This window comes from Ruditapes philippinarum, unplaced genomic scaffold (assembly GCF_026571515.1).
Source record: "Ruditapes philippinarum isolate M1 unplaced genomic scaffold, ASM2657151v2 ctg3462_1_1_1_1, whole genome shotgun sequence".
Lineage (NCBI taxonomy): Eukaryota > Metazoa > Mollusca > Bivalvia > Venerida > Veneridae > Ruditapes > Ruditapes philippinarum.
In genome coordinates, this window is record NW_026856826.1 from 1 (window position 1) to 110,204 (window position 110,204).

General features: G+C 32.4%; 4 protein-coding genes across 4 annotated transcripts; 1 reads left to right on the forward strand and 3 right to left on the reverse strand.

Annotated features, from left to right (window-relative positions):
- Positions 1–16,409: 16,409 nt before the first annotated feature.
- Positions 16,410–32,811, forward strand: LOC132747826 (uncharacterized). Its single transcript, XM_060737346.1, has 5 exons — positions 16,410–16,976; positions 17,724–17,882; positions 18,374–18,529; positions 28,528–28,600; positions 32,774–32,811. The coding sequence occupies exons 1-5, from the start codon at positions 16,410–16,412 to the stop codon at positions 32,809–32,811; spliced, it is 993 nt and encodes a 330-aa protein (XP_060593329.1).
- Positions 32,812–45,246: 12,435 nt separating this feature from the next.
- LOC132747824 (uncharacterized) lies at positions 45,247–50,839 on the reverse strand. The gene is made up of 3 exons (XM_060737343.1): positions 50,711–50,839; positions 46,258–46,476; positions 45,247–45,671 (listed from the first exon to the last, which is right to left on the reverse strand). Exons 1-3 carry the CDS (start codon positions 50,723–50,725, stop codon positions 45,546–45,548), a joined length of 360 nt encoding a protein of 119 aa, XP_060593326.1. The 5' UTR covers positions 50,726–50,839; the 3' UTR covers positions 45,247–45,545.
- A 14-nt stretch (positions 50,840–50,853) lies between these two features.
- On the reverse strand, positions 50,854–64,449 carry LOC132747823 (uncharacterized). The gene is made up of 4 exons (XM_060737342.1): positions 64,422–64,449; positions 63,940–64,086; positions 52,527–52,825; positions 50,854–51,267 (listed from the first exon to the last, which is right to left on the reverse strand). The coding sequence occupies exons 1-4, from the start codon at positions 64,447–64,449 to the stop codon at positions 50,854–50,856; spliced, it is 888 nt and encodes a 295-aa protein (XP_060593325.1).
- Positions 64,450–97,418: 32,969 nt separating this feature from the next.
- Positions 97,419–105,888, reverse strand: LOC132747825 (centrosome-associated protein 350-like; the record flags this gene model as incomplete). The annotated part of the gene is given in 4 exon segments (XM_060737344.1): positions 97,419–100,079; positions 100,925–101,033; positions 102,879–104,764; positions 105,763–105,888. Coding segments are annotated over 4 exon segments (2,786 nt in total), but the record flags the coding sequence as incomplete, so codon positions are not given.
- Between the last annotated feature and the right edge of the window lie 4,316 nt (positions 105,889–110,204).

The following is a 110,204-nucleotide window of genomic DNA, read 5'->3' on the forward strand; positions in this document are numbered from 1 at the left end:
CTTTTGTTGTCTTAAGACAAGACTGAGTTATCTGTGGTAATTGTGATAATTTGAAACATGATCAGGGATCACGATGTAAAAAAAAAGATATGTTTCTAAAACACTGACAATTGATTGAAGCTACTATCCCAAACATTGTAGTTTTGGCGATTTTTAAATTAAAGAACATCAACAGAAAAAAATTACCACATACTTGTATATTTAAAAGGAACTAGGTAATTAATACATGTCTTGTCTACAAACAACATCTAAATATAATTTTGCAATGTTTATAATGCTGTAATTTTCAACCGTTTTAACGTTTTATTATGCAAATATTGACTTAAATTATAAACAAATCCGTAACTGGTTGTCGTTGATCCGTTGATTGTTGGAAGAAAAAATTTTCTTGGTATGTTTGTCCTTATTCTGCAATCGACTATGTCATATAAAATTATGTCTATAAAACAGACAAGAACATGAAGAAAGGGAAGAAAATATCTCGCTTCATGTTAACGGGAGTGATAATAGGGGTGTTTATATCTGTGTCAAGAAAAACAAAACAACCGTAAGGTCATTATTATCTCTTGGAAACAGAATATTTGACTTGTATGTAAATTAAATAAATGTCAATTGATGTTTTTAGACCTGTTTTGTGTGGGAGAGTAGCTTTAAAGAAGGGCCTGGTACGGATTATATACACAAATAACAAATGAACTTTCAGATTTCGAACCACTTGATACTAAACAAAAATGATAATAGGATCCAATCTTATCACGTAAGCCTCATTTTCATTCAAGGGTACAAAGGAAAACATCAAATGTATATTGCATCAAATATAACCTTTCTATTTTCAGTGTCCAAAAGTGATTCTCTTGGACTCTTGAAAACATATCAGCCAAACGATCTTGCAGCTGTGTGCTCTCAAATTTTGAATTCAGTACTGTACTCAACAATCTGAAATATTCTCATAATTTAATGAAGATCCACAATAACTTATCGTATTTGTTAATATTGAATTGATACAATTTACACAGTATGAAATATACCCGATCAATTATAAGTTTCCGAACTTTTTACCTTTTTGATATATATTTTAAACATAAATTATTTACATTCATATACTCCAGCATCATACTAGTACTTAAGTCATATCAAAATACGATAATGTACTAGCGGATAGTTTTGAATCTTGCACAAGCTAATAATATTATCATAAATAATTTATATATTACATATATCTTTAATTGTGTTGAATTTCTTGTAAAGAAAAATGTCACAGATACAAATGTCTTGCTTGTACTTCGTTGATCTTCAAAATGTGTAGAATGATCTTGACTATGTTAACAGTATTTTGTTTGTTTCTTTAAATTTAAAAGCAATTCTTGTTTTCTCCACAGTTACTGTGACTTGTTAATTGTTCGGTCATTCCACGAATGAAGAGTGAAAGTGGAAAGTCGATCTATTTGCGAATTGAAAATGATAAATAGAAAAAGGCAAAATTTGAAGTTAAAACATAGAAGTTGCGAATTTGCTGTCTTGGAATAGAGCACATAAAATTCCTTGTCAGTGTTCGACAATATGTGTAATAGTAACGACGTTGATCATAATTATGTAATGCATAACTGTAAACAAATAAAAAAGAGCAAATATTTTACAACTTACTAGTTCAATTCTTTGACATAATCGCCTCCTACAGAAATACAAGGTTTCAGATGGATAATTTAATTTCTCAATGCTTAAAAATATCCCCCTTAGGTATACTTTTTTCAATAACTAATGGCCGATCAAATCCATATGGAAGAGAAAAAAATAATCATGGCGCTTATTCTAATATGAAGAACAGTTACTCGTTTTGTTCTTTTTTTTTAATTAAATAAATAAATAAGTTATAAATTAAGTAAATAGTTTGTGTGCAGGAGCGTTGTCGGGTATCCATTTAGCAGTTTTTCGCCTTCCAAGTGATTCTTCAGAATCATATGAGTTGACTGTGATATTCCTGTTATATAAGCTATATGAGTAAGTGATAGCCTGGCAACTTTGTCAACGAAAGGCTTGACTTTATGAATGATTGCCAATTACTGTGGAACATTTTCGTGCCTTTTTTAATGTTTAAATCTACTGCATAAGGTATTTCATTGTTGCCATAAATGTTACAAAAATCATACAAAAACATAAATTTCTAATTAAGCTCGTGATATTTGAGTTTATCAAACTATACTATGTTCAAAGCATGTGATACCCAAAAAATACGTGTAAACAACCGATTAGGAAATTTAATTCATATCTTAAGAATCCTAATACGTTTAACCTCTTCTAAAATATGGGCCTCCAACGTCTAGTTTAAAGTTTTAAAACACGGACTTTATAAAGCTTAAGCAGAACTAGCAAAGAACTCTGCTACATGTTAATTAAATTCATTTGTTACCATGCTATTATAATTAGCATGAATCTTGAAGTAAAATATTGCAGACCAGGATCATGTTGATCTAATACAATGTATATAAAATTATTAGCTTGAACAACAACACCATATGAGCCGCGTCATGACAAAACCAATATAATGGGATTGCAACAAGCATGGATCCAGACCAGCCTGCGAGTCCGCGCAGTCTGATCAGAATCCATAATGTTCGCTTTCAGTTTCTCTACTTATTATAGGGTTTGTAAGCGAACAGCATGGATCCTGATCATACTGCGCGGATGCGCAGGCTGGTAAGGATCTATGCTGGTCGCAAACGCAAATGCACCTTGTTGGTTTTGTCGTGACGCGGCTCATATTTTAATTGGATGAAAATTAATTTGCTTATGATGTTGTGATTTTTTTATGACAATTGTATTAAAGCAATTACTGCATAACCAATATTTTATATTTAACTAGCTATAAATGTTGACGTGCAATTATTCGGTATAACTTAACATAATGTTCATCTATATATCCGGCTATGGGTTATATATTGCTTTATATTGTAGAAATAAAGTTCTATTATTGATACCCACTGTATCTTTTTGATCCATATCTATTTGTTAATTACTTTACATTCAAGTTTTTGCGCCAATTTGTCACGTTGACGTTGGCGTCCTATCGGACGTGACGTCAAATACTTTGTACGTTATTCTAATGAAGCTAGTAAAGATATAGAAAATATATGTTGTTTTTGGTGTATTTTAACTGCTATGGGATAAAGAGACTTGCGCGATTTGTTATGAATGTATCGATTAAAAGCAACACATTTAACTTCTTCATAATAAACAAGTTTATTCATTATAACAAAAATAAAAAGAAAATAAATGAAATATAAGATTATAATGTAGCTAAAAGTATACATGAACAATTTAAGTATAGATTGATGTAAAAGGACAAAATTGTTAAAATTATCAGATTGACATATCTTTGACCTTTGTTTGACATACGTCGGTTTGAATATATTGTTGGCTGAACCATTAAACAAAGGAACATTAGTTACGGTAAGTATATTGAAAAGCAAACTATCTGATTCCAGTTAAATTGCATTGTACAATATCCTTTGTTTGAAGTCTAATGGATTCTAACTTAAATGAAAATCATTATCAGTTTAGTGTCATCTAAGTCACTGGTGTCAGGCTATTGTTTGATTCATTCGAAGTATCGATTAGTGTTGAACACGCCATTTACCATGATTAGGTTTCAATTTGATATAGAAAAATTATTTAATTTTTTATTGTTATGAATCATTAATATGTATACGGTTTGTTTATTCAAAATAAAGGACATAAAACAATGTTTGAATTTTAATTCTTTTGTTACTACAAGAAATAAGAGCAAGGGCAATTGATTTCTATTTGTCGAACTATGTATTATAACACTTTTTGCTGACAAGTAAATGGTTTATTTTTCCAGTTTTAATACAAGTAAAGTCTGTTTTACTAACGTGTGTATCAATTGATAATGTTTATAGTCATACATGTACACACACCGAAAGTCCACTGTTGAGCACAACATTATATCACCTCCAAAATAATATTTTGTTTCTTAGAGACAAATATTGTGTATTTGGATAGAAAAAAAACAGTTCCTTGCATATAATTTAAGCTTGAAACAGTTGCGAACGAGTGCTTCTTCTTTCAATAATTAGATAATGATAATAATTGATAATGGTGCATGCAAAAACAATTAAATGGAATAAAGTATGTCTCATAACTGTCCTACGGTCAGCCTGTCTGTCCTAGTCAAGGCTGGGTTGAGTCCGTGATAACTTAAAATCAACATTGTATTAAAGATTTTCGATTCTTGTTTAAATACACATGATTGTTCATTTACTAAATAAAGGGCTACATAGGAGCTTTGGAAGTTATTTGTATCATTTTGTTGTTGACTTTGAATTAGTATATTCATGTTAAGAAACTTAAAATAAATACTGAAAACAGATCACAGTATATAGAATCAATATATGTTTGTATTTTAAATTAAGACCCATTCCTGTTTTGTAAAGCTGCTCAAAGAAATATCACTTCATATAAAGTCCTTAGAAATATTTACAATTGCGCTTGTCGTGGTTATAATAGTTTTTCATAAAAATGCCTAAATAAAGTGAAGTTAAAAGACAGAGTTATCGAGCAAACGTTATCTTACGGAAACAATTAAATACAATCATGTTCATATTCAATTTAAAGTTTGGTAAAAACTTTATTAAAATAGATAATATAATCGTCACTTATTAAGTTATCCTAAGAAATAGTTATAACTGGTATTTGTAAAATATAATAAGATTTATGCGTAAGAGTTATTTTAGTAATGTATATGTTTTTGGTTGCTATAGCAGTTTGGTTTCAGTGTTAAAAGTTTCCTAAAACATGATTGTGATGTCAAAATTCAAACCAAGATAAAAATATAAAAACCTGTATAGTACATAATCCGAATCTATAACATTTACTAAACATTTATTGCAAAACTTTACTTAATTGGGTTGTCAAGAATGAGGAATAAGAAGAATGTGTCTTGCTTGCGACACATTTGGCTTTTTTAAAGTAATTTTGATGGACTTGATGTACTGTATCAACAGTAATACAATTTATTTTTTATGTTTTGTTTTGCTTTTGTGTTCTTTTATAATTGTCAAAGCCCATCCTTTGCTGAAACCTTTTATAAACACTCCTTGGTGTTAAACTGTTTAATGGTATCCATGTCCAAAACAATTTATATTTATTACATGCATTCTGATATTTCTTCAGGAGCATTCTTATAGCAATGCTATTGTTTTTATTTAAAGCAGAAATAAAATATATTAAAACATATAAGTCAAATCGTAATACTGAGAGTGAGACATGCAATAAATCATTGGTTATTTAAACCTACCTTTGTAATTACCTACATGTATTTGTTTCAAAGCTATTGTGTCAATTTTTTTGTCTAATGAGATCAACTTGTAAACATATATATTAGAGGTCAATAGTTCAAAACATAACATTATATTCGATAAAATAATATGTCATAGTTGGGTTCATTTGAGAGGTATCAAAACTTGATATACAAAAGCGCCTACGAAGCATTTCCAAATATTTAGATATAATTTACATTGAATGAATTCCAAAACATATGTATTGGAATGCATATACATTAAAGTTCTTTTTAAGACTTTACATGTATAAAAATTAGTTTTTACCAGATAGGCGATATATTAAGAAAAAAAAGGCTAGAATAATGATTTGGAAAAAAAAAACGTTTAAAAATATACGAGTTTAACGATTAATCGAGTCGATAATTACATGTATCAGCTAAGATCAGTCACGTATGATTCATTTACAACATTGCAAATACATAGAAGATATTGAATGAGTTTAGGTTTAATATTAAATTTTATTGAACAAGTTGAATTAAATCACATTATGCGAGCCTCCGGTCGAGCATAATATTGTTTTAATTTCAAACGAGTTTAATAATTTTAGTATTAAATCTACACGAATATAATATTTATTTATCACATATATAAATAAGAACGGTAAACTGTAAACAATAAACGCACCTATAGTGTATAATGCTACATTAACGTTTATGTTTATAAGCGCAAATGACGGGTCACGCCAAAGTGTTATTACACTAGTTAATATCGTCTAGTGTAATCATTTTATTAAATGGGCTTTATTACACTCCTGCGCGGCGGTTTACCTGTGATAATAGGAATAATAATTGACTTGAAAAAACCATTGTTTCAAATAAAGCGTTACCAATTCATTATGCATCAAAAATTAATAAGCATAATTAAGACCTTTTTACAACGAGGAAAGATCCGTTATTTTTTATTGTGATGTTCGGTTCCATTAAAATGTGAATGAATGGAAATCTTAAAGTGTTTTTTTTTTTTTGTTGTTGTAGCGCATTATATGAATTTTAATAAGATTAAGTTAAAAACAATTGCTTGCGTATTCAAATGCACGACTTTTATTTTTGTTTACTGTGTGAATCTGTTTTGTAAAAAAAACACAATAATTTCCAAGCAACAAAGAGAAATAAATAGAATTTCAAAATGTTAAGCTTTTTAATTGTTCAAATGTTTTTCAAATAAACGTTGAATACTGTGTGAAGCAATGGTAAGGGGCGAAAGGAATAATGTGCTATCTATTTTAGCGTATTTGGACACTAAACTCACATCCGCTCCTTTCCAAACAGAAGTATATCTTACTTTGTTGATGATTCAGTATATTTGTTATAAGCTAATGTTATTTCAGAATCAGTTAAGCGTTACATGTCACTCGTATTAAATGACCTTAAGTCTTAATAACCACAGTTAGTAAAGTATTGTCTAAAATATTTGGCTTTGTATTATTATTGGATAAATGCGCAAGCGTTTTTTTTTTCAACCGTAAAGCGAACATTAAAGTGACTTTTATGCTTTAAGATGTGTTATATTCAAAATCAATTAAATTGAACTTTTGTTGTCTTAAAGGGACTCCACTGAGGTTTTTTGACATGGTGGTACAGAAAATAGAAAATATTTTTCCATATAAATGTACCATTTGATGAAGGGTTTAGACCACTAATCTTTGTGCAAAGTTTCAGATCATTCGCGCAACTTGTTTTTCAAGAATCATTATTCAAATGGTATAAAATGACCAAAAATCAAAAACGTTTAAATGCTTTTCACTCTAAGGCTAAGAAAAGCATAAAAATACGATTTTCGATTTATTTGAAAGTATATTTCTTAACTATCACTGCATATATTTCTGTTTAAATTGTCCCGGCATATTTATGTTAGAAAAATTCTAATGTTATGTTTTTAGGCGTTTAAACCTCAGTGGAGCCCTTTTAAGACAAGACTGAGTTATCTGTGGTAATTGTGATAATTTGAAACATGATCAAGGATCACGATGTAAAAAAAGAAAGATTTGTTTCTAAAACACTGACAATGGATTGAAGCTACTATCCCAAACATTGTAGTTTTGGCGAAATTAAATAACATCAGCAGAAAAAAATAATCACCACAGGCTTGTATATTTAAAAGGAATTAGGTGATTAATACATGTCTTGTCTACAAACAACATCTAAATAAAGTTTTGCAATGTTTATAATGCTGTAATTTTCAACCGTTGCAACGTTTTATTTTGTAAATATAGGCTTAAATTATAAACAAATCCGTTAACTGGTTGCAAGCAGATCCGTTGATTGTTGTAAGAAAAGTTTTTCTTGGTAGGGAGTGATAGTAGGGGTGTTTATATCTGTGTCAAAAAAAAAAAACAACCGTAAGGTCATTATTATCTCTTGGAAACTGAATATTTGACTTTTATGTAAATTCAATAAATGTCAACAATATGTTGATGTTTTTAGATCTGTTTTGTGTGGGAGAGTATCTTTAAAGAATGGCCTGGTACGGATAATATACACCAATAACCAATGAAATTTCAGATTTCGAACCACTTGATACTAAACAAAAATGATTATAGGATCCAATCTCATCAAGTAAGCCTCGTTTTCATTCAAGGGCACACAGGAAAATATCAAATGTATATTGCATGAAATATAGCCTTTCTATTTTCAGAGTCCAAAAGTGATTCTCTTAGACTCAAACATATCAGCAAAACGATCTAGCAGCTGTGTGCTCGCAATTAGAATTCAGTACTGTACTCAACAATCTGAAATAACTTCATAATTTAATGAAGATCCACAATAACGTACTAGTATATTATTTGTTAATAGTGAATTGATACAATTTACACAATATGAAATATACCCGATCAATTATAAGTTGCCGAACGTTTTACCTTTTATATATTTTAAACATAAATTATTTACATTCATATACTCCAGCGTCATAGTTCTTAAGTCATATCAAAATACGATAATGTACGAGCGGATAGTTTTGAATCTTGCACAAGCTAATAATATTCTCATAAATTTTTTATATTACATATATCTTTAATTGTGTTAAATGTCTTGTAAAAGGAAAATGTCACAGATACAAATGTTTTGCTTGTACTTCGTTGATCTACAAAATGTTTTGAATTATCTTGACTCTGTTCACAGTATTTTGTTGGTAACTGTAGAAAGTTAAAAGCTTTTTTTTCTGCACAGTTGCTCTGACTTGTTGATTGTTCGAACATTCCACAAATGGAAATGTGAAAGTGGAAAGTCAATCAATTTGAAAACTGAAAATGATAAAAAAAACGATTTTCTTGTTTAAATGGAAAAAGGCAAATTTGAAGTTGAAACATAGAAGCTGTGTGTTCGCTATCTGGAACAGAGTATATCAAATTTTATGTAAATATACGGTAATTTGTGTAATAGTAATGAGCTTCGATTATATGTAATGCATTACGGTCAATAAATGTATAAGAGCAAATATTATACATTTTTTTATTTCAACACTTGGAAATATTCTCCTTCTAAAGCAGAACAAGATTTCAGATGTATAATTTTGATTAAAATGGTTAAACATTGGCATACCTTTCAATAACTTAGTTACGATCCCAGTCCATTTCTACTCCTCTAGTGATGACTAGCAAGCTGTTTGGTCGATCTTGAAAAGAGGGGAAAAATCACGCCGCTTAGTCTAAAAATATCGTAGATATTAAAGAATAGTCACTCGTTTTGTTGTTTTTCTTTCTCAAAAACATAGCTGGGGTGCAGAAGCGTTGTCGGGAATCCGTCTAACAGTATTTCGCCTTTCAAGTGATTCTTCAGAATCATATGAGTTGACTGTGATTTCCCTGCAATGTGGCAGTATCTGGATCAATTATAGCCTGGCAACTTTGCCAACGATAAGATTGACTTTATGAATGATTTGTTTATTACCGTGGGACATTTTCTTTCCTACTTTTGAATGTTTAAATGCACTGCGAAACAGATACATAAGGTATTTCATTGTTGCTACAAATGGTACGAAAATCATAAAAAAAAACATATAGCAATAAGTTTGCAAGTTTAGCTCAAGCTTTATAAAAGATTTCAGTACTTTAACTGGACATTTAAGGGCTATATTTTACATAAAGCTACTCGTATAAGTTATATTTATTAATCAATATTGATTTTATTTCATTTATTTCAACTACACTTATTTATTTTTTGGTATCATCGGAATGCAGATGCTTTGAAACAACGTTTAGTTTTAAAAATTACATAAAACAGGAATCAAAGGTTAATTAGAAAATATACTTCGTTAAACATTTAATATCGACCGACCCAAATTCATTTGTTAGCTTGCTATTATAGTAAAAATTAATCTAGAAGTAAAATAGTTCTGACAAGTTCTCATTACGTTGATCTATTACATAAAAGTATTAGCTTGAACATCAACACCATATGTTTAATTGCATAAATAATTTAATTTGCTTATGTCAATTAAGATAAAGCAATTACTGCAGCACAATTTTATTTTTGATGTACAATGTAACTAGCTCAAAATATGGGCGTTCTTTCATAAAGGGAATAAATGAAATGTATGATTATAATTTAGCTAAAAGTACACATGAACAATTTACGTATAGAAATGTAAAAAACGACCAAATTGTTAAAATTATCAGATTGACATATCTTTGACCTTTATTTAACATATGCCGGTTTAAATTGATTGCCGGCTTAACCATTAAACAAACGAACATTAGTTACGGTTGTTTTATTACAAAATAAAGTATCACATAACAATTTAAATGGCATTAAACAATGCCTTTTGTCTGCCCTTTAATTACTTTTAAACGCAAATTAATATCATTATCAGTATGGTATCATATGATTCACTGCTGTCAGGTTATTGTTTGATTTATTCAAAGTATACCTTTGAACACTGTCTGTACCAGTGAAGACCGGCTTGATTACATGATAGGATCAAGCATTGTAACATTTAACTTAAGGTTATCGAATATGGTTAAAGTACAATTTTCATTTAAAATTGCTACACTGAAGGAGGTTTGATAATTAGTCGCATTTATTGGTCATATATATATAGTAATTATTTTTTAATTTAAATCAACACCTCAATTTACATTTAAATTGTTCATTAATTATTTGTGTTAAATTTCTTAGTTAATGATAGTCCGATGTAAGTTTTATCAAACTATTCATGTAAGTAACATCGTTCATTTTTTTATTTTACACGTATAAGCTAAGTGTAAATGTGATATCAGAGGAATATTTACTTTGATTCGTTTTCCCTTTTTATTAATTATATAAGGCTTCTTATGCTCAAAATTTTTAAGGCTTTATATCTCCCGGATCCTTCTATATGTTTCTTCAGATTGATTTCCACAAATATCATCCAGCAAATAGAACGCCACGTGTTGAACTTACTTGTTGTTCTCTTTTATATTATTTCATAACCTGTTAATATCAACATTAAATATATTTATTTACTCAATCTGAATGTCAGACTTTGAAACCACTTTATTCATAAAAACTACTTGTAGTGAAACAAAACATAACTATAATATCTGGACTCAATAGATCACTGAAATCTATAACTTGTTGAAAGTTTATAAACGCCTCACAATTATAGGCCGGACATATTTCTGTCTGCTCATCATGCAACATGATATTGAATGGAGCGCTGTTTTAGCAATTTAACAAAGGAAACACTGAACTGATAATCAAGACTATTTCTTTGTGTAAAATAAATGCTATTAAAGCTACATAAAATGGTAATTCGCAATATAAAGAAGAACGACCGCAGTGACTGTTTTGAGACTCATATCTGGCCGCTTAAATTTCACACAATTCCAACTTAAACCATAACAAACAAAGAATATCAAAGGACAGTACGTTAAATAGGTTCACACTTTTTTTTTTCAAATTATAAAATGGTGTAATGGTATAGTGTGATAATATTGTGCATCGTTTTTTTTTCTCTCACAATCAGTGTTAAATGAAATGAGTGAATATTTATACAAGGACTAAAAACGCAGTTTAAGACTTCATAGCCCAATACAATAAACTTGTTAAGATGCATAGACTAGTCACGTTCATATTATTGATGATCATATTTGATTTCAAGGCACATTTAGCATAAAAAACGAATACAAGTTTACTTCTTTAGAAAGAGCAACAATGAGTGTTATAACGTTTGGTTGTGGCTTAATGCCACAATGATTTTTAAATTATTTGTCATATATGAAGCAGAATGTAAACAATATCAAGCAATGTACTTTAAAAGTACATCATATATAAAAAGATTTTGAGAAAGAAAAATATAATATTATCTAAGACATCATTGGCTTATTAGCGACAGAAATATACCCTAAAATATCACGTTTTCGCTCATGCTACCTCTTTTCGAAAAAAAGTATTAATAATTTGCATCGGTTACTTTTTTTGGTGTTTAAATCGTAATACTGCGAGAGCTGATTGATTAGTTTGAGCCATCTTTTTAAAGAAATTGACAAGTTTTAATTTGTCTCAGCCCTTCTTTTCCCTTACTGTTTAAGTCGTACGAATACTTAAAAAGATCGATTAAAATATTTATGTCTTGATTTACTTTTGAAAACAAATATTCTCCAGGGCATTTTTCCGTCGGTCCGTTAAAAAGATATGTAATAGTTTTCCTAAACATTTGAATCAACATCAAGTTCCACAAAAATGTAGGGCAGAATTGAATCCACAACAAATGGGGAAAAAAAACCTTGTTCGCTTTAGTGATATTCCTTCTTTCTTTCTCTTACGCTATTTTTTAGAAACAGGTATTTTCTTGTTTTAGCATCACTTGATGGCAAATAATAATAACAGGACCCGAGATCCGGAACACACGGGATTCAGATCGTGTTTAAATATACAGGATAGCAAATAAACTGCTTGGGTTTTAATTCATATTGTAATTAATAGCGCCAAAAATTGCAATTGAACAATTCTATCATATAGATATATTATTAGATGAAATGATAAGCTTATAAATTCAAACTTTAACTCGAAATTTGATTTCTGAGATATATACCTGTTAACAAATAAAATCAAGCCCAGATCTTGGACGAGTCGGACCAGGATTTTCTATTTATATTGACAAAACGTTTGCCTTTTGACTTTGTCAACTTTCTTTCTTGAATTAAAACATCAGTAATAATGGATTGACACATTTGACCTAACTAGACCTGTATATACCGTTAAGTTAGTTTATCATTTTTTTTTTTTTACCATCAATAGTTGTTACTTTGTTATCATAGCAAATTACTTTTATCATAACCTATTTTCTTAAATTATTTCTATCACACATTTGCAAATAGTAAACTAGCTTATTTCATGTTATAATTTTATATGGAGTAACCTGTTTTTGTTAAACGAATGTACGTCCAAGGAACCGAATCTTTATTCACGCGCTTTTTAATTTTAGAAATCATTAAACAATTCTTAGTTAAAACTCAGTGAGACGTGAAGCGTGATATCAAAAGCATATAGAATGTACATGACTCAGACATTTTGTTATTAGGAAGTTTTGTCAAATAAAGTAACTACCGTGCGTTTAGGACGCGGTAATCAAGTTAACTTTAACGATGTAAAACAATTAATATCATATTGTGCTTTCTTTCTGAAGTCAAACATGCTTATCATATTAATCAAAATATCGACAAATACAAACGGTCAGCGTAACACAATATGTTATGTTATCTGCTAAATTTCTAGTTAAATATCAAAATATCAATGCAAGATAGCGAGAATCGGAATGTACTTTTCCCAAAAATATTTTGTTTAATTATCTGTCACGTAAGATTTTTTTTTCATTTTCCTATAAGTGCCGAGTTATTATCTTTTAACTCCTTATTTCACTATTATTTTTGTTTTGAATTTAGCCATAATTATTTAGCAAGTTCGTGCAACCTTATACGGAATCCACACATGTACAGAAATTGTTTCAACTATAATTAAGTGCTTCTTCACTGGAAAGTACTGACCACTACATACTACACACTGCAAAGAATAAAATATTCCAATATATTTCAATAATTAGGTATTATAACAAAACTGCTTTTATATTTCAATTATTAGTCCCCTACAAACTTTTTTTTTTTTTGGGGGGGGGGGGGAGGGAGTATATCTTAGTCAGCTTTTCGGTCGGTCGGTCCATATCATGTTTTCCTGACGATAACTAATGTTTAGAATGAGGTAACATATTGTAATCAAATTCTTATGAGGAAACCCCAGTTGTTATTGCATTTTTACCCCTGGGTGTTTTGGTCAAAGTCGCCGTTACTCAAGATAGAATAATGATTTTTGGACAATAACTTGAGTCAGGAATGACATATTGTAACCGGCATACGTGTAAATGGAGGTTATACTTTACTGCTGCAGCAGCAGTAGCATCAACAACAACAAACTATCACCACAACACATTAAAAACAGAAAACCTACATTTCAAAGAAACAGAATATTTTTGTTTGTTCAATGATCAATTCTGATTCGCTGAAAAATCATACAATTTTAAATAAATTATGTCCCTTACATGTGTGATTTTAAGTGTAATATATATTATAAATACAATTCTTTGTTCGAATCCTAGGTTCGATAGTGTAACTATGTGCTTGTAGACGACTACTGATATGAGTTTGTCCATCACCCTCCTTTACTAATGTAAACCATCTCAAACAATACCAAAACTTAATTAAAGGACTGCAAAAACATGCACATGATATTACATGTTCGGAAAAATATCAATTTATATATTGCTAAATAAAAAATCCATTTATTTTGTACAACTTCAAAATGTTGTCATTATAATTGTGTACTATTTGGGAAAACAGACTGAAACATACACCTTTTTAATTTTTTTTTTTTTTTGAGAAAAAAGAAAAACACAACACATTATTCGAAAACATAATATTTAAAATGTAATATAGTTTAAAGCTCTTATTTAAATTCTATCTTGCTTTCTGCCTTTCGGCCTTCTTCACCATTGTGTATTATACATACAGGATATTGATTAAATAAAGATTTAAGACTATATTTTGTAAACGAGTTGAATTTATTCATATCGTGCTAGCCTACGGCGAGCTTAATACTTTTTTACATTAAATTAAGCATTCAAACTACACCAATATAATATTAGAACGGATTACAGTTAAAACAATAAAAACAGATAAAAGAAGAGCTATTGCTACGTTCATTTTGATTTATTTTCTCGTTGTCGTCCGAAAACATAATATTGTACAAACATTGCTTTCTTCTATATTTGGCAATAAACTTGTAATCTATAGATAAATTTTGTTTACACATGGACACAATAAAAATGCTAAGAAAAAGATTTATCGCTAAACTAATTAATTATAACCTTCTCTGAACAATAACATTATGCTTAAAGGTAGATTTATTTAATTTAACTTGATATGTCAAGTCGGTCATAAGATTGTTATTTATTAATGGGATGTCTTTATACTTAAGAACACCTACTGTAGTGATAGTGTCTTAAAATGTAACATTGACTCGCAAATGACCTTAATGCTGACGCAAATGTCCTTAACGCTGACGCAAATGTCCTTAACGCTGACATCACATTATTGTTATTTCACCGGACTCTGCTTAAAAAAGGATGTAACCACATAATTTGGCACACAACTGTATGGGACAAAAATAAAAGAACTTAACATTGACTTTTATTTGACCTTGACAGGAATGGTCAAATGATTTAAAAAAAAATTTGACTTTGTTATTTATTATTAGGTTTGAATTATAACTATAATGCAAAAAAAATGACAAAACATGCGTGTATTTACAGATTTGATTTGTACTTTGACTGAAAAACACATATGACAAAAACAAACATGTTGAATTGTTCGGATATGACAATGACCTTTCTATCGAGATTAACTGTCAACTCAATTTATTGAAACTTGCCTAAAATGTCGAAACTTTTAATTTATACTTAGGGAAAAAAGAACAAACATGAGATGACATGATTAAACGGATGATTTGAACTATTTTGAAATGACTTTGACCTTTAATTGACCTTGACATGCAAAGTAAAATTAATGAAAATTGCTGAAAGTGTTACTTTTACAGATTGGTGTTATTCTTTGACAAAAAAAGATAAACCAACATGTAATATTTTGATTCAATAAACTGTCATTATTTATTTTAGATGAACCTCTGTATCAGCCTTTAACTGACAAAAATTGAAAAGTATTACAAACCGATAGCACATGAAGAAGCGTTGATATTGGTAAATTAAATAGGGTCGCTCAATGGGCAAAGTTTAAACCGAAAATCTGCCTGTTCGGTTTGCTTAGGAATACAATAAAAATCTAATTAGTATGCTGATAATAAATAAGGTTTCTGAAATGCTGTCATAGATCAATATTTTTTGGGGGAATATTTTGTTTGTCTATTTACGCATCTTGTCTGAAGCACTGTCAGACATGTCCCTATGTGAGTGAACCAATTATCTACTTCTGTACTGAGGAAAGAATGACATTTCAAACAATGAATCTCAAGTGAGAGATCTAGGGCCAAAACGACACTCTTGTATAAGTGACCATGCCTTCATTGCAAGTCAAAGCTCACTGTCCCTTTACTGGACCCATCATTTGGGGTAAACAATTGTTTATGTTCAATCGTAGTTAAAGGGACTCCTTTGAGGTTTTTTTACATGATGGGACAGAAAATATTTTTTCCAGATGATTGTACCATTTGATGAAGGTTAGTGCCACTAATCTTTGTGCAAAATTTCATATCAATCGTGCACTTTTTGTTTCCAGAATAATTATTCAAATTTTAAAAAATGACCCCAAATGAAAAGCGTTTAAATTGTTTTTACTCAAATCGGGCTAAGAAAAGAATATAAATACGATTTTCAATTCATTCTATAGTATATTGCTTTATAATCGTTGCATAAATTTCTGTTTAGAGTGCCACAGCTAATTTATGTACGATATTCAAATTTTGTGATTTTAGACTTTTTTTCATTCTCAACGGCGTCCCTTTAAAAAGTTGGTTTTCCTTGGATTTTTACAAATGTAGTTAAAGATTTTGTTTTCTTCTAGATATCGAGATGGCGCACGGGGCTCATTTAAAGAACAACAAATATCGACAGTGGGTCAAAGCAGGCCTAGGCTTAGGTTACCTAAAAGAGGGACTAGCACCGTTTTGTGATGACATAGGAAAACAGCAGCATAAAGATATAATAAACCAAATTCAAGGAACAAAGACTCCTAAACCAAATGTACCATGTGGCGCCTGTCAGATAACAACTCTCCAGCCAGACCATGTCCGAGTCTCAAAAGGAGTGTGTCTATACAAGCAAGATAAATGTAACTGTTGCTTTCCAAATAATAAGAAACCCTGCCCAAACAACTTATGTGGTGCCATCTACGACAATATTATACAGAATCATTCATCAGTACCACCGGCACCTTTTTGGAAAAACAGCGATGCCAAGGATTGGTCCGTTGACCCATGGAGCATAAGTAAATGTTTTATAAATGCTCCCGGGTACAAGGACAAGACATCAGCAGTCGACGTTGACTGCTCGGGGTTACTACATGTTATCATAAATAACAAATATTTTCATAATCATATTGGATGCAATGTAACAGGACCAAACAATCTTTTTTCAAAGGTTAATATGTTTGTATATTCGTTGTTTAATTTTTATCTCTTATAACATCAATATTATAATAAAAATAATCTGTCTCTGCACTGATGTTGAATATGGACGAAATCTGACAGGAAAGCTTGAGATTCTCTTACAAAATTTAAAATAGTATTTACCCAATTACTGCACTAAGGTGACTTTATTTCTATATACCGGTAACTATGAGACAAGTGTAATTGTTTTGCCTAAGACGCAATTTGCCAAAATGAAAGATGAATCAAAAATAATTATGCAACAAATGTTATGTTTATAAGGTTAAGTTTTTTCTTTACATCAATACCCTTGCTAGTTTTGGTAAGGTAGTATATTGATGTCCCCCCTCTTAGGGTGATTGAGGTTTGCCCTTGTCCGTGTACGTGAGTTTGTTTATGCTGTGTCACATGTAGCTCCGTAGCTAAGATTGCTTGAGCTATTGTCACAGGACCGTACAGAAATGTCGATGAGCGAAGCATGTGGACTTGTGCACCTGGAGATTTGTGCTGGAGATTTGCGCGTGGATAAATTCATTTTGCCGTATCTGTTGTGTATTCTTATTATTGTGGTCGAGGTCCTTATCTGAAGCATTCGGGTAACGCGCTTAATAGTAACTGTTTTAATTATAAGAGTCTTGTTTAGTCTCAGTGCTGAAAACAGTATAATTATATATATTGTACCTGTTTTGTATATAATTATGTGTATATGTTCCACTTAGATTTGTTTTGCATCCAATAGGTACGACAGTACAGAAATGAGATTTTTCACTCAAGCAGTATGGAGTTAGAGGAAAGGGAGGCTAATTGTTACATTGATGATATGATAGCAGTTCTTCAAGATGGAAAAGAACTTTTACATCATCATGCTGCACAACAAGCTGTCGGGAAACTCCAAGATGTTAGTGTAAATTATGAAAATTAACATGTATAATTTGAAATCCTGATGGAGTTCAGTTTTATTCTAAAAATACATACTAGTATCTCTTATTTAAGGATATCTTTAGGGTAATTAGAAAAAAATGTTCAAAGTGATTTCATTTATGTCAAATTTAAATAACAACTGCGTTAAATTAACTGACATTGATGGAATTATACATATTAAACGTTATAATATACGAAACAGAATGAGATTTTAATTGTATAGGTATGAAAATAGAAGTACATGTAAATAAAAAGTCTGACTATCTGATACCTATACCATACATCCTGGCATAAACGTTTCCATTTAAGTATGAGTGATAAAATTAAAGAACAATCAATTGAGATAATTTAGAAATAATGTCTTACCGATAACACATAATATATTGTATATAAGGTTTTTTTTTATCATAAATCGAAATGCTCTAATTTGACCTACGAAGGAAAATAGAAAACTTTTATTTTCATCAGCTGAAGAAGGAGGACTTCATTATAACTACTGAAAGCTTTGACGAAATTCTCAGTCAAATCAAAGAAGCAACAGGAAATGCTGCAACTAAAGAGGAATGTGACGAGCTTAAAAACAAAATAACTGACCTTGAATCACAGATTTCAAAAGCACAAGAGGTAAAACTTGAAGTTTCTTAAAATTGTTTCCGGTTGATATTCCCGTACTCGTACATACAGCCATGGTAAATTTGTAATGTCGGACAAAGTCAAATCAGATTGCCCCCAACCAAATAAGGGCCATTATGAAACCAAAAAGCTTTCTAACAACTTTCTGTACAAGCTAAAGATATATTAAGTCTTCATTTAGATTTCTTCAGTCTGTCGTGAAGTTTGTTCTTGCATGCGTGCGGTCTCATGTTGTATCACATGTAACTGTAGTATTGCATTAACAATAGTCGTCAAAACTTAAAGAATCTTGATCAGCATATGGGGTTTCGCTTATGGAGTAATTAAGTTTAGACAATGCTATTGCCCTTGACTAAGTAAGAAATGGCAATTCTTAATTTGTGTCCTGCGCACCCCAAAAAGTATTTGACCTACAAACACGCAACTTTCTAGAAATTTCATTCAGCATGTAACGTTGTTCACCAAGGGTTTTGCTCTTAAATCTATTCCATTATTTCCCTTGACTTAGTTTTCAATGTTAAATTATGCGTATCTTTATAAGTATTCGATCTAGTGTCATGAAACTTTAAGCATATGTAGTTGTTCAGCTGGATTTTGAGTGTGAAATTTTCAGAATTTGTCGAGTAATCTCACTAGAATAAGAAAACATTTGCAAATTTGAACCTTGTATCGCGTGTACCTCAAACAATATTTGACCTAGAGTTATGAATCTTTACAGAACTATTTTGCAGTATGTGTAGTTGTGCATCCGGAGGTTTGTCTGCATATTTATTAAGAATTTGTAGAGTTATTGCCATTGACTTAGTAAACCCATTATCAAATGTTGTGTCATTTGTACCTCACTAGAATCAACAAAATGTACAGGAATTTAGATCAGAATTTGAAATTGTGCATTAAGTATTTTTAAGTTATTGCCCTTGACCAAGTATAGATTTGCATTTTTTTCGTGCGTAGCTAAAATAGTGCCACTGTCTTACAGTCATAAATTTCCCTTATAATGTGTGAAGTAAATATTAAGAAATTTTTATTTTGTTCTGAAACAAAGGCTTGAGCTTAGATATTTGGCATGGATCTTACATTACCAAAACCTTTCAAATAATGGTTTTGGTTTTAAATCTACCCTACCGTGGTTGCTTCCTATATACGTATTGTAACTATACATTTTAGTAAAGTTTCGCGACAGGTTAAGGTCGATGACTTCAAAGAATTTTCAATCCCGTCAGGGTCTGTAGACATTTCTGTGAGGAAGCTATCCAGCTAGCTTATTCTACTACGATTTCCACTCACGCTCGAAATATTCACTGATTAGCTTCTGAAGTCTTCCTCCAGCCTCCACCAGTAAAGATGGAAAGTCGACATATAACCAGTGTTGGTGCAACGTAAAACCCAACCAAAAATCAAACTATTTTACTATGATAGAAAAAGACATAGAGCGTAGAAATTTGACATGTAACATAGACCTGACCTTAAAGTGACCTTGAAAGTCTTGGTCAAGATTTTATAGCACGCCGGTCTTGAAGCCGGCGTGTGAAATGGTATACATAAGATAAAGATTCGATGGCGGAGAAATTGGCCAGTGTGTTTGACGTCATAATGCCAAAACAAAATAATCTTGAGGTTCTGGTAACATGGCGGAAAATAATAGGGGAGGTAGGTCGGAAAAACTTTTTTTATTCAATTTAGTATTTTATAAGAATTTAACTGTTATCATATTTATACACTATAGGATACTACCTTTCTGCAATAAAATGTTCTAGGTTAGGTGCGGAAATACAGGGTCGTTCAGGTTACTGGAACCACAAAATCATTTTGTTTTGGCCTCGGGTCTCGCGAGAATTGTTATTTAATTGAACAAATATCAGTATATGATTAAGTTATAATAATTATTGGGAAAAAATGTAATGAAATACTTTAAAATGAAAAAGAAATGCTTTTATTACGACACATGACTTAAGTTCCAGCTAAAGAAAATCAACAGCCAATGAAAATGCGTTATCATCACCACGTTGATTACACACGCATCGGGGTTTGCATAAAATACAAAAGTGTCTTTTTTGACGAAAGTGAGCGAAAGTGACTCTAATAATATGAATTATAGCGTTTTAAAAGAATTTTACAATGGAATTGCAGTTTGCAGACGAATAATATTTATTTAGAAACTAATTATATGTATTATAAAAAATAATCATAATATTTATATTATCGCCATTTATTTGCATAATTTCTTTACACAAGTTCTAATATTTTCCTTTCACTCACATGACTTAAAGGATATAAAAAAGCTTTTAAATTTGAATTTATGTAGTTCTGGCTTCCAAAACTTTAGAAGCCGCTTTTTAACATTTTTGTTTTTCATCTGCTGCGGCATTTAAGTTTTGGATTATACCCGTTACGAAACCTAACCAAAATAGCATGCGTTGATATAACCTTATTTTTCATTTGGAAATACCCTTGTCCCAATTTATTCCAGTTCATTTTGCGATTTCAATATCATCCTTTACCATTTAAAGTATCCAAAAATTAATACCGCGGGAACCGATAGAAGTCGTGTACTATATTTAGAACATTTTTGTTGACATGATTTCCATATTAATAATTTAAGATAATGTTTCTATTTATTTTCTTAATATTTTTAGTACTTAAATAAAATTATATTGAAAATAGAAGACAGTAAATCATCTTTTTCAATATCTTTAGAAAAGTTATTTATAAATAATGTTGAAAGCACATGGGTTCTGTTTTCTTAACCGTCTGCGCAAATTAAACCGTAAAGGTCAATCTCGTAATCACATGGTCAAACATTTTGGCAATATGACGGCCAAGTGCTGATTTATTTTACCAATCTGAAACCATTAGGTAGTTAATGTTCGTAATAATTATCCTTGGCTTATCTACATTGTTTTATCAAGGTATGCTTCACTTTACTTCATGGCTTGGCGATAAATGAATACGAGCGTGTCAGATTCCTGGCATGATTATTGGTGGAGTTCCCCTACGGGTGTATCTATAGCGTTCACGTCATGTCATAGTATATAAACGGGTACGCTGAAGACCTATTAGAATTTATGCTAATATTGCAGTTTGTAGACGTATATTATCAAAAATTCATAATATGTAAAAAATAATCATTATGATGATTTATACACCATTTATTTGCATGATTTTTATATTCAAGTTCAGCGATCTTCCTTTCGCTCACACTGAAAAATACGAAAGTGACTTATAAAATATCAAATATAGTATTTTAATTGAAATTTATAATAATTTTGCAGTTTGTAGACGTATTTTTCATAAATGATTGATACTTTTTTTTAGCTCACCTGAGCACGAAGTGCTCAAAGGTGAGCTTTTGTCATCACTCTGCGTCCGTCGTGCGTCGTGCGTCGTGCGTCGTGCGTCCTTCAAAAAATGGCGTCAAACTTTTCAAACAACATCTCCTCCTAAACCACATGGCCAATTGCAACCAAACTTTACAGAAATGATCCTTAGGTGGACCCCTTTCAAAGTTGTTCAAAAATTTAAATTCCATTAAAAACTCTGGTTGCCATGGCAACCAGTCAGAAAAACTTAAAAAATCTTCTTCTAAAAAACCCTAAGAGCTAGAGCTTAGATATTTGGCATGAAACATCTTCTAATAAGTGCCTACCAAGTTTGTTCAAATAAAAGCCCTGGGGTCAAAATTGGCCCCGCCCCAGGGGGTCATTGATTTTCCCTATATGCATATAGTAAAAACTTAAAAAATCTTCTTTAAAAAAACCCAAATAGCTGGAGTTTAGCTATTAAGCATGAAACATTTTCTAGTGAGTGTCTACAAAGTTTGTTCAAATAAAAGCCCTGGGGTCAAAATTGGCCCCGCCCCAGGGGTCATTGATTTTCCTCATATGTGTATAGCAAAAACTTAAAAATCTTCTTTGAAAAAACCTAAATAGCTAGAGTTTAGATATTAAGCATGAAACATCTTCTAGTAAGTGTCTACCAAGTTTGTTCAAATAAAAGACCTGGGGTCAAAATTGGCCCCGCCCCAGGGGGTCTTTGATTTTCCCTATATGCATAGAGTAAAAACTTAAAAATCTTCTTTTAAAGAACCCAAAGAGCTAAAGCTAAGATATTTAGCATGAAACATCTTCTAATGAGTGTCTACCAAGTTTGTTCAAATTAAAACCCTGGTGTCAAAATTGGCCCCGCCCTAGGGGGTCATTGATTTTCCCTATTTGCATATAGTAAAAACTTAAAAAATCTTCTTTTAAAAAACTCAAAGAGCTAGAGCTAAGATATTTAGCATGAAACATGTTCTAATGGGTGTCTACCAAGTTTGTTCAAATAAAAGCCCTGGGGTCAAAATTGGCCCCGCCCCGGGGGGTCATTGATTTTCCTTATATGTGTATAGCAAAAACTGAAAAAATCTTTTTTGAAAAAATCCAAATAGCTGGAGGTTAGATATTAAGCATGAAACATCTTCTAGTGAGTGTCTACAAAGTTTGTTCAATCAAAGTCCTGGGGTCAGAATTGGCCCCGCCCCAGGGGATCATTGATTTTCCCTATATGCATATAGTAAAAACTTAAAAATCTTCTTTTAAAGAACTCAAAGAGCTACAGCTAACATATTTAGCATGAAACATGTTCTAATGGGTGTCTACCAAGTTTGTTCAAATAAAAGCCCTGGGGTCAAAATTGGTCCCGCTCCGGGGGTCATTCATTAGCTCGACTTTTTTTTTAGATATATACATATTATATATATACATATATATTTAATATTTATATACATATTATATATATATATATATATATATATATATATATATATATATATATATATATATATATATATATATATATATATATATATATATATATATATATATATATATATATATATATATATATGTATATATATATATATATATACACATACAATATACATACATCCACACATATATATATATATATATATATATATATATATATATATATATATATATATATATATATATATATATATATATATATATATAGCATTTATTGGTGTGTGTGTGTGTATATATGTAATGCATATATATATATTACATATATACACACACACCAATAAATGCAATATATATATATGTATGTATCTATATTGTATATATGTAGATATATATATATTTAATATTTATAGACATATTATATATATATATATATATATATATATATATATATATATATATATATATATATATATATATATATATATATATATATACACACATACAATATACATACATCCACACATATATATATATATATATATATATATATATATATATATATATATATACAGTCACATTCCTCCATTTACGGGGCATCGGTCTATTTGAGACCATACTTTGTGGGTTTATATTTAATGTGGGGCATACATAAGGCCTCGCAACTCTGGCATGTTTAAAACGATGTATGGGGGCGTAGGCTACCCTTCTAACATAGTGCCCGTAGGCCGGTTTTAGTAGTAAATGATATATGTCCCACAAATGTATATATTTATTATGGGGTTTTATGTTATTGGTCAATATGTTTTCACCTATGGTAAAATTAAATATATAGTTGATATATATAACTTAGTACCCCTTAGTTCTGTTGTTTGGAAATGTCATTATATGCCTACATAGTGGCATATATAAAAACTGACTGCATGAAATAATGCCACTCAACTCGGTCTTATAAATAGGCCCCGTAAGTGAAGATATGTGTGAATATATATATATACATATATATATATATATTTACAATATAGATGCATATATATATATATATATATATATATATATATATATATATATATATATATATATATATATATATATATATATACATATATATATATATTCACACATATCTTCACTTACGGGGCCTATTTATAAGACCGAGTTGAGTGGCATTATTTCATGCAGTCAGTTTTTATATATATGCCACTATGTAGGCATATAATGACATTTCAAAACAACAGAACTAAGGGGTACTAAGTTATATATATCAACTATATATTTAATTTTACCATAGGTGAAAACATATTGACCAATAACATAAAACCCCATTAAAAATATATACATTTGTGGGACATATATCATTTACTACTAAAATCGGCCTACGGGCACTCTGTTAGAAGGGTAGCCTACGCCCCCATACATCGTTTTAAACATGCCAGAGTTGCGAGGCCTTATGTATGCCCCACATTAAATATAAACCCCACAAGTATGGTCTCAAATAGACCGATGCCCCGTAAATGGAGGAATGTGACTGTATATATTTACAATATAGATGCATATATATATATATATATATATATATATATATATATATATATATATATATATATATATATATATATATATATATATTGCATTTATTGGTGTGTGTGTGTGTATATATGTAATATGTAATATATATGTAATGGGCCTATATACAGGTGAGCGACTTTGGGCCATCATGGCCCTCTTGTTCAAAAATAATGATTATGATGATTTGATATCAAATTGTTTAAATAATTCCTTTACTAGTATACAAGTTCAGAGATCTTCCTTTTGCTCACAGAGAACAAGACGAAAGAAATTTATTCGGACGACTGTGAGCGAGTGGAAATAATATTAAATGTAGCCTTTAAATTGAATTTGCAGTTTGTAGATGTATATTATGAAAACTAAATGTGTTTCGGGTTGATTTTTTTAATTATAAAGATGATTTAATTTTCATTTATTTGCATAATGTTTATACATTAGCTGAGGCATCTATCAAACTTTCGCACATTGTTAACCTGACGAAAGTGACTTATTGAATATCAAATATAGCGATTATGTATACTTTAATATTAATATTGCAGTTTGACGAAAGTACAGTATAAATACGTTACATTTATATATTTTGTATAAATATTATAAAGATCATTATGACCCGATTTTCAGAGAAAACATAGTATATCAAAATTTATCACATAAACCGCGGCTCAGGAGTGTAATAAAGCCATTTAATAAAAACGATATTACACTAGACGATATTACACTAGTGTAATAACACTTTGACGTCACGTCATTTGCGCTATAAACATAGCGTTAAAGCGCGCTAATGTTAGCGTTACACTATAGGCGCGTCAAAGAAAAATGACTCTTCTTCTTATTTTATATACATGTATGTGATAAATAGAATATTATATTCGTGTAGATTCAATACTAAATTTATTGAACTCGTTGAATAAAACAATATTATGCTCGCCAGAGGCTCGCATAATATGATTTTATTCAACTCGTTCAATAAATTTAGTATTAAACCTACACTCATTCAATATCCTCTATATATTATCACAATTCAACAACCTTGACATTATGTAGCCATGTAGATTATCTGGCTTGATTATTTACGTGACAATTTCTAATGTATCGGTAAAGTTTGATGGAGAGATATTTTAGTTAGGCATTTTTCTATATTACTCGCTAGACATTTTCACCATCACCATTATAAATAAGAATCTTTTGAAATAAATTCATACTTAAACATAAATTTGGCAATCGTCATATCACTTTGATATATATCTGTTACATTATTGATACATTTACTTTGACGATTACTTCGTAGTGACGTGAATATTTCAGTATTTTCCTAGTGATATGAAATTTGAACCTAAATGATTCTTCATCTTTTTGTTGACAACTTTCCAAATGCGATTTAAAGATCCTACATGTTTTTTGGATAATTGAATAGATAAGTTCTTTAAAAGAACGGCTAGTTTTTATCAAAAGATGTTGAAACATATCGTATTTACTAAATAAACAATTGCTTTGGCCGTTTCCGGACAATGACTTGAGTATGCTTTGGCCTAATATCATGAAAGTTCAAAAAGTGGTTCGTCATGATTGGCAAATGACCCCTTTTGATAGGTAGGTCAAAAGTCATGGTGACATTGACCCAAAATGGTAAAACCATTTTTTTGGATAATAACGAGAACGCTTTGGCCTAGGATCATGAATGTTGAGGTTTATCATCATTGGCAGATGACACCTATTGATTTTTCGTCTAGTAAGTGACCGAAAATGCTTAAACAATTTCCGAAGGATATCTTGAGTACGCTTTGGTCTAGGATCATGAAAGTTGATTAAGGGGTTGATAACCTTTGACCCCTATACATTTTAAGGTCATTACGTCAAAGATCAAGGTCATTTCCGGATGATTACTTGAGTATGCTTTGGTTCAGGATCACAAACTTTAATAGGGAAATTGTTCATCATTGGCAGATGACCCCTATCTATTTTGAAGTCAGTAGGTCAAAGATCAAGGTCAAAGTGACCAAAAATGCTAAAACATTGCTTGGAATCATTTAATCATCACTGGTATATAATCCCTATTGATTTTGAGAAAAGTATGTCAAGGCCAAGTGGTCCAAAATGGTAAGAACGTTTTGGATGATAGCTTCAGTATAGTTTGTCCTATGATCATTAAAGTTGGTAGGGAAGATGATCATCATTCAAGATAACCCTATTTACTTTAAGATCAGTAGGTCAAAGGTCAAAGGGAAATATTTAGTGCTCTTCGAACTTTTGTTCATAATATACACACAGAGCAATTTTTGTGAACTCGTGTACATAATATTTTCATGTATGATTGCCACAACACGTAACTATGCAATATCAAAGGAAGTTAAAATTTCTTTTCTCCTGCATAAGATATGGCCCGTCCTTACTTTTTAGACTGTTTACATATTTCACAAGTTGTGTAACTTCAATTACTGACTTTTACAAAAAATCTACTGCCGGCGTATAAATATTTAACTTGTATCTTACTTAATTTACTTTACACTTAATGATAATAGACATTTTATCTATTCTAGTCCAAGACAAATGACACTTGTGACATCACCAACGTTGTGAAATTAAGTATGACTTCGCTCTGTAAGTTAAGTGTTCTTAATTCCTTTTAACAAGGTGCCGGCATCTCAACAATGCAATAGCATTTTAACAACCTTGACAGGAATGATCCTTTTGGACACATATACAAATGACAACAGTCAGTAAGGTAAACAGTTTTAAGAGGAGGTATGTAAATATCTGAGGAGAAACCTAAATAGATTGAACGTGCTTTAGCCTAAACTGCCCTCTCTAAAAGTAATAAATATCATGTCCCTTAGCTAGAAATGGCCAAACCTGAGGCTATATGGCTAAAGTGTTACATATTAAGTATGAAAAATTGTCTGAGTGATGATTGGTAAAAAAGAGTCATGCTGCGGGTTTACGTTCAAAACTTAAAATTATGTTGATAAGTGACTTAAAAGAGGACATATTAATCATACAACTATAATTTTTTACCCTTCCTTTTTCATCTCACTGTAGTATTAAGCACTCAGAGTTTAGCGTTAGTGATGGCTTTTTGTGTTGTGGCAGTTATGCATGGGTTGTTTACCAACATTTTGTTTTAGGAATATTTTGACAAAACTTTTCATTTACAAATAGGAATATTGGTATTTCAATGTGACCTAATTGATGTATTATCTAGCAATTGATCACAGGTGAGTGATCAAATACCATATTAGTACGTGGTGCATGAAGTGTTTGAGAAAGATCAAACGCAAGTTTTGTTAAGATTCAAGTTTCAAATCTAACAACTAAAGACTACTGCAAATAAAAAACAAATAAAAAAGAAGCGTATCAATGTAAAAAATGAAACTTACATAATTATAGATTTTAAACCTTCTATTTTCCTTCAATTACATTAATCTTAAGTAAATAATGTACGATTGCACAAAAAACGCCAAATTTAAAGAAATAGCAATGATTTCAAAATTAATTTTCATTGAAGAAAATTCAAATATCCCAGCACTTCATAAGTTATAATTCAATTTGATATTTTTGAGAAATATTAAGACACTGTGTGTTAGACAGACTGCCGGAAATTCCAATACTACTTTGTACAATCATTATTGTTAAAAATTACCGAATAAAACACAATTGTTTGTACTTTTATTTCTGTTGTAGGAGATAAAAAGACTCAATGAAGATGATTCTCCGCAAAAACAAAAAAAGTTAGAATATGAAAAGGCTAAATCAGGTAAGTTTTTATATCACCTTAAAGCAAAAGACACATCTGATATCGTCTCCGTCCGTGTGTGTATGCACGTCAGCTCTACCAATAATAGATAGAAGGGTCCTCAAATTGTAATGTGAACAAAAGAGCTCAGTACATAACAATAGAATAAAAGAAAAACATTGATGCAAAGCATCAAATGACGTCCAAGCAAGAAATTCAGCAAGAGACGATGAACTAATAGACATCTGATGACTCTTAACTGTTCAATGGTTAATTGGATTTTAGCAGAATTGTATATCATAAATGAATGGGCGGCCGAAAAACATTGTTCATATTGAACACAGTTAGGCTTGCTTCAGATAAGATCTATTAAATATATATTCTTTGGAACAGACAGAAGTCAAAATAAACATAGTCTGTTTTTGTGTCGCCTCTACAGAGTAGTGGCGACATATAGGGATCACTTCTCCGTCGTCTCTTTGTCCGTCTGTCTGTCTGTCTGTCTGTCCGTCACAAAACTTGTCGGGACTACTCCGCATAAACTACTGGTGCATTTTGTGTCACCTCTACGGAGTAGTGGCGACATATAGGGATCACTTCTCCGTCGTCTGTCTGTCCGTCTGTCCGTCTGTCTATCCGTCTGTCTGTCTGTCCGCTTGTCCGTCCGTCGCAAAACTTGAACGGACTACTCCTCATAAACTACTGGTGCAATTTCATCATAAACAGGAATGATCAGTACCAAGTTTGGTTGTGCATATTGTCAGCATTTTCCAGTTTAATGATTTTTGTCAGAGATATGGCCCTTATATAATTTTTATTTTTTAAGTTTGTTCGGACTACTTCTCTAATACTACTAATGCAATTTCAATGAAAGTTTACAGGATTAATCTGTAGCTCAAGTCATTGCGCATATACCATGGGTGTTGTCGTTGAATGATTTTTGGCCGAGTAATGGCCCTTTGACAAAAAAGTGTTTTTTTCTGTGTGTTGCCAGATACACAAAAGCTTGTCCGGACGACTCCTCATAAACTACTTGTGCAATTTTATCCAAACTTTACAGTAATGATCAGTACCAAGTCTAGTTGTGCACTGTCCGTCTGTCTGTCCGTTTGTCACAAAACTTGTCCCAACATGAAATTGGCCATCATGAGGCGACACATGTGATCACTGATCGCTCTTGTTTAATATATTATAAATGTAACAAATATACAAACAGTACATAAAAATAGTAACTAAAAGGACTAATAAAGTAATATTACATGCACTTTTTCATGTCAAACTTAAAAAGGGTTTCTATTGATACCCTGGACCTAAGATACAGTACTTATATTTCTAAATACTGAAAGTAAAACAGACGCTGGAATGAAAAAAGTTTGAGATAAATTTCAAAAAGACCAAATTCAGGATTTGTAAATAAAAATGTCAGAAGTGCAATCAAAAGAAATGAGCTATTAATTAACCGGAAAGAACCTACGGAAAAAGATTATTTCAAAATGATAATACTATGATATAAGAATTCGTAAAATAAATGGCTAGCGTTATCTGGAAATCTGGAAACAAAGTGATCACTCGGAAGCATTAATCACAACATGATAACAAGAGAATTGCAGACTCGATCGGTTTGTTTGAGTTTGTACATGAGGGATAATAAATACTTGCAACATCCCTCGTGCCCCCTAGCAGCGGCTGAGCGGTACTCATTACTTTAAATAAATTTCAATAAAATAATAAAGAGTGTAACTAATTGTTGAATATCCTTGCATTTCATTTTCTGAAAAATTCTCCAGCTCGTTATTTATTATTTATTATCGAGGGGTTAGAATCGATTACTTCTAATCCAGTTACCTCTCTGACGTGGGTTCGATCCCCGGAAGATGATTTGTTAGTTTAGCGCGGAGGAAGGTAGTCTAGTGCTGGTGTAACTCTCCAGGAACGATTGTCAGGAAACTATTCGCCTATATGAATGAAATACTGTTGGAAAAAGCGTAAAATGAAACAAACAAACAAACAATACCATAGCGCAAAACAAATGACCAGGGGGTTCATATGCATTGCTAAACGGGGTCTTCATATAAGCTTGCTGTATACCAAGTTGGATTTAAATATCTCATTCCTATTTTTAGAAAGTGTTTTTCATGAAAATGACAAAATGTAAATGCAATAATACCTTAACTTGCATACGAAATACTCCATAAATTGCAAAATTAGTAACACAATCAAAAGATGGCTTCGGCAATTGACTAATAATTATGTCTCCCCCACCTCGGGGGGAGACATATTGTTTTTGCCCTGTCCGTCCGTCAGTCCGTCCGTCCGTCAGTCCGTCAGTCCGTCCGTCCATTCTTCGTTTCCGGACGATAACTAGAGTTCCTTTTGACCTACAGCTCTCAAACTTCATAGGATGAATGGTCTTATTGAGCAGATGATCCCTATTGTTTTTGGGGTCAGTAGTTCAAAGGTCAAGGTCACAGTGACCGTTGGTCAATTTCTCGTTTCCGGATGATAACTAGAGTTCCTTTTGACCTACAACCCTCAAACTGGGGGGAGACATATTGTTTTTGCCCTGTCCGTCCGTCAGTCCGTCCGTCCGTCAGTCCGTCCGTCCATTCTTCGTTTCCGGACGATAACTAGAGTTCCTTTTGACCTACAGCTCTCAAACTTCATAGGATGAATGGTCTTATTGAGCAGATGATCCCTATTGTTTTTGGGGTCAGTAGTTCAAAGGTCAAGGTCACAGTGACCGTTGGTCAATTTCTCGTTTCCGGATGATAACTAGAGTTCCTTTTGACCTACAGCCCTCAAACTTCATAGGATGATTGGTCTTATAGAGCTGATGATCCCTATTGTTTTTGGGGTCAGTAGGTCAAAGGTCAAGGTCACACTGACCGTTGGTCAATTTCTCGTTTCCGGATGATAACTAGAGTTCCTTTAGACCTACAGACCTCAAACTTCATAGGATGATTGGTCTTATTGAGCAGATGATCCCTATTGTTTTTGGGGTCAGTAGTTCAAAGGTCAAGGTCACAGTGACCGTTGGTCAATTTCTCGTTTCCGGATGATAACTAGAGTTCCTTTGGCCCTACAGCCCTCAAACTTCATAGGATGATTGGTCTTATAGAGCAGATGATCCCTATTGTTTTTGGGGTCAGTAGGTCAAAGGTCAAGGTCACAGTGACCGTTGGTCAATTTTCTCATTTCCGGATGATAACTAGAGTTCCTTTTGACCTACAACCCTCAAACTTCATAGGATGATTGGTCTTATTAATCAAATGATCCCTATTGTTTTAATGGTCAGTAGGTCAAAGGTCAAGGTCACAGCGACCGTTGGTTAATTTCTCCTTTCCGGATGATAACTAGAGTTCCTTTAGACCTACAACCCTCAAACTTCATAGGATGATTGGTCTTATTGAGCAGATGATCCCTCTTGTTTATGGGGTCAGTAGGTCAAAGGTTAAGGTCACAGTGACCATTGGTCATTTTCTCATTTCCGGATGATAACTAGAGTTCTTATCAGTGAGGACATTTAGCTATTATTGATATATATCAGTGATATATCAGTTGTCTGGTTTTATATACTCTGTTCTTTTATCTCCATTTCCATTCCTGTTTCCATTTACAGTTATTCTCAGCAGTGGGGGAGACATGCGCTTTTTTACAAAAGCATCCTCTAGTTAAGGTTTTGAAAACTACATCAGGGCGCCAAGAATGAAAGAAAAAAGCTTTTGAGAAACAAAAAAGATTTCTGATAAATAGTGGGGCTTTAATATTAATTCAATATTAATTTAATAGTCAGGTTCTGAGTTATTGTAGATATACTATGCTCATCCTTGAGTAAAATGTTTTTATTCACAGAAAGTTATTGAAACTATGAAATGTTAGTGAACATGTCTTATTTGAATAAAAAGATGATATTACGATCATGAAACTATATTATGCGTTAAATAAAAATATTTTTTCTACTAATTTATTTTAGATTTGTTGTTAATCAGTAGATAACCAGTACAACAGTTATATCAATTAACAAAAAATGTATAAAAATGCAGTACAGTAGTATCATTTAATTATGATTGCGATTGGCGCGAGTTTTTTCTTCGTTTGATTTCGAGTATGAGTTATACTGCAGCTTGTTGGCCATACTGTGTCATCGTATTTCATATGTTTAGTATTTATTATTTATGCATATATTTATCTAAGAGTATACATTTGAACCTACAACTTCTGCTGTTGATTAATCGCAACTTTAGGGCACTATCTGTCAGTCTTCCGACCTCGAACACAATTGTTATAGAATACACAGAACAGGAACCACGGTGCATATCCATATCGGTACCCTCTTTGCGAAATCTGCTGAAACGGTACCCTCTTTATACATGCACAGGTCATTCTCTGCTCAAAACAAACCAGCAATGGATAACAAGCCAGTAAAAATTCATTGTAATAAGGAAAGGAGGTATGACACGTGGAAAAGATGTATACTACGGAACACTAGAATGTTTTATGTATGTTCTGATTTGTCATGTGCCCGTTTTTCATGCACTACAACTTCACAATAAGCTACAAAAAATCGACATGTCTTGGTTCGCCCATCACCTCGACATACTGTTCGGGCTGAAATGAACCTGTGGCTTGATTATATATGCATCATACATATTGATTATGTTCATTAACATATCATCTGCGGACAAATGGCATTACATTGTCGAAAATAATTGTAAAATTTATAAAAACACCCTACTTTCGGTTTTGCAGCGGCACGGGCTACCTCTCTTTGTTTGAATTTTTAAATCACAGGTACCCTCTCATTTTTAACACATAGGTACCCTCAAGGCACGATATATGCTTTTATTTGCGTTTATCGTTAAGTATGCAATACAATCCAATATTTACATAAAAGTAAGAAATATTACAGACCTTACGATAATCGCAAATAAAAGCATATGTCGTTCCTTGAGGGTACCTATTTGTAAAAAATATGAGAGGGTGCCTGTGATATAAAAATATATAAACAATGAGTGACAAGGAAACAACTAACTATTTGCTCCTGATGGGGTTCGAGCCCATCCGACTAGCGATCATTAGATTACAAGTCCGACGTGTTAACGACTCGCCAATGCCATCACATGGAAACATAATTTATTTTCTTATGAATGAAAGTATATACATTCGTTACACATAATCAAAGATAACACCCTATCAGGCTTTGCGCTATTCACTGTTTTTTCACATGTGGGTAAATTTGATATCCACCATTGAATCACTTTTACACTCTTCATCCAATAGAACAGTTTCTTCAAAGTTCCCTTTATTGACCCTCAAAGCCTCATTTGTCATAATCTCTAATCGTTTGTTATATATAGCAGCATGTGGCACCGCAGGAGAGCATGCATCTAATTTCCCAATTACTTGAGATAATTCTCTGTAGTAAAGTGGTCATTGATAATATCAAAGCACAGCAGGCTATAATTTTGGCACATTTTTCGTGGGATACACTAACTGTCATTGTGATGCTATTTAGCACAAATCCAAGAAATTCAATTATTTGTATAGGAATGAAACAACTTTTGCTTGGGTGAATAGTCAATCCTAAACTATCAAACAAGGAAACTGTTTGATAATCATTATCTGTACATTCTTCATATGTATCTCCATTTAGCAGAGTATCGTCAATGTAAAATACATTTAAAAATGATCTTTTTCTAAGTTGAGAGGAAAGACATTTTAATTGTTTCGTAAAGTACCGAAGTCCAAAATCCAGACCATTTGGGATCGAAGCAAATATACTGGTAACATACCCCATTGAAAAAGAATCTCAGATATTTTCTAAATGGTTTTTTCACATTAACACTGTCATATGCGTCCTTTAAATCACAACTAGCAAAGAAAGATCCTGGTTTAATTAATGTTAAAGCTGACTGAAATGTTTCCAATGTAAACAATTATTTCATTCAATCGTTTTAAATTTAAAATCAATCGAATAGTTCCATCTTTTTATATCTTATAAACAAGTTTGAAATAAAACCAACATCTTTGCTTAGTTGTGTATCAGAAAACTTTTCAATCACTTGTTAACCCAAAAGTACATTTAATTCTGTTTGAATTAGCAAACATTCTTCGGAATTAAATGATATAGGATTAGGAATAACGTTTTGACACGGTAATTCAAGAAAAGGTATTTCTATTCCTTTTACGGTATTGATAATCCAAGGGTCAGACGAAATATTTTCCCAAGATGAAACAAACTTGCATATTTTACCAGCTATAAAGTTATTAGGTGTATTTTTAATGTTAAAACTATGTAAAATGCTAACCTCTGGTTCCTCACAATTTAATGTATCTGGATTATTTATTTCCACCCGTTTTCCTCCGTCTTGTACTTTGACTTCTGGAAACGACGTTTGCCTAAAAAGGGCTTCTTGTACAAGGGTTGTTTCCCTTCTGTTGAAGTTTGAGTAAGGGTGACTTCCTCTTTCTGACCTTATTGTAAGTTTTGATGACACAGCCTTTGTGTCATTTATCTCTTTTATTTTCTTGCCCAGTCCGTCCACAAATATCCACTTAGTGGACGGTTCGTTGTCTGTGCCGCACAGTCGGGATTTAAACTCCTGATGCATTCCAGACTTGAAATTCTCTCGTTTTATTTGAGTAAGCTCTGTGAATACTGCCGATAGACAGACTAGTTAATGCATTTGTGCATTCTTTTGATTTTATTTCTTTTTTTCTGTTTTGTTAGGCATTTCTGTGCTATTTCAACAACAGACGAGCAAGCTGTTAGAATTAAGTCCTGCGTGGGTTTTTGATAAATTCATGTCTTTATTTCTTAAATTTTGATGAGCATCTTCCCATAGTTCAATGTTAACCTTAGGGACACTCATATTCATAACATTTGCAGGTTTTTGAAATTTTTCAAGTACGTCTTTTGATCTTTTTTGGAAAGTCTTTTTCTAAGAGACAAATTGATGGCTGGTAAGTTATTGTGGATTTCGTCAGTGACATTGTCGCTTTCATTGTAGAGTGTGTTCATTGAGCGTAAATCTTCACGGTTACTTGTGTCAGATTTCTCTTCTTCTAAAGAAACGTCAACTTGTTCATATGACACAGGAGCATTTGAGGAATATATACATGAATTACTCCTTACTTGTGTGGATTCATTGCCACTTTCATCATCACTCACACAGTCATTTTTTTCATTTATTGTTCTTTGCTGCAATGCCTGGACTGTCTTTAAAAACAATTATTGCTGGTGAAGCATAGCTTGCAATATACCATCAGGCATACTTTGGCCCGATATAGTGGGGATACTTTGCCCCTGTTTGTTGGGGGATACTCTGCCCCTGTTCGGTGGGAATACTTTGTCCCGCAAGCTCAGCAATATCTGACTAACAAGATGATTCATTTTGAGAATTAACACTTTCCATTTTTTATTAAAATATTGTGTCACAAAGTTCTCACAATTTCTTATAAAATCAGTATATCTTTCTCATGAAAGTCATAAAATCCAAAAATGTTATTTAAAAAATCATTATCTTCCATAAAATATTTGCACACTTTTATTCTTAAAACACATTATTCCAAATATATAACCGATACATTGTACATGATATCACAAATCCTTTATTAATTAATCTTATAAACCACGGCTATTTGTCACTGTTTCTTCTAAGGAATGTACCTGTAAACTGAGAATTGACCTGTCTCTCTCCTGTTAGTTCTCGGCATGTATATACATGTAGTCCAATAAATTTGTGGAAGTAAACTGCATGTGCACACTGTAGCAATTATAAGGTTCCTTATAGATTGTATTGTTTTATATTTATGTATTTATATGTGTATTTGGTTTATCTCGGGAAAGGGATGTACTACAACCTGATGATCACTCAGGTCCATCGGATGGGAGAAGGATATACCTTATCATATTTCTTGTACAATAAACTTGTTTTCCGAAATTTTTACAACTTTAAAACAACTTCCTAAAATACAATAATTTCAATCAGATTTTAAGTGCTAGGAACTGAACTGTAAAATACCTGGCACCTGGCGTCAAATCGACAAACTCTTTCAATATTTAACTACATACCAAGAATTTCTGTTGTAAATCGTAAAAAGAAATGTAAACAAGCGTCCGGTATATAGTGACGATAGATAGATAATAATAAGCATATGTTAATGTCTTCATAATTAATTATTCAAAGTGAAATTTTATATATTTCTTCTACTTTTGTCTTTTTTGTTATCTTTTTCAATTTACTTAATTGACGAGCTTTTATTTATTTCTTCTACATTTTTTCTTTCTTCTTGTTTTCAATTTATTTAATGAACGAGCTTTATATACAAATAATATCCGTGGCGTAAAGTGGATTGAAACTAGTGAAAAGGGTATTTCGTTTCTTCAATGGGTCTATATTTTATATCATAAACATGACATGTGTTTATCCTTTTTTCAGATAATTTGTATTTTCGTTCAGCTTAAATACAATATCGTCAATATCGTGCCTTCACAAACGCGTCCGCTGTATTAAGCTGATAATGTATGTTGAATCACCATAGGCCTATATTGTCGGTTTTTAGTTACGAAACTTTGAAAGGCTGAGCGATTTTGTCGAAATACATTTCTAATGTTTCAAATCTGTTTGGCTTAATATATAGTAAGCAAATAAAGTAATTGTAATTGCCGCAAAAAAACAATATTTCGCAATACTAGTTTGGCACATGTTATTCAATTTTGCAAAGGAAGGGAAACAATTCGTACAAAAATAGTCTATTCACACTTGCAGAGTTTTCTCCCCGCCAATACATTTCTGATTTTTATGCACAATGATTTTGTTATCTACATATAAGTGTAAATGCTGGCATTCGTCAGGCGATGAACTTCAGTTAAACATACATGTATATACATCCGCAGTATGAAATATTTGAACATTCTTTTGCACGCGCATGATGAGTAATGATTATTTTAAAAATTAATTTAAGCGTTTACGTGATACTGATTACATCTTATGTAAGTCACGCCAAGTATAATAACTTTAAAAAAAATTGTCCCCTGGGGGGACGATGACCGGATTATGCGATTTTGTTCAAGGAATTCATTGAGTTCCAAAAGCCTAAACACATAACATTCTAATTTCTCACAAAGCTCAACTGGGGCACTTAAAATTGAAATATGTACAAAAGATAAAAAATAAAATACTCTTATATACATTGGAAATCGTATGATTTTGCTTTTCTTAGTCCGATTTGAGTGAAAAGCGTTGTAACGCTTTTCAATGTTGATAAATTTGTCACAATAAGAGAAGCCAATCTGGAAAATTGGATAAGTTTACGATCTGAAAATTTGCATATAAGTTACTAGTTATGAACAACATTAAATTGAAGAATAATCTTGAAAAAAAAACACAAAAAAAGCATTTTCATTCCCCTCATGTCAAAAGAAAACCTCAGTGGAGTCATTTTAAGGTTAATTTTTGCAGTAAGCATTTCCTTGGTCAAAATTGATAAACATGTTCATGTATATTTCTTGTGAACAGTCAATTTACTTATTACCATATTTATGAAAAGAAGATTAATTTGTTATTTGAAAAAACGCATTTTTATTGCATAGAAAATATCAAAACACTTATATTCAATAAGCATTTTTGTTAATGATTTAACTATATATTTAAGAGGTAATTACAATTTAGATTTATTCAAGGAAAATAATTGTTTTATTAAAAGGAAGCGATTCTAAATACCCTTAGTAAACTAGTTATTCAAAGGCAACAATTCATTATCTTTATAAACTTTTTAAAATAAGGTGAAAATGAAAAGAAAAAAGATAAAAATATATTGGAAAAAAGACACTGTATACGGTGTTACTCCGGAGCCATAGAAGAAGAGACACAGTTTTCACTTGACTGCAGTTTATTTTCTTTGAAAAAAAATTGAAAATTTATTAACAGACAAATTATTTGTATACCAAATTAATGACTGAGCACAAATTCGATAATAATAATAATAATAATAATATACATAATAATAATTATGATGATGATTATGATGATGATGATATGATGATGATGATTATGATGATGATGATGATGATGATGATAATGATGATGATGATGATAATAATAAATAATAATAATAATAATAATGGTAATGATAAATGGTACTAGTAATAGTAATAATAAAAATAATAATAATTATAATAATAAAACATACATACATACATACATACATACATACATACATACATACATACATACATACATACATACATACATACATACATACATACATACATACATACATACATACATTCATACATACATACATACATACATACATACATACATACATACATACCTACATACGTACGTACGTACATACATACATACATACATACATACATACTCTTTAATTGTATAAAACAAAATGATGCAGTCTTGTACTCTCATTCTTTGTTTTACCTTTTTTGTTTATACTTTTGCTTTATATTAACTAAATGTTAGACACAATCTCGACTTTAATGATGTAAAATCGGATATATTTCAAGCAAGTCACGTATACTTTCATACCGTATTTGATGCACTGTAAATATATAAGGAGCATCCTTTATAAGATCAGCTCTCGGATTGGATTTGTATTGTGTTCATTATTACTGCTAGTACTCTATACTATACTCTGTGTATATATACTGTGAATTTGTTCGAAATAATCTATGCTTAAACTATACGTCACCTTGACCACAAAATAAAGTATGTTTAAACTATATCTCACACTTACCAAGAAATAGACTATGTTACATGTAAGACTATGCCTCACATTGACCACAAAATAGACCATGTCTAAACTATACCTCAGCCACAGGAACTTGAAATTCTATCAATATTAATGAGAATATCCAAAAAAATACCCCATATACAGTATAAATAAACACAAGGAATGAAACGCCTTTTCCCCACCCAAACATAAATCAACAAAACAACGGATAAAAATAATCTATCGGGCCATTTCGATAAACAATACATAAATGCATCAAATACCACCTAAACACAGTTTATATCCCTTTATTTTATGTTTTTCAGTGGATTACTGATTTATCCGTGAAAATTATATTTGATAATTTCACAGTGAAATTATCAAAATATAATTTCACACTTTTCAATGACGAAACTACTTTTTTACGATTTTCCCCATGTGGCACCTCAATTTTATTTTTGCTGACTATTCCGACAATGTCAGGCTGTTTAAAGAAAAAGCAAAGCTGAAATTGATAAATAACTTATATGTCACAAGTAATAAAAAGAAGAAAACTTACAGTAAGTAATTTCTATTCATTCAAGTAACCAATCACCAAATATCGTCTCTTTAATTTTGTTTCATTTTTACAGTCTAAAAAATACATTCCTTCCACATGCAAAACTGCTCTTGATGACATTTGGGAATATTTAAGTATCCTACGAGCAATAACTGCCGTATGCTTTATGAAAACTTGAAAAGCATTGGCAGCTTTCAGTCGAAGAATATGTAAACAACTCAGCGTTCGTTAGGCTTCCGAGTTCTTCAATTTCCTATCCACTTTTTTGAATGTTTACACATCTGTCAACACTTATTTATTGTCTGTTACAATCCTCAAATAAGTTTTCTTTCTTTTAAAAAGGTGTATGAGTAACAAATCCAAATGATATACCTCTGAATCAAACACAATTATTTTCATCCAGTGAAATACACAACTTGCAAAATGGCGGCCGCTTACATTTAACATAGCCAGGTCTAATATAAATTCGCAGTCAGTAACAGAAATATGGATGGATGGTTGGACTTTTTCTCCTACTAGAATTGTTTGTTTTTATTATTTAAACAAGCGATCAGACATATTTTTTTAATAAAATGAATACTATCGCCACCATTTAAAGTTGATTGTGGAACTTATTTTTCAGCCCATGACTTCTTGTATTTAATGAGAAATTCGACTTTTTTGGGGCTCTAAATGGGGAAAACAGATTTTAATATTTACGTAAATATTAAGGAAATTTCGTTTTAACTTGTTTTTAAGCATGAAATAAAAAGAAAATGTGTTTTTTTGTTGTGTAAGATCTAATTTTATTTCATCTCGTGAACTTTAAAAACAGTATTCTCACTCGTCGCTACGCCACTCGTGAGAATACTGTTTTTAAAGCCCACTCGATGAAATAGAATTTCATCTTACACACAAACAAACAAATATCCTCTATTTAACTATTATATGCAATAACCAGGCAAGTTTTTTCGCATTTAACTCTTGCAGATAACTTTAAGTGTATCATTTAACAATGTCACTGTATATTTACAATGTTCATTTGTCACTCTCCGTTCACTTCTAATTAGCATTCTAGCGCGCACTATCGGATTTTTTTTTCTATATAAACAAAAAAGGCCCGAAGCGTGCATTATTCTTCAACAATGCACTCGCCGTTCTAATTACCTCCCTGTGTATTTTCACATTGAGGGCGCCATTTTGTTTAAAAAATCTGATAAATAAAAACATTTTTTGTCGAATTTTGTTGTGAAAGCAATCTAGAATGAAAGAAAATGGTCTAACTTAGAAAATAAATCCGAACACCAATATCTTTAATTCAGTCGTTAACGATGTACAGACGTTTTAAGTGTTGTTTACGTGACGTCACAATGTAGCGCCAAACAGCACGTGCAAAACAATGAAATCAAGTACGCTATTTATTTGTCGCATTTACATTTATTTCACTTTAATTAATTTGTTTTTCGCTTGAAAAATTATAAAGTGAAATAAAATAAACAAACAAGTTTTTCCAACGTTTTCAAAGTTCGTTATTCTCAAAATGTTTCTACACACGGTAGATTTAAGGACAGTTTTTTCAACCCACTGGAACAGCCTTTAAAGAACATTTCTATGGGGAACTCTCAGGCGAAAACAAATTTACCCACCAAACATAAAGTCCAACTTTATAATAATAATTCTAATTTTTTCTTGACGTGTTAGAATGGAAATAGATATTAATTCATCGTGCATTATTATCGGCCTTCGTGGTTATATTACTACGCATTTGAACTCAAACCGTGCATTATTCTACAACAATGCACTCAGAATTGATATCTATTTCCTAAACAAACAAATCGATAAACAAAGATTCATATGCTGATCTTTAAAAAAAAAGAGCACTGCTATGTGAATCGGCACGAATCCTGATAACATTCACATCAATTTTTCATGTGACGGAGTTCGAAGGGTGCATGCTTATGGAAAGCCATGGCTGTCTGATATTGTTCTTTTTCAATTTATTTAACCATTTTGATAATATATAAGTTCATTTCGACTATAAATGACTTGAAAACATCTTCTTATTTAACCGGAATCCATTATATTAATCCACAGTTACAATATATGAAACCATACCGGCAGTGTATGAAACCGAGTTAGCAAAATATATAAGTTGATTTTCTCAATAAATGATTCCAATTCTTCAATATATTGTACCAATGTAGCCATGTATGGAACCAGATATCCTTATATTAAACCGAATTATCAATATATTAATTTATTTTTACAATATATGAAACCATTTTATAATGTATGGAACCAAAGTAGCAATATATGAGTTGGTTATTACAATATATGATACCAATTATTCAATATATGGAACCAAAGTAGCAATGTATGCAACCAGATGTCCTTATGTGAAACCGAATTATCAATATATTAATTCAAAGTAGCACCAGGTGTCCTTATATTAAACCAAATTATCAATATATTTATTCATTTTTACAATATATGAAACCATTTCATCCATGTATTGAACCAAAGTGTCAATATATAAGTTAGTTATCACATTATATGATACCAAGTTTTCAATATATGGTACCAAATTAGCAATGTATGGAACCAGATGTCCTTATGTGAAACCGAATTATCAATATATTAATTCATTTTTCAATATATGAAACCAATGTTTCAATTTATGAAACCAAAGTAGAAATATATAAGTTGGTTATTACATTATATGATACCAATTCTTCAATATATGGTACCAAAGTAGCCATATATGGAACCAGATGTCGAATTATCAATATATTAATTCATTTTTAGCTCGATTATTCGCAGAATAATCGATCTAATGCAGTCACCGATTTGTCGGCGTCGGCGTCCCTGTGGTTTATTTTTTATATGTAAGCTGGAATTTCCATAACTACTGGAGGGAATGGATTGAAACTTCACACACTTGTTCTCTGTGATTATCTAAGATGATTGGCACAAGTCCTATAGCTCTGATTTGCTTTTTTACATAATTATGCCCCTTTTTCGACTTAGAAATTCTTGGTTAAGTTTTTGCGTGTAAGCTGGTATCTCCATAACTACTGAAGGGAATGGATTGAAACTTCACACACTTGTTGTCTGTGATTATCCAAGATGATTGGCACAAGTCCCATAACTCTGATTTGCTTTTTACATAATTATGCCCATTTTTCGACTTAGAAATTCTTGGTTAAGTTTTTGCGTGTAAGCTGGTATCTCCATAACGACTGAAGGGAATGGATTGAAACTTCACACTCTTGTTGTCTGTGATTATCTAAGATGATTGGCACAAGTCCCATAACTTTTTCTTTACTTTTTCGCATAATTATGCCCCTTTTTCAATTCATAAATTCTTGGTTAAGTTTTTGTATGTAAGCTTGTATCTCCATAACTACTGAAGGGAATGTATTGAAACTTGAAGGGTTTGTACCTTTTCGGACAATTTTATGTTTTCATATAGGTAAGCATTTTTATACTCAATGAAACACCCTTGTGACAATTTTTTGAATAGTCGAGCGTTACTGTCCTCCGACAGTTCTTGTTACAATATATGAAACCAATTTATCAATGTGTGGAACCAAAGTAGCAATATATGAGTTGGTTATTACATTATATGATACCAATTCTTCAATATATGGTACCAAAATAGCCATGTATGGAACCAGGTGTCCTGATATGAAACTGAATTATCAACATATAAATTTATTTTTACAATATATTAAACCAATTTACTGTTTAAACAAGTACTGTTTGTCAAATGTGCGAGTGACGATTCATTTTACGTGTACACAAGTCACAGTTTCATATTTCATAAATTGTTTGTATTTATTTATTTCTTTATAGTTTTATTTTTATTTATTTATTTATTTATTTATTTATTTTACATCAGACGTAAGTAGTTTTGTACGTTTATTAGATTGTCATAAATATAAACTGGTAATACTGCATAGTGCAGTGAGCCAACTAATCAATGTGTTTTGATTTGCTAAATTGTCAATTTGGGAAATGAGTACAGCGTGGAAGGTCTCATTTTCACTTGAAAGTTAACAGATAAATTATAATATATTAATATTACCTGTCATATGTTGCGGTTCTGATCGGAATATCCGTAACAAGGGGACCCCACCCATTGTGCGGACACGAGTCTTGCCGAACAGATCGGAATACCTGTACGTCAGTAATTTTTGAACATTTTAATGGTCACTGTTGATATATTGCACACTAAAGTGTTAACTGTTACCTCCGTGGTCGAAGGGTTGGAGTCGATGACTTCTAATTCAGTTACGTCTCTGTCGTGGTTTTGATCCCCGGGAGATGCTTTGGTAGTTAAGCGCGGAGTAAGGTAGTCTAGTACTGGTGTTACTCTCCATTCTACATAAAACATAGTTTATTACACTGCTGCCTTGTGTATTAATGCATATATATTTACCCACATTATTATCTTCATAACATCTGCCATTTAATAATCTAACACCAGAAGCTTTACAAAACTCTAACAATAACTTTCAAAATTCATTCACAGTTTTAAGACAATATTTCATCTTATATATAATCTTCTGGTAAAAAAAACATGTAAAATATGGTAAGATTCTTCAACATAATCTAATCTTTCCCCAACTCTAGCATTTTATTACATGCTTTTCGATGGCTTATAGAAATATATCAGTGATATAAAACTGGTAATTTCACTGTTTGAAACAGTGAAATTACCACTTTGATAATCTCACTGTTTTGAATTTAAGCCCCTTATGTTGTTTCAGTAACATACCAGCGTGCACAGTACTGGGTACCAACTTAATGACGTGACGTCGTAAATGACGTCACGTTGTATTATTATTTGGCGCGCTTTTCATTTAGTATTAGGTAAAAATGTCTTTTTTAACGTTTGTTTGCATATAATAAAAAGAAAATTTGTTAAGTTTAGTGTAAGATCGAAATATATTTCACCTCGTGAACACCAAAAGTTCACATTTCACTCGTGGCTGCGCCACTCGTGAAATATACCTTTTGGTGCTCACTCGGTGAAATATATTCCGATCTAACACTGAACTTAACAAATATCCTCTATATAATCTCCAGTTAAAATAAAATTACATTTATTATTGTACATATTTTCAAAATTCAACAAAGGATAAAATAATTATGGATTTACTAGTCATTAAATATGAGATGTTCACCACTCAATAATGCCTTCAGCTGGCAAATATCACATCTTATTTATGAAATCAGTTCTTCAAAAATACTTATGATGAATATTGTGAATAGTTATATACTAAGGCATCATTAACGACTCTCAAAAGAGCATAGAAATTCTCAATTTAACAGGAAAACTTATTGATCAAAGTGCATTGGTAATGGTCATAATACAAATTTGGATGCAATAAAATTTTTATACGAATATTCAAATATTGGATTTCATTTGAATGCTCCATACAAATATTCAAATACCAAAACAGCATTTGTTGCCATTCCTACAATAAACTATGAAAGTACTTAAAATTGCACACAAATTTCCAACATTGCTATAATATTAACCCAAGTCCAACAAGAGCTGTATGTAAGACAGCGTGCTTGACTTATCTCAGTGCTGAACAGTAAAACATAATGAACAGTGTAAACTGATAATTATCCAAATGAAAGTAAAGTTCAAATTTTCACTTTATGATGGCTGGATCACTTAAGTCACATTGGCTGTTTTTCTTTTCTTTCCATCTCCATGTTCAGTCTCTTTAAATATTGAACAAATCCATAGCTCTTATGCCCATCAAACTGCTGCTGAAGTACAGTTTGCTGAAGGAACCCAAGCACCTGTGTGTACATACATATTTCATTCATAGTAGCATATTAGCATAAGAAGTTAAGCAATTGCAGAAATCCCTATTCATTAAACATGGTAATGATTCAAATTTTGGGGAAAAAAGTTTTTGAAATTGTGATTAAGAACACAAAATCACATAAAACTGGAAAACTCGCGGTAGCATTCTTTTTCTGAAAGGACAATGTTAGTGTGGATATTTATTTTATTAGATAGATCAATTGGATTCTTTCCCTTAAATAAAGTTTTGATTCATAACTCGCAAAGGAGATCTTAGTGCACTGAAACTGACATCAACAAAAACAAGCATAAAAGTCTGATAGGCGAATCACATACACATGGACAAGTCAATGCAATTTTATGAAGGATGTTTGAAGCACTCTTCACCAGTGGTGTTAACAGTGCAAAATGTCATTTTATAATATGATGCCAGTGACTCCATTTTTCAATGAGCATGTGCATCAACCAAAATTTTGTGACTTATTATTACAATATTACATAATTGATCAATAGAAATTTAGCATTTAAAACAGATTAATAATAATAATTAAAATTTGTTGAAAATTTGTTTTAACCAACCTGTGAATATGCCTTTGGATAATCTAGGTCTGCAAGGTAATACAAACCAATCAACACAGCTATGGCCTCTATTGAATCATCTGTCTCTAGAAGAATGTGTGTACCATCACAAACAATAGCCATGTTCACAATATGTTCATCTTTCTCAATTGCAACCAATTTTGGTGCCGACTCTGGTGCAGAAGAAAGAAGTCTCCCAAAATTCCCATCATCTTCAAGCTGAAACAAATATTGATAATTTTTATACATCAGATTTTTAAAACAGGAGCCGGTTGAACCGGATAGGTTTTGGACACAGGAAGGTATACCTCTAGTAGTGTCAGAGTTATGTCACAGACAAAGTTAAAAGTGTAAAAACAAGCCAAATGTTGCGTGCGACAAGTTGTCTCAATATGGTGATCATTTCTGTGAAATAGTTTTAAAATCCGACTTCAAATAACAAAGTTATGGGCCGGACACGAATCGGGACGTACATACAGGGTTCGACATTAACGGGGTCCCGGGATTCCGAGGATCCCAAAAAGTCGGGAGGAATCCCTGTGATTCTTAGCTGGGGATTCCTTTGGGATCCCTGAAAAATTGCTGTGTAAATAAAAATTTTGAAATTTTCTGAATTAATATCATTGAATCACAAATATTCAAGAAAAGTGGTTCAAGAAAGAGAAGAAAAACCCTGCCGATAAAATCTACACTCTTGAATCATGTACGCTAGTTTTTCTTTGTGCAGTGACAGCTATCAACTCATTTACTATATAACGAAAAAAATGTTTTGACTAAATAAACATTCTTGAATAATTTTATATCATGCATTGACTTCATAAAATAAGAGTTGTGAAAATTCAAAAAAAAAAATGCAATTATCGTATATTTATTACACAAGCGATGTGTACTTCAAATATGTGTTGATCGGCATTGCCGGCGGTAGCTACAAAGTTATCCAGTGTTTGTTATTTGGTTTTTTTTTGATTGCCAAAATTCGGCACTTTTGATCATTGTAAATTTTCGTCAAAATTGTGAAAAAAAGATTACTGGTGTATTTTTTTTCTCTACAGCAAAAGTATAATTAATAAACAAATTAAAAATAATCCATACTTTTACGTTTAAAATCCTTTTTGAAACTCACAGTCTCAATGCTAAAAAATATTGTCTAACTAAAGTCTAAGGTCAATCAAGGTCACGCATTATTTACCGACAAGAAATAGAAAAATCCTTAGGTGAAACATACAGCAAATGATGAAATATACAGCAAATGACGTATATTTCATCGGTAGTCAGACTATTCTCTCCCTTACCAGTTCCTCCCCTGACGTTTCCTCCCTGACAGTTCTCTCCCTATTTTGGGGGAGAACCGTCTGCATATTTGCAAATAAGCAGACAGTTCCTCCCCATTTTTATTTTTATCAATACATTATTATTGAAGTATTTAGATGTTTAATAAATGGATTAGTTTATTATTAAATTATTATTTATTGAAATAAAATAGAGAAAAAAATATTTCATTGAAGTATTAAGATGTTTAATACATGTATGGGTATGTTTATGATTAATTGATAAAATTAGATAAAAAAAATATTTTAGCATATTCGTATATTATTCTGATTGTTTTATTAGATTTAAAGTATACTTTTTTAATGTGTTTAGTTATTGAAAATAATAATTGAATAATTTACTTGATTAGGATAATCATTCAATATTAACTTTTGGGTGAGTTTTTTTTTTTTTTTTTTTTTTTTTTTTTTAAATAAGAAAACCATCCTGTTTGGTAACACGACACTTACAGACTCAGATAATGAGAAAATATTCCTTGCAGTTCATAAATATATTGAAAAATCGAATCGCTTTGACTCTCCAATAATTTTCAACTATCATTAAGGGTTAAATCACAGGTCATTTTTTCTGTTGTTTTTTTTTCTCCTTCTTTTTCTATCTCATTCTTCTTTCTATCTGAACTTATCAAACTATTATCATTATTAGTCTTATTTTGCTTTTCTTTAAATAATTGATATATCTTATATTTATTTATTCATTTTCGATGCAAGTTGTAACACATCAGCCTTCTAAGTCAACAAACGACAATTTATTTCGCCTTATTTCGCACATATATTTATTGTACATTGGGAAAAGACTTCAATAAGCATTAGGTTGCTTCCAGTCTAATCCTTTTCTTGTTTTGATTGTAAAAATCATGTATGTGAGAAAGAATAAAATATGTTTAAACCATTGAAATAAGAAAAACAATTATAAGCAAAAAATGATTTATGAATTTTAATTGCTAAATTTCATACTTTTGTATAATGAAGAAAGGAGTTCAATACACATTTGCGTTAAGTTTGCTGTCAGAGATAATTAAAAGGTGATTCAAGACTCAAGGTGTAATCTAATGATTAAAATAAATGTGAAAAGGTGTTGATAAATAAATATTTTTATTAGTTATTTGGTATTATATATTGTTTCATGTTAATGACTACAATGTTCTTTAATCAATTTTGTATAAAAGTAAATGTGAAATGTGAATGCATACAAGTTGTTGCTTATTCATTTTCTATAACATACTTGTTACCACCTTATTAAGTAATTCCCTATTTAACAAATGAATGAATATCTCTAGACTTTAACATAATTACAGGTGTATATCAATCACTGTCAAATAATCTTAACCTCTCACAATGAAGGTGTTAATAGGATTAAAATACCTGAATAAGGTGTTTAATTTACAAACACTTTTCAGAATCAAATAAACATAAAACATAAAATGCACTTAATGTCAAATACATTCTTTAATAGTCTTCATTAAGAAATATTATTAGATTATATAGAAGTAAAAACTAAAATGATAACTACTAAAAAAATGGGGGAGAACTGTCTGCCTATTTCAAATTTGGGAGAGAACCGTCAGGGGAGGAAACGGTTAGGGAGAGAACCGTCAGGGAGAGGAACTGGTTAGGGAGAGAATAGTCTGTCATTCTATTTCATCTGATAGTGCTTTGAGCCAATCAGTGTTGTGAACTACATGACTGCTGTATGCGGTGAGTGCCTTTGATGTGACAGGTGTCAAAACTTTAAAAAAAATCAATACACAGCTAGGAAAGGGATTGGACATTTCAGTGTAAAAATTGGGAACAATAAATTTGGATATTGCACATCCTGTCATGGACTTGTAGCAACTTATTATTTTTAAAAATGAAATCATTTAAAGGTACTGTACTTGTAATGCAAACAAAACTTTTTCTTGATATTTTAATTAGCTTAAGTAAAAAATTATCAAAATTTTAATAATAAATTTACAACAATCTATGGGATTTTTCCTTTTAAACACAAAAAATGTAAGCTAGCTGAAAACAATTATTTTTTAAAGTGATCATAGTTAAGAATTTCTTTAAAATGACATGAAAGTAAATATTTTTCAAAAGTTATCCATACCATCCCTTACTGGAATATGGAGCCAAATTGTGGGCTCTATTTCAATGAACCCTAGGCTATTTGGGAAAATGTTTCCCCAGTTCCTACTTAACTTCAAAAATTCAAACCCTAAGTCCCTTGTCAAGTCACTTGCATTATACCTTCATTTAGATATTGTAACTGGTTCACAATTATCAACTCCAGGGAGAAAACAGGTTTAAGCAAAATAGCTATTTTCAAATCAAACTCTTGTTCAGTGAGCTTAATGTTATTCTGTTTCCATGTTCATGTAAAAATGTATTATGTTTTAATAAATTTATCTTAGCAGTCCAAATATATATATACTAGTTAACACTTTGAAACGCTTTTCAAAATTTAAACAGCAATATTTCCATAAACTACATTTTCTGCATCTGAAACAAGACAATATATCCTGTATGTGGTCTCAAAAAAAAAAAGAATTTGAAATTGAATTGCTGCACTCCCTTGTTATTCTTCGCCTTCATATTTTACTATTTTGATATGAGGAATCCCTGACATTTAGGAGGAATCCCTGAATTAAATCTCAGGGATTCCTATGGGATCCCTGGTAAAAACAGTTAGTGTCGAACCCTGACATACGGATGGACTGACAGACGGACGGACCGACAACCCGACGACTAAATGCTCCCCCGAAATTTTTCGGGGAACATTAAAAAAACTGTTAGCGTTTGTATAAATCTTAGAGATCATTCAATGTTAAAAGCATTTTTTTAGTGTTATCATCAAGTGACAACTACCATGGAAATTATTTATTCTTTGTTAGAATAGTTTACCTACATAAATCTGTTTTGAAGTAAAACTCGCATTAATTACCGTATTTATCAGACAAGTGTGCATGCCAAATATGGCATGCTGATAATTATGGAAATAAGATGTTAAGGTATACTCCCTACAAATTTATGATGTAAAATATGTCCACAGATGTACAGACATGTCAATCATTGAATCACAGCTGGTCACATAAAAAAGAAGTTTTAGGACATTAAAAGATTTGAATATCTAACACCTTTACCTTAATTATTTGCATCAAAGGCTTAGTCTTCTGGCCCTTTCCTTTTCTGTAAGCTGTTTCTGATTCTAAAGCCTTCAGCACTGCCACTTTAGAGTCATCCTGAAAGCCAAATTATGAGCAGACTAACAGAAAGGTGCAAAACTTCAGATGACAGTGTTCTCCAGAATTAACCCTTTCACTGCCATATGTAAATAATCTAATGCAGAACAACTTACATAGATAGGGTCTTTGAAGCATGGAAACTTGTCCAAAATTGGTTTTACACTCCCTTGAGGCAATTGTTGTATCCATTGTCTCCTGCGGTTGAAAGTCCCTTTCAGTAGAGTTTGCATATGGGTAATATTAGGTTCCTTTTTTTCCACTTCCTGCACCATTTGCTTTACATGACTCAAATATGTTTCTTCGTCACATTCCTCTGACACATCTAATGTTCCAACTCTAAACCGTTTGGGTGAAGGCATTGTTGTTTCTGCCTTGGTGTTAGTTGTTACACTTCTCCTTTTGTTGTCCCACCTGATGCATCTTATTTTTTGAGACAGGCATTTTGTGAAGAAACTCTGGAATAAGAACAATGAAGAAATGATATTACTAAATCTCTTAAGACAGACCACTAAAAAATTTTATACAAAGAAATGATAAAAAAAAATGTTTTAATGTTTACTTAAAAAACGCATTTACCTTTTTCAATAAGCCATGTAATCATGTTAATAAGGTGTGCAAAGGCACTAACTACACTATAGATTTTGTAAAACCATAAATCTTAGTCCTATAGAAATGTGGCTAACAATTTTGTGTTTTTGCAGCAAGTAGGCTTTTCCTGCCACATGTCCAGATATTATTGACAGTTTATTAGTCACAAAGTTGTAAGCATGTGTATAATTCAAACATAAAACTAATTTATTTTATGCTTTTTTCAATAGATTACTGAAAATCTGTGAAAAGTATATCTGATATTTTCACTGTGAAAAATATGCAAATTTATTTTTTCATTCTTTGAAAAGGAAACTTCTTTTACTTATAAAACCTCCTTTGGGTGTGTCTCAATTAACCCAACTTGCCATCTCATGACTAATGAACTGAAGTCCTTGCCCTGCATTTTTTAAAACCATAATGTTATAACCAAACATGATGGATAATTATAAAGATAGTTAGTAAATAATTAATTAAAACATTCCCTATTAAATATGTTTTTTCATCAATCATTATACATCCAATATATAATTATAAAGAAGGGTTAATTTAATTGCAGGTGTTTAAATATTTTTTTTTGGTAAAAAGTACATGGACACTTCTTTAGTGTATGAGTAGTTAGTGTATGAGTAAAATTACATCGACAGTTCTACAGACATTATATGGGGCTGCCAGTGGGGGAGGCAAATTTTATTGATATAAACTTTTAATTTGCAAACTGTTTTATATATATATATGCATATCTTATTATGTAACTGTGATCTATGTTGTTGCAAAAAAATAAAATAAAAAAATAATAAATTTTTGTGTAAGATGTGAGAATATTGTTTTAAAGCTCACTCGATGAAATAAAATTTCATCTTACACAAAAACATACATAAATATATCCTCTAATGTTGTATTGCCTTATGAGAAACATAATACATATGCATCTATATTCATTAATCTGGAAACATCATACCGGTAAACCATCTTTCTATCCTACTTCAAATAATGAATCAGCTCCCATAATGACAAAACTTTACCATTTACACAACGAAAAGTACCTTCACAAAGTCATAAGATTAAAAAAGATTTGAATGCAAAAAAAGAAAGAAGCAACAAAGCATAATGAGAATATGATTACCCATGGTTGAGTTCCATCACGTGCAATGGCTGGATAGGCATCATACATAGTCCGTCCAATTTCTCTGTAATCACCAGAACTGTTGTCAAGGCCTATCCGAGGTAAATGAGCTAAGTAATAGTATGCACATTCTTGTATGAGCTTTGTCCATACCAGGTGACTCTCCTGTGCCAACAGCTTTTGTTTGATGTATTCACCTAAGTTGGGCAGTTGAGATGATGGCTTCCTGTCAATCAGGTTTTGACTTAAGTTGACCAGTTCAATTTGACTTGGATGTACGGAAGTTCCCGCTGATTGATCTAAAAGTGAAAATAAACCCTTTGTTAACAAAGAAAAGAAGTATTTAATTTTACATACTTTCTTCAAAATTCTGCCAATCATGTCCATCTTTAAAAGTTATAATGGCTATCAAATTTTCACTATTTACTTATGTAGTTGCTAGTGTTTCCTGTACACTCAATAATTAACTTTTTTTTATGACAACCTAGGCTTATCATTCAAATTATCTGTAGAACAAGTGAAAACATTATTTCAATTTTACATTTGTTTATTAACTGTAAGAGATCATTTCAGTAAGTAGGCTTTTGTCAACAAGTGTGTCATGTTCAAAACATCAAAATGTATTGTAAACCTTAAAATTTACAATCTTATAAACCAGTTAAATCATAATCCTTCAGTTTTTCGATTTCTTTTATTAATCAAATTGTACATCAATATTGAATTTCAGAAAAGAATATTACTTCAATCTATTTTACTTTCATTAACGTCAACTAAAATTACCCTGCGTCTCCCTGGTTTCCTTTTTGTTCTTCAGCATGTATGGTTAAAACAGTAGGTGTCTCGTTCCCACTGCTGACTGAGTTTCAAGAACCATTATAGCATCATCTTTGGGAAGCAGGGATAAAACTTCATCATCTTCAATATCAGTACCATCACTTTGTAGCACTGCTCTGACCTCACCATTCAAGGCCAGTTTAACTGCAGCTTTAAGAAATCGAAAGCAAGTTAAAATATTCAGACAAAACATTACAATTCATTGTCAGTTAAAATTTTTATTGAAAATTTATCATATTTCAACTATACTGTAAATTACATGTAGATTTTTCTTAAGGAGGTTCATTTTGAAATGAAATGCGACTTATTTTGGTGACAAAATCCAGTTGTTCAACAATCTCCATATGTCTTGTTAAATTAATAAACCACTGAATGTGACTAAACTTCAATAATGTATTGCCCTTAATTCAAAAATTGTAACATTTCCATAACAATATTAAGCTCATTGTATTTTTCAAATACATTCAAACGCCAAAAGTGCTATGCAAATCATGTAAACTTATTGCCAAATATAAATAAACAAATTTTTACCTTTTTGCAACAACTCTTCTAGCGATCCAGCCACAACCAATTTTTTTAATTATCCTACTGTGGTTCCAAACCTTAAACAGCCGATTAGACATTTTATCTTTTTCAATGCTTTGTTTTAACTACATTGGAAAATGAACACAATGTCAATTCTACAACAGCAAGAGGTTGAATACAGATAACTTCTTAACGCCACAGAGGTCTATAAAGTTTTTTTTTAGGAAGTGATTGCTGCCCAGCTTTCAAGTCAGCTGTATAAAAGATTAAGTTATATAGAGGATATTTTGTTTAGTTCGGTGTAAAGATCGTAAATATATTTCACCGAGTGAGCACCAAAATGTAATATTTCACAAGGAAATATAAAAATTTGGTGTTTTCCAAGGTGAAGATAATTATTTCGATCTTACACTTTAAACTAAACAAAAATTTTTTTTTTATCAATATGCAAAGAAACCTTTTTAAAAAGACATTTAAAAACCTATTAATGATGAAAAGCGCGCCAAAAATAAACAACTTGACTCATTTACGAACGTCACATCATTAAGTTCCACTCAGTTCTGGAAACGGTAATTTCACTGAACAAACGAAGGGCTTTAAATTCAAAAAGTGAAATTATTCCCAAGTGGTAATTTTCACTGTTTTTAAAACAGTAAATAACCATTTTATTCACTGATAATATTTCTTATAAACCATCAAAATCATGGTAATAATACACAGATACATTTCTTGAAGACTGGACTTCAAAAACAAGCAGTTTTAAATGCAAAATTTCAAGTAATCCGGACCTGTAATTACACAATTTATCTATACTATTGCTTTTTATATGGAAAAATATCACATGACCAACAATCTTTATTTGGTCATTAATGCAAAACTGTTTTTGCACTTATTTATACATTTTTTTTGCTCTGTATTTCAAACATCTCGCCTACCTCCTCCCTGGCACTGCCATATTGGAAGTGTATTACAAAATTTTTTATGCATCACGAGAATTAGTATTTACATACACTAGGTCCTAAACCATCCTAAAACCGCTACAAGAATTACCGAAACACCGCCAAATGTGTTTGAAGTAATGGTCAGCAGAAAAAATGACAGATATGAGGCCAAAGTTGGGAATCTTCCATATAAATTGGCAGTTATCATATTTGCTATTCTTAACAATACTTCAGCTTTATTTGAATAAATATCTACCTGTACGAAATTTTCTGCACGGAAATGAGGCGGAATTCAATGGCAGATTCCGCCCAGAAATTTAAATTCTCCCCCAAATAAACAAGTGTTAAACCATTTGCTTTTGGCACGGATTCCGGCCGGATTCCAGGCGGAAACGGGACGGATTCTGCGCGGAATTGGGACGAAATATGCAAATGAGTTGGGGCGGAATTTTGAAGCGGAATCTTGGGGCGGAATTTTGAAGCGGAATCTTGGGGCGGAATTTTGAAGCGGAATCTCGGGGCGGAATTTCGGAACGGAACTTTGGAACGGAATTGTCAAACAATATTCTGGGCGGAATTCTCAGACAGAATTTATGGGGGCGGAATTTTTATGAGTTTAACATGATCACATTTTTTTGGGATAAAATTATCAATAATGTATCAAATTAAATTTTCTTTCACAAAATTTAATACATATCCTTTAGTCCAAATACAGAATAGAAAACCATACATTCACAATAACACAAACAGTTTTTTTCTACCTGCAGGTTTTGGTAGGTACTGGTTTTCTTAGAATCCAACACTTTGTTTTTTTGCAATTTTTTTGCTGAGAGTGTTTCAATCATAAATTTGTTTCAAATGTTTCTGATTATTTAAATTACTATTTCTTTAATTGATGTCTGTTTTTAAGTCCACTGCCTGTATTTCCAAGAACTTCTTGTGGTTGTGCTCACCTTTAATAATAAAATTAATAATTAATTAAACAAAAATGTAGTAATGAATTATTTTGATTGCATAATTATATGCAGTTATATTTCATATTTTTTGATAATATCAAATTTTATGTTTCAACAGTATTAAATATTAACAGTGCTTATGCATATTCAAAAATACTAAAGCTTACGCAGTATCTTATTTCAGTGCGCAAGTGTTTAAGAATTGCTCTGTATAAGAATTAATTAACTGCTTTATTTGTGACACTATTTATTACTGGTTATGTATTTTTTCAAGGAAAGATGTTGAATAGTAAAGTATTGAGATTTAAAAATATACCTTTTCAGGATTAATACTGCACATCTTTATTGAAACACCTTGCATCTCACAGTCAGCACTTAACTCCCAGTCTGAAGTTATGAGTGTAAAATGTAATTTTAGATTGTTCCATTGGAAACACGTTCACATACATGTAAAATAATAAATGATTATGATGACCCTGTTCAGCTGTACAAAACTTCTGATTTGTACCATTTATTCCTATTTAATCTAATTGACTTACTTTGTTTAATTTCCAGGAAATGAAGAAGATCTACTACATGCTATTAATTTATACATGATACACACAATCATTATATAGAATCATTGAATAATTTATATTTTACAGTCATTAAACATGTAATAAAGATTTAAAACAATTATCAGAAAAAAACAAATGTATGAAGTTGAAAATATAAAAACAACATTGACCTCTTGTTACAAATTTTAGTTTGCTACCATTGATAGTTTGATATAAAACTTGTTTCAGCATGTAACTAAAGGTTTATAATTACCTGATTATTTTGTTCATCTCCTTGTCCCTTGTTTTCACACTTATTTATCATACCTATACTAAAACACTTTGAGATCTTTAACAAAAATATATCTCCAAAATTGTTAAAATATCAAGTATATCCTCTGTTATTTGCACTCTTTTTGCTGACCCAGATATCTTAGAATTCAAAATTCACAACTGTATAACTGCATGGACAGGTCAATCATTATGTAAAACAGGGTTAATTTACTCATCATCTCAACCTCCATTCATTGAATGTAACAAAAATTCAAGTAACAAATAGATATATTTAAAAATCATTACAAATTTCTGAACAAAAATAATTGCAATGTCCTTGACAAATTCTGCATATGAAATTTATAATGTTATCTCTCCCCAAAATAATTCAATGGAACAGCCTGATCTGTTGGAATGACCAGTGGAGTAAATTAGTCATGCAAAGAATTTTAAGATGGTGGGAAACTGCTGGTCAGTTGAGTTTTATCAGAGCTCTGATCTGTGTAGTGTAAAATCTCAGTGGATATATATTGTAGTATTTATTTACCTTAATGAAAGCAATTATTGTGCATATTGGCTGATCAATTCTATATAGATTAAAATGGCATACTATACGAGATTATTTCATGCAATGTTTTTGTTTTGTTTTTGTTTATTTTTTATAACAAAATCATGATTTCTTGAGTTAAAATGGCAAGCACACTAATTCTTGTCCTGTGGCTGTCCTGATATTCAAATTTAAACAGCATTCTTATTTCAATGTTGCTTTTTATAAACCTAAGCATTTTGGAGGTGAATGTTTTCAAGTTCTATTTTTTTTACACTAAGATTATTACAGTTGTTTTCCAATACAAAAAAGATTTGCTAAATTAGTCTTACAATATATCATTTGCCACAATATTTAAAAACATTGTTTAGGCATATTTTAATGTCTAAAAAATAACCCTATTTATTCAAAAAAATACACCTGTAATTATTGGTCAAGTATCATGCTTCAACAAAAATAAGTACAGTTGGTAAAATTTCAATGTCTGCAAGTGCAAAAACAAGAGTTAACAATTATATTTAGACATGCATCTTATATGTGAAATTCTGTTCAAGAAAAATGTTTAAGTATATAATTCCGCCCATAGTGAAGACCATTCCTTCCCAAGAAAATTTCAAAGTTGAAAATTCTGTCCAAGATAAAATGTTTAAGTATGAATTCTGCTCCAAATAAAATTCCAGCCGGAATTTTTCTAGTTTTCCGCCCAGAAAAGTGAACAAAATATTTTTCTTGTGAGATGGAATGACACGGAATTTGCGTTTCCGTTCCTGGTCCGCCCAGAAATCACTGATTCCGTGTCAATTCCGTGCCAATTCCGCCCAGAATCCGTGCCAAAATTTCGTACAGGCAATTTAAGGCATGGGCTGTTTCACAAAATTGTGAAAAAAAGTCGCTGACAACATTACTGAGAAAGTACAAGTTTAACATTTTGTAATCATAATTTTTGCAAAGAAACAAAGACAGAAATCAGAATAGTACAGCATACCAATAATGGTTCTCACTCAAATAATAAATAATTGTGAGACAAGATTCCAGAGATTATAATTTTAACAAATAATTTTACTGAAACATACATTGTACTTGTATACTTGATAACAAAAATGCAATTTAAATATTATTAGCCTGTATGTTATCAAAATGTAATAATAAAAAATGATATTCAAGTATCATTAAATGTGAAAAAGCCGTCACTTGTTTGGGGCCAGTCAGTGGTATGGCTGTCACGATATAACAGTTTATTACCCTTCCAGATTTTTTCCGCCTTTTTGATTGGATATTGATCACCCGATAGAAATTGATATAACCGAGCCAGACGGGTAATAATACACACTAAATTTCCCCGTTTGGTACCCAACGTTGTAAACAACATGCGCTGAGGTGATGCGCGTACGGTTCGATTTTACGCGGTGTAAATTCCGATTTAAAAGCACTTTTTAACTGTCAAATGATCAATATTTACCCAAGTAGAGTAATGATACATATTACCATCAGTATCGAAAACAAATATGATCTTGTGAAAGCTTGATATTAATTACAAAAAAGTGCGTTCAATAGACTACTCCTTTTCTCTTGTTTACTTTCGTAAGGTACGGGAAAAATACGTCATGTATTTATTTGACGTCATGTTATGACCAAGAGGTATCCTAAAGGGAATCTTATTTCGACGTTTCATTTGAAACAGCAATGATTTTTTAAAAAAATCGTCTAAACTCGGCAGGGGAAGGGTAATAAAATTATTATTTTGGTTTTGGAGTGATATATGTGGATATATTACCTGCCAAGATAAAATATCACCCTCGCCTATCGGCTCGGGTGATATAAAATCTTAACAGGTAATATATCCACATATATCACTCCAAAACCAAAATAACATATAATATTGTGACGTGCTGTCGAAAATATAATATACTGATACAGAATCAAGGTACCTTTTTTTCAATATTTTCTTCTTGTTTTTAACTTTCAATTTGACCCATTTTCAACTTCCATTTCTTCATGGTTTGCTCGATTTATACATTTAGTTCAGACAATCTAATCGAACACTTCATTATCGTGGTTGCAAGATGCTAAATGTTATTGTTAGTATTTAATTGTTTTTTGACAGAGTAAAAAGTAAACAATATGGCAGACGGTTCGGATTATGACATTATCCCAAACAAAAAAGGAAAAACTGAGATATGGAAACTGTTTTGCAATGTGTTTTTTATAGTGATAATAATTGAATGACTTTTGTCTTTTCTGCAGTAATGAACAATTTTCATATCTGTAATCATTGTATTTAGATAACTAAGCACTAAATGCATCTTTCACACAAATATTTAGCATTGTTTATGTATCTTAAAATCTAATCATTGAACCTTTTAGCTTGCTAATCTTCGGAAATTATTATTCAATATTCAAAGTACTCCAATCTTTAAAAAAAAATATTTTGGCCCATGATTGCTTACAGTACTTCAAAATCTTTTACAGTAAAATTGATTCATTTTTTAAAGTTTATTTGAAATGGAGCAGTATCATGTTATACGTAGTAAGTAAAATGACATTAGATTATTCTACTCATAGAATTTTTTTGGTAATTTAGATTATTTTTAGTCATTTTTTTTATTTCAAATATTATTTTGTTGCATGCACTTGCATCTGTTTCTAAATTTCACATGTGAAATATGTTTTCACTTGAATAAAAAGTTAAAAACTTAAAAGAAGGCAAATATCTTTTTTATGCTTCTTTCAGCTTGAAGTAATATATCATGATAAGCTACTGAGGTATTGTGACAGCCTTAGCCAGTTGTCTTTGTATAAAAACTAAATTAAAATATAAGCCAGTGATCTGATACCATCAACCCAAATTTTCACTAAATATACAGTATTTATCAAGGACAACAGTAGTACCACCATACTTGTGCATTGACAGGGGCCACACGAATTTCAAGTCTGAATACTTGATGCATGGTTTTGTGCCAGATCTTTGAACTCTGTAATGCAAAGTGTGTGTGTCAACATCTATTATGTCCAACTTCTCTGTAATGAAAACTTTTTCTTCAGAAACTACCAACAGGTTTTCAACAATACCAAAGTCTGGAAGGTTTTCAACATAATCTATCACAAGTACACATCCCGGTTTGTAAATATGGCCTTTGATTTCTATTTCAGCCGCACTAAAAATGCAATTCTGATGTAAATTTGAACCCACAAGGAAGTTCTGAACTTCAAAACTCTGTAGGTCCAATCTTGAGGCTTTCAATTTTGAGGTGTTATCCCCACTATATAAGAAGTTGTCTGCAGGATGGCCATTTGTGCCCAATTGTCTCCAGCACATCCAGAGCTGATGTTTCATTGACAAGCTTAGCGCAATGTTTTTAAAACATTTCCATTTGATCTTTTTGAAGAATAAATGCTTACCTTCAAATCGCATGACCCACTGATTGCGCCCTGGGCCAAACCTCAATATCTGTTTGGGAATGTGAACCAAATAGTGGAATTTAGGTGTCAAGGGCGATTTCGGGTAATCCTTTTTGAATTCACAATGATGTGTATAAATGAGCTGCTCCAATTCTGCAGCAGTATCTTCAGATGCATATGGGCTAGTTGACAACAGAGTTATCTGAACAATCCTGAGGAAATTTTTCCATTTGCTGTTTTCTGTTGGTACCTTCTTACCTATCACTATCGGTAATATGCAACACAGCATCAACAAAGAGGCAGATGTCTGTTTTAGCTTTCCATTCAAAAGGTCATCACTTTTTATCTTCTCTGGTTTATTTTTTTCTTCCAGGTAAGTGTAACTAAATCCACCCAAGGCATTATTCAAAAAGGCCAAGGTGAAATATTTTTCAACTGCAATAAAATTGTACAGTATGAGGCAAACTTCTTTCGAAAGAAGACCCTCAGTTAAAATATGCATGGGATCCTGAACAAGACAAGCTGCTAAGTCAATGCCGTGTATATCCAGTAAAGGACTCCTACCATTTATTCCCCATGTCTTGCTCCAATATTTGGCAGCCATTGTAGTCATTTGGGTTAAAAGATTAAGCCGTTCCAAATGCTGATCTATGGTTCTCTTCTGGAAGTCAGCATCAAGAAATTTTAACTTCATTTCATTTCGCGAAGTATTACATGTCCTACATACTTTATTAGCAAATCCAACCCCTTCTTTAAACCCACCTAAATATTGAGCAGCAGGTGTATCTGCAGGAGCAATAATTAAACCACCCCAAACTGTCACATTTCTGTCATTTACTGAGAAATCAATACCAGTGGTATTCAACCTATTCATTGTTTCAACAAAATCATGAAGAATTTTCCCTAACCCAAATTCCTTTACATCCTGACTTTTCACTACTGCAAGCAACTGAATAGCCTCATATTTTGATCGAAACTCTGGCGGAATATTTGCAAGTGTAAAGTATATCATGGTAACCATATGTTTTTTTGTATGACTTCCAATTGGATTAACAATTTCAATATCATCCATGTACAGAACAAGCTGCAAAAATATTCCAGACTTCCCGAAATATGTCGGTCTGACGGACATGTCCGATAAATTTTGATCAGGTCCGACGAGTTCTATTCCGGATCGGTCCGACTGTCCGGCTTTTATCCAAGCCGCATGTATACAAAGTGGCGTCGCTAAAGGTGCCAAACCTTGGAAAAATCAAAAATCTACGTCAGAGGAACGCGCAGAACAGTAGTAAAAGGATAAAAAGAAGGACCTGAGACAAAATTTAATGAAAATTAGAAGCAAGACAGTGAATCGTTGGTGTATGATAGGGAGGAGATGAAAATGCGCTGTAAGGAATGTGCCGATTTTTACGGCGAAAAAATTAAAAACAAAAAGTGTCTTAGAATTACAAACACACGTTATTCTTTGATTTTGATCAATTTTATTTGGTCCGACAGATTTCGTTTCGGTCCGACAGATTTTCATGGTTTGTCAGACCGAATGTCTGACAGTTTTTTTCAACTTTCTGTTGACAACTCTATTTCTGACTAAATCTTTCATGTACGATGCATCACAGAAATCTCGCATAATGCCATCATTGCTACAATGGGACGTAGTTAGCCAGTACCACACCTGGGGCATTGATATCAATTTTTCTAAATTTTTCTGAAATGGAACAATATATCCGTAAGTCTTTAAACGCCGAATATTTCCTCTCACTTGATGCAACTTCTCACCCATTAGAACAGGTACACTTCTAATTAAACCGCAGTGGTCCTCTAAAAATTTATAATGCATGTGTTTGCTAGAGATCTCAATTAGACTATTTGTGACAGCCAAGTCTTTAACAAAACTAGCATCATGCCCACGATTTGTCAGGGCTGTTTCAACCTTTTTTCTAAATGTTAAAAGGTGACTAGACACAAGATCTCGTGCATTTTCTACTACTGTCTGTAAACCCCTCTCAGAAATACAATGATCAGCATGCAATGACAAAAGGAATTTTTGATCGATGTATACTTGATCACTAATGCCTTCCTCATTTTCTATAATGTTGGTATTTTCCACTTCATTATCTGATTCAGTATGGTTATAATCTATTTCCACACGCTCTTCAAAATTTATTTCTCTGTGTCTTCGAAGCATGTGCATTTTGTAACCATTCCAACTTTTTGTCGAGTACTGACAGTCTTCAATGCAACAATTAACAATGAAGTTGGCATCATTCCTGTGGTACCGGACCAGATGAACTGTAAATCTTTGTTGGTCTTCACAACAGAAATTACACATTGAACAAAACATTATTTGATAAAGCTTTCTAAGTATAATTACCAATTAGGGAATCAATATAATTTTGGAATCATAATTTTGTGCTGGTCTTGGTGACCAAAGCATTGAATTAAATGTTGTTAATGATCCCCATTATATGTGTTCTACATCTTAAAATAAATAAGTTCCTTTATGAGATCTACATGAACAGATATGTAGTTAGAAAAAGTCTGACATTATGCACAGCATAATCTGCTGTTTAGAATCCCTAAAATATCACTGATATAATACGGGGAAGTCAAAGACTGGGCCCACGAAGCAACTCCGGGCTTTGGCTTGCCCGGCTATAGACTACATGTGTATATTTAAAAGAAAATCAAATAAATAACAATTAAAAAATATATAGATCTATAGAATTCTATACCTATCAATGAAATTTTCAGTGTCAGTTCTAGCCGGGCGCTGCCATATGAAACTCAATGATAATAGGAGGGGTATTCTGATAACGGAACAAATCTCAACTTTTTCAGATCAATAATAATCGTCCAGTGTTATGAGTGAAAACGGAAGTGGTGCATGTAATACCCAATGACACCTTTAAAACGGAAAGAATGAAAGCATATTTGTTAACGACTTCCCCGTTTATAGGCTTTGCCTTATTTCAAATTATTCTCTTGCATGAATGGTACAGAGCATGTCCATATTTGTTAATTAATTAGGCCTGTAACTGCCTAAACATTTTGATTTTAGAGCAATAATCCAATATGTTACAAAAGCTTATTTAGATCCACTTTCTAAAAAAAAAAAAAAAAAAATATCTTGATAAATCTAGATCTGTGAATTTACATTATCAGCACGAAGAATTATTTACATTATCTTCTTCCTATTCTACAGTGTTGACTGTTTGCAAAAACAATCATATCTATAAATTTATGTAGATCTATTGACTATCGTATATATTCTTGAAATACTAAAGTGGGTGGGGAAATATTTTTTATGGTTAATGAAAATGCTAATTTGCGCCCGACTTAAAAAGATCTGCCTTTTCAACCTTTGATTTTGATCTACAAATACATAAGTACATCGTACTCAACCTTTTGCTGTTGTTTTCTTTGTTTTCCTTGCTAAATTTACGCAAAAATGAAGAAATGTAAAATTTGCGCAAAAATCGGCTGCAGCAGGAGAAAGGAAGTGAAATTCGGCACACCTCGGATAATATCCGAAGGTGTTCTTGATCGGCACTCATGACATACGCAGAATGTTCCCCTCTGAAACACCGGCGTTTAAGACAGAGACACTTTCGCATTAAATATTTTAAAACATTCGTATTGTCTTATATCTGTTATATTTTTGTTTTATTTCTGTTTTATTTGTTATTAATAATCAAAACACGAGATGAGCTTATGACATAAAAGTAAACACAAATGTTTCATGTTTGCACACAGGCATGCCAATATTAACACCAACCGTTTAAACACTGCACACTACTGTTTAAGTTATAAACACCCGTTCCATAAAGAAACGCATATGTTTTAATACTGCACACAACGAGAACACATGCGTTTTGTTAATAAACACCTGTGGAACGCGTCAGGCGTTACCATTTTTTACAGTGCAGGAACGATGGTAAGGAAACTACCCGCCTATATGACTGAAATACTGTTGGTAAAAGGCGTAAGATAAAACAAACAAACAACTGTTACCTATAGCACACCTTTATGGTAACTATTATCTACGACACACTTAAGCGGTTCCAATTATAAAACTTTTAAACTTGTAAACTTTTATGGTAGCTGTAACAGTTATCTATCAGCACATTTTTATGGTAACTGTTACTGTATGTGTAGAAATATTCGCGGGCTTCAAATTTTCGCGATCTTCGCGGTGACATTCGACCCGCGAATTCATGTTTAGCGCGAATATTTCTACACCAATAATTTCTTAATAGTCATATTTTCGCGCTTCTATAGAACAATGTATATCAGTGTCTGATGTGCTTTCACACTTTTTATTTAAATTTGTACTGAGTAATTGTGTTTGTTTTCCAAGTTATTCATCATTTAAAATCGTTAATGTTTGTGTTTTTTAATTATTTGTTCAGAAAAACCAAAACATGATCACTGATCAGATGTCAAGACGTTTATGACGCAAACTGTGAAAAATTATGCACGTTAATGGGCATTCATTTGTTTGCTATAATCTGTCCGCTTGACAATGTCTTTTTTTCTGTACAATAGAGTATTGTTTGACACCTGGTATTAAAAATAACTATGAACTCCCACGATGATTACAGTAATTTTCTTTTTTTTAACCTGAGTGGTCTACGCGAATTTATGATTTTCGGCAGTCACCTCCGCGAATTCAAAATAGCGCGAATATTTGTATAGACCCCCAAATTGGACCTTTACGCGAAAATTTGCTTCCGCGAATTTAAATACACATACAGTATCATACAACTCACTTTTTATGGAATGCCGGTAGGGACATGCCAATTTGCTTCTTTGCTAATTGCTGAATTGCTTATTTGCTAATTGCCAATTTGCTTATTTGCCAATGGCTGATAGGCTTAAAGACAAATTTGCTTATTTGCCAATTGCTGAATTGCCGATTTGCTTATTTGCCAATGGCTGATATGCTTAACGACAAATTTGCTTATTTGCCAATTGCTGAATTGCTAATTTGCTTATTTGTTAACCGCTGGTTTACGTATTTGCTTATTTGCCAGTTGCTAATTTGTTTTTTTGCAATAGAAATAGTTTACACTGTGCCGGAAGTATATGGAAAATCTGACTACAGACAACCAGTTGAGTCAAATCTGTTAACTTTTACTAACAGTATTCTTGTAAATTCAGTGTTTTTCCAAGAATACTGTTGGTCAATGTATTTGGTTGCAGTGATGCCTACGCAGATATATGTCTACAACTGATGGTTGACATGTCCTTGAGAACACAGACGCTTGGGGGTCAGATCCCGTACCCCAACGTGATACGTGCCCCTGTAAACACTCTATTTAAAATATTTTAATATTTAAACACGAATTGGACATCGTTAAAACTGGTTTTCAAGCAATTTTTACATATACCGGAATGAAAAAATACCACATACCACCAAGTCTCAAAAAAGTACTTAATGGTTTTATCGTTGTAACAGATGTCCAATTCGTATTTAAATAAATATTAAAATAGTTTTGATATAGTGTTTACAGACGCGTATCACGTTAGGGGCAGGATCTGACCCGCCAGCATCTGTGCTTGAGAATGCCTTATAATGTGTTGCAGCTATAGATCTGTTTGTGCAGCTTAAGTCAGAGATTGATGGCATAATAAACACTTGATTAGTCATATATAAATGAAAATTATTGTGTAAAGATTGAAAATAAAAGAACTTGAAAACAAAACTATTTCTTATTTTATGGCATATAAAATGTCGTTATTTTCAGCAGATTTGTCACAGAGGGCCTCATTTTAGTGATACGAACACATAGTATCACGAATGATACATTTGGTGCACGGGTGTTTGTCTTTGCACTTAAGCAATAGGCTTCGTTTTTAGCTCTGTAAGATTTTGAGATCACTAATGTCTGTGTGTGCATCAACATTTTGCTTTGATTCAATGTTTTTGAAATTTGGTCACACTTTTCCATTTCTTCATGTTGTACATTTTACATGCTATCAGGTGACCATGACTATGATCATGACCTAGGGTATAATGAACAAAGCCTCTTTGAATATTGTGTATGCATGCTGCCTATTTAATGCTTATGTGAAGTTACAGTCAGATATAAGCAATAGTAACAGAGATATAACAGAAAAACAAAGGCGCCTAAGTACAATACATTGGTGACCTTGACATTCAGTATATAACGGGCACAGCTTCTTCATGTACTTTGTACGCATGCTTGTAACGCAAAGTGTATGCAAAGTTGCAGTAAGATGCATGAATCAGCAAAAGCAACAAAGATATGACAGAAAAACAAGTTACCAAGAAAACCAATGCATTGTCGGGTAGAATAGCAATCCTGATCCCTATTCTCTGAATAGTGGAGCTAAAACTGAAATTCAAGATAATTAAAAAAACAACTACTTTCTGAAACTGAATTTATTTTTTTCGAAATGGATTAAAATGTATCCATCTGTCTTTCTACCTATATTCTAGGTAATGATGGATTGATCATAATTGTCACAAGTTATAATTAACAAAACTTTATAAACATAATAATATGATATAGGTTCATGAGCTTGAAATAAAGTCTACAAAGACTTGTTATTTTATATCAAACAAGAATTTCGCGAGTCGGACGTGTCGCCTGACAATAGCATAAAAAATATGTATATAAGCAAATAAGCAATTAGCAAATAAGCAAATTGGCAAATCAGCAAATAAGCAAATTGGCAAATCAGCAATTAGCAAATAAGCAATTAAGTAGTTGGCAAATAAGCAAAGTGGCATGTCCCTACCGGCATTCCATACACTTTTAGTGGTTACTGCTATTATACACCACAGATTCAATTACAATGGTTCAAGTCTTGGAAAGAAGGTATCATAATTCTTATCACTGATTTGATTAAATTGTTAATGTTTCAATTATTCTTCAGATGAAACAAGGCAGGACAGACAGAAGAATGGAAACATTTTTCAGTGGTTTTTTGAGTGGATACGTTATCACCGGATGAAAACACGTAAGATTTTACTTAACTACGCTATGCATGTGGCTTTCCAGAATTGAGATACAGTCAAACAATTAAGAGAGACATCCTCCGATTTAAGACCACCGTGTAGTTAAAGACCACTTTTTGAGAAACTTTCATTGAAAAATGTATATTCAGAATAAATACCTTTTGTCATTAAAGGCCATGCATGTTCTCTCTTTGGGTGGTCCTTATTTACCAGTTTGACAGTACTGTGTTATAAGCTTGACATTTTGCGGGAAAAATCATGTTTTCCGTTCCCGTTCCAGTCCGTAACAATATCACACCGTATTACCGGCGCCAGTGATGGCAAATCACTGCAGTGATGGCAGATAGCTGAAATTTACCGCTCGGTACAGGTAGGTTATGAATTTGGTTGGTATTATTATATTACACAAATATGACCCATTTTATTGCTATGAAACTATTGTCCATTGACTGGAGATACTATTAGGTAATTTTGGACTCGTTTCTCCTGCTTTTAGACTATTTTGAGCAGGTTAAAGGTGACAGCTGCGGAAAAATCCATGAAAATGTCTGTTTTTTGTTCAAAATATCTAAAGTTTTAACTAAATGGCAGGATTTCGTGTTATAAATATAGACATTCATCCATTGGGGTCACGCAAGCCAAATACCTACCCCGTGAGTCTTTTCTTAAAAGTTTTATAGACGTTCAATCTGGTCCGATCGAAGAAAAAATGCTGTATTTGGCTTGCGTGACCCCAATGGATAAACGTTTATATTAAAAACATGAAATTCTGCCATTTGGTTAAAACTTGAGATATTTTGAACAAAAAACAGACATTTTCACGTTATAGTATCTCCAGTCAATGGGCAATAGTTTCATAGCAATAAAATAGGTCGTTGTTGTGTAAAATCATAATACCAACCAAATGTATAACTTACCTGTACCGAGCGGTAAATTTCAGCTATCTGCTATCACTGGCGCCGGTAATACGGTGTGAATATGTTGTTGTTAATGTTTTGTTGGAGTATTCCTTACTCTGTCCTCCGATGAGTAAGAAAATTTCGAGTGTGATTCCCGCTAGACGGTGGTTTTGTTTTTTTAATGTGCACACGATTTCTTCACCTGCCGAAACATTATAATTGAAGACATGAAATTATTTTAATAGAATGTTACGTGATATACAAGTTTGCTAATGTCTTGTATCAATAAATTACAGGAAAATTCAACAGCATCTCTGCTAGAATAAAATGAGCTTCCAATAAATGAAAATATGTAATGCTAAAAAATTGTTTAACGAGAAAAAGTTGGAGTTAAAAGGATGTATACATTAATATAAAATATTTTTTTCTTACGGAGATCCATAATGTGTAAAAGTTACTTTTTTGTTGTCAAGTAGAGGTGAATTAGTTATATTTTTTGAAATATCGACTATTAGATGGCAATTAATCAAAAACTGATAGAAATGTAATACAACTACTACTACTACTACTACTACTACTACTACTACTACTACTACTACTACTACTACTACTACATACTACTACCACTACCACTACCACTACCACTACCACTACCACTACCACTACCACTACCACTACCACTACTACTAATAATAATAATGATGATGATAATAATAATAATAATAATAATAATTATATAAAAAATTATTAGGTTATAAAATATAAACTGTCTAAAATATACAAGGGTTGTCCAATATATTTGTGCACATGTGGGCTGCATAAGAACAAACTACACAATACTTTCAAATTGCATCAATCATTCCTCTTTTGACAGTAAAACAAATTATGACAAAATATAAACTGTCTAAAATATACGAGGGTTGTCCAATATATTTGTGCACATTTGAGTTGCATAAGAACAAACTACAAAATACTTTGCATCGATCATTCCTCTTTTGACAGTAAAACAAATTATGACATAAAAAGGAAATGCCACTTTACAAGCAATAAAAGATTATAATACAATCACAGCTGCAATGGCGCGCGTTAAACGTATGACGTCCAAGTCACCGTCATAATGTTACAGCGTCATACACGTTTTCACAACTTTTTTAGTATTCTCCATTACATTCGATGCATCGCATGTGGCGGTCAACTTATTTCTTAAATGTGACCCTGTAAAGGTCACTAGGAATTGTACAAATGATTCAGACCACTGCATTTTGAAGAGCATGAAGTGTTTTGAACATCCATCCCTTCAGCTGTTTTTTGATGTGTGGAAAAATATAATCATAGGAAAAAGTACCAGTTGTGTACCAAACTAAATTATGAACACTACTTTATATAAAGTTACTGCGCCATTTAATAGTTTTATTGATTTAAAAAAAATGATTACAAAAATACTATACCCTAATACCAATTTTTATCCTGTCACTTGTATCAATTTCGGCCCGATAACAAGGTGCCGTATATTTTTACTGATCTACGGCACTTGATCACGTGGTATGCATTTTGCCGGACTACTTTTCAAGAAAAAAAAATATTATTATTATGTTGGACTTTATGTTCTGTGTGTAGAATAACGAATTTTGGAAACGTTGATAAAACTTTGTTTGTTAATTTTATTTCACTCTATATTTTTTCAAGCGAAATAAAAATTAATTAAAGTGAAATAAATGTAAAACTTAACTCGTTTGCGACATTAAAATAGCGTACATGATTTGATTGTTTTGCACGTGCTGTTTGGCGCTACATTGTCACGTAAACAATACTTTAAACGTCTGTAGCACGTTAACGACTGAATAAAAGATATTGGTGTTCGAATTCATTTTCTTAGTTAGACCATTTTCTTTCATTCTAGATAGTTTTCACAACAAAATTCGACAAAAAATTGTTTTTATTTATCACATTTTTCAAACAAAATGGCGCCCTCAATGTGAAAATACACATGGAGATAATAAGAACGACGAGTGAATTGTTGTAGAATAATGCACGCTTCGTGCTTTCTTTGTTTATAAAGAAACATTTCCGTTAGTGTGATTAAAGGTAGTTTGCCTAATAAAATTCTTTAAAAAAACGGTGACAGGATAAATAGAATAATAGATTGGTGCCGTGGATGGAGAAAGTTTATCTGGCTCTGCTCCGAAATTTATTGGGTTCGCCTTCGGCTCACCCAATAAATTCCTCCGCCTCGCCAGATAAACTTTCTCCATCCACAGCTCCAACCTATTATTCTCTATATCAACTCTTTGACGACCACACGGAAAAGTTACAATAGGGCAAATGACGTCATATTTTCTAGTGACGTCAGGAATACGTAAACACAGTTTCCCTGGATTTTGACGTTTAATTGAAGTGCTTAAAGGATACCCTATTTTTTGTCGTGCGCCGGTTTTACGCTACTAAGGTAACTGTTTAATGAGTCGTTTTCACGACACGCCGGTCACACGGTCTTTTTCTTTTGTTTTCTTATTTGAGACAGATTTCACCTTCAAGTGATATATAATTCAAGCTTTTTATCAATTACTCTCACGACAACATCTGCAGTGCACGAAAACTGTACGGGACCGGGCAATTCAGAAAAACAATCGAAAGTCTGTGAAAAATATGTTAAAGGCATATCCGCGACCTAATGGAGTAAACACTAACGAATAACGCGGAAGACGACATACAACGTCATGACGGGCGTCGCTCACTGACATAACGTCACTTCCATTTTGGTTTGTTTGAATTAAGTATATAAAGATTAAGTGAATAACGAATAAACGAATGATGCGGACGACGACATACAACGACATGACGGACGTCGCTCACTGACATAACGTCACTTCCTTTTCGGTTTGTTTTAAATTAAGTATATAAAGATTAATTAAGTGAATAACGAATAAACGAAAAACGCGGAAGACGACATACAACGACATGACGGGCGTCGCTCACTGACATAACGTCACTTCCATTTTGGTTTGTTTGAATTAAGTATATAAAGATTAAGTGAATAACGAATAAACGAATGATGCGGACGACGACATACAACACGACGGACGTCGCTCACTGACATAACGTCACTTCCTTTTCGTTTTGTTTGAATTAAGTATATAATCAAAGGGCTGCAAGCTCTGTGGTATTTTCTGATCTTTGCAATCTTAATCGTACTGTATATTTGTATTTGTTTTTACGGAAGCGTCCTGGTGCCAATTCATAATGTTTTATAAAAAAATAAACTCCTACGTAGGAGATAAAAAAGCCTAATTAGGAGTTTTTAACTCCTACGTAGGACTTTTAAACTCCTACGTAGGACTTTATAACTCCTACGTAGGAGATAAAAAAAGCCTAATTAGGAGTTTATAACTCCTACGTAGGACTTTATAACTCCTACGTAGGAGATAAAAAAGCCTAATTAGGAGTTTATAACTCCTACGTAGGACTTTTAAACTCCTACGTAGGACTTTTTAACTCCTACGTAGGACTTTTTAACTCCTACGTAGGACTTTATAACTCCTACGTAGGAGATAAAAAAGCCTAATTAGGAGTTTATAACTCCTACGTAGGACTTTTAAACTCCTACGTAGCACTTTAAAACTCCTACGTAGGAGATAAAAAAGCCTAATTAGGAGATTATAACTCCTACGTAGGACTTTTAAACTCCTACGTAGGACTTTTTAACTCCTACGTAGGACTTTATAACTCCTACGTAGGACTTTATGACTTTATAAGAAATGCATACAGAATGCTTTGCAAATCTCAACATTCCAGACCGGTATTTCGGCGAAGGAACAAGACACTTACCCCCCCCCCCCCCCCTCCCTTAAATCTTAAATATAGAGGACATTTCACCTTTGGTTCATACAGAATTTATTTAAGTTTGATTGTGTAGAAAGCTATTAGCTTATAGACACACTTTCGAATCCGTTCCTGGAACCAACCAGTGCGTACTTAGCAATGAGTGTAAAGTTTCTTGCTCAAGGAAACAACGGCTTGCGCCTAACGGGGTTTGAACCCATGCGGCTAGCGATCATTAGGCTACTAGTCACACGGCCATGCCGCAACACTTCACCCTTTAATAAAGTGTCTCATGTTTCTAGAGTGTACAGTGTCTTAGGGTGAGGTGTCTGTAAGCATTGGCGATGTATCCCGAAAAATTGCTTTACAGCTATTCGAAAAAAACTTACTCGAGATCAAGCATATATATCAAAATTTTAAAAGGCTTTAATGATTACGATTTTAATACAAACTAGCTGAACGGAACGAGCAATTTATCCATTTTCAGCCGTTTCAAATGATTAAATCCTTATAGGGGGCAGGGGGGTAGTGAAGTGTCTTGTTCCTGCTCTGTAAAGTTTAAGAAGATAGCGGTTTGCGGAGCATTATGCATGCATATGTTTAATAATGAATTACATTGTATATCCTACTTTGAACAAAGTTTAACCCATGCATTTTGTGTACATGTGAATAATAAATATAACTAATCGTACATAATACAGAATCATCGTTTAATATATGCAGAGAATGACAAAATCATCTCTGGCTACAGACTAAAGGTATTTACTAAAGTGGCTTGCCACAATTACAACTTGACACATATGAGCCGCGCCATGACAAAACCAACATAGTGGGTTTGCGACCAGCATGGATCCAGACCAGCCTGCGCTTCCGCGCAGTCTGATCAGGATCCATACCTCGCTATCAGTTTCTCTACTTGTAATAGGGTTTGTAAGCGAACAGCATGGATCCTGATCAGACTGCGCGGATGCGCAGGCTGGTCTGGATCCATGCTGGTCGCAAATGCACTATGTTAGTTTTGTCATGGCGCGGCTCATATAATTTATTTTCCTACATAATATGCTATCTTAAGTTATACTCTAGCATACATGTCCGCCGCACTGTGTGCTTTCAGTTCTTTGATATGTATTCTACGTAGGAGTTATAAAGTCCTACGTAGCAGTTACAAAGTCCTACGTAGGAGTTATAAAGTCCTAATTAGGCTTTTTTATCTCCTACGTAGGAGTTATAAAGTCCTACGTAGGAGTTTAAAAGTCCTACGTAGGAGTTATATACTCCTAATTAGGCTTTTTTATCTCCTTATAAAGTCCTACGTAGGAGTTATTAAGTCCTACGTAGGAGTTTTAAAGTCCTACGTAGGAGTAATAAACTCCTAATTAGGCTTTTTTATCTCCTACGTAGGAGTTATAAAGTCCTACGTAGGACTTATAAAGTCCTACGTAGGAGTTATAAAGTCCTACGTAGGAGTTAAAAAGTCCTTCGTAGGAGTTTAAAAGTCCTACGTAGGAATTACAAACTCGTAATTAGGCTTTTTTATCTCCTACGTAGGAGTTTATTTTTTTTATAGAACATTATGAATTGGCACCAGGACGCTTCCGTAGTTTTCCTGTATAAGTTTATTTTTGGCGTCCTCGGCGCAATGTGAAAGGGCGACAGCAACTTCTCGAGCCTTTTAGTCGGACATAATAAAAGCCGTTTATTCCGACCAGTATGAGGGTGCTTGACTGCGGTCTGGAGACCACAGGGTATTGGTACGCGTTTAACTTTTGAGGCATGGAGGAGCACGTGACCTGTTTTCGGTACATGGAGGAGCATGTGATCTGTAAACCGTACATGATTGGTTAATTGACCTTTTCGGAAACCTGGATAAATACCGTTGGCTGGTACGTTACAGATAATCCTCTAGGGAATTAGACACCTAATTAAGAACAAAAAACTATAACGTGATATTTTTAATTTTCTATAATTATGTTACCGTTTAAGGTGGAAAAACTTGAATGATGTGTTTGAAAATGATCAATGTTTCTTTAATATGTATCTCAAAATGTTACAAACAATAAATAGTTTATACTGAAAATCTACAAAATTAAAATATTCGTAGTGGCATCTGCCATCATAAATACTTGTGTGTTTACTTTTTTTTTTTGCTCGGAATTATTCATAAAATGGTAGGCCTATTTAATTATTTTCTTAAAGAAGAAATAATTGTTTTATGTTCGATCTTCTCCGGTCATCAACGGTCACCAGTTTCCAAAGACCTTCTTCTATATTAATCGATTACTGTCAAATATATCCAGATACAAACGTTTATTTATCCTCGCCCCACCCCCTGAAAATAGTTAAATGAAATATATTAATATCATTTAAAACGTTCCCCCGCAGGAAACGATTTTATTAATTAAAAATGAAATGTCGCGATATATACAATGAATAGCGAACTGGAGAATTTCGCAATGCAAACATTTTCAAATGAAATAACCTTTTCCGTAAATAAATCGCGCTCTTCGGGTATTTTTATTTATCATTTTGTAGTACACAGTGGGTTATTATGGTTCATGTATCCGAAAGCTGAATAGAATGATGAGTTGGTGACCTATATATTCCGAAAATCTATTTATAGAGGGGTGTATTCCAATCGGTAATTCCCGGTCTCTCCTGGTCTATTTTGACCGGAATTTACTAGTGACCGACGAATAGTACCACACGTTTATTGTCCGTCTCTCCCGGTTTTCGAGTAGATGTTTGATATCGTTACAGAACAGAAAAAAATATTTACAGTTATATAAGTTTTTTTTCAAAAATGAATGTTTGTCACTTAGTTTGGTTACATTAATTAATAAACACAGATCAACTCTCAAATTTATTGATTATTATTATACATAAACATACAATTCGAAAAAAAAAAACCAACAACAACAATAAACATGTTTTATAAAACATGATAAAACACTGATACGTTTGTATCAGATAAAAAACAATAAATATGTACAATAATTGAGAAAAAAAGGTACATTTTTATGGTATTAAATATGACACTATAAACTTTGAAACATTTTATTTAATTGTTATTCGTGTTTAGTAAAGATGCCGAGGAATTATTCAAAGTTACAAATGAGATTTTATGAATTATTCAATTGATTGATAATTTAAAAAAATGATAAAGAAAAAAAATACAAATGTACATGTATATGTTTTAAGAATAAACAATATTATATATAAAAAAGTTTAACCATAATTTACTGACTTTTTCCAGTTAAGTTTTTACTTAATATAATCGTCGGTCAATATGACAATTGAATTCTTAAAAATATAAGTAAACGTAAAAAACTCAGTATTAAAATAGCAACATAAAACACAAAAAAAGAAAGAAAACAATATTCATAAAATCTGTATTTTTTTATTACAATTATTGTATAATAAACAATTATGCTCAACACGATCGACATGGTAATGTAACCAGTGTCATATAGTTATTAGGTGTGAACAGATACCTTTAGAGGGGTCTTCGCTAATAGCGATAACATAATAAGGAACAAGTGTGGTGTTGATCATGCATTTACACATATGGATTATAAATGATTGTATACATGTATATCCGTTGCTAAAAAATCATTTATGTTCATTTTTTATGATAGCCACACTTTATCCTTGCATATCGTGGCTATTTCCAACAAAGACACTAAAAAAAGAATTTAAAAAAATGTTGACTCGACTGGAATTTGAACTCCAGACCTCTCACACGTGAAACGAGCGCGTTACCCCTGCACCACGGACAATTTATAATTCTGTGGTTGAATAAAATCAAGTGATTCGTAATTTATAATTTCCATTGCATTTTGGGTTAGGGTAATTTCGAGGTATTTTGTTCAGGGTAAACCTGTTGTTTAAAATTGTAGTAAATAATTTAGCAAAAATCTTCTCGCCCAAACAGTCCAACATGTAGAAACTATATATTCAACTACTCGACAGTCAGATTTATTTGTGTAGTATTCGGTCATCGATATCGAATAAAAAAATAGCATTTTTTCATTGATTTAAAATCATATTCATCCGCGTAATTTGTGAGTGTGCATTTATTGACAATTCCATAAGCCAACGCTACTTTTAAAGTTTGAATGTGTAGTAATCTGTTGGACACTTGTAACAAAAACTTGTTCTTTCTTTTAAATTGCTGGTTTTTAAGCAGTTTTGAGTGAGAACTACATTGCGTTGTTAGGACTGTTGGGAAATATTGTGTTAGACCGTGGATGTTAGCTATGTATTTATCTGATCTTGCGATCAGAAAATACAAAAATTAATTAAGTGAATAACGCGGAAGACGACATACAACGACATGACGGGCGTCGCTCACTGACATAACGTCACTTCCTTTTCGGTTTGTTTGAATTAAGTATATAAAGATTATGCTGTAGGCAGTCAGGTAAACAAGTATGTAGGTAGGTAGGCAGGCAGGCAAGCAGATTGGCAGTCAGGTATGTAGGCAGGCAGGTAGGTACGTAAGTAGGCAGGTGTGCAGTCAGGTAGGTAGGTAGCGGGCAGGTAGGTATGCAGTCAGGTAGGTAGGTAGGCATGCAGGTAGGTAGTCATACAGGTAGGAAGTCAGGTAGGTAGGCATGCAGGTTGGTAGGTATGTAGGCAGGTACTACTTCATATTTTGCTGCAAACCATTTACATGCAATTTGTTTCGGCAGACCAATAACATATTGTAACTTTGACCAATAACATATTGTAATTTAATGTTCTCTTAAACTGCCAGTATTGAATTCAAAGCATATTTTTATCTTGTAAGTTAATCTTCTATATTTGGCCTTTTTTTTCAGTTTACAAAACATGTGTTAGCAAAAAAATCTATAAATTGAAAAAAAGAAACAGAATCTTTTGAACTGAAGTTCAACCAAAACCAACATTATATAACCAAATGCTTGTGCAAATGATAAGCGTTCTACGTACTTTACGCTTCATAATAATTTACACACTTATTGACAAATAAAATTACTAAAACGTGCCGTAACATAGCACAATCTTGAAAACATACTGGCAGTAACAAAAGTTATCATAAGAACTTTAGGACATTTTCAGAGATATCACCAGAACTCCGACCGTGACATTTAGAAAATCGGGTAATCAATAAGCCTGGGCATTACATTTGCAACTTTCCATTATAATTAGGTAAATAAGGTATGGCAACGAAGAAGGTCACATATGAAAAGTTCCATAAAACTCCGTGACAGTTATCGTAATTACTCCATCCTTCGTGTACCCGTTCCTCCCCCGTGATAATATGCACTGTTTTACCTTTAATCCTGTCAAAAAGTAATAAATTTCTATCCTGGCTCCTCCCCTGGTTGGCTATGCTTGTCAAAAAGTAATAAATTTCTATTTATAGATATATGTTTGTTTTCAGTTGTCCGCGTATATTCACCAGAGATGGAACATTTTTTTTAAAACAATTTTTCTTTTTTGTTTTTTTTTTGCTTTTGATGCAAATTTTTTAGAAGTATAGTGATAGAATGGTAAGATTTTGATTTTTTGGAAATGTATTTATTCTATATTTCGAATGTTTTAAAAAATGTCTTTACAATATGTTATCTTGTCAAGGAAGTGATAGCAGACGACAATTTATTGTTTTATTTTATTTCAAATTATTGGTGACTTATATATTATATTATGTTATACATGTATAATTATAGTACACTGTTATTAACGGTTTTGTTTAGATATTTTCCACTCATTTATATTTGAAAGCTGAGTTATACGCTGAAAAACAAAAAAGTCTAGTGAGCTTTGAGTTCAAACATGCAGGTGGCTTGAGTTAATAATTAGCCGTGAAAAAAAATTATTTAACATTTCATATTTTTACATTTAATATTATGCATGAAAAACTGTCAAATATCAGATAATGAAGGATAAACATGAAATATGTTAGAGTCACCGGACCAGTGCTCAACCTGTATTTCACAAAATCACATAAAAACTCTTTCAAAACAAAAAGATTGCTCGGAAAACTTATTTTTGTTACAAAGCTAAGCCTTGAAAACTCAAAATAAACAAAAGCGTTTTAATGATACAGATCAGGATACCATTTACCAAGGAGTTGTACATAGGGCCTGAAACCACTATATTTTTTAAAGTAACGTAACCTGTGCTCGACCAGGTTGTTTTATTTTTATTTGAAAAAAACAGATATGACTTTTGTGTTTAACAATTTTATTTCAAATCTATTTTGGAACAATTATGTTTTAGTGAGTATGGATGTAAATATGAGATAACTATGATAGGAAGGAAATGTTAGACATTGACAAATAGAGTGATTTAAAGAGTTTTTTTTCCCTTTTTGCTTTTTACTGGGGAGTTTGAGATTACTTATTCTCATATTCTATCACTGCAAACATAGTAAAGTGTGACACATGATGTAATATTCAGTTGGTCTGCCCTTTAGTGGTGTCTGGAAAGCTGCCATATCTGTTTACATGTTCATAGCCATTGCCTTGTATGGGAAGCCGGGTTTTGATTATTTGTTGGGGGCCTTTCCCATGGAACTCAATAAAAAACATAAGAGTAAAGGACATTTAACAAAGCATTGTCCAAATTGCCCTAAATTATCATTATGTCAGTCCTTTTAATAGTTTTTTTACTGCAACTTTTATTATAGACATGTATTTTTGTACTGTTTATTATCATCTGCAAAATTGTCAAGTTCTAACACACACAAACTCCGGGTTTTTTCAATTAAGAAGTATTGGTCGAGCAATGGACTGGTCGAGCACAGGTACGGTGGGTGACTCGATAGATGATGTGTTTTAAAGTAGACAAATATTCAATAAGCCAGTTTAATGTCCCTCTGACACAATATCCAATCGTGTCCAAGGTCCTTATGGAAAGGGCCGAGAGGATGTGATTGTGTTTGGCCATAAAAATTGGTAATTGAATATGTGCCTACTTTAAAACACATCATTTATCATTCTTTAATAGTATGTATATGGTAAATCAGTCTAACCTAGTAATTAACTAACCATGTAAATAGCAATTCAATGCTGGGAGTTGATGACTAAGTTCTTTTTTCTCCCAATATATCAAGTATAAGTCTACCAAAATTTAGTAAATTCATAGATACGAGGAGTGTCCCAGAATTACGTGGACTTTTGATGTAACTCAAAAACTACTGAAAATAAAAACAAACAAAATTAACATGAACAAAATGCAACTTTATTGCATTAGCACAATTTTTTTCAAAGTTGCCCGACAACTGGATCAGTGTCTGTGGGCAGGGTAATGAGACAAGGGGTAGCGGGTGCGGGGCAGTCCATTCCGACGTTACGACGTCATTCCGGTGGCGACACTAGTTGTTAATAAATGCGTGGCGTCGAATGTCAGTTTTTCTCAACATAGTCTCCGCCTAACTCAATACACCTATGGTGTCGATAAATCCACTGATCGTACACTGTAATAATAATAATAATAATAATAATAATAATAAAGCATACTATTAACTTTTGTTACGATAATACTAGTGTTAAAGACGACGGTGATAATGCTGACGCCGTATTATCATTATTATTATTATTATCTATCATTATTACTTTTTATAATTATTATTATTATTTTTTTTTTATTATTATTATTATTATTATTATTATTATTATTATTATTATTATTATTGTGGAGTTTATTTTGTACGCAAAGACAATGTGCGTTAACGAGGGAAATAACCTATCATGCGCACTGCTTACTATAGCAGTTTGAGTTCACTTTCTTAAAAGCTGAAGCGGATAAATTGCGTTTAAAATAATAAATTGTGATTAGCTTAATTTTTAAAAATCATTTTTTTAAAACACAAAATTATTGCTTACCCTTGAATAGTACTCAGCATTGTAACGCCTGTCCCAATCTATGACGCCCTTGACTTCCTTAATTGACACCGCAGTCAACGTTGACTTTCTCCCACGACCCTTGTCGTCTTCAATGTCCTCCCGGACGTCTCGAAAACGCTTATGCCACTTGAAAACGAGTGTTCGACGAACAGGAGGTCTCACTTTTACAGTCTCCAACATTTCCTGCGTCTGTGTTGGCGTCTTTCCAAGATTAACACAAAACTTGATGATAGTCCGATGTTCCGCGTAATCTGTGGACATCATTTTTGTTAAATATCCAAGAGCAACGGTTGTCAGTTGTCCGCTTGTAAACAATAACGGAAACAGCTATGACGTCAAAATTTCAAACGAACGTTCATATGACGTCACTGCATATGCTTACGACGTCGCGCCATTTTTACGTATAAATACGCAAGATATACGAAAGTAAAAACAACTTATTGATACAAAATATTGGACTGCCCCGCCCTGCGCATACTGCGTTACTATAGCGACGTAAAATATAGAGAAGCAATGTTAGAAATTTAAAAATAATGGACATATTCATTAAGGATATGTTAAAGGTATTGTGTTCAAATTTGCTAAAAAATGCATTTAAAAATAAAAAAGTTTTAGCAAAAGTCCACGTAATTCTGGGACACCCCTCGTATAAAATTTAACAATGCATTATTAAGCTTATGTTTTAAGAAATCGAAAGTACAAAATGCCAACCTGGAGACATAGGGTCCAGTATGTTAATATAATTTGATTTTAACATGGTTGTCAGACATTTTCAATCAAAATTGTCCCGAAACAGACTTTTTTTTCAATGTCAAATATTTACATTATATATTCTTTATCAAAGATTACACTCTGTATTTTACATATCAAATCACGTGGTAGAAATACTTTTATAGTCTGATTTTATTGACCTGTCAAATATGAATACATTATATATAAGATTTATTTGAATATTCGATCCAACATGTAGTTAATAATTTATATGGAATATATAGATAATGTATTGAAAGTATATAAGTCGTTATCACATCCTGTTAGGTGATTGCCTGGTATACGAGTGGTCAGTGGTCAGAGGATAACTTTTGTCAAAGTTTTTTTTCTTTATTTATTTTTAAAGTATTTTTTAATAGAAATGACCAAGTGTTTGCAAATATGTAGAACAAACCAGCTAGACAACGTTCAGTATAACTACATGTATTTTACAGAAACAAAAAAAAAGTAATAACATGTTATAAGGTGCTTTGCCGAAAATCTACAGTTTATCTATATATTGTGTGCTTTGACCGGATGCTATCGACAGGTTAATAAAATCAAACAATAGTCCGTATTAGGTCTGATTATGAATAATAGCCGAGGAATTCCGATTAGGCAAAATTAAAATGATGGAGAAATCAGGAGGAATTACTTCCTGTTTCGAGTAAAAAATCCCCCCTCCTTATTTCCCCTCATTGATAACGATTTGTTTTCATATTTTTGATGTAAAAATATCATTTTAAAACGGTTCAAACATATATCGTTCTTGGTGTTTTTTCATGCAATTTACTAAAGAAGATAATGGCGCGATAGCTCAGTTGGTTAGACCACTGACTGTCACTCCTGAGGTTCCGGGTTCGATCCTGGGTAACACCCTTGGGATTTTTCAGAGACACTTTCAGTGTTTCCCACCTACCTAGAGGTTAACTGGTAAGAAACCCAGGTAATTCTCCGCATGTATCAGTGCTATACACTGGGCATGTTAAAAGAACCAAGAGATCTCTTCAATCAGAGCTAGGGACTGGTTCCCGGACTACCTTGTATCTCATAGCTGTATCTAGAGTCTGCTGAGGTAAAGACCCTACTGGAAATAACTGCTTGCACTTATCCTTAACCACCCGGTCTAAAGAAAATCAATCAAACACTCAATCAATCAATCAAGAACTATTTTCTTCTTTAGCTTATCAACACCCTCCCCCACCCTCCCCCACCAATTCTTTGGATTCAGAATGAAGAAGGAAAATGTTTATTTTCAAGCATACAATTTATTATATACTTATGAATGAAATATTGAGAAATATTGATGAAATAAAATGCGTATTTTTATTTTCCATATTTTCCATATTTTTACTGTAAAACATTATTTTTCACTGGTATTTTCCGTATTTTCACTGGTGTCTTGCCGGACTACTTTATTCTAAATTAAGCTAATAAACAAAATTAAAAGGGAACTCTTCTTACTCATAGGCTAAATGAGAAAAAAAGTATATAATAAACAGAAATTTCAAGTTTCTTTTATAAATATAGGATTTATTTTCGTCATGACGTGGTATGAAAATTATCTATTTTCACTCGTGGCTACTACCACTCGTGAATATTTTTGTCCATGCCACTCGATGAAAATAAATCCTGTATCTTTATAGAAGAAAAACTTGAATGTCCTATAACGATGGAAATACTTCGTTTTGTATATGAATTTATTCAATTATTAAAACAAAGTTTAGGCTATAATTATTCATTGCTAAAGTTAAACATAGCATCTGTATATAATGTTACATAATTATTTACTTCTTATTTACCATATGCATTACTTGTTTCTAACAATGCAAATTTGAAGTTAGTAAACACCTCAACATTTCATATAATATATAGAAAGATTGTCACCGATTAACATTTTGTTTTCTACTCTCTTTTCAGAACTTCAAGGCGACCTGATTAAATTCTACAGACAAAGGTGTAGTTCAATACCTCTCTCACCGCTTCTGGAAGAAATAGAGACACCTTTAGCTGGGTTCTATGTGATGCCAGATCTAGTCGCCGTAAAGCAGAAGTCCCTAACTTGTCATGAAGAGGAAAGAACTCCGATAAAGTCTTTGAAAGACCTGTTTTCAAACGGAAGTGGAGATCAACAAGCAATTTATTCTATCAGCTGATGCAGGTTTGGGAAAAACTGCTTTCTCAAAATATCTTGCAATCACGTGGTGCCAAGCTCATTGTCGTGATGAAAACTACCCTTGTTTTAAGGACGACGAGTTAAAGGCGTTATTTGACTTTAAGTTCTTATTTTTGGTTTTATTAAGAGACTGTACCTCTGTTTGTAACATTGACGATATGATCGAACAACAAATTACCAAGAAACTTCGTTCCTCTGCATCACTAGATGAAGTTTTACGTAGAGAAAAATGTTTTGATTATATTGGACGGTTTGACGAATGGACACAAACCCTGATACTAGTTGTGGCGAAGTAACAGAAAAAATCCCACATCGGTACGTACCTGATAATTGTGTTATCCTAACGACAACCCGACCGTGGAAGCTAGGAGTTTTCAAATCTCAAAACAAGTCAATATAAACAAAAAAGTAGAATTGGTTCAATTAAGTGCAGATTCTACGCGGAAACTAGAAGAAAATGCTATAAGGAAAATGACCGGTGTCCATAACGATAGAGTATTGCAGAGTAAAAGACAGGACTTTAATGAAGTATTACGTGATCGTAGCCTAGGGCACATGGAAGTCATTCCACTCCTCCTCATGTATATAGTTTGCCTATGGTGTAACAACATTCCGATAGGAAAATCAAAACATGAAATTTACACCAATATCATTGAATTTCTGTTAACGAGAACGTCAAAGAAACACCCGGAAGTTCAACCATCTCGTGAATCGTCTGCCAGTGAAATTCCAGAATACTTCAAAAGTCATGAATTTTGTAAAAAGTTTTACAGCCTTTTAACATCATTAGCAGAACTAGCTTACCAAACATTATTTAATGAAAACAGAGAAAACACGCTGGTATTTGACAGAATGGTTGCTGAAAAATATCTCAAAGCAGACGACATGAAATTAAGTCTTCTCTCAGGAATATTGTCAGAAAGTAGAAGTACAAATTTAATCAAAGAAATTATCAAAGTATCGTTTTCTCACAAAACAGTGCAAGAATTCTTTGCCGCCATATTTATAAGTTCTCAAAGTGACGCTCAGAAAACTGTTGTAGAAAAATGTAGAAATGTTCAAGACATTCTGGACATGTCAAAAATTTGTGAATTTATAAGTAAAATGAATGCTGGCCTGGTGTGTGCAATATCAAATAATTTGATGTCTGTGATAAATGAAGACGAGAAAACACGCGACTATAGAACTAGGACAGGTTACGAGAAAATGTACAATAATCCATTGTATAACATACAGGAAATGTTCATGTCGTGTTTACAAGAAATGCCTGAAAGTGAAAATATTCAATTATGTTTACAAGATTTCTTCATTAAAGGGGTGCACAGTGAGCAGTTACAACGTTTGGTAAAACAAAATAAAACCAACATAAAATCACTTTATATAGACATTGAATATACTTCCAGCAGTTTACGTGAATTTATAGATTTATTCTCTCTCACAGATCTCAGTCATATACAGAAACTTCACTGTTGGGGTGGCAGCAGGGAGAAGGAGGCTCCGATAAGTCGGATATTGTTTCCCAGTTTACAGTCCGTTACTTTGTCGTGGGGTACATGGACAAATGATGAAGAAAATCTTAGTGAAAACTTGGCGCGATGTCAAAACTTACAATATATATATATTCATGACTTCACGTTATCTCACAAAATACTGGAAACAATTTTCAATTTTATCTCTGGTCAAAATTCAATGAAAGAGTTAACATTGTTGTGTTTAAAATGTAAAGAAAATGTCTACTATGGTTGTAAGAGATGGAACTTGGACTTTTCTCAACATTCAACTCTATCAAAGTTAGACTTGGAGTGGTTACCTGGGAGTCGACAATTAAATATATCAACACCGTCATTAGTTAATGTTACGTTGTGGAGAATCAATCTAGATGAAAGTTCATTGTTACTGTCACATGACATGTTGAATATTGAACGTGTGATGTTGAAGGATATAGAAATGTCTGCAGAAAGTTTACAGAACTTTATTACCGTGCTGCAAAATCTGCCGCAGCCAGTTACAGTAAAGGTGAAAGGCATTAAACCGGAAACAGAATATGATCGTTTTAGAGAATATATTCGGAGATCACAAACTTTTCATGTGAGACAAGAAAAAGGCAGGCGGAGGCAGCCATTTGAGTTCAAAACAAAAAACCAAGCAAAGAATAGACAAGAAAAAACATTGTGAAATATATTGAAGCCATTACTTAAATGATTTTAATTAATAAAAAACAATTTAATTATGGACACTTAGAAACAAAATGGCGGCTCTTCAAACTTTAACTAGGACACATGTACTTTCGTTTTCAATTATAATAATTTAAGTGACAATTGTTTATAAATAAAAACATTTAATTAATAGAAATATTCAAGGAATTTTTTACGGAATTAATGGATATAAAAGTTGGATTAGGATATGGAAATATTTCACAGGTGAGTGATGATTTTATATTGAATGTTTTTTTTTTTTTTTTTAATTTTTATTTTCATATGTAAGAATTAACAGTAAACAATAATCTTATAGATCTATTAACTTTTACTTAAAAATATATTTGATATAAATAAATCAACTTTTTAAATAATATTTTTTAAATTTTTTATTCCCGAAATAGATTTTTTTTTAATCAAAATAAAGTATGTTTTAAACATTGGCTATATATACATAGGTGAACACAGGTTATTAATTAACCCTCTTTTATCTCCTATACATTTTATTAATTTAAAAAAAATTAAGATTGTTTTTCTTTTATTTTTTTTCGGAAATATTGTTCTAGTTAGATTTTTGTCTTTTTTGTAACATTTATTACATTAAGACTCTTTAAATTATTGATTAATTAAGTGTCCCCTTTTACTAACATTAGATGCTGACCTGTCAACCAGTTCCCTTTAAACCATAAATTAAAGGTTTAATATTTGATATTCGGCATGAGTGAAGCTACCAAGTTTATACCCGAGTATAGACTTGGGGGTCTTAATTGACCAGGTATGTGGGTGGGGCATTAGGTTTTAGCTTTTCCATACTGTATAATGTATACTGAGTATATAAAAATTATCTGATTCTCTAAACGCGTAAAGTCTAAAGCTAAGTCCTAGTGGCAAAGGGGGGGGGGGGGCAATTTTTCATGATTAAAAAGTCATCTTTCTTAAATCAATCAAGACTAAGGCTAAGGTACTTTGCATTAAACATAGTCTAGTTCTGGCTTCCAAAACTTTATAAGCCGCTTTTTAATATTTTTTGTTTTTCATCTGATGCGGCAACGGTACGCTGAAGACCTTTAAAAGCTAAACATAGTCTAGTTTACCTCTTAAATAATAGTCCTGGAGTCAATGTTTGCCCAAACATCATAAGTCTAGTTTACCTCTACCAAGTATGTTTAAGTAATAGTCCTGGGGTCAATGTTTGCCCAACAAGGGGAGAGTATGTAGTGAAACCAAAATATATATCTTATTCTCTAAAATAATAAAGGCTAAAGCTTAGATATTTTGCATGAAATATTGTTTTGTGAACCAGTGTATTACGTTTGTTCAAATTGTAGTCCTGGAGGTCTCAATTGAACCAGCCCCAAGGTCTTAGATTTTTTTATTATACATACGCGTCTGCATTTTTATAGTTAAGACTAAAATAATCAACTTCTATAAATCCATAGAGACTAAAGATTTTGAACTATTGGCATGAACTATTGTCTTGTGAATTCTAGCAGGTTCAAATTATAGAATCCGGGCCCCGTGTTCACAAAGATTTCAGGATCAGGATCAAGATCAGGATCAAATTGAAAAACTCTAATATTCTTCATTTTTTATTGTCATATATTAAATATCTAATATTAATTTGATAAAACTGGACTTGCAATAGCAAATTAATGAAGTTTTAGAATAAATTTATTGTTATTTTTACAAGATACGGGCATTTTACAGTTGATCCAAATATTGATCCTGATCCTAAAACTGATCCTTATTTTGATCCAAATATTTTTGTATTTGTGTTGTTATTTTCTAATTTTATCCCAAAACAGTTTGATTTATTTTCAAATCGGCAATTTTTTACATTTTTAATAATTATTATTTAATTCTAGCAAATCACAATAAATTTTAGTAACATAAAACAATGAAAATAAAATCAGGATCACTTGATCCTGATCCTGATCTTTTCTTTGTGAACACGGGGCCGGGTCGATATTTGCCCCACCCTAACGGAAATGGATTTAAGATTTTCCTTGAATGTTTATTAGCCTTTCAAAACGACCATTGCTATTTTAATACTTAGCAACCCTTAAAAGGACTCCACTGAGAATTTTTTTACATGATTGGACTGAAAATAAATTTTTCCAGATAAATGAACAATTTGATGTAGGTTGAGACAATTTACTTATCTTTGTGCAAAATTTCAGATCATTCGCGCACTTCGTCTTTCTAGAATAATTATTCAAATTTTGTTATAAATGACCCAAAATGAAGTGTTTAAACACTTTTCACTCAAATCAGTCTAAGAAAAGCATAAAAATACGATTTCAATTTATTTCAAAGTATATTTCTTAACCATCTCTACATATATTCCTGTTTAAAGTGCCCCAGCTGATTAATGTAAGAAACCAAATGTTATGTTATTAGGCTTTTAAAACTCAGTGGATTCCCTTTAACTTCTAAAGCAACTAATGACATAGATACCAACCATTTTCTTTCCATAGCAACCACTGTTTTCAAAAGCAACCGTTAACTTTCCGGGGGTCCATAGCAACAAGTGACTTTCATAGCAGCCATTGACATTCCATTATACAGGGCGTATACGCGTAAATTCCGCATGGAAATAACATTCAAAACAAAATTTAAGCGTATGAAAACGCACACAAAATTCAGGTTACGCATTGAGCAACATTTCTTTCGCGTAAACGTAACCGAAAGTAAACTCGGTGATTATTTTATTTTCAATTTCGCCCGAACGCTTTGCAAGCGTCTACCGGTAACTTCCTGTATTTCCGACCATCATCGGTTGTTATCGTATGCATAGTATGGTGGTGGAATTAACTTCGTATGAATGCTTTGCTCCGTCTAACGGTAACTTCCTGTAGTTCCGACTATCATCGGTTGTTAGCGTATGTATAGTAAGGTGGTGGAATTAACCGGTACAATGTCGCTGTTTAAAGTTAAAACGATGCGCAGGCTGGTCTGGATCCATGCTGGTTTAAAACCCATTATGTTAGTTTTGTCATGACGTGGCTCAAATTTAATTTGCGTACAGATGGTCCGTAATTCTACTTGTTTTCAAGCCTATAAGCTTAAATAATTCATTTCAGCTGGCCGTCGGAAGATGATCTATTATTCAATTCAATTTGATTACAGAAGGTCTATGGTTCTACTCATGTGTCAGGTCATGGACATACTATGATCCGATAGGGAATGTTTTTGCCTTATTTTATATTTGGTTATGTTCCCAATTGAAAATAGTATATTATTTTTCCCAATCCAGTCTGGGAAAAAAATCCCAATTGAAAGTTACAAAATAAAAAAATATTGAATAACAAATTCCAAAATCTATAAAAATAAGGTCTTCTTCACTGTAATGGTGTTTAAATAATTGCAGATGCCATCAAAGACAGTAATTCTTTGTATTCATTTAATCACTGCAAAATTTAAGTCTTGCAATTTTTCCCAAATGTTAACAAAACACGACGCTGAAATTCCTAATTCCATGGGCATGGATCATGTTCCCAACAACCTGGAAAAAAACCTGGATCCATATAAAGGGCAATTTCAATATATTCTATCTGTATTTCTATCACTTTATGGCAACTAGTTTCACAAATGAATATATAGGTCATTGGGCTAGGTGTGTTATATATATATGTTATATAATTTGATTTATAAAAAATGTTAACACATGCCAATATAATCAATAAATTACTTAGGTACTTACTATAAATGAAACAATCTGGCTTATGGAAGTTTATAATTTTGATTTACTTATGTTCATATTAAATGTGTGTGAATCATAAAATACATAAAACATAATTATGATAATAAATACTGTAATCTACACTGTTACACACTGTTAGTATTTCGATATTCTCATTTATTCTTTATACTTTTTTTCAGAAAATCAGCTCGAGTAAATCAACAGTGACATTGATGATTATGCTCCTACTAGAGACCAATATGAAGACTTAACATCTGGTCCTGGCTCGACAGAAACATATCCAAAAGAATTTAAAAACAAAAAACAGTGCATCACCAATACATTGTACAGGCTGTCCAGCGTCCCTAAAATTCCTAAAAAATCCTAATTTTTTTCAGTTTGGCTAAAATTCCTAAAAAAATGAAAAAATCAAAGGGAATTCCTAAAAAAGCCCTATTTTTTCACTTAAATTCCTATTTTTTATCTTTTGTAATAAACATATCGCGAAACAACCATGTTTCAATCACAACTTAAATTCGAACACAGTCAGTGGAGCTGATGTCATGTCTGACTAATTTGCATAAAGTCACATGTTGTATTTACTTCAACTCCTGCAGAAATACCATACTTGATTTATTACCAGATGTTATCAGAAAAATAATAAGAAACTATTTGTTTTAAATGGAACAATGAAAATTGTCTGACTTTGACTATATCAAAATAGTCACCTGTTTAAAATTGTGATAAAAAATGTCCAAGGAAGTTACATTTTAATTGGCTATATTCAGTTTTACCCTTTACCTCAGTCTTAAGTGTATTTAAAGCAACTATTTACATGATGAACCACTAAATTTCATCAAACTTTATGTAGGGGTCCTTATTAATAAAATCTTAATTTGTAATCAAATTGTTTTCAAGTGATGACTGTAGAACAGATCTTTTGTAAGTGATATCAGCTGGAAGATCTAGACAAGTTTCCATTGCTAATTATAAAGTGGGTAAGGTAAACTGGCATTAATGATTAGATGCTTTAACCATTTTGCTACCCAATTAGGGTACTAAGAAGTGACACCTTCAGCTGCCCTTTTTCTACACATTAATATGTACTTAACATATTATGTTATAACATATAGTGTAAGTTTTTTAAAATCTGGAAAAAAAACTGTTGAAAATCATTGAGAAAAACTGACACTGTTGTGAAATTTCTACAATTTTAGTAGCCTGATTTATCTTGAACAAATTCTTCATAGGTGTATACCCTGCTGTTTGAATTTAAGTTTTAATATTCCTGGGAATGACTTGAGTGGGTCATATTGTTTTTATTGTTTTTTTTTAGGAAAGATCAAGACTTGTTGAAAATGTACCAAACTTAGATGAATAAATGTTGATAATAAATGCATTTATACTTAAAATAAATCTAAAGCATAATTTCCCCTTCCATTTATTATTGGCTAATCATAACTAAACTAATTGAATATTGGTTGTTCCGGGGTACTTATAACTTTGAAAATGTTTTCATTCTAGTTATGTTTTAATGTAGTTTTTCAGCTTTTTTTAAAGGCAGTTGACCAGTGAATCCATTTCTTCACTGGTGACTATGGAACACTGGTAACACCTTTGCTGTAACCAAACTAGAGCATTATTTATGAGTTACTTTTGTGTCAAATATGCAAAATTGAGCCAATATCATGGTCTTTTGAGGCCATAATTTAATTATGAAATTCCAAATTTTAGCCCTAAAATTTCTTTTATTTACCCTAAAATTCCTAATTTTAGCCCTAAATTTTTTCTAAAATTGCCCTAAAATTGGCCCTAATTTTTTGTCAGAAGGTGCTGGACAGCCTGATTGTACAATCTTCTAGTTCCTTAACAAAATAGACCAGCAAACTGTTGCATCGTTTGTACTTAACCTTTTTTTTCTCAAGGAGAATTTATATCTGTAAAGAAAGTTCTTACCCGAAGGCCGCTGTCACATATTTAATAGTTCCATCAGAAATTTTGTTTGTGAATTACATATATGCATTAGAAAACGCAAATGAAACGTGTAAAAAAAGCTTGTAATTAAAGTGGATTGGTCTAAAAAGGGCACATTTTCCATATTAAAGTATCAATAAAAACACAAGAGATTCGATTTTTGGATACTCAGACTTATGAGATATTACTGAAAACAAAAATGTTGATAGATTTCTAAAGAGATTAAGTATTAGCACAGTATATAAGTTATTATAATATTTTGTTGAATAACCCTGTATTAATTATATGCTATATATTGATATGTCATATCAGATCATGTATTTTATACACACTTACCAACAACAGCCATATGTAATTCTTTCGTGTTTTTTTTAAACATATGATACTGAATACTATCAAATTTTTATATAAAGGAATTACATATTTTCCTTTATAGACCAATTCACTTTAAGGAAAGTATGATTAAAATTGTTTTTATTCAATTAGATAAATTATGTTCCGCTATTTCAGAGAGAAAAAGTTGAACCTATATCTTCATAATGACCTAAGATTTGAAAAAAAAACATATAATGTTTTATTCTTGTACAATAGTTTAATTTTCATAAGTATAATTTTTCTTAAATGATTTTGGTTAGGATTGGAATATCCGTCCCAAAGGGGACCCGCCCATTGGTGGTAACTCGGGAAATCTCGCTACTGCCTACTGGGCAGGTCCCTTTGGGATGGATATTCCTATCCGAACCGCAAAATTCATAGTTTTCTCAAGTCCTTACATGCAAGAAAATGCAAATCATTATTTAGTTGTGTCCAGATGTGTCTATCAATGATAGGTTGATCTGTATATTTGTACATAATATATTAATGTATTGCTAATCCATGTTCGAGTTTGAGTTTTGATGTGTTTTTGTGTTGCCTCTACGGAGTAGTGGCGACATAAAGGGATCATTTCTCCGTCGTCTGTCTGTCCGCCAGTCCGTCTCAAAACTTGTCCGAACTACCCCTCATAAACTACTGGTGCAATTTCATCCAAACTTTACAGGAATGATCAGTACCAAGTCTAGTTTTGCATATTGTCAGCATTTGCTGGTTTAATGATTTTTGTAAGTGTTATGGCCCTTTAATATTTTTTTTTTTAGTTTATCCGAACTACTTCTCTTATACCACTTATGCAATTTCAATGAAACTTTACAGGATTGATCTGTAGCTCATGTCCTTGTGCATATTGCACGGGTTTTCCTGTTGAATGATTTTTGGCCGAGTTATGGCCCTTTGAAAAAAAGGTGTTTTTTTCTGTGTGTTGCCAGATACACATAAGCTTGTCCGGACTACTTCTCATAAACTACTAGTGCAATTTTATCCAAACTTTACAGGAATGATCAGTACCAAGTCTAGTTGTGCACTGTCTGTCTGTCTGTCTGTCACAAAACTTGTCCCAACTACTCCTCATAAACTACTGGGGCAATTTCATCCTAACTTTACAGGAATTTATGACGCCTGCCTACTCCGATCACTTCTCCGTCTGTCACAAAACTTGTCCCAACATGAAAATGGCCATCATGAGGCGACACATGTGATCACTGATCGCTCTTGTTTCAGTTAAGTATATACAAATGTTTATAGTTATCTATAAGTTATAAAAACTATTTTTTGTGTTTGAGGTACTGTGTATCTCATTGTCAAACTAGTATGTGTATATACATGTACGTAATTTATATTCATTGATCAGAAAATGCTATGTATATTACTAAATATACCTATGTACTCATATATGTAATAAAGAAAGTTTCATACGTTCAGGTAACACAATAAGGATACATTCAGAAAGATTGGATATTGTCATGCTACTATGACGTGAAATATGGCAAATTAGGGTCATCATGACCTTGCTACTTTAAGAGATGTTTTTTTGTCTGTTTATGTATATAGTTTCCATAGTATGATTTTGTAAAGCTTACAAAGATAAGTATTTTTGTATTATGTGTTCGTATTTAATATAGCACCCGTTCTCTAAAACCACAATCATATCAGTAATAATACTCTTATATAACAAAGTTGTAAAGATTGTAATAATTACTTATACTTGGTTCATTGGCGTCATCATGGCAGTCTTGTTACTTTTATGATTTTTGTATACATGTATATAGTTTCCTTAATATGATTTTGTATAATTTACAAAGATATGTATTTTTGTATTTTGTGTATGTATTCAATATGGCAAATCATTCCCTCTTATAACACATTTTAGACATTAAAGCCCTTTAAAGTTTAATTTTTGTTTCGAACATTTGAAGTAAATTGCTGTCTTGTGCACACTTTTAGAGTTATTGCCCATTAGGCTTTGTAAATGTCCATATTTCATTTATTGCCGGGACACAACTCGTACACAATTGAATGTATCTACATGAAACATTTTTGGTACTTCTAAATATCGGATTGAGGTACAATGTATTATGTGAAAATTTTGTAGTTATTTACCTTTGTAACAGTTTATACTAAATTATCATGCAGAGCATACCTTTAAAGGCACATTATGCCTCGGAAATTTGCTTTTATACAATTCTTTAGAAATGTCAAACATGTGTTTAATAATGTCTTTATAATGGATTTTGAACATGCTAGGTGTTAACAGCTGGGGAAAGTAGCGCTGAATGTGCAGTTATATGTCCTAAAGTGAACAAAATGTAAACAAAAGTAGTAGTTTTCCTTTCATACAAAATTATAATTCACTACAATTAAACCAATTGCCAACAATAGATGGTTCAAAATGTAACAAGATACTAAAAATAAAGTAAAAAGAAAAGATTTCTGAGGCATAATGGGCCTTTAAGTCTGTATGATGTTTGAACATGAATTATCATTTAATCCTTCTGACATAACAGCATTCAAGGTCATTGCAACTTATTTGCAATAGAAGAGAGGCTGTTGTAAAACTATTTGAAGATTTATATTGACACGTTATGATGAAAATTTATAAAGATTTTTTTTTTAAAGTTGATGAAATGTTGGTTAAAGTCCCATTATACATCAGAAATGCTATAAGTTTATTTCTTATTTTCATCAATCTGATATTTACAATAGATTTGACCTTTTTACAAGTTTTAGAAAATGTTAGAATTAAGATATTACTATTTTACTGTTTTACATATTATTAAGTAAAGGGAGATAAATATGAAAAAGTACATTTTGTTATATATATTATAATCAGTATACTGGCAGTACTGATTCAATTATGATATGTTAACAGTAATCTTTTCTTTTTATAAATTAATGTTCTATACATGTATGTTAATTATATCATAGTTCATATATTTAATAGAAATAAAATTGTGAAACAACATTGATGTTTTAGTTATCATACACAAATATATATGTACGTAAATCAGTTTCGTTCGAAGGAAAACTTTGGGTCTGAAGCTGTATAACACAATTATCCTGGATTATGTACCACCAGTACTGGTTTAGTCCAGGAATAAAGAGAACATACATGATTGATTCTCAATCTTAACAAGTTGAAGTGGTCCTATTGTACAGATGCAAATTGTTGAAAAGCAATTATTAAGGTGGTTTTATTATGAAGGTACAATATATGAACCAGAGTGACAAGGATAAAGACCTTTTGATATGTTGTCTAGAAAGAAAAATAAAAACAAAAAAACAAGCTGGTTGAATTACAAAATTACTAAGATATACAAATCAAATGCTGGCCACTTGATGAAGGTTATAATCTATAATGACACTTCTAGTTAAAACAAAACCTAGCCGCATTATAAGGGTAGTCATTACTGAAACTGAAGTTTTTTTAATACAATTTCCAACTTGTTCCGATGCTATGTGTTCCTCTACATAACAGCAGAGATACATACTGCATAACAAATCAAGGGCCATAACCTTATTAACCCTTTCCCCCATGAGCATATCGTGAAAATGGCCATTTTAACTGAAAAGCCTCCTCTTACAAGTTCAAACTGCTATGAAACTATGAAAAATGCTTCAATACTAATCAAACTTGGCACAAATGTTGACTGGACCATTGCCTTTCTAACGACATGCTCAGTCTTAAATTTCCTGTTACCATGGCAACGAGGGGACATCTCAAAATTGCCAAAAATCACTATTTTGCCTCGATTTTTTCCATCAAAATTTATTTCAAAGTGCTGGAAATTCTCAATGGATTGAGATAGAGTCAAAGGCTTTTCAGCGTTGGTTACACGTTACTTTATGATCAACCTGGGGTCATTTTAAGCCTCTCACAAGTCCAAAATTTTCTTGGCGATGAGGGGGACTCCGCCCCCCTTCAAACCCCCCAAACAGAAGGGGGCACATCCCCCTTCTGGCAACCCCCTGATGTATTATTTGGATGGGGGACGGCGCCGAAAAAATGGTCACTTTTTTTAACAACATTTCTCAAACGAAAAACAGTGTTTGGGGTCTAAATAGGACATTTTTTCACTGTTTGAGGCCTCAAAAAGGGGGGGGGGGCAAAAAGCCGTCGAAAAACACGCTTATATAAGGGAAAAGGTTAATGGTTTCCATAAAGTTTCATTGAATTCCAGCCAGTACTGAAGCATCTGACCAGAACAAGGCAACGATATGCCCATCTCCTCTTAGTGTTGATGGTTCCCATAAAGTTTCGTTGAATTCCTGCAAGTAGTTGCAGAGAACTAGCGTTGAAATGAAATTCGGACAGACAGATGGAAAGCACCTATATAAAAGAACCAAAAAAAGCAATCTAACAATATAGTGGAAGTACTTAATATTTTTTTCAATAGATGCATTGTAATGCTATCGTAATATCCTGGAAACAATATACCAATATACTACAAAATGGCTAGTGTGAATCCATTTTATGCTCTCACGAGTTATTCCCCTTTATTACTTGATATTTACATGTTCTGCTCAAACGATGGTTACTAAATTACAAATATGTTTAATTTACAAAGTGTTCACAACATAAAGAATATTTCACTTAATGATAACAAGATAATGCCATGACTTTGTTATACATCTCGGACAAGTTTAGAATCTGTTTAAATCACTAAATGAATTAACAAAACTGAATTTAATGTAATTGTTGCTTTTTTCAAGACATATTTATAATCCATACAGCCAAACAAAAATGAAGTAAGAAAATAAACAAAGCACAATAACTAAAAAAATCATGGAGTACAGAGTACCGGTTTTTGTGCACTGCACTTCATTTCAAGGAGATCTATCATCCTATGAAGTTTCATGTCCATAGCTTTTAAAGTTTAGGAGAAATGGCTCGGACAAAACTGAAATATGAACATTAACAAAGGCAAATAACTAAAAAAAAAACAACAATGTAGAGTTCCAGTTATTGTGCAATGCAATCCTTCCCATTAAGATCTATCATCCTATAAGGTTTCAAGTCCATAGCTTTTATAGGTTAGGAGACATGGCCCCAAAAAGATAAAGTATGAAAATAAACAAAGGGCAATAACTCAAAAAATAACAAGTGCAGAGTACAAATTTTAAACACTGCACTTTATCTCAATGAGATCTATCATCCTACCTTAGCTTTTTTTGTTTAGGAGAAATGGCCTGGACAAAAAAAAGTATGAAAATTAACAAAGGGCAATAACTCAAAAATTAAAAAGTGCAGAGTAATTATTCTTATCCACTGCACTTCGAGTCATTGAAAGTAGCAGGCTGACGAATTTTGGAGTCAATCAGACTTATTCTCCGCACAAGTCCATGGGGCCGCCGCCGCCGATAATGCCGGCAACAAAAGTAATACCTATATGTCGCCTTTTTCAAGGCACCACAAAGTAGTCAAGACATGCACTTTCATTAAATGAATTTGATACATTTAGAGTATTTATACCATTCATTTTATTATTAGTATATTTAAAATTGAATTAATATGTCCTATAGACTCGAGTTATATCAGCTGACGACCATTAATCTTGTAAGTGGCAATATAAACTGTATTTGAGTTGCGCCATGACAAAACCAACATAATGGGTTTTCGACCGGCATGGATCCAGACCAGCCTGCGCATCCGTGCAGTCTGATCAGGATCCATGCTGTTTCGCTATCAGTTTCTCTACTTGTTATAGGGTTTGTAAGGGAACAGCATGGATCCTGATCAGACTGCGCAGATGCCGGTCTGGATCCATGCTGGTCGCAAACCCATTTTGTTGAATATGTCATGGCGCGGCTCATTTCTATATTGATATGCTACGAGACTGAATAAATACAAACGAAACCTTTGGAACAGTTATATAATTGTCTTAAATTTTTGATAATTTAAACATTGACAGGCAAGGTCAATTAAAGGCCTACGTCATATCAAAAAACTGAAAACTGTTGGTTTTGGAATGTGTGTTCTTTTGTACAGGTATGAATAAAATCTGTGAAAAGATTACACAAGTTATCACAAATAAAACTTTTAGGAAATGTATAAATAAAATGCTAATAACAACAAATGACAGACACATTGCAATAACAAAAGCTTACCTCTCAAAACCAAGTGCTTAAGTGAGCAAAAAATAAATCAAGTCTTGGCATCGTTGTTAGCATTTATTTTTCTTTATTTTCTTTATAATTTAAAAGAAAAAATCTTTCAGTTTGCTTGTTTGTTCATTTAGCACAAGTCTAACTGCTACATATAATAAATTATAATTTAGTTTCCTCCTTCATTATCTTACACTATTACAACTACAAATATATATGTATAAAACAATCATTCATAAGTACACTTACCCTAGTAAACACTATGTTCAAGTTTTAAGTTTTTATATCATAAACTAAATGTTTAACCATTGCATTAATTTATTCAAGAAAATGCATAGTATAAAAATAAAAACATTTAACTTTTACGTCAGATACTTCTTAAAAAATATAGTTCCAACTGATTTTACCTATGAAATACATTATGGAAAGAACATTCTAGTATCAAAGGTACATATGACATTACTTTTGTCACAGAGGCACTGAAACAATTTCCAGGTCTTCATTTTGTCTGTAATAGAGATGTGTAGATCATCATGTGATAGTAATGCTGACATTGACATGCATCAGTTATCAAAGAATAGTAAAATGTTGTTTTTTTCCTCAAAAATTGGAGGAATAACACTTTTTTTTTTTTAAATATAAGACATTATGGCCTATTGTCAATTTCTTTATGCGTATAAAAATATAAGACGAAGAGGTCACTCTTGACATACAGAACTGATTGTGAAGTCTTACATTAATAGGAATTGATGATGTTGAAGGAAGAGATTATTGGTCTACAGAAGACCACATTACAGAGGTTACACCTTTAATTGTTTGTCCGAAAAATAAAACAAAACCATTGTCTAAGATCAAAATATGAAAGGTTTACTATTTAATTTAGGTATTTTTATAGGACTATATTGACAAAAGGTCACTTGTGAGGTTCTCTCAGTCACTAAACATTTACAAATCGTTCAATACTTCAACTACATATACAAAATAAATAAAAAAAAGAAATATATAAATATACATGCTGGCATAACTATAAAAAGAGCATTTCACTAACAAACCTAAGAGTATATGACTAAACAAACAAAACTGCTTCCAAAAAACAAGTAATACAGTAAAATCAGAAAAAAATTGAAATGCAAAAAAACCCTCTTATCATGTTTTTAGCATTAAATATTGAAATGTGCATGTGTGAACTGTAAGCTACATTTAACAATGTATCTCAGGTATTTCATTATTCTATCTTTTCTAATCATGGTAATTTATCTGTTTACTGTATATACTTGGCAATTTAAAGTAGACCCTCAGCTGCCCTTCTGTGCATTAGTGCACAAGTGAGCATGTCCAATCATCCATTAGTTTTAGACAAGACTGGACAGTTAATGGCTTAAACAAACAATCTAAATTTCACAGTATATCAATACAAAACAAATATCACAGATCTATGAAAAAAAATCCCTGCAACTAGTTAATAAAATACAATCTTTACTCAATGTTCAAACTGAGCACTTTCATTTTAAATAAAATCAACGACTTTCAAAAGTTACCAACAAGAGTATGAAAATGCAAGGGTATCACAATTTCTTAAAGTTTATATAACTTCCATTCTTTACAGACTGGACTTCAGGCTTTGACCTTCATGTTACAGGTACTGTTAGACCTTCATGAAGTCTTTTTTCATTATTCAAACAATAAATATATCTAAATTGTCAAAATAAACTAACACTGATACATGAGCAATATCATCTAATTAAAGGATGAGTGTATTATTTTAATAGAGTAGAAAAAAATAAATAAAATCCCTTATATTTCAAATGCAAAAAGGTTATGAAACAAATTCTCTAGACCATAATGCCATTTTAGCTCTACTTCATGATTCTCTGTTCTCAATTCAAACCCCAGAATATAAAATTCATGTGCAAGCTCTAATATACTCAGATCACTCATTTAACTGTAACTGCAGATGAATAAGCATCTGCATCACTCAGATCAGAAAAAAAAGCATCTGCATGAAATCAGATCACAAAATCTTTTACATAATCCAGATCAAATAGCTGCCTATGTCTGCTGCTGCAAACTTTGCTTCTTGCGAAAGATTTTGTTCATTGTCTGAACAGTATCTGTCAATAAATCATTAAATATTGTTTCAGTTAGTTGCATTTTCACTGCTAATTCATCGTCATCATAATTAACCCACTCAGGCTCTTCTTCACGCAATTCTTGCACCAAAATTGTGTCAACAAGATCCTTCTTTTTACGAATACCCCATTTAGTCTTTTCCGACGACTTTTTGGCCCCATTTAAACCTAATATGTCAATGACTGCTTCCTGAACCACAGGTTTTAGCACATCTATAGTAGTAGGAGGGGAAGCACCTTTATAAAATTTGTTAGTTTTTCGTTTTGGTTTGTGCCAAGCAACAGGAGAATCATATTCTTCCTCTTTATAAATGTTTCTAATAATTTCTCCAGATAAATCAAATAATAGTTTCTTGAACACACGTCTACTGTTACTTATCAAATCTGAGCCAATCTCTTCATGTGTATAAAATGCTTCTGAAGGGTGGAGATCGGTTAATGGCTCGCCATACCGTCTTTGTTCCCAGAATTCATCTACAGCACTGGAAACTATAGAGTCTATTTCTTTCTCCTCATGGGGCACAGCGTAAAACACCTCCTCTGCAAACTTCTTCAGGTCTGATCTTGGAACATTTGATCGTAGATCTAAAAGATTAAAAGCAATTTAAAGCTTTAAGGCTAGTATAAACATGGTCAAATAAATGGAGGAAAAACTGTAACCTCACAGGTATACCAAAGATACTTAAAATTAATGTATGTCTTTAAAACTTCAATTTACAAATTAAATATCAAAGTTTAACCTGAATGCTAATAGACATAACAGGAGTAAAGAAAAGATTTGAAAAAAAAAAAAGATTTATAATAATTGACAGAAAGAGAATACAGAAATGCAAAAGTGCTCAATATACAATGTTATTCCACAAGTGATTTATTTCACACCAAGATTTTACATTAGGCCTTCAGGAAAAATGTCTTCATTGTAACCTATTTAACATATGACAATACCTTTCAATACCAGAATGAAGCAACCAAAAATATTAATACAGAAAAATGTAATACAAGCTACTGGTACATAGTAACCATCAGACTTTATACTGGCAATATTATGCCATATAGTCATTATGCCTTATGTAGGGTTGTGCAATATACTGGATATCACAATATTTTATCTGGCATAATTATATCACAATGTTTCTTTCACATATTCCAATATATTGGAGCTATGAAATTTCAATAATAAAAAAATCTATGAAATTTAGGCGTATTCTCAACTTTCAAATGGCATTTGCTTAAGGTTGTTTTAACTTCCTTATTTACAATGCCACTTTTAAAACAGTGAGAAATCTCATGTACCATTTATCGGGACATATTAAACTATAAACCCTTTAGCCAAGATTCCATAGGTCTAACCTTTGATTTCTTAAGCATGTTAGATGCATCAGAAAGGCAAAACTCGACAAATAATACGTGTATATGATTTATCAACTCACCGTTTTCAGCACCGGTGAAGTTCGTTGATGATTTATTTGATGGCACCCAAAACTCTTCTTCAAAATCTCCCTCAAACAAACCACTATCTGTCACAGGCTTATGACTCTCCTGAAATTATACAAGATCATAGTAAACATCTGAAAATATATTTAGATTGAGTTTTAAGTCATATCAGCATGTATTATTTAAGACAGGTGTATCGACATGTATTATTTAAGACAGGTGTATCAGCATGTATTATTTAAGACAGGTGTATCAGCATGTATTATTTAAGACAGGTGTCTCAGCATGTATTATTTAAGACAGGTGTCTCAGCATGTATTATTTAAGACAGGTGTATCAGCATGTATTATTTAAGACAGGTGTATCAGCATGTATTACTTAAGACAGGTGTCTCAGCATGTATTATTTAAGACAGGTGTATCAGCATGTATTATTTAAGACAGGTGTATCAGCATGTATTATTTAAGACAGGTGTATCAGCATGTATTATTTAAGACAGGTGTATCAGCATGTATTATTTAAGACAGGTGTATCAGCATGTATTACTTAAGACAGGTGTCTCAGCATGTATTATTTAAGACAGGTGTCTCAGCATGTATTATTTAAGACAGGTGTCTCAGCATGTATTATTTAAGACAGGTGTATCAGCATGTATTATTTAAGACAGGTGTATCAGCATGTATTATTTAAGACAGGTGTCTCAGCATGTATTATTTAAGACAGGTGTCTCAGCATGTATTATTTAAGACAGGTGTATCAGCATGTATTACTTAAGACAGGTGTATCAGCATGTATTATTTAAGACAGGTGTATCAAGCATGTATTATTTAAGACAGGTGTATCAGCATGTATTATTTAAGACAGGTGTATCAGCATGTATTACTTCAGCATGTATTACTTAAAAGACAGGTGTATCAGCATGTATTATTTAAGACAGGTGTATCAGCATGTATTATTTAAGACAGGTGTATCAGCATGTATTACTTCAGCATGTATTACTTAAAAGACAGGTGTATCAGCATGTATTATTTAAGACAGGTGTATCAGCATGTATTATTTAAGACAGGTGTATCAGCATGTATTACTTAAGACAGGTGTATCAGCATGTATTATTTAAGACAGGTGTATCAGCATGTATTATTTAAGACAGGTGTATCAGCATGTATTATTTAAGACAGGTGTCTCAGCATGTATTATTTAAGACAGGTGTATCAGCATGTATTATTTAAGACAGGTGTATCAGCATGTATTATTTAAGACAGGTGTATCAGCATGTATTATTTAAGACAGGTGTATCAGCATGTATTATTTAAGACAGGTGTATCAGCATGTATTATTTAAGACAGAAGCTGACACCCAAGTAGCACCATCAACCTTCTTCCTGTATAACTACCTCACATTAAAGACTGAAGCCGCTTTTGTAGCTCTAAGGGTCAAGTTCAAAATCAGCCATCTTAACGACTCATTATCCAAGTACCCTTATATTTTTCATATCAAAAAGTACAAACAAAAAATATTATTGGACCACAACAGCCCAGTTTTGGAAGTGAATTGGTCTTTTAAATAAATAAATAATAAATAAATAACTAAAACCACTTTTTGTTTATCATTGTTTCCAGATTAAAAGGACATTACTACTATCATCAGTTTTCACTTATTTAGTTCTTTACAGTATATTATATACAGCATTACTCTGTATTTTTGACATACAAACATGTTTACATCCTTGTCAGCGGTTCAACATTATTTGAAGATATATTGTAAATCTTTTTACAAGGACAACATTTAGGTTACTTGTCAAATTCTAAGCAGAGGATAAAACATTCTTTCACACAATAGTGGACACATTTGTAAAACCTTCAATCTTTCATAAGGTTAGCCTGGTGTTTAAAGTTTATAAACATTAACTACACACAACAAATGAATAAAAATTTCACATGACATGAGTACCTTATCAGATTGTAGGCCAGGCACAGGTGAGCCTGGTCTGAGTGGAGCATCCAGGTGCATATCATCATCTGCTTTGTCTAGTACGCCCTGAATTTCATCGGTAGGTGAAGGGGGACTCTCATTCTGATCCTCGTCAACTTCTAAGATACCACTGTCTCGAGATTGGTTCACATCTTGTGACTGGCGGTTATTTTTTCTAATGGTTAGCATGTGCTCAATGGCATCATTCATCATATTGTTGACAGCAACGTCTGTGCGGTCATCAATTGATGGCTCATTTCTCTCTGCAGGAAATTCATCTGGACCTTGTTCAGAGTTGGAATGCTGAAGGAAATCTTCCAGGTCATCAATGTCTCCATTGGTCTGTACTTCTTCAATATGATGAGGCTTTGCCGGTTTAGGTGCCACTGGAGGACCTTTCTTCTTTGTTGTTTGTTTTTTATCTGCAATTTTACTTATTGTGTTAACATTTTCTCTAACAACTGACTCAAACAGGTCATTTGTAATTTTATCTGCTAAAATTTCCTTCCTGGATTTTGTCTCAGGTTTAAGTTCCTTGTCTGCCTCTCTTGGTGATTCCTGAGGAGATTCATCAAACATCTGAACATTTTCATCAGCCTCAGCAATAAATCTAAGTAAGTCACCATCTTCAGTATTAACACTCTGTACACTTTCTATACTGGTTCTTACATCTACATTATCCAGTAAAGGCCCTTTCTCTTCTTCATCCCCTGGAGTTGCTTGCACATCATGAGCTGGAACAATAACACCATGTTTTTCTCTGCATGTGAAATACCTCACACCATCTTCAATTCCATTATGCCTTCCCTCTGGATGGTCCAATTCCACACCTGCCCAAACACCAGGTGCAAATTGTACATTTCCCTTAAAAAGCAATGTTCCTGACACTTTCTTTCCACTAGGCCCAGTTACATAAACTCCATCTCCTATTTCAAAATCAGCAAGAGGGGTAAAAAAGTCACTTTTTTCACTTAAACTCTCATGTTTCGATATTTCTCTTGGAGTAGCTGTAGGGGATGCTACAGGAGTATCCTCATTATCTGTTCCAAGCAAATCATCAATATCAAATACATTTGAAATCAGGCCAGAGCCTGGCTTCTTCTTTGAAGATGGTTCACTAACTTCATCATTAAATTTTGGCACTTTGTCTTCCGTCTGAATTACAGGAGACTTCTCTGATTCGGAAGACTCGTGTTCAGTCTGATATGAAATCACTGAAGATCGCTCACTCCTACCACTAGAGGGTCTCGATGACTCGACAACTGATGACCTCTGAGAAATATCCCCTTCACTATCATTATCCTTCTCCTTACCAAATACATCAGTATCTTTCCCTTGAGTCTTTAAATCTAGTTGTTTAATAAATGACTCTGAAGGCAGATTCTCAGAAATTTGTTCAGATATTTGTTCTGATATTTGTTCAGTAATAGATCTAGCAGACTGAGGTACTGTTTTTGTTTCTATATCTTCAGACATCTGGCTAACTGATCTGGCACTTAGTGGCAGTTTCTCATGATGGGTCATAGTGTTTGGCTCAGTAGCAAAGTCATCAGTGTATGACACTGACACATCATAAATATCTTCTTTAGTACTGAGATTGATTTTAATTTCCTTAGACTTGTCATCTGAAGCTTCTGAGGCAGCAGAGATAATGTCCTCTTCGATCTCGTCAGTTTTATCGTCAACAGCTGACGAGATCTCTCCACTAAATTTATCTTTAATGCTCTGAATACGCTCCTGGTATGAAAGATCAGATCTCTCTGAACGTGATGTGGGTGTTTCGCTACCCTCGGAAATCTTGTCTAAATGGGATTTGGCTGTCTTGCTTGGGGTCACAGGGGTTTTTGGTGACATTTGCTTCTGGTCTGCAATAGATATACAGTCATATTAAGACATAGGACAACAATAGAAGCACAAATATTTCATTAATTATTAAATAGTGATAAAATGCTGTCTTCAGAGTAAAATGTTAACATGAAATTAAAGAGCACCTTAAATATCTAAGTGTTTTTTTTTTTAAACCAGCGAAAGCTGTCGTGACCTGAAACAAATCAAACAAACAAAAAATTTTACTAGAAATAGTCCATCAGATAATTAGAACATATGATTCATTTCAACAAAGTAAAACAATGGAGAAATATGCAGTAACACAGTATATAATAGAAATTACTGAACTCTGTCTTGTTAGCCTAGACATTTCTCCTATTTTGGGATTAAAAGCATGTTATACTTCCAGTCATTGTACCAAACTTTGGTGCATATGTACTTAAACTTAACAGGAAGTAGACTTGTTTCGATACTGTACCGACAGCAATGTTTTACTCTTGAACTGTAAAAAGTCATCTTTTTTGTTCAACCCTTAACCTGGTGGAAGGTAAAGTTTTTGTTTGTTTAATTGGGTTTTACGTCACAGTGACACATTATAGGTCTTATGGCGACACTCCAGCTTCCAGTGGAGGAAGACCTCAGATGCCATTCCATAAACTATTTCAGGCATGAACGGGAACCCGAGTAGAACCACCAACGTTCTATGAGCTAGCTGGATAGCTTCCACACATGAAAGAATCCAAAGTCACTGTCGGGATCCGAAAACACAGCGGTGAGGGGCAAGTGGTTTGAAGTCAACGACCTTAACCATTCCACCATGGATGCCCCTGGAAGCTAGAGTGATGAGACTTTGCCACCAGTATAGAGCCAGGCATGCGTGCAAACCCATGCAGTCTGAAAAGGTATTATACTGCTGGTAGCTCAATTTTTGTGTTTTGTTATTGAAATCCCTTAAACTTCAAATGGACTGCTGATCAAGTCAAAGCCAGTTATTTCATTATTCAGCGTAAAAAAAATGGGGATAATTTGCATTTACCTTTATTTTCAGGAATGTTTGGTGACACTTGAGCAGAGTCTGGTCCACTACTGTCAGTATCTAAACGTTTTGTGGGTGTTTTGATCGTCTTTGACGGGCTCACTTTGGGCTGTTTAATCTGTGGGCAGACAGTAGATTTTGCAGGCTCATGATTCATCTCCTTTTTGAGGTCAACTTTTAGCTGAGCAATCTGGTTGTCATATGCCTAAAATATAACATTAACAAAATATGCATTTTCAACTATCAAGTTTTACAAATTCTTTGAGACTGAAATTAAATTTGCAGAAACAATTATTAATACTAAAATCTGACGATTGTAAAATCCTAGTTTTTTCCAAATGATTTGTTTGTTTTTCTGGTTTTAACACTGATTTCTACACACTTTTTTAGGTTATATTTTGGCATTCAATCCACATAACCAGCTTTCTTGTATAACTAACCAGAAAACAATTTTCTAAAAGTGATTACTATTTAATTTAACCCATGAAATATGATGCTATATCAGTCAAATATATTTCATATTTTTTAAAAATAACTAGAACTATCACTAAATGTGATTAATACCCCCACAAGACTGCTTCGGAAATGAGGATGTTACTAGTAACAGAATACCTTGTAAAAGAATTGAAATATAGAGTTATGGTTGTGGGCAATTAAAGATAATTGTGGTTCTTATATGTTGCATTTCCTTTCAATGTGGTTGGCCAATGATGAAGTTTAATTGAATTACTCTGTAATAAGTCCAGAAAGACAAAGAAAAGGAACAAAGGGCAAAAACTCTATAAATACTGAAGATGGAGTTATAGTTCTTGTGCACTGCACTTCCTCTTATTGTGCTTGACCATTGTATGAAGTTGTTTTGAATTCCAACCAGTATGTTTTAAGTTATGCTCCTGACAAGGAAAAGCATCAAAGGGCAGTAACTCTGTATTTTGTCAAAATGGAGTTATGGCTCTTGTGCACTGCACTTCCTTTTAATGTCCTTGACAACTGTATGAAGTTGTATTGAATTCCAAACAGTAGTTTTCAAGTTATGCTCTGGACAAGGAAAAGAAACAAAGGGCAATAACTCTGTAATTAGTCAAGATGGAGTTATGGTTCTTGAGCACTGCACTTTCTCTCAATGTGCTTGACCATGGTATGAAGTTATATTGAATTCCAACCATAAGTCTTCAAGTTATGGTCCGGACAAAAAAGGCAATGGAAAAGCAACAAAGGGCAATAACTCTGTAATTACTTTAGATAGAGTTATGGTTCTTGTGCACTGCACTTCCCCTTATTGTGTTTGACAATTGTATGAAGTTGTTTTGAATTCCAACCAGTAGTTTTCAAGTTATGCCCCGGACAAGGAAAAGTAACAAAGGGCAATAACTCTGTAATTAGTCAAGAAAGAGTTATGGTTCTTATGCACTGCACTTCCTCTCAGTGTGCTTGACCATTGTATGCAGTTATATTGAATTCCAACCATAAGTCTTCAAGTTATGGTCCGGACAAAAAAATCAATGGAAAAGTAACAAAGGGCAATAACTCTGTAATTACTTTAGATAGATTTATGGTTCCTGTGCACTGCACTTCCCCTTATTGTGTTTGACAATTGTATGAAGTTGTTTTGAATTCTAACCAGTAGTTTTCAAGTTATGGTCCGGACAAGGAAAAAAGCAATGGAAAAGCAACAAAGGGCAATAACTCTGTAATTACTTAAGATAGAGTTATGGTTCTTGTGCACTGCACTTCCCCTTATTGTGTTTGACAATTGTATGAAGTTGTTTTGAATTCCAACCAGTAGTTTTCAAGTTATGCCCCGGACAAGGAAAAGTAACAAAGGGCAATAACTCTGTAATTAGTCAAGATAAAGTTATGGTTCTTGTGCACTGCACTTCCTCTCAATGTGCTTGACCATTGTATGTAGTTATATTGAATTCCAACCATTAGTCTTCAAGTTATGCTCCGGACAAGGAAAATGCAACGGACGTCTGGACCGACCGCCCGACCAACCGACCGACCGACCACCGGGTGACTCCTATATACCCCCCCAAACTTCGTTTTTGGGGGTATAAATATGAAATATAAATATGAAAGTGGGTGGAGTCAAAACTCAGATTTATCTTAAGAGACTTCTTTCGCCATTTTATTTGAAAAATCTGATAAATATAAAACAACTTTTTGTTGAATTTTGAAAACTATCTAGAATGATAGAAAATTATTTAACTAAGAAAATAAATCCGAACACCAATATCTTGAATTCAGTCATTAATGCTGTACAGACGTTTAAAGAGTTGTGTACATGAACAATGTAGCGCTAAATATCGCGTGCAAAACAAGACAATAATTATATTACTGCTCGCTGTACAATTGAAATTGCGTTGCAAGCAGGGGTGTTCGTAACCATTTTTCTTTGGTAATGAAATTAAATAAAAAGGTTATTTTTACGTTTTTTGTGAAATATGGTATATATTTTCACTCAACACTCCCGGCTCGTGAAAATATGTGTCATTTTATGTTTCGTGAAAATATATTCAATATTTCACTCAAAAGAAAAAATATCCTCGTAATATTTGCTGCCTGTGGATTGTAAAATATTGTTTATATTGGGATAAAGTGATTCCAGAATACTTTGAATGGAAGAAATTGTTAGCATGTTTTATTGAAAGTGAGTCAACATGTTAAGTTATATTGTCATCGGCAAACCTAATAAAACAAGAGGGCCATAATGGCCCTGAGGTCGCTCACCTGTATATAGGCCCCCCACCCCCGGCCAATTTTTACCCAAGGGCTTTTATTTGTTTATTTGAACAGACTTGGTAGACACCCATAAGAAGATGTTTCATGCTAAACATCTAAGTTCTAGCTCATTGGCATTTTTAAAAGAAGATTTTTAAAAGTTTTTACTATACACATATAGTTAAAAACAATGTCACCCCTGGGGCAGGACCAGTTTTGACCCCCAGGCGTTTATTTTAACAAACTTTGTAGATATTTACTTAAAGATGTTTCATGCTTAATATCTAAACTCTAGCTATTTGGGTTTTTCCAAAGAAGATTTTTAAGTTTTTGCTATACACATATAAGGAAAATCAATGACCCCCCCAGGCGGGGCCAGTTTTGACCCCAGGGCTTTTATTTGAACATACTTGGTAGACACCCATTAGAACATGTTTCATGCTAAATATCTTAGCTCTAGCTCTTTGAGTTCTTTAAAAGAAGATTTTTAAGTTTTTACTATATGCATATAGGGAAAATCAATGACCCCCTGGGGCGGGGCCAATTTTGACCCCAGAGCTTTTATTTGAACAAACTTGGTAGACACTCATTAGAAGATGTTTCATGCTAAATATCTTAGCTCTAGCTCTTTGGGTTCTTTAAAAGAAGATTTTTTAAGTTTTTACTACATGCATATAGGGAAAATCTATGACCCCCTGGGGCAGGGTCAATTTTGACCCCAGGGCTTTTATTTGAAAAAACTTGGTAGACATTCACTAGAAGATGTTTCATGCCAAATATCTAAGCTCTAGCTCTTATGGTTCTTTAAAAGAAGATTTTTTAAGTTTTTACCATATGCATATAGGGAAAACCAATGACCCCCGGGGCGGAGCCAATTTTGACCCCAGGGCTTTAATTTGAACAAACTTGGTAGACACTCACTAGAAGATGTTTCATGCTTAATATCTTAGCTCTAGCTCTTTGGGTTCTTTAAAAGAAATTTTTTTAAGTTTTTACTATATGCATATAGGGAAAATCTATGACCCCCTGGGGCGGGGTCAATTTTGACCCCAGGGCTTTTATTTGAACAAACTTGGTAGACATTCACTAGAAGATGTTTCATGCCAAATATCTAAGCTCTAGCTCTTATGGTTCTTTAAAAGAAGATTTTTAAGTTTTTACTATATGCATATAGGGAAAATCAATGACCCCCGGGGCGGGGCCAATTTTGACCCCAGGGCTTTAATTTGAACAAACTTGGTAGACACTCACTAGAAGATGTTTCATGCTTAATATCTTAGCTCTAGCTCTTTGGGTTCTTTAAAAAGAAGATTTTTTAAGTTTTTTACTATATGCATATAGGGAAAATCAATGACCCCCTGGGTCGGGGCCAATTTTGACCCCAGGGCTTTTATTTGAACAAACTTGCTAGACATTCACTAGAAGATGTTTCATGCCAAATATCTAAGCTCTAGCTCTTACGGTTCTTTAAAAGAAGATTTTTTAAGTTTTTACTATATGCATATATAGGGAAAATCAATGACCCCCAGGGGCGGGGCCAATTTTGACCCCAGGGCTTTTATTTGAACAAACTTGGTAGACACTCACTAGAAGATGTTTCATGCCAAATATCTAAGCTCTAGCTCTTATGTTTTTTTAAAAGAAGATATTTAAAGTTTTTTCTTTTGGTTGCCATGGCAACCAGAGTTCTGCATGGAATTAAATTCTTTGAACAATTTTTA

Excerpts from the sequence above, each read along its gene's own strand:
- LOC132747823 (XM_060737342.1), bottom strand. The coding sequence starts at position 64,449 with ATGGTAACGCCTGACGCGTTCCACAGGT. Across the intron at positions 52,826-63,939 it reads AAAGAAAACAACAGCAAAAG|ATCAATCAGCGGGAACTTCC; the intron begins GTTGAGTACGAT and ends TTTCACTTTTAG. Across the intron at positions 51,268-52,526 it reads GTGATGGAACTCAACCATGG|AGTTTCTTCACAAAATGCCT; the intron begins GTAATCATATTC and ends TTCTTATTCCAG.
- LOC132747826 (XM_060737346.1), top strand. The coding sequence starts at position 16,410 with ATGGCGCACGGGGCTCATTTAAAGAACAACAAATATCGACAGTGGGTC. Across the intron at positions 17,883-18,373 it reads CTGTCGGGAAACTCCAAGAT|CTGAAGAAGGAGGACTTCAT; the intron begins GTTAGTGTAAAT and ends TATTTTCATCAG. Across the intron at positions 28,601-32,773 it reads ATATGAAAAGGCTAAATCAG|AGTATACATTTGAACCTACA; the intron begins GTAAGTTTTTAT and ends TATTTATCTAAG.
- LOC132747824 (XM_060737343.1), bottom strand. Across the intron at positions 45,672-46,257 it reads ATCCAAAGGCATATTCACAG|GTGCTTGGGTTCCTTCAGCA; the intron begins GTTGGTTAAAAC and ends ATGTACACACAG.